Source organism: Rhipicephalus microplus, chromosome 2, assembly GCF_043290135.1.
Source record: "Rhipicephalus microplus isolate Deutch F79 chromosome 2, USDA_Rmic, whole genome shotgun sequence".
NCBI lineage: Eukaryota > Metazoa > Arthropoda > Arachnida > Ixodida > Ixodidae > Rhipicephalus > Rhipicephalus microplus.
The window spans coordinates 229,329,841-229,474,019 of NC_134701.1; the positions used below are offsets into that span (position 1 = coordinate 229,329,841).

General features: G+C 46.3%; 5 protein-coding genes across 9 annotated transcripts in view; 1 reads left to right on the forward strand and 4 right to left on the reverse strand.

Moving 5' to 3' along the window:
• Positions 1-19,835: 19,835 nt before the first annotated feature.
• LOC119170320 (uncharacterized) lies at positions 19,836-66,405 on the forward strand. Of its 4 annotated transcripts, XM_037421459.2 has the most exons (5): positions 19,836-20,407; positions 25,782-25,862; positions 48,544-48,835; positions 51,475-51,658; positions 59,960-66,405. In XM_037421459.2, the coding sequence occupies exons 1-5, from the start codon at positions 20,319-20,321 to the stop codon at positions 60,421-60,423; spliced, it is 1,110 nt and encodes a 369-aa protein (XP_037277356.2). In that variant the 5' UTR covers positions 19,836-20,318; the 3' UTR covers positions 60,424-66,405. The 4 variants fall into 4 exon arrangements, with proteins under 4 accessions (XP_037277356.2, XP_075733054.1, XP_075733057.1 ...); XM_075876939.1 differs by lacking the exons at positions 19,836-20,407; positions 25,782-25,862 and adding an exon at positions 35,325-36,082; XM_075876942.1 differs by lacking the exons at positions 19,836-20,407; positions 25,782-25,862 and adding an exon at positions 46,274-46,674.
• Positions 66,406-85,136: 18,731 nt separating this feature from the next.
• On the reverse strand, positions 85,137-89,274 carry LOC119170319 (nuclear protein 1). Its single transcript, XM_075876956.1, has 2 exons — positions 88,836-89,274; positions 85,137-85,620 (listed from the first exon to the last, which is right to left on the reverse strand). The coding sequence occupies exon 1, from the start codon at positions 89,049-89,051 to the stop codon at positions 88,842-88,844; it is 210 nt and encodes a 69-aa protein (XP_075733071.1). The 5' UTR covers positions 89,052-89,274; the 3' UTR covers positions 85,137-85,620; positions 88,836-88,841.
• Positions 89,275-106,714: 17,440 nt separating this feature from the next.
• Positions 106,715-118,219, reverse strand: LOC142787388 (uncharacterized). Its single transcript, XM_075884740.1, has 6 exons — positions 118,153-118,219; positions 115,703-115,777; positions 115,507-115,584; positions 114,511-114,564; positions 109,300-109,672; positions 106,715-107,847 (listed from the first exon to the last, which is right to left on the reverse strand). Exons 1-6 carry the CDS (start codon positions 118,210-118,212, stop codon positions 107,513-107,515), a joined length of 975 nt encoding a protein of 324 aa, XP_075740855.1. The 5' UTR covers positions 118,213-118,219; the 3' UTR covers positions 106,715-107,512.
• Positions 118,220-127,861: 9,642 nt separating this feature from the next.
• LOC142775516 (uncharacterized) lies at positions 127,862-129,398 on the reverse strand. Its single transcript, XM_075876959.1, has 3 exons — positions 129,262-129,398; positions 128,639-128,692; positions 127,862-128,455 (listed from the first exon to the last, which is right to left on the reverse strand). The coding sequence occupies exon 3, from the start codon at positions 128,450-128,452 to the stop codon at positions 127,940-127,942; it is 513 nt and encodes a 170-aa protein (XP_075733074.1). The 5' UTR covers positions 128,453-128,455; positions 128,639-128,692; positions 129,262-129,398; the 3' UTR covers positions 127,862-127,939.
• Positions 129,399-139,381: 9,983 nt separating this feature from the next.
• The window catches only part of LOC142775520 (uncharacterized), a 6,760-nt gene continuing 1,962 nt past the window's right edge, over positions 139,382-144,179 (reverse strand). The window contains exons 2-3 of one of the 2 annotated variants that reach the window (XM_075876963.1): positions 140,274-140,368; positions 139,382-139,707 (exon numbers count right to left, since the gene is read on the reverse strand). In XM_075876963.1, the coding sequence (XP_075733078.1) occupies positions 139,564-139,707; positions 140,274-140,368 (239 nt within the window). In that variant the 3' untranslated portion in view covers positions 139,382-139,563. Of the gene's footprint in view, positions 139,708-139,973; positions 140,369-144,179 lie in introns of those variants that run through there. The other variant, XM_075876966.1, reaches the window with a different exon arrangement.

The following is a 144,179-nucleotide window of genomic DNA, read 5'->3' on the forward strand; positions in this document are numbered from 1 at the left end:
TGGGAGAAGACCCGAAGTTAGAGCCCTCGCCAACACAGCGGCCGCGAGATACAGTGGAGGAGCATCCCGTGACGGATCTCACTAGAGCCCGAGGCAAAGCCGCGGCGCAAGAGACAGCGAAGGAGAAGACGATCGTGTCGAATAAGTTCACGGGCCGAGCAACCGGACTTACGGCGGCACGACCTCAACCGACCGACAGTGTAAAGGAGACGGAGTTGGCCAGCCGGGCAAAATGTAGAGGCATGATCAAGCGGGTAAATAAACAGACAGGACCCGTCGAATGTAATGACGCGTTAACGGTGTCGGAAGAGACAACGATGGATGAGACGACGCCTCAGATATCGTCGCTGGAAAAGGCTCGCCGAAAAAGAACGTGGAAACACAAGAAGAGATCGAGCGAGCACCGCAAAAAGGGGCGCAAGCGCTGCTCGAAGTACACAGGATAGGTTCGGAGGTGGAATCGGAATCTGTCTGGCAGGGCTGAGTGATATATGTTGTGTTCTTGTTATCCTGTGTCTCAAGTGTATGTCGAGCGAGTCAAAGTGTTCTGTGCGATGGTGTGATGTATAGTGTTGTATAATCGTTGTAAAGACAGAACTTTGTACGTTTGTATTGTTTGGAATGTGTGATGAAGTGTTGTAGTCATGTACCTGAGGTTATATTTCATGTGTATGAGATTGAATGTAATGTCCAATCGTATTGAGTGATATATTGTGAATGTGAAGTGTCATGAGTGACGGACTATGTTACAGTCTGTGAGAGTGTGTGGTGACTTTTCGCGCTCGTTCGTTTGTGTGGTCTTGAATATTATGAGATAATATTCTTAAAGTGGGGGGCAGTGTCACAGAACGAGCGCTAAAAATAGGCGCGCCGCAAATTCTTGCGGTAACGCGCGGAAAAAACGCCGCGAAGTCAAAAGAAAAAAAAGGGAAAGAAAAAGAAAACAAACGGCCAAGGCTCCCCGGGCGCGCGCTCTCCCCGCAGAAGCGTGGCTTCATCGACGAACCTCCTCACCCCACAGCGGCGGCCGAGCAAGCCCGCGATTTTTCTAGAACGAAGGAGGCGGGGCCACGCCGAAATGAGTCATCCGACGCGGAGGGCAGTCGAACCGTATCGCGCCTCTCCCCAGCCTTCGTTGCGCATCGCGCCGACGAAATGAGGAGAACTTTCTGGAAGGTGGCGCGGAAGGTATTTAATCGAGCCGCCGAGACGAGAAAGCGGGAGGAGACAGAAGTTAACGCCAGATCGCGTAGGGATTCCGCCGTGTAGTCGGCGAAGGTTTTGGTCCGTAGGGACGAAGCCGGAGATGAAGAGGATTTCCACCTGAGGGGTGAAGGCTCGAGCTACAGGCAAGAGTGTGTGTTTACCGCTATCGAGCGAAGACGCGGGGCAACAGCTGCGTGTGTGAAGCCGACGTGTTCCGGCGAAGAAGTTGAAGTTTGAAGAGTGGCCAATTGAAGACGCGAGGTTTCCTGGAAGAGAAACTTCGAGGGCGCGGAACGACAACAACGCTGGACTTTGAGTGAGTGATTCTCGGAAGAGTATCATTCAGACTTTTGTTCCAAGGACTTTGGACTGAATAGGTTTTATATCTCTTTTGTCTTTAAGTGTCTTGGTTGTTCAATGCATGCGACTGCATTGTAGTGCGTATTGTTGTCTGTGTCCGTTGTTTCAAGTGTGGTTGATTGTACTGTGTAGCACGTCGTTTGTTTGGTGACGTATTGTATGTAACTATTGTGGAGTGTGCATTCTTGTGTTTGTTTTCGATCTGCCATTATTGAGAATATAATTTGTTTGTTTATCAACTCTCTGCTCTGACTTGTTCTTTGGGCCACAGCCGGCGTCCGCTGGCGCGCCAAAAAGGACCACTTCTAAATTGTCCACGCTTTTGTGGTGCGGTTAGGAGGGCCGATACTTCGGCTCTTAGAATTAGCCCGACGATTGCCTCCCTAATTAACGGGACAGGTGTGACAGACACTTAGGAGTAAGCAGAACGTTAGCACGCATCCGCACTAAATACTACTGGCCGAAGTTGCTTAGCTCTGTACGACACTATGTCAGAACCTGCTGGAACTGCCAAAGACGTAAAACGCCACCGCTAAAACCAGCAGGTATCCTTCAACCAATAGAACCACCAGAAGCCCCATTCACACAAGTGGGAATGGACTTACTGGGCCCATTTCCTACTTCGTCATCGGGAAAACGGTGGATAATAGTTGCGACCGACTATTTAACCAGATATGCCGAGACAGCTACTCTTGTTAAAGGATCAGCCGTTGAAGTAGCCGAATTCTTCGTCTGCAACATAGTACTGCGGCACGGAGCTCCAAAGCGTTGATCACGGACCGAGGGACTGCATTTACGGCCGACCTGATGAAATGTATCATGAAATTGACGCACACCAGCCATAGAAAAACGACGGCATATCATCCTCAAGCAAATGGTCTTACGGAACGACTGAACAGAACGCTGGCTGATATGTTGTCAATGTACATTGATATAGAACACCGTACTTGGGATAAAATATTACCCTATGCAACATTCGCCTATAACACTGCGATGCAAGAGACAACACGGATGACGCCATTCCAACTTGTTTTTGGCTGGACGGTAACGACACCTTTAGATACAATGTTACCTATTGACGAGACGCCCAAGAATTACTATGACGTTCATGACTACATACAAAGAGCGGAAGAAGCCAGACAGCTGGCACGATATCGCATTCTCCAACAGCAGAAAACCGACACGCATTGATACACTCTACGAAGAAGAGACGTCCAGTACGCACCAGGAGACAGAGTATGGGTGTGGATTCCTGTACGAATACGTGGCCTGTCAGAAAAACTGTTTCGCCGCCATTTCGGTCCGTACAGAGTGCTCCGTCGCGTCGGCTCGCTCAACTACGAAGTTATGCCAGAGGGACAGGATATTCAATCCCGATGGCGGCATCGCACGGAAACTGTGCATGTCGTCAGGATGAAACCATATCACGACAGGCAATGAAACGCTGAAGATACAACGTTCTTTGACGTTAGCGACATCCCCGACGAGGGTTTGTGAATGACTGCCATGCAACCAGTTTGACACAAGCATCGGCACGATGCACTCTGGAAAGGGGGGCTATGACACATTGTGACTTCAAATTACGCGCGCTAGCAAATACTTGTGCCTTCTAGATGATTTGCGACGCACGAGCCTGCGGGACCCAGCTGCGCACGAACCGTGTTGGGAAAAACGAAGAACGTAGAAGAAGAGGCAGAAGGGAATCCTCGAGACAATCTAGCTGTGCTATTATTCTCGGGCACAAGTTCGCCCAGCCTACGTTAGCCTATTAAAAGAGTTTATCGAAGAGTGCGTTACAATATGTGTGACTTGCAAGCATGAAGTGCTCGTAGGCTTTGTTGTACTCCTAGCATGCACTGAAACAAAATGATCGAGTGTGCGATGGAACGACACGTAAAGGGAGATTCAGGGACTTAAAAAAGAAACGCCACAGAACTCCAAGCACATTTGATTTTTAGAATAACGAACAGTTTACTGTTGTCATTAACTATATCTAACTAGAGATTGCACATTTACAACACAAACGTAAATATGTATTACTACGAGGGAGCAACATGAAAAGAAATGGACGAATGTTTCGTTATGCTATGATGCGTAGAGAAAAATTGTATCTGAGGAAACATGCGCGAAAACACCGTTTGCTGCAAAACAATATGCTTGTGCCCAAAGATGCATGTTTTCTGAATTTAAAAAATGTCCACTTGTATCATTATAATTATCTCGTAGGGACTGCATTTGTTATTCATTTAGGCTTCATAGCACTGCGATGCATCATGAAGCATTTTGTTAGAAAAGGCCTCCCGAATGCTATAGGTGGAAAACGCAGAAAGCGATGGCACTGGCAAGAATGTCGATGCAGACTAACGCCATAGTCCACCATCCTTTGCGTAAGCGACGATTTTGCTATCCACCTATTTACTTACACTCAACATGGTTTTCGAGAAAGATTTTAATGTCAGATGCTATCTTTTGAACTCGAGACAAATCTGCACACAGATCGTCATATGTCCATCTACATTGATATGATTACTATAAAAGGCTTTTGATCATGTTCCCCATAACTCACTAATGTTAAAAAAACGTCACCTCGGCCTCGACGGGAAACGGTGGCATAGACTCGAAAATAGATATGTGGGTTTTAACGTCCCGAAACCACCGTGTAATTATGAGAGACGCCGTAGTGGAGGGCTCCGGAAATTCCGACCGCCTGGCGTTCTTTAACGTGCACCCAAATCTGAGCACACGGGCCCACAGCATTTTCGTCTCCATCGAAAACGCAGCCACCGCAGCCGGGATTCGATCCCGTGACCTGCGGGTCAGCAGCCGAGTACATTAGCCACTAGGCCCCCGCGGCTGGGCGGCATACGCTCAAGAATTTCTAAACAGGTCTCAATCAGTTAAACTTAATCTCTACATATACATATCTCATTCAACCCGAGTAACGGCTTTAGCGCCACAAGGCTGTGCGCTGGGCCTTCTTCTCTTCTTAGTATACACATTAACGGCATTGCATCTATCTCAAGCTTTTAAATTCGCCTCTTTGCGTACAAGTTTGCTGTTTATCAAAAGAATGACTTGGACATTGGATGTCGTTGAAGAGCTACAAGACGATCTAATCAGGTTAAGGGAAGAGTGCCAAAATTGGCTTCTTTAAATTACGGTATATACTTGAATTCCCCTTCCCCACGTAATGCTCCAAGGGTCTTTAAGGTATCGACATAAATAAACAAACAAATAAATAAATAAATAAATAAATAGAACTGGCCTAGAAAAGTTACCTCAAATTGTCCAATGTCAACCCCACCCCCACCCCACCCCCACCCCAAAAATTATGGGTACACGTCTGGCGTGTAATATTGTGTGGTGAAACTGTAGAACCAAACCCGGCGCTCAAACATATGAATTAGGCGACGAGTGTGTGGCTTAAAGCTACCCACCTATTGCAAAGCGTGGAGCTGCGCAACTGCGCGTGGCACCTATACGGACGCGTAGTATCCTGGGCAGTGGGTACTTCGCGAAATATCTTGCAGTCAGCATTCGCGGATAGCTTCAAACGATCAACGTTCATCACACAAACGCTATTTTCCTTGCAGCCCGAGTGATGGCGATGCGTGCGGGGCCCGATAGCGCTGTCGCATTCTACCACGGCGGCTGTTTTACTTTTGGAGGCGAAGCTCACACTTCCTTTAAGATTGTTTGCTTGTTTGTTTGTTTCCATTGAAAGGAATATATGCAAAGCTAATCACACGTTACCTGCAGTATATCAAAAACCACAACGAAACTGCACCGACGTGAAAATTCTGATGCATATAGATGTATAAGCACAGTTACTCCCGCGTAGCAGTGCTAACCATGGCCAGGGTGGACGTGGGTGGCTACATTGCGCCAAACTGACTGCTTTTTGATGCGTTTGGCGAGGAAAATATCAAGTTAGCGCCATGGCTATTTTCTCGCTACTTTTACACTTCTGGTTGTGCTTATTAGAAATGGTTTGGTTTATTTATTCATCAAAAGGAAAAAAAAAAAACTCTGCTCATAATACCATTCTGGTTCTATTTGGCCACAAGTCTGCTGATTAATGAAAAATTGCGTAGCTCCTTTGGCTACCTTTGGCTTGACTTCTGGCGCCTTTTAAATTACACCTAATGGTAACGCTGACCGGGGTATATCAGGGACAGCGAAGACGTTAGGACACTGTATGACGCGCTCTATGCGCAATTCCAGTTCCTTCTCCTAATTCCGGCTTACACAACACACTCGAGAGCGTCATTGAGCTCACGTTTTAACCGAACGCATCTCTTGCTAGCAGGATTGACGTCATGCGGTTTGTTACGTAAAATTGCCGCCTTTGTGTCACTGCGAACTCATCAATGGCTCGATTCTTCGGCGTGCCATGTTACGGTGGCAGCTGTTGTTCATACGTGGCAGCACAACAGTAGGAGCGGGCTCAATGTTCATAACAAGTCCATGAAATGGACATGCAACGGAAGCGTAATGACGTGTCGGGGGTAACAGGTGAATAAAGTCGTCAACAATGACGCCGTTCGTGACCTCTATCAGAGCAATCTCAATTTGTTTGTCCGGTAGTTCACGTTATCTATGCGCCGAATCATCACCGCCTTTTACCAGCAACCTTAATTGACATGACTTTAGGCAGATTTTCCCCGTATCGCAAGTTTGTTGCTTTATCTCACATCCTTTGCGTAACCCACGTATAGAGTGATCAGCGTCATTGAGATGAGGCCATGATGGACCCTTTTCTAATTCGCAAGTGCGCTTCTCTGCACTGCATATTTACCCCCATAATGGTGACACCTGTCGTGCTTCAAGCGGAGAGGCGTTGTTCGTTTAACGTGCTGAGTCTGGTCTATTAGAAGTGTTTATATTTTAACAGAGTTGGCTCTACACTTTCCTCGTCATTGCGTAAGTGATAAGGGCTTGAACAGGCTATTTGCAGTAAGTGTCTAGCCGCCATTATTCGTTCGAAGTGCATAGCAGTAAAGCTAACTTTAGAATTTTGAAAAAGGTTGATCGAGAAAATAATTAATTTTCTGAAAGAATATGCTTAAAATAAATAGTTTGGTCGCAAATTATAAGTCAATGACATAAAATTGAACTGAGATGAAAAAACAAAGACATGTTTGAGAATGAAACTGAATTAAGTTAATCTTAACATTTCATTCTTTTACGCCCACAGGAAAATATACATACAAGCACCGATAATGCTCGTGTTGCTAAAATCAATACAGTATTTTTTTCACGTCCTTTCGGAGGTCGTGTTTCTTGTAGCTCTGCTTGTAGCATTCAGAGATTTTCTTTTTTTAGTTAACCTCAACTGAAGCTTCTACCAAGCGGGACCAAGAAGTCTCAATTGTATTAGATGCGTCCTAGATGACGACCGGCGGGCTATAGAAGACAGTGGAAAGGAGAGGTCCCCTTCTCGCGATCAATAACAACCACGGCAGTGTCCAAATGGTCAGACATCTTTCAATGTGAAAGGCACTGGTTCGATTTCCAGTGTCACCGGTGTTACGACCGGCCCTGGGGAGCCAAGCAGGAGGAGTTTGGGGGAGAACCGGTTCTTGACCTGACGGTGTCGTCCACCCCCACCTCCCCATTCGGGTTCCTTCTCGCCGGGAGAGCTCCGGGGTCTGCTGTGCGTTCGTGACCATGTTTGGTAACATTTTAGGGCGCCGTGACCATATATGGACCTCGTGTTGGGATGTGCCACTCCATGTGTTGTGAGGTGTGTTTCCCCTCTCTCGTGGCCGAGGGGCCGGAGACACCGTATTAGCTGACGATGCGGACGGGGCGCCCAGTGTGAACGGCGCGGCGCTATAAAATGCCGAAGACGTTTTGTATCACACGCACTCTTCTTTCTTTGGGTCAGTTGACCACTTCTCCACATGTAAATAAATCTCTGTTGTTCGTTCGGGCGCTTCTTCTCGCTAAATTGTTGGACGATGGATCCTGCGACGGGGCCAGCTACCGAAAACGAGACCGGCAGGACCCGGAGTCACAACAACTGGATGGCAGCGGCGGGATGCCGATAACCCCGAAAGCGACCACTGGACAGAGTGAGCCCGAAGTTCAACAACGGGACGACAGGAGAAGGAGGACACGAGCTCATCGACTTCCAGAGGGAATCGAACGGCACTTCTGAGAGAAGCACGACGCCGGAGACATGACTGCGAACTGGGTGAGTGACGGCTTTCTCTGTTAAATTTTACCAGGCATTTACTCTATGTGTTAAGTAAAAGCTGGTAGAGAGGGGTTGTCTTGGTCATTGGGTTAACAGGTAACTTGCGTCAGGCAGAAATTGTGTGATAGCTTGGATAAGCTCTTTCTGTCAGTGGCGTCAAGGTGACAGGGCAGGATTTTGTGTAAGAGCTTTTTGAAGCTTTATTTGTAGACTAAATTAACGGAAAACTTGAGGCAAGGCAGGTATCTAGAGCTGTCGTTGCCGTCAAGGTTAATTAGTTGCAGAACAGGAATCTTTGTGGAACAGAGACAGTGGTACTAGAAGCAGCCATGAATCTGAAATCCCTGCGAAAGTCCATGTTGTTGCTACTTGCAAGGGAGTTGAATCTGGAGGTGTCGGACTCTCAAAGAAAGCCAGAGCTGATAGAGGCGATTCTCGCTTTGGGGGCGGAGGATGACGAGCTGTCAGAATGTGTCGAGGAGATTCAGGAGAGGCAAGCGGCAGAGGCCGAAAGAAAGGCGGCCGAGGCCGAAGGAAAGGTGGCGGAGGCCGAAAGGAAAGCGGCAGAAGCCGAGGCAGATAAGATGCGAAAGCACGAGCTTGAAATGAAGCGCCTCGAGCTAGAGATTAGCCATAATAGTAGAGCAGGAGGCAGCGAGGCATCCGGTACAGCAGAGCGGGTCAGGTTCAAAATGACGGACCTAATGAGATCGTACAAGCTAGGGGAGGACATTGGGCTGTTCCTCGTCAACTTTGAGAGAACTTGTGAAAGGCAAGGTTTCAGCCAGGATACATGGTCTTAACGCTTGTTGTCCCTACTTCCGGGGGAGGCCTCAGAAGTAATCGCGCGCCTCACGAAAGAGGAGGCTGAGGAGTACAGTGAGGTAAAGTCGAGCCTTCTCAAGAAATACAGGTTGTCAGCGGAAGGTTTCAGACAAAAATTTCGCAACGCCGTAAAAGAGAGCAATGATTCATACCCGGAGTTTGCTTACAAGTTAATGGCCAACATGGGGGAGTGGCTGAAAGAGGCAAAGGCGTATGGGAATCATGACAAGGTGCTCGAGTGTATCGGTCTGGAACAATTCTATCAAAGGTTACCAGAAAAGGTGAGGTTCTGGGTGCAGGATAGACCGGACGTGAACACAGTAACGAAAGCCGCCGAGCTCGCTGAAGAATTCGTTACGCGCCGCGCCCTCGGGGCAAACAGCGAGCCTAAAAGGGAAAAATTCCTACTACCGAATAAGGCGCCGTTTAGAAAACAACCGACAAGTCTCGCACAAAAGGGTGAGGAAAAATATTCATCTAACCATGGGGCGTCGGCAGAGGCAAGCAAAAGGAAATTTGAGGCGAGAAAACCGGCGACTTGTTTCGATTGCCACGAAACAGGGCACTTCGCGAAACATTGCCCGAAAGAAAAGGTGGCCTTTTTATCTATAAATGAAGCCGACGAGAACATGAAGTTGTTAGAGCCCTATATGTACGACCTTACCGTGAACGGCAAGCAGTGTCGGGTTCTTAGAGACTCGGCAGCCACTATGGACGTAGTTCATCCGTCTTTTGTTCAGTCCGGACAGTATTCAGGAGACTGTGCCTGGATTAGACAAGCCGTAGAAGCAAACAGTCAGTGCCTCCCCGTAGCTAAAGTTGTCCTTAAAGGCGCATTTGGTACGTTGGAAACGGAAGCCGCGGTATCGCCATATCTACCCCCTCAGTATCCTTACTTATTTTCAAATAAGTCAGATCAAATGCTGAAGGAGAAAGGTCTAACGTTGGGAGAAGGCATAGTGCAGGCACTGACTAGATCGAAGGCACGTGCGCTGGCTGCGAGAGCAACATTCACTGAGGCAAACAAGCCTCAAATCGACAAAGGGCCTGGTTGCGAGTTGGGCACCACGGTAACAAATCGACTTGTGCGAGAACAGGCTGCAGAAGCCGTAGTCGCGGAGGCAACCATTCCTAAAGGCGACGTTGAACCTCCTCCCGAATTGGAAGGGGTCAATTACGCCTCGTTGACCGAGCAAATAGAAAATGCCGTTGCTCCCAAGCCGATTCCTGGTAGTACAGAGGATAGCACAGAGGGTGACACATTCCAGGTACTAGGAAATACAAAAGAGTTGTGTGTCATGCCAACTTCGGATAATTTCAGTCGGCTGCTGCAGGTGAGTCCCGCTTCATTAATAACCGAACAAAAGGGGGACCCGACGCTTAAGCAATTCCAGGACAGTTCGAAAGAGGGAATCGCCAAACGAAATGTGAGATTCCAAGAGAGGAGCGGCATACTCTATCGAAAATATCTAGATAGGCGAGGAGTAGAATTTGACCAGGTAGTCGTACCTCAGGCGTATCGTCAGGATTTGCTTAGTTTGGTGCATGGAGAATCATGGTCAGGCCACTTAGGCGTAAAGAAGACGAAAAATCGTCTTTTACAGGAATACTACTGGCCTGGATGCTTTAAAGATGTAGAGAAGTTTGTAAAATTTTGCGATGTGTGTCAGCGAGTGGGTAAGCCGGGAGATAAGGCGAAATTTCCAATGAAGCTGGTACCCGTAATCACGGAGCCCTTTCGTCGGTTGGTAATTGACACAGTAGGTCCTTTGCCCAAGACAACTTCAGGCTACCGTCACATCCTGACCTTAATTTGCCCAGCTACTAAATTTCCAGAGGCGGTCCCGCTAAAAGAGCTAAGTTCCGTCGAAGTAGTGAACGCACTTCTGTCCGTGTTTGCCCGGGTAGGCTTTCCTGCCGAGATACAATCAGACCAGGGCCCATTTTCACGAGTGCCTTAACGACAACCATTCTAGAGCGGTGTGGCGTGAAATTATTGCATAGTTCAGTCTACCATCCGCAGTCGAACTCGATAGAAAAGCTTCACTCCGTGATGAAGCGAGTGTTAAGAGCCTTATGTTTTGAACGGAAAACTGACTGGGAAATGTGCTTACCTGCAACGATGTTTGCACTAAGAACTGCACCACATGAGACAACAGGGTTTACGCCAGCGGAACTTGTTTACGGCCGCAGACTGCGGTCTCCTCTTCGTATGCTGAGGGAGTCGTGGGAAGGTCAGGGTGATGATCCTGTAGTAGTGGAATATGTCCTCACCTTATTGGGTCGTCTAACAACAGCCCAAGAACTGACCGAGAGTGCGATGACCAAAGCACAGCAGAAGGCTAAGCTTTACTACGATCGGACCGCTAAAGCACGACACTTTGCTGTAGGAGACAGGGTCATGTTGTTGAGGCCCTCCCAAAAGAATAAGCTTGAAGTGCAATGGGTCGGCCCGGCCGAAATTACTCGAAAATTATCTGACACCAACTATGTGGTAAAATTACCAGGAAGTCGTAAGGCACACCAGGTGTATCATAGCAACTTACTCAAACCCTACAAAGAGAGGGAAGCCATCGTGAACATGACTTTAAATGTTCCGGAAGAGGTTCCGGCAGAAATCCCTGAATTAGCTCCCGAATCGGACGAAGTCCCGATCGAGAAATGAGTTGAGGATTTAGTATCAAAGTCACAACTAACAACGAAGCAGAAGCAGGAATTGCGTGGTCTTTTGACCGAGTTTCAGGACAGATTTGTAAGCGAGCCAGGCCGGACATCCGTCCTCACTCATGACATAGAGCTTACCTCGTCGGAACCGGTAAGATCTAAGACGTATCGGGTGTCACCTCGCCGGCTTGAGCTAATAAAAGCAGAGGTTAACAGGATGCTGGAATTGGGTGTGATTGAGCCGTGTGAAAGTGATTACACTTCCCCGTTCATTCTCGTGGAGGTACCCGGCAAAGATCCGCGTCCTTGCGTAGACTATCGTAAGTTAAACCTCATCACCAAGGATCAGACATACCCAATTCCCCACATTGAGGAACGCGTCGAGAGGGTAAGCAGCGCGCAATTTATCTCAACGCTAGACCTAGTGAGAGGTTACTGGCAGGTGCCGCTCACCGAGAGGGCGAGCCGGTGTGCTGCATTTATTTCACCATTGGGGACATTCCGCCCTAAAGTGTTGAGTTTCGGCCTAAAGAACGCGCCTTACTGTTTTTCCAACTTAATGGATAAGGTTTTGCGTGGTCAAGAGGACTTCGCATTGCCTTACTTGGACGACGTCGCCGTGTTTTCCTCGTCCTGGCCAGAACACTTGACGCATTTGAGAGCAGTACTGACACGCCTACGCGAAGCAGGTTTAACGGTAAAGGCGCCCAAGTGTCAGCTAGCACAAGCAGAGGTACTCTATCTCGGGCATGTTATCGGTCGAGGGCATCGCCGTCCCTCTGAAATGAAAGTGGCAGCTATCCGAGACTTTCCCCAGCCCCGAACGAAAACCGATATTCGGGCTTTTCTTGGAATAGCTGGTTACTATCGTAAGTACATCCCTAGATATTCCGACATTGCCAGCACTCTTACTGACGCGTTGCGCAAGACCGAGCCCCAAATGGTCGACTGGGATGAGGAGAAAGAAAAGGCTTTCCGCGTTTTGAAAGCGGCCTTGTCGAGCCAACCTTTGCTTAGTTCACCGGACTACTCGAGGCCTTTCATAGTCCAATGCGACGCTAGTGATAGAGGCATGGGGTCAGTTCTTAGTCAAAGGGATGAGGGGGATCAAGAGCATCCCGTCCTATATGTTAGCCGGAAACTCACCCTTCGCGAGCAGGTTTACAGCGCTAGCGAAAAGGAATGTGCGTGCTTGGTTTGGGCAGTCCAGAAACTGGCTTGTTATATTGCCGGAAGCAAGTTCATTGTGGAAGTGGACCACTGTCCTCTCACCTGGCTACAGACCATGTCCTCTAAGAACGGCCGCCTGCTGCATTGGAGCCTCGTTTTGCAACAATATACGTTTGAAATACGCTACAAAAATGGTGTACTCCATGGCAACGCTGATGGCTTAAGTCGATGCCCCTGACGCGAGAGGATGTCTCGAGAACTCTGGCATTTTTTTTTTTCTGACCTAGACAAGAGCTAGTGATTGTTTTTTTACTCTTTTAGGTGTACTTGTTTGAAAACGTTGAAGACACGGCTATCCAGGGTTTCGGGTTAGGTGTGCTTCCAGTGTTGTTGTTTTGTGTCACCTTAAAGTGTGAGTAACATTTTGAATAAATTGTGTATTTCCTTTAATATCAGTTAAAGGGGAAAATTGCCTGGTGGAGTTTGGCGGAATTGTCCGGCGCTCACCGGCTGAGTAGTTGTGTTTTCATGTGCGTATGTGATGTCTGTTGAGCCCTCAATGAAGCAGGTGTTGCCCTCTACTTCATCAAAGAGGTCGTCACCAAACCGACTGCCGGCGCTGATCTCTCCGGACAGTGGCTGCAAACCTTAGCCCATCGAGATCTTAGTTACCCCCCTCTCCCTTAAACGTTTCAGTTTTGCAGCGGCGTATTACACGCACATATACGAACACACCGATGATCTTACATAAAGTGTGGTGGGACTACTACTTCTCCATATACTGGAGCTCAGTGGCTACACTTCAGTATATGTCATAAGGCTGTCGTTGAAGGAAGTTTACGCCGATGAAGCCTGCACACCTTACACTACTAATTGCGTCTAAGCTCGCAAAGAAGTTGAAGTGCACACCATTTAGTTCGCTTCCGACTGTTTTACAAGAAAAAAGAGAAATAAAATTCGGCATATCCCACATACCTTGGAAATAGACGTTATGCGAAGCATGCGGAGGGAAGGTGACCCAAAGGTAGCATATACAGCAACTGTATGTCAAACTATATTTACGGTATATGCTCCCTGCGGGAGCAGATTTGCGCATAGGTTCGCCGTTATGTTTAACGGCTGTGCAGTGAAGCCACTCGTCGCGCGCGCAGGAGAAAAATACGGTGCGATGTTCCGGCGCATGGCGGCGTGCCGCAGACTTGTTCACGCGCGCTGAGCAAGATTTCACTGTTGCAGTGAGACGGTATATTGCTATACGTAGCGGAAATGCTTGAGGCGCGTGTGCTTGGATTTAGGTGCACGTTAAAGAAACCCAGGTGATTCCCTGAGCCTGGCGTCTCTTATAATCATATAGTGGCTTTGGGACAATAAACCCTCATATCAAGAAACCCGGGTGGTCAAAATTTCCGGAGCCCTTCACTAGGGCGTCTCTCATAACGATATGGTCGTTTTGGAACCTTAAACTCAACAATTCATTTAATGAGGTGGAAATGATTAAAAAGGTAGCTCATTCGCAATAACACCGCTGCGCGGTTTTTTCACCAGACACACGATGCGCAACGTTTCTGCATTAACAACTTTGTGATTGGCTGGTTCATTTTGACACTGCTAGATGGCGCCACCTATCCAGTCTGTCAGGGGCTGACACGTTTGCGGCTTCGACGTTCCGGCCATTGTAGCTTTCGTAATCCGACTGAAACAATGTAATCGCGTTAGCTATCGCACCTCGGCTTATCTTGACTCGATCTCTGGAGCCTCCAGAACGCGGATATCACGAGTTTCTACGAACGGAGGTGAATTTAGGAGATAGCGCCGCAAACGCAAAGCCAATTCGGCGGGTAGTTTACGTTACGTAAACGTCTACGTTCTGTAAAGACCAGCGAATGCGCTGAGTTTATCCGGTAATAAAGTAAGGTAAAGAAAAATGCGTAAAAACTAAAAGCCCCTAATGGAGGCCACGATATATGGGAGACCCACGCCGAGGGAGGTGCTGCGGAGCGTGGCGCTGTCAGTCACCCCGATTCAAAGGGGAGGCCTTTAATCATCATCATCATCATCATCATCAAAACTGGTTACCCGAGTCTTCGCCCCTCCGCTGTCCCATTCAACCTGCCTTGAAAACGCGTTTCTTTGATCGCGCGCTGCACGCGTTCTGCACGTGTTTTTGAGAGTTTCACGTCGCGTGCGGTTACGATGTATGCGCTCTGTCCGCATTTAGTAGGATGCCGCAATTGAGAATTTTTTTTTCGTGGCAGCAATTTGATAAAAGGGCAGCGAAGCAAGTTGTAGCAGACGACGCCGTCCTCGTCTGAGTGAAGTGCGTTTCGCAAGTGAAAGACGACGCTGTTTACGACGTTAGAGGCGAATAAAACTTTCTGTACGTTCATAATTATATACCTGAATTATTTGGTTTGATGTCTGTACTATGCACTATGTTTGTTACTGGATGCATGGGTAAGGCCGCTTCTCGTGCTTTAGGTTAAGTGGTTCTTGCGCTGTGACTGATATATTAGTTGGGATACCTTAATTTACTAGCACCCACCCAAGTTATCGTGCGGTATATACACAGCACTTCAAAAATAAATGGTCTATTTGGGGCTTCATTCTGACCCACAACAATAATTGACATCTATCTCGCGTGTCTTTTCTTGCATTATCACTGTTCTCATCGCGCGTACCTTTAGTTCACGAACAGCGTGCATACCATCATGATGAGCGCCCTGCTTTCAGGCAAACTTTTTTGTGTGTTTCTAATCTGCAGGGGAAGAGCGCATTGATATAAAGGCATTTTATCTTGGTCACGTATCAAAAATGCACCGTGTTGTTCGGGCTGCCCCTGCACACTCAGTAACAACCAGTTCACTGTATCTGTCAACGGACGTGCAACAACGGCTAATGCATTTTTTTCTTTTTTTCATAGTTGTCCAAGCTTTTGGCAACCACACACTTTTGTCGGCGCTGCGTAGATTTAAAAAGATATAACAGCACATTACCAATACCACATGTGCACACAGCTTCAACTACTACGTCCCCAACAATATCGAATAATAGTAGCAGCATAAAATATTTCTTCGCTATTTTTTAACAGTGCTCTAAAGACGGGACTTGAAAATTTATACTTTTAAGATGGGGACATGCATCTCCCAGTAACTCGATAGATTAGAGGAACGGTGACGCAGGAATTAACACCCGTAATTTTGAATGCATTGTGCGCGTGCTACTTTTTTTATGAAAAAAATTGTTTACATACTTTTTTCGGCGTACTGCTTTAATCCATTTCTGTCGTCTGCTTGTTTCGTACTATCGGTTTGGGAATCGGTGGAATTTCACTGGCGGAGTCGACCTCTACGTGTTTGCATGGTTGTTGTGACAGTTGACGACGCGGCAATGTCACCCCCTTTTCTGTTGGGGTGACATCGCGGAACGAGGGACGTTTCACGTGCAGCGCGTGCTTCGCAAATGCGTGGAAGCCAAAGGGAGCGGAAGGGTCGGAAGACTATTGTTGTGCGCTTTTTCTGGCAGGAGAAAGGCAAGCGCTGGCGTCACCGGGCAAACTTGAGCGGGTCTCAAGTCGGTGCGGGCAGAGAACGCGCGGGCTGCGCGCGGACGCCACGTCATCGTGGATGTAAAGTTCGCTACTCCGCGTGAATTTGAGCATTTGACGTCACTTTGCACCATGTGACAGCGCTCACCGAATAGCGGCGCAAGGAAAAGGTACGCGCAACTCTGCTACATATACAGTAACTTTATGTGGTTACTCTATATGCCACCTTTAGGTACCTAGAGGTTGCATATACAGTAACTCCATGTCAAACAGCAGCGCGGCGCCTTCTGACGGCTGTTTGCAAAGCTCGAGTACGCACTGAGCTACTCTATCCACCTTAACTGAGCACGCCCGCCCTTTTTTACGAGCCAGCCTGCTCGTTTGCTCTATTCAACGGCACCTTCACCAGAATGTCAGAAGGAGCGCAATGTGTCACTCTCCCTGTCACCGCGGAAACACCAAGGATGATATCATGACAAAAATACATAATTTGTACTGGCCGTGCACGGTGCATGGCGCAGTCCGAGACGCCCCGCTGCACTGAAAACATGCATGAGGCATGAGTTTTTCAGAAATTCACCTGTGTGATAAGGTTACTGAGCAGCTTTGATTCGTGGAAGACATGCTCGCTGGAATTTCTCGAGGTGATCTGTGGAAGTGACTTGCGGAGCGTCTGTACTAAAGCGCAGAATGCAGCGCGCGCCAAGCACTGCTGGTAGAAATTACGTGTTTTCGTCACGATATCACCGCCCGGGGTTTCCACGGCGACAGCAGGAGGGACACCTTGTGCTTCTTATGGCGTTCTGGTGCGCGCATTGGTGAAATGAGCGAACGAGCAGGCTGGCAGGTAAATATGGGCGCGCGTGCGCCGTGCGCACCTTCTAGCTTCGCAGGCAGCCGCCAGAAGGAGCCGCGGTGCTGGTTGACAGTTATAGCCCCCAGTTATAGTTCCCTGGTAAACAGGATTAATCAACTTCGCTACGTAAATGAACACGTGCTCCTATGGTCCACAAAATTTTGATCGCCACTGTACAGGTGTTCAACACTTTCAGATGTTTATATAACCAGCTGTTTGCACTTGCGCAACGATGCTAACAGGAACATGAGTATTAGCAACACCAGAAGCGATAAGCTGATATGACTGCGCTGGTGCTCGCGAGGATGGTAGCCGTAGGCGCTGCTTCATAAATCAACTTCAGCGGATTGCCCTTAACTACAATCGACGTTAACCCGACGTGACAGTTGTATTATAGAAATGGTATGTAATCTTTATAGAATTTGGTAGCGAGCTGTTGCATCCCGCTGCCAGTGACGTGTTCGAGACAAGCGTGCTGTCGCCACAACTCGGTTCCGCGAATGCGGCGACTGTTTCTAGAAGCTGACCATGGTGTCACGACACGGGCACGCTGGTGCCACAACTAAGCCCCGCGGAATGCGGCGGCTGTTTCGGGAAGTGGGAGAGTCGAAGCTGTTTCTGGAAGGGTCGACTTAACAGAACTGAGCAATCGTGTCCTTCGAGCTGAGGGGGAGGTCGGGCTCCATGTTGACGGTTCACACCCCTTGATTCCTCCTCTTACTGCGAGCCGCCCCTGATTGATTGATATGTGGGGTTTAACGTCCCAAAACCACTATATGATTATGAGAGACGCCGTAGTGGAGGGCTCCGGAAATTTAGACCACCTGGGGTTCTTTAACGTGCACCCAAATCTGAGCACACGGGCCTACAACATTTCCGCCTCCATCGGAAATGCAGCCGCCGCAGCCGGGATTCGAACCCGCGCCCTGCGGGTCAGCAGCCGAGTACCTTAGCCACTAGACCACCGCGGCGGGGCTCGAGCCGCCCCTGCCTTTCAGGAAATGGACAGAGGTACCAAGGGAAAGGGAGAAAGGCGGGAACGGCGGGGGTAAAAAGGACCAAGGGGGACGAGAGGGGCCCGAGAAAGCCGAGATGGCGGGCGCCGGATCAACGAGGACCAGTAAACGTTTTCTCTTAATGTAAATAAATCCCTTTTTCAAGTTTCCTAAATGTAAGTCCTACTCTCATCACCGGCCTGATCTTGGTCATTCCACCCGATATACCCCACAACGCTACAGAGCACAGCAACCACAATTGAGGTTTCACGAACACTAGGGTCTATTTGGGAAATAGTTCTTTTCAAATAGACCCATGGTATTTCTAGCAGTCGTTGCCTTGAGTCAATAAGCCCCAACATTAGAACCTTGACAGTTATGGTCCCCTGGTAAACGGTATTAATCAAAGGACAGGGGAAAGTTAGCACGGTCTGTTTATCGACCCACGACGTCAGCGATGTCCTTTGCCATGTCGCTGTTTACTCATATATTGATTCTACAAATACACAAAGAATATTCTGATTTTGAATTGTTCTCTGATGAGACCATTTCATGGGTGTGGCAGCGCACAAGTTATGGAAATGCATCACTGTGAAAATCTCGCAGCGAATTTCTCTCTAGTCCCGGAAGGTTCACGTGCACGCTTTCTTTTCACTCGCTAGCACTGAGCCCTCACACATTTGAGCCTTGAAGGTATCATGACCCCGTGGTAAAAAGGAGCACTTAACGGAAAGATCCGATAAGGGGGTCGAGAGATTGCGGTTTGTTTATCGGCTCGCGACGACGATGGCATCCTTTTTTCGTGCATACTATAGTTGTTTACTCTTGCATCCATTCTCCGGCTACAAAGCCAATTACTCTGAATTGATCTTCTCTGATCAGACTATCTGTGGGATGTGGTTTTGGCTGTGTGTCCCGTAAGTACACCACTTGAAATGTCTTGCCACAAATTTCTATCTGTAACCCTTGTAGACTCACATGGTTTCTTTTAAACCAGAAATACTCAGGCCGTGCAGCCTCATGGATGGCTTCGTCACTACGCATAAAGTGCTCTCTAGAGAAGTCAAACCTTTTCTTTTTCAAGTGCTGCCTTGCGACAAGTTGTAGCTTTACTGCACTGTGACATTTTTCGAATGTTGAACGTCTCCTTAGTTTTAGACAGATCTTAACAGCGGTCCGCCTGGTAGTCACACTTTTAAATGGTACGAATGAGTTGCTTTGAAATAAAAAAAAAACACGCAAAGTATTTTGACATGGCAATAGCAGCTTACCACCCGACAAGACAATGCTATTAGCGGACTGAGATCCTCGCCGCCAGAACCTTTCGCCAGGCGTGGAGCTGTGTTTATTTTCGCGATCTTTTTATAACGCTGTTGTCTGGCAAGGGTAGGGGAAATCGTACTCATTGAACTGTCCTGACGCTCTTTTATTTCGCTCGACTAGCACTCGGACTTTCAATTTGTACTCACGTAGAGGCATGACGTCACACTTATGACGTCTAGGCTGCTGACACAAAATGTAAAGATTGTTTACAAGACATTTATACACTCCCTCTCTTTCTTTGTGCAGAACTGGTGGCGTTGTGTCTTCGGCCGTTGACAAGTCTACGAGAAAAAGTGACCCGCAATCGGAAAGTAGTTCCTCTCCCTCGCCTACAAAAAAAAAGACATCTTAGAGAAAGAAAACTTCAACTGTCTGACCATCAAAAGGCCGTGGTGCATTGTGGATCAGCATAAGTGGCTACCGAGGAAAGTACTATGCATCCCAAGGGACTTGAGGCGTATGGTATAGCTTCGCTAGTAGTTCCACGACACCAGTTACAGTTGACACTTGTTCTTCCACCGCACAAGTCGCACACCGAGGTGTAACGAATTTCTTTGTAGCCGTACGCGCGATTCCTTAACTGATCGGGAATGTAAAAAGCGCCCTGTGGCTGCTTCGTAAATCGAGCGCTTTCAGAGCATTTTCCTTTAGGCGCTCCCATCCCGTCATTATCAAACGAAGCGCGTCCCGAAGGACAGAGCGTCAGAGTAAAGAAAAGTCACCCCGCCGCGCCCAGCCAACCGACGTCCAAGTGGCATCAGCGGCGGCAGACGCGGGCGAGAGCAGGCGCACGGCGCGCCGCTGTGCTGTTTGAACGAAGCCCCCGCAGACCCGTAGTAGGAAGCGCGAGCAGTACTGGCAGGCGGGGGCAAGCCGGCGCGTTGTCACAAGATGGCGTCGTCCACCCCGACCACCACACCCGTTCCCGAAGAGCACCGGCCGCGAGCCACAGGTGTTGGCCAGACGGTCCCCGTGCGTGGCGACGTGCAGCTGCCTCCTATGGGAAGAAGGGGGGACCTAGCGCGTGACATTGGAGCAGCTCAACGGACGTCCCCGCCGCCGAAAGGAGAGGGGGGACGGCGTCCTCAAGCGAGGGGGCGCACGACCGCCGCCACCGGGGTCGGCCCTAGCGGACGCCGCGAGAACTAGACCTCTCCTTCAGCAGAAGCTAACATGGCGCACACGTCGTCCGCAAGCAAGACAGCGCGTCTGAGCCTACGAAGCAATGGGCACCAAGTCGACTCGGACGCCATGGACGACCGGTGAGTGGGCGACTTGGGCGATTATTAACCTCACTGCAAGTAAGACTCGGGAGTATGCGCGCGCGTTCGTGTCGAAAAGTCGAGCGTTTTGCATTATCCCCCAGCCGTGACACCTCGTGGGAGTCGCCTCCACAGCTGTCGTCGCTGTGGCGCAGGCGTCTTCGCGACGTCCCATAGTGGAGGTCGCCGCGTGCACATTCAGCGCTGCTTTAATTGCCGGTGGCAGAGTCCGCAAGCGGCAGAAACGAGATTGCGCGAGTTGGCTTCGTCGACGCTTCCATGTCTTGGGCGGCGGAGGCTCCCCTTCGGCCGCCGCCGCTGTCCGGTCGATGCCGTCGCTCGTCGGCAGCACGGGTGAACCTTCGGGCCTTGTCGCGCGCCCGGCCGTCGCTACCTTCCTCCGCTCGCGCTCTCGGGAAAGGGAAATCTCCGGCGGTGTTCCTGGCGGGGTGCGCTGGCTCGTTGCACGGTCTGGGCGTTCTTTGCGTTTGCTGCACGCTTGTTGCTGCTGCCGCGTCGTGGGTAGAGTTGTCGCTCGGCGCGGTCTGTCGAGCGCCGCGCGCTCACCGGGGCTTCGCAGCTGCCGCCGCTGCAGACCGCGCCTGCGTGGAGTTGGCGCGCGCGTCTGCTGTGCTTCGGTCGCCGTTCGTTCGCGAGTGCGCGCTTTGTATTGGTTGACAAAAAAGTAACAGCGCTGGAACAGGACGGAGACGAGAAGACACGTACAATCCGCTGTGGTTGTGTCTTCTCGTCCCCGTCCTTTTCCAGCGCTGTTACTTCTTTCCTTGTCAGTATGTACCAACCAGCCCAATTCAAGACTCTTTGAACAGGTACTAATTTATGGTTGGCGTAGCTGTGACTGCGACACGCGCGCGCTGTCCCTACGTGATAGGAGCACTCTCGGGAATGGAACGTTGTCCTCCACTCCAGTGTGGGCTCTTCGTGTTATTTTTTTGTTTCGTTTTTTGTTTCTCCCGCACGGGCGTCATGGGGGGCTTCTGGTGCGTGGATAAATAACGACAGCCTAAGAGCTCGCACTAGATGTCTTTTGACACTGCGACAGAGGTGGAATTGGTGTTTTTTTTAACATGCTATGGCGAAAGAAGATATCGGCGTTTAACACGTGCAGCCCCACGTGTTCAACGCTGATATTTTCTCCCACCGTAGCATGTGCACGAGGTGGTGAGTGGGAGTGAGGGGCTTTCCCTGTTTGTACAAAGGGGGAAGGGTGGGAATTCTGCCTCGTACCTTTACCCTGTCGGATGTTTCACGTCAGTTTGATTGTGCAGAATTTTTCTGCCGGACATGACCAATGAGGCGAGCGAGTGGGACTACCCTGCGTGCGTTTATACCTCTCGCCTCTTATCCCTTTGCTCAGCCGGTGTAGGGTAGCAAACCGTACGCGCGCGTCATTTACCTCCATTCCTCTCCTGCTCCTCCAATTTTGTAAGCTCTCCCGAGTCGAAATAAATGTAAAGTGAGAGACCACGGTCTACTATGTCTGATTTCCGCTCTTGTATACTTTGATTCCCCTCCCCATTCGGGGGTGCAGTGTGCATCCATACAATGACTGTATCTCTCGTGCCGGTATTGCAGCAGTTGTACTGAATTCCGGTAAACGGGAAAAATGAATGCTCCTCCCTGCCTTGTAACAATTTTTGAAACTTTTTTCGCCTATAGAGTGCTAAAAAATGGGCCTCGACGTGTGCGGCTTCGTTGGTACAGCAAATAAATACATTGATACTAGCAGACAGTTAACACGCGCTTAAACACGATTGTCGGCTCCCGTAGCATTGTCCTCTATTCCGTCGGAATGCCTATCTCCCCTCCCTCCCCTTTTTTTTTCTTGGCTTCCTTCCTCTCTTTTTGTCATCTTTCTATTCACCATCCCTAATCCCCTAGTGTTGGGTAGCCTGCCGGAATAGACCTCTCCCTGTTTGCAAACGTTGTGACGTCAGCCCGGCCACCCCGCCCGCCATACTATCTCTTGAAGCAGGTGCTGGTTGGCAAGAAAGTTCCGCCGGCGGCATCTTTCTGCATAAAAGGGCTGCGTGTCTGCATTCCTTCGACGGAATTTCTACATTGCTATGCTTTAAATCACAGCTTTTAAAATAAGACGGCCGCGGAAGGGTCACTGCTCATAGTGTGGAAATTTGCTCGTCGTAGATGGATGGATGGCGAAACAGAAACAAGCCCCTTCTTTGGTTGATCCTTTCTCTCAGTCAGACTTGATCCGCGTTGGTGGTGTGGTGTAGTGTTTATCACCAATTGGAAAGACTTAAAAGAACGTTTCATTTTCTTTCAGTCGAAGTATACCGAGCTGATTTTTAAAAGAAGCACCACGTGGTGTAAATTGCGTCTGAATGTGGACCAAAATGGCGTGTAGCTCGAGTTTGTGATGTTTTCTCGTAAAATTTGAAGGGGCCCTCCAACACTATTCAACCCCCATGTTTTATTCATGGGTTTGGAGGCTGAAGTACAGGCAGCATAATGCAGCAAAAAAAAAAAAGAAAAGCAGTGATAATGTTACGCACTCTGAAGTTATTTGACTTGGATCGTGTCTATCTTTCTCTATCCTCTCTTTACTTCTGTATGTGGGGCTCTCTGTCCCTGTCCTTACCTCTATTTTTATCTCTTCTAGTCCCCCCTGTCCCTTTTAATCCCTCCCAAGCTCCATCCCTCGTGAGCTACTACTGTTTAGGTGTCGCACTATGATGCAGACAGTTACGGGGCTCACTTTTGTCCTCTTTTCTCTCTTTTAAGGACCGCTTACACAAAAATCAAAATACGAGAAACAAATACTGACCCTCAGCTCGATTTTCGCGGTGTCATATAAGCACACATCACTCGCCCATGAAGTCCGAAGGCTGCCCAAATGAAGTAAGCTGGAAGCGCCTATGTGTAAAGCCCGTGTAAAGCTGCGTGGCAGAAGCTCGTGCCCCATCCTTGCTTGTTTTCTTCTTTCTTCTTTTTTTCAAGGTAACGTTGACATTGTTGCCACAGTATCAAACGTGGTGCATGACGCCTGGTTTGCTAAAACGTCAGCTGGAGCTAGTGTGTTGTAGCGAGAAATCTTGTGCTGTTTTTTTCACAACATTCCGAGTCACTCCCTCCTCTTATTTTGAGAAAGAAACTTGTGGAACGACCAGGACAGTGAGTTACTGCTAACCCGTCGCGCAGGTGCTGTACCCAACCGGGCTGCGGAAATTAGATGCCTTCTTTTTCTGACCCCCCCCCCCCCCCCACACACACACACACCACCTTCCCGTGTTGTTCGATGAGCCACCTGAAACTGCACCCCTTCAACAGCGCACGTGTGGAAAGAGACAGCTCGAAAACTCCCAAAAGCAAGAAGAGGGAAGAAAGAGAGACAGGTCGTGTGGGCATCCGACCCGCGCAAGCCGAAATTTCAGTGGCGAAATGGCAGCCAGTGTCCCTGTCGTGCTAATCGTGCTTTGTAGTCGCAGTGATCTTTTTTTCTTGCGGCTGCGTCTGTACAGAGTTCAATGAATAAGCACAGAGAAGAGAAAGGAAACAGATTAGTAACCCGAGTTTTTATCCTACACCGCGATCGCTTCTAATGTTACATTATTCCAATTATATGGCGGCAACCTTCCGGCATCAATTCCACATGCGAAGTTGTGGCGAGCGCCACTACGTGATGATGCAGTCGGCAGCGATATAATGACTTTATTGCGTGTATGAAATACTAAATTATTTCATATACGCGCTTAGACATATGCTAAAATTATCTTCAGCTATCGGTCTACGCAAACCACAAATAAATAAAATAGGTGCTTCAATAGTTTTGGAAGGCCCTTTTACATCAACGGTGTGAAAAAAGTTTGAACGCGATATATACACTCCGCAAAGTATTTATTACTCAGATATTCAAACATAGGCAGAATATCATAAAAAATGCAAACATGAAACATAGTGATAAATTACCTGAATGCGTATATGACTAGAAAATTGCAGTAATATTATTGAGCATCGAACACCTTGTACAAACGCCTTAATCTAAACCAAATTTGATATTGAAACACGAAAGAATACTCTGCGATTTCTTTTTTCCGAGACACAACATTGACTAAATGTGACTAATACAACACTGACTAAATGGGACTGATATACCTGTGAAATTCAAAACGATCCCACGTGTCCAATTTTTTTTCTGTGCGAAACAATTGAGCAATGCACTGTTTTCAATGCAAGAAATCTGCACGATTCAATAACTGTTCTTTACGAGTACAATTTAGATAATCTCCGAAATGGCTGGGATGACTGGCGTGGCTTGACATTGTCGCTCACTGGGGCGTATGACGCATTCGCAACTTGCCGGATTTCCCTGTATTTATTTATTTATTTACCCAGCATCTCCACTCCTTTGCAAGGGGATTTATTGACGCCGCCTGGAAGTTGGCAGACAGCTGGTACATACGGAAATACTCGAACAGCCTCAGCGTCTACAGCTTGTGCGCATCGCTCGCGCTTTGCACTAACAGATGGTCCCACTGGTGATTGCCCTGCGAATTTTCACTACTATTTATTTATTTATTTGTAGGGTTCACCTACAATGACATCATCATCAGCCTGACTACGTCCAGTGCAGGACAAAGGCCTCTCCCATGTTGCGCCAGTTAACTCGGTCCTGTGCTTGCTGCTGCCAATTTATACCCGCAAACTTCTTAATCTTATCTGCCCACCTAACCTTCTGTCTCCCCCTAGCCCACTTGTCTTCTCTGGGAATCCAGTTATAGTTACCCTTAATGACCAGTGGTTACCCTGCCTACGCGCTACATGCCCGGCTCATGTCCATTTCCTGTTCTTAATTTCAAAACTATGATATGCTTAACCCCCGTTTGTTCCCTGATTCACTCTGCTCTCTTCTTGTCTCCTAAGGTTACACCTACCATTTTTCTTTCCATTGCTGTCTGCGGCGTCTTCAATTTAAGCTGTACCCTCTTTGTAAGTCTCCAGGTTTCTGCTCCGTAGCTAAGTACCGGCAAAATACAGCTGTTATATACCTTCCTCTTGAGGGATAGTGGCAATCTACCTGTCATAACTTGAGAGTGCTTGCCAAATGTGCTCCACCCCATTCTTATTCTTCTAGTTACTTCAATCTCGTGGTTCGGCTCCGCGGTTGTTACCTGCCCTAAGTAGACATAGTCTTTTACAATTTCAAGTGCACTAATGACATATCAATAGATAAAGAGGTTTATTCGGGAGACAGAAAACGCCTTGTCTGTGAAGTAAATGATAGTCTTATATAACGTGGCTCCTTTCTGGGTGTTCTCGTTGCTGCTTCAAAATCAATATTGGAAGATTTTTCACAACACTTCTCATCGTTTTCTTGCGACATTTTCTTTTGCAGGTCTTCTTCACCGGATCAAGAATCGTATTCCTGCTCGAGATACGAGAAGCCTTCCAGGAGTTCGAGGAAGTTGGACACTGAGTGAGTCACGTGTAGCCATGTCACCGCAGGTGGCATTTCGAAAACACTGCATGGGCTCTTCTTGATACAAACAACGAGACAGAAGCTTGTGCAAAGAGAAGCAGAGAGTGGATCGCTTTTACTATACGTGTAATACTACTAATAATAATTGATCGTATATAACGTTCCGAACTGCAATATGATGGTGAGGGACGCCGGGGTGGAGAGCTGCTGAAATTTCGGCCACCAAATGTTCTTTAAGATGCTTCGTACTATCAGTATACGGGCCTCTAGAATTTCGGTTTCATCGCAATGCTGCCGCCGCGGCCGCGATTCTACCCCGCGACCGTTGAGTCAGCAGTTGAGCTCCATAACCATGTGCACTGTATTATTACCGGGATGTTTTTACCGTCAAGTTTTTACCGTGACGTTATACCGCGATTACCGTGATGTTTTTCTTTTCTTTTTTTATGCATGCATGTCGAGTGCGCTACTACTAGGTATAGACTATTTTACCTAAGTCATGTGGACGTCGCCATTTTGGGCTGTTAAGTGGACATTTTCTTGTTTTTGTATATTGCAATGTGAATCGATAAGGCCATCAGACATCGTATGCACCAACTTGACCGTTTCCATGTGTATGCGTCTACCATAATACGCATGGTTAGTTTAGCTGTTAGAGATGCGCAGCAAAAAGCTGAACAGCCCAACATGGTGCACACTGAACTACCCCCCCCCCCCCCCGTTAAATAGTATATATACTTTGTTGGCTTCGCAGTGTTTGGCCACGAGTTCTCGATTATAAAACAGCATGACTGCTCGGATATTTCTCCTGAATGGTATGTCGTAGTTCTGCTATACGTTCGACCGCCTATCCACCTCTTCGTGAAAATCGCGAATTGAAAACGTGGACAGCGCAATGCAATAATTGCCTCTGACGCCTCTGCTTCTTACCAGAACACGTGTCAGTTGATCAACGCGATGTGTGAGGTTAGTTTTGTTGATGATTGCAAACGGGCAGCAAGAATAAGCGGGACATAAAAGACAAGAGGGGTCAGGAGCAGCCGAATAAAAAGGCTGCGTTCTTGGTCGGGGGCTTGGGTCATTATTACGGCACATTCTGGTGCCGAAACCCGGCATCCAACCAGGGACCTTTAAATGCGACCACCGCTGAGGTGACATCCCGAAGCTTTGGGCTGCATCGGAAGCTTCTCCACACGCGTTAGGTCATCCCTCCCAGAAGGATGTGCTGCTCGAGGCTACAAAGCTCGACGCTGATGTCGTGCAGCTACTCATCGCCTTCCCGCGTTAGCCGGCCATCAAGTTGAAATTCATGGGTTATGGAACTTCTTGATGGAGAGCCAGGCCGGAACCTATCGTACAATCAGCAAAAAAAAAAACGCATTTAGATGGTCACTTGGGCGCAATAGTACGAGTGCCGAGGACCTCGCTACAATGATCGCTACATGAGGGGTCGTCAACACCCGACCTCTCATGTACCTTGACTGCAACGCCGATGAATATTTACCGCAGTATCCTTTGCACCTCTTCCGTGTAACGTTCGGTGTTTCTTATGGCACGTCATCAACGAGAGATACCCTGCTTAGAGGACGCAATCGTGAGCATCTCACAGCGGAGCTCTGGGTCCGATGGAAGCGGTCCTACCTTCCTTTGCTTCGATCAGCGCACAACGAGCCTCCTGGTAATCTACCTCGGCTACGCAGAGATGGCGTGGTGCATGTGCTTACGACAACACGCGTCCGCTATAGGGAAGCTGGGCAGACTTCATTCAGTGCGCCCGGGAAAGGACGGCAGTGCGTGCATCTGTACCCTGCGATTATGTAGCTTAATTCTGGACAAACAATCAAATGAACCTTTCAGAAAGTGCATATTCTGGAAGCAAGTCTGCTAGAGTTAACTGCCGAGTGATCGCCTTAGCCCCTTGGAATTATGTTGTCATTGATTGCGGACGGGCGGATTCAAAAAGCGGGGCACATAGGAGAAGGAAGAAGATGGGTCACGAGAATAAGAATGAAAAGATGGAGTTTTTGCTGTAGAGCTCGGGTCGTTATTACGCTACAGTTAGCACGCCTGTGCGCTGCAGCTTGCAGTATCTGGCTTGCATTATCCGGCTTACTTTGGCAAAAGATTCAACTTGGTAGCTCTATCATAAACACCCAGACACGGAAGCTCCCTGTTTCCATAGCAACGAGGTCCGTTGCCGCAATCTCCTTTGCCTCAGCAGCTCGCCAAGCAGCATCCTATCTATGTTCAGCGAATGCGCGGAAGTCGTCAAAGGTTCCGTTGATTTTTCGAGCGCTCGCGCGCGTCATTTCGCGCCGAATATAGGCGACGAGCGACGTCTTTCTTACATGTCTCGCTCGGAAGTGTATATATGGCAGCCGCAACACCGGCATCGTTTCCACCGTCTCCTTCCGGCCGACTTATCTTGGGGCGTCGAGGAGCCAACACTTTCCAGCAGGATGCGTGAGTTGCTATGGAGCGTGCTGCGTTATGGCTCGCTGTTGTCTGTCGTGCTTCGAACCGTTTTGTCGGAAGCCGGTGCCATCGAGTGTCGCTCATATATGGCGATCATGTACGTTACGGTCCGACTCACCGCTTCCCGTAGCGATGACGCATAGTCGCCGTGAAGGTCAAAGCGAATGTCTGGGTTCGTGTTCGCGAACACCAGTGTGCATCCTCGTTAAGCAAGACACGCGCACTCAAAAACAAAGATAAGGGGAAATACTTGCTCTGGGAGTGTGGGTTACTTCGCCATGGCGTTAGTCCATTCTGGTTCTCAAACATGAGCAGGTCGCAAGACCACAAGCAGCAATGTTCTAGCTGTCCCGCACGCCCATGATAGGGCCAAAAGGCTTGGTCTCCTTAATTGTTCCGACGTGGGAGCGGCCGGGCGGGCTCTCCAATTCTGTACAGGGCATTCCATAAAGCTCATTTCTCCTCCCTCTATGTCTATTTCTTCATCTGTCTTTAAATATTTTCTGTCTTTCTTCCCTTTCTTTTTGTGCCTTTCTTACTCCTTTCAAGACAACGAGGAAGAACGTGCAACGTATTCTCATGGCTTTCCTGCGAGACACTGAGTAGCATGACATTTGGTGACAGACTGCTACGATTCAGGAGATGCTCAGGCGGAACAGTTGCCGGACATTTAGGCCAGGCTAACCGCGCCTGTTGCAACACCACAATCCCAACCACCACCTACTTTTACTCTCTCTCGCTAGTCGTTTCTCGCTTTTTCTCTCATTTCTCCCTTTCCTTTTCTTTCCATTTTTCTCTTTCTCTGTACTGATTCTCCACTAGCTTGTTTCCGTCCTCCTCGCTCTCACTTTCCTTCTCACCTCTTTACTATACATGCTCTTTAGTATCTCACCTCTTTACTATACTTGTGCTCTTTAGTATCTTCTCTCTCTCTTTTTTGTTTTTGTTTCTGCGTCTCGCTTGGTCGTGACACGTTTTAAAACACGATCACGTCGCAAGACTACAAGCAGAAAGTCCTAGCTGCCCAGTATCCCCTTCAGGACCAGAAGGCTGGACCTCCCGATTCCGATGGGGGAGCAGTTAGGCGGGCTATCCCCAACCCTGTACGGTACATTAAATGAAGTTTATTCGTGCTAATGGGGAAAACAGCCACGTTAACGTTGTCAGGAAAATCTGGTTTGTTGAAGCCCTGCATTGGGGGAAACAGGCAGCAAGATAACACTGCCGAGGAGTACAGATGTACAACGTTGACATTGGTAGGAAGGGGCATCGAGATAAGATAGCGAAGGGATAACTGGCGCAGCTAGGGGATGGCACACCGCGGCCGCGTTCCCTTCCTCGTGTTTCCTTTTTTTTTTTTCTTTTGCCATGGCATACGTGGCGGACAGGTTCGGTCTATTTGTCCCGACATGGGAGTGGCCCGCTACGTGCTAGCTCACGCCCCGATGGACCTAAATATTTTTTTTTCCATATCATACCATATCATAGCATACAGATACTAAAATGTACACCCGATCACATCTTCCCGGCTGGCCGCCACTTCAGCTAAAAAGTGTTGCTTTCCACCGCCCCCCCCCCCCCGAGAAAAATTTCCGCCTACACCCTTGGGAGGGAAGCATATATGCACGTTCATCGCCAGTGATCACTACCGCACCGGTTAAGTTTGAAATCGTTTTTGCAAGTTTATTCTTTGTTGTCTACCCGCTCGTTTAGTAATATAGAGCTGTCATACTCAAGTAAATATATTAATTTGGAACCTTTCTTCGTGATAACGGATTACAATATGTAAACGTGAAGGAACGGAAGGTGAAAACATGACGCATTGGAAAATGTATGAGGTGCCGCCTCTTCTTGGACGATGATGCCGCCACACTCTATTCGTACCTTTCGAACGTGCGCTGAAGCCACCTTAGAAGCATTCGCACCTTCCTGATGCTGTGCATGTTACCACGCCAATCACCTGTAAGCAGCGATTTCGGTGAAGCGCTGAAAACATCTTGTAGCAGGCACGCTTTGCAACACGGTGTGTGCGCAACCTTTCACGTGGTGAATACGGTTAAGCATCGTTGCATAAAACGGCATATATCGTCGACAGCGACAGCTAGAGCGGTTACATAACGTTTATGCCGCAATGCGAACAGGGAAAGGTACTATAGAGCTACGATGGGAGCTTAAGCGTCATCGTTGCACAAAAGGAAGTAATTACGGGGTAAGGTGAGTGCACTTTCGTAACAGAACTCACGCGTGATGTCATTCGTCGCAGACAAACCGCATAAATATTTACACGCCGCTTAGTGTGCACGACGACGTTTTGTAGAACGGTACTTTTAGCCTTGCTTTGTAGCGTACTGTGGCGGCTTTTATATCGTAATTGGCGTACGCGTTCGCGCGGTATGCTCGGAACGGCTGATGTCAGCTTCATACATTGGTGTAATAAAGAAAAGGGGGCGCTGCAGCGAATTATCACCCCCCCCCCCGCCTTCCAGAACGGTACCCTGCGTACGTGTACGGTGATGGGGTATCCACTGTTATTTGTTAAGAGTAAGTATTAGAATCCTTATGTGATTCTCAAAAGAGAGAAAAGAAGATAAAAGTGAGCCCCGTAACCGTCTACATCATAGTGTGACACCTCAACAGTAGCTCACGAGGGATGGGGGTGAGGAGGAATTAAAAAGATATCATTAAAGGTGTAGATACAGAGAGGGGAAAGAGAGAGCGTGGCGCAAGGACAGCGACATCCAAAAGCAAGGAGAAGATAGAAAAGATGGATACGGTCGCAGGAGTCCGAGGGCGGGGCACCACTCAGCGAGAGCTCATGTCGGTCGGCAGGAGATGGCGTATGGCGAGCCAGTTGGCCAGAGCTACGCTTTCGTCGGAGATCGCGGGGGCTCAAGCGGTCGGCACGAAATCCAGAGAGCGAGTCTTCGTATTAGAATCCGCAAACTTGTACTCTAATATAAAGCCGGTGTTCTAGACTACCTTGAACTATAGCGTTTCCCGGGAGAGCTTGTCTTCACCTCAACAGCTCGATGTCGCGTGATTTGAGCAGAAACGTTACGTATGGCGTTTGCCGCCGTGGGATAAACGAAAGGGATGGTCTGGTCAGGAGTTATGTATGTATCGCTATTATACCATTGGCTGTGATCGGACCGTGTCACTGATGGGGCCCAGTAACTATATAGGCCGTACCGCTTCGTGCTTTTGGCTATTTTGACAGCGTTCCCTTGCCCAGAGCCAGCTGGGGTCGTCATGATGACTCGCCCCACGAATGACGTCGTGCGTGACTTTACTGTGCACGTCGTGACTCCGGCCTGTTAGGGCGCAAAGCGGCTCTCCTATTTTTGCCACCGCTCCTTGGAGTGGCAGTCGTTTCTTTAAAACATATCGCTGTGCTTTGAATGAAGAATCAGTGCTAGAACAGGACGGAGACGAGAAGACACAAACATTGCACTAAGAACCATGACTCCGTCCTGTTCCAGCGTTGTTTCTTCATTCAAAACCAGTGCCTACCAACTAGCCCAATTCAAGCGCTTAGACTACTGGGCATCGTAAAAAAAAAACTGACGCATTATTAAGAATGATAATTATCGTTGGCGTTTAGGGTCCCGAAACCACAATATCACATGAGAGGTACAGTAGTGGCAGGTTCCGAATTTCGGCCACCTGGCGTTATTTAACGTGCACCTTACATTTAGTACACGAGCTTCAAGCACTTTCGCTTTTTTTTTTTTTTGAGATCGCAGCCGCCGTGGGCGGGCTTCTATCCTGCGGACTTCGGCTCAGAGGTCGAGCACCATCTGAACCGCCGTGGCTAGTCAGATTCCTTGCGGTTGTCTAGCTACAGAGATTGGAGAAGTTAATTAAATGCCTGATTTTTACGTGCCAAGTCCACACCGTATTAATATGAGACCCGCTGTAATTTGACACACCGGCCTAATGCTGCCTCGCTACGGTGATCTTTTTGTTAACGTGCGCACCTTAATGAAAGCGTACGGTTATTTTGCGCGTTCCGTCCACGTCAAAATGAGGGTCACCGCGGCCGCGCATTCAAACGGGGCACGTTGTGAGTACAAGTTGTCGCCGAGCCTGAAGCCTGTCTGTGAAACAAAGTCGATTACGAGCTTTTATAGCGTGTTAATGATGGCACTGTGAATAAGCGTTGACGGGTACCCAGCAATTCAGATCGAGACCACCGTGATAAAGACCTGCGGTGGTGGCCAGGTCTCTCCCTTTACCATCGATCATTCTTACAACGAAGGCGTCCGAGCCGTACTTGCTGACCTCAAAACAGAGAGGGGGAGTGCTCCGTACACTACGAACGTTGCTTGAAAGTTCTTCAACGCATTTATGAACTGGCCAGTGTTGTGAATTGGGGGGACTTCGTCGGGACCCAGAGCCATCGAAGCGTCAGTGCGAATTAAGAACCGATGAGCCGGAGCTGGAAGCTGGAACGTTTATCTACAGTGTTTATTTACAGTACAGTGTAAGTAGCGTAATACTAAATGACAAAAAAGAAAAGCACACCCGAGCGTCTCTGCGCTCGCATTTCGTCTTGGGACGACCCTTCGTCGTCCCAAGATTCCCTGCTAAAGAAGACAATGAAGCCAAGGAGCCTCGTCGTCTTTCACTGCGCTCACAAAAAGACAGTCTCAAACCAATTCCAGGAAAGGCACGGACGGACCGATCGTCTTACAGGGAGGGGGCTGTACACATAAAGCGCTAGTGATACACAAAACGCTAGGTGATAGCACGGCACATCGGGCACGGTTCGTTGACCTTGAACTCACGCGCAGTGTTGATATAGTGGCTAGAAAGGTTATGGCAAATTCCATTGAGAGACTGACAGGAGTAGAGGGGCAGGGCACTGAGGAGTGGGGGGCAGGGCACTGAGAGCAGGGCCACTCTACCTGCTACTGGAGTCCGCCGCGCTTTCGGAGGGCAGGTGAGAAGGTGACGAGTAGGGAGACCATGTGACTGAAACATTCCAAGCCCCGGCATATTCTTTGTGGGGCAGCAGCAAAATACGCGTGAAATCGGTCAGCCACATATTCTTCATTATCCTGATACCTAGTATGGTTGTGCAAAGGCTCATTCGGCAACCGTCCAGCTGTCATTGTAGCCATCAGTACAAAACAGCGCTGTCATCCTACACATGGTTGCTACCATTGCCGCCGTGCTCGCCGGCTGAAAAAAAAAAATCGGAGGCTGTGACGTTCTATAACCACGTGACTCGTACTGCGGTTACTCCGCTTTTCAGGCGAGAACACTGCAAACTGCTCCTGGCTGCTTCGGCGCAGCAAATCACTCTCGCTCTACCAATGGATGACAGTGCTCCTGCACCTGTTCGACCACTGAAACACGCCGGCTATGAAGAGAGCACTTTAAGCGTGCTTTTGAGTGCTCCTGGTCTCCCAATGGAATTCGCGATTAGTGTTGACCCATTCGGTTTGGCAAAGTTCAAGTAACTCATAAAGAAGGCATTGGTTCCGGGAAGGCTGTGGTGCACAAGAAATTATCACTCGAAATACACTCCGGTTTCTCCGGCACTCGGTTCATTGTCTGGTTCATTCCAACGACTCCTACAACGAAGAGGAAGCGAGTCTATCTAGGCAGCCCCGACAGCAATACAGCCCTTTCCAGGTAGTCCTTCGGCCTTGCGGACCCAAAGGGCTTGAGGCTACAACCTAAACAATTCGTTGTGTTGTCGCTTTCTAGACCCACAGGAAGTGCGGCAAAGTCAAAATCCTTGGACACGTCCAAGCGGTGCCTAGACACGGGGGCCGATCACAACACCAGCTAGGTATGCATGCACACGCGCACTTCCATCTTTCCTATCTCTCCTATCCCCTCAGTTTGTTGTCGCTCGCTCAGGCTTACCACCTCACGTCTCTTCCTCTTTTCTACACCTTTACTCCTAGCCCTTTCATCCCACCTCACCCCCATCCCTTGTGAGCTACTGTTGAGGTGTCGCTCACTGAAGCAGACAGTTACGGGGCTCACTTTTCTCTTCCTTTCTCTCTTAAGAATCACCTTCTCTTACCTACAAGGGACGCGACACTAGTATTTTTGCGTCCTATTTCGATACATGTGCGGCACTCTTTTTAAAAGCGAATTCATTTCTTAGTCGGGCTATGTCAGACATCCGGCGCTGTCCGTGCGCCGGCAGGTATTATCTCTCCACTCTCACTCCCTCAGCAACAGTTGTGGGCGTGCTCATCCTCGCCCCTAGTAACACGAGCATGCGTTGCGAGAGAGCGTAGGAAAGGGCAAGTGCTGTGATTCGCCGCTCCTTCTCTCGCCGTTCACTCTCTCCTCCCTGGGCCCCACTTTCCCGTCTGCTCGTGCATCACCAACACCACCTATCAGGAGTTGCTCGGAGGGTTTCAAGCTGAATGGTTGTGCCGCCCGCGATCTCCGATGCCAGCGTAGCTCTCGCCGACTGGTTCGCCCTGCGCGACCTCCTGACGCCGTGAAGCCCTCGCCGTGTGGTGCCCCGTCCTCGGACTTCTTCGACCGGCTCCCAACTTTCCTATCTCCCTCTTTTTCTGTCGCTTGCCTGTCTCATTTCTTTATCTAACTATATCTTTCCTATATTCTTTTTATACCCACCCCCCATCCTCCCATCCCCGACAAGGCACCGAGCCGTGATCCCGCAAGGGCTGCAGAAAATAGGGCCTTCTTCCTTTTCCAAGCAACCACAAATCCAATTCACCACCTATAATTCTCGGCCGTTGGCTGGCTGGGCGCCTCTCAAGAACATCCGGAAATGTGTGCTTGAGACGCCGCTGTGAAACGCCAATGCCGAGAACGCTGTCGTTCACTTCATAGTATTTTTGAACCGTGCACGTTAGCTATTAGAGCTGGAAACGAATATCGCGTTTCTCGCGATAGAAAAATGCCACGTGCGGTGAACGGCTCTATTGGCGGCACGGTGTATGAAAAAGAAAATATTGTTCTAATGCTGGGTTCTTACGTGCGAAAAGCCGTTATGGACGCTACGCCACACATTCGCATTTCCTCTCCATTTCTTTCGGGGAGGTGGTGGCATTCTTTCTTCGAGCGTGAAACGGCCATGTATACAGTACGAAGGCTGGTCCTACTCATTAAAACCCGTATGGCCGGCGCGCAAGAACCGAGCCTGCGTAGCCATAGATGCGATGCGCCTTCCGCGCGAAGCAAGACGGGGTTTTATACCGCGTCGTTGCGGTAATCCTCAGAAGCCGCGTGCCATATCAGCGCTTTGTCAGTTTTGAGCGCTTCGCCACATACGTAGATAAGAAAGAATCCTTTCGGGCAGCGCCCATTGCAGAAGTCGCCTACAGAAACGAGTGAGAAGGAAGATCTCAGAACTCCCCTAGACGCGGCATTCGTGGGGCAAGGCAGGCGGCGCATGGCAAGATGCACCACACTCTACAAGGCGGGAAACATCGCTGCAGATGCGCCGCGTCTCGTTTTCATCGAACGGGCCTCGTCTTTCCCTGGGCGTCTGGCACGTCGCGTCTACTGCTGCGTGTCACCTGCGCGTATGGAAGGCGCTTTCGGGAGCTCACGTGATCGTAGTCCGGACGACAGACCGCCAGGAGCAAACCAGTTAGCTCAGAAGGAGGCGTCTCGTTAGACTGCCAGTGGACGTCGACTGCAGCTATGGTGAGCGACAAGGCCTGCAAGACTGCGACCGATGAACAAGAACGCTCCTCGACGAAGGCGGTCGCCAAGAAGCCGGACAAAGTTCAAAGCTCTAGGTAAGCTTAGCGCTCTACGGTCTTTGTCGCGATAAAACACGCTTCGGGTACGAGGCACCGCCAGCGTGTCTCTTTTGGCCGAATCTTTCGCCCGGGGGTTTCGCGCGCTGTTGAGTTCGCCTTACGCTGGCACCGCTTGGCCGTTCGATGGACTGGTTTCTGACAGAAGATAACGTGCATATTCGCGGCTTCGCATCGCAAGTTCCCGTACTCGCACTTCGATGCGCGTGACTTGGTGTGGTCTGTGGCAGCATGAACGGTTGCAGTGTGTTGCTAAGGTCCCGGGTATGCTTCGAGTGTAGAACTCCGACGAAGCTCGTCTATGTGACAACACTGGCGGCTAAAGCTAATGTTTTTGGCGCACGCGGTGGTCGAAATCCTCTGTGAGGCATGACCTCACGTTTACCACTCTAGAATCTTATCACTGAGCGTGTGCGCCTTCTTGGATTTCATTCATAACCTTGATTCGTATCGTTACGAAGCCATGTACTTTCACAATGTCGCACGCAGACATTGTTATAGCTCATACTATGCGGAAACCGTCCATGGAAATAATCGAGATGGTAGTGTTACCGTCGCTGAGTGACAAAAATTTGGTCTTGACTTGGTTTTAGTATTACGCTGTACTATCGGCGCGCCGCGCTCCAGTTTTGCAGCGCTGCGCAAGTCCAGGGGGATGACTGGACGGCGTAATACCATTGCTAATGCTCGCTGTCGCTCGTCAGGTTTCATTCGACGCCTATAGTGCATGTCTGTATTTCGCGGGTGAAAGCCAAACCTCAAAAGCGCGAAAATGCACGCGACGCGACGTAGATCGTCTTAGCGCGATCAGTCGCTAGCGCAGGCAAACCTCATTCACGCGACGGCTTCGGCGAGCGAACTTCACTGCTGCTGGCATGAAGCAGTCTACTCGCACCAAAAAAAACCGCGTAGTGAGCGGTATGCAATTTAAAAAATACGATATATTGTTGTGTAATGGAACGGAAAATGCTTATGAATGCCTTGCAGTACTTTTTTTAAACGCACATGCGTAAACATCGCGTCATTTCTTGTTGCGCATACGTGACTCGGGCAGGGTCACGTGCACCTATGTAGTCTTTGTCTTTTCCGGTATTTCGCTATTGGCTGCTTGAGCCCAGCACTACCGGGCGATGAGCGACGGTTTCCAAATCTGGAGAACCGAGCGATCGCGCGAAAACGAGCACGCGACGCGTCGCGCGAACGCCCTGTTTCGTCGCTCATAGCGTCGCTGTCGCGAGAATTTTCGCGCTTATGAGGTTTGCTCTTGATAAACATTTGATGACGTCACACTGCGAAACGTCACTCATTTATCTGCATACGCCCGTGTGTGCTCATTAGGGGGCTTCCACCTCGTGAAGTGCTTAGCGACGTAGCCGATCCTGGAAACGCGAACGGTTGTGTTTGGAAGTGTGGCAGTTTGGGCTAGTCGGTATGACTTGACGATAGTTATAGCGCAAGAGCAGAACGACGACAAAGAGTCCTTCTTGTCTCTTTGTCGTCGTTCTGTCCTCGCACTCTAACTATCTGGTTGTGTTTGCGCATGGATGGCGTTTGAACATTTCACGTTTCAAAGGTGCTCCCGGTAAGGAGTCATTTGTTTTCGAGGTAACGCACGGTCAAGTCCAGGCGCCTTGATCAGTTTTAAGCCCAGAAACGCCGTAGCTGCGTTTATGCCTTTACGTTTTGACTAATTAGTCACTTTTCAACTCAGCTTGTAGATTCTTGGCGAGCGTCTATCCCCCCCCCCCCCTCCACCTTTTTTTTTTTTTGTTCGTGGTGGTTGTGATGTTGCAAAAGGCGGGGTTAGCCTGGCCTAAATGGTCGGCAATGGACCTTTTTCATGGGCAGCGTCTGCGCATGCGCACCGGAAATGCTTCGACGGCGCCACCCCGAAACATTTTTGGTGGCTCGTGGCCTCTGAAACCTGTCAGCGCACCATCTCGGACGCGATTGGTGCAAAGGAACGCGCAAGCTCCCACGCTGTCGCGTTGACCGGAAAGCCACCAAATTTGCTTCTGACTCTCGCCGCTAAGGGCGCTGTACTTGTCGCAAAAAAGGCCAATTATAGGGGTTATTCACCAAGTGTCACTCAGCCCAGTGTATCGCAGGAAAGCCATCAGGATCCGTTGTGCGCTCTTCCTCGTTCCTCACGCTGTTTTGCTTTCGTAGGTTATAGCCTCAGCCCACTATTAATAAACGCAAGCAAGTGGCATCGTGGTTACAACCGTCGCCTGCGCGCTTTGCAAGAAGGCCACACCCGTGCGATGGGAAATTACCTGCGTGACGGCTCGTTTCTTTCCTGGTTTTCGAGAGGTCTGCTTTCTGCGGCCGATGCAAGGCTGAAGTCATTTGGTGTGCGTCTTTTACTGCGAGCGTTTTTCGACGAACGTACGGCACATATGCGCAGCTGGCCGCTAAAGTTTACGCTGACGAGAATCCCACGACCAATGAGAACTTTTTATTCTGGAATCATCATAATTGCTAAGGGAACATTCTAACACCGCTATATTATGATGAGAGACGCCGTATAGCGGACGGCTCCGAAAATTTGGACCACCTGGGGTTCTTAAACGTGCACTGAAATCTTAAGTGCGTGGTCATCGAGCATTTTCGCTTCCATCGAAGTAGTGGCCGGGATACGATTCCGCGACATGCGGCGCAGAACTTTGTCTGGTTAAACGCAGTGCTTTCAATTTTTTGTCTGACTTTGCTGACTAAAATATTCTATTGACCAAGATTTTATATTTGAAGTGGTATGTCCGTGGACTAGTTTGCAAACATCTGTAAGCTTGCTTTCATTTAATGAGGATGTTTTCCCAGCAATAAATCTTGTTTGCAGGGTAGTGTTCTTTTTTTTTTCACTTTCAGCATACTCTAAATATATCCCCCCCCCCCCCTCGATATTCCGGAGAAGGTACACGGGCGCCACAAAGGCTTTTTAATAGACATGTCACAGCCACCATACCACAGGAATGTCTCTTCTCATTATAAGCTCTGCGGTGCGCCATAAGAAAGGAAGAAACGGCAGAAAGATGATGCAAAATGAGCACTGAATAATTTGTTCTGCTAGTCGGTGGTCGGGATTATTTGAATGGTAAATACATTAGAGTATAAAGTGGCAACAGCAAGTACAACAGCAAGTATTTTTTTAACCTGCCAATTCAGTTTGCTTGGTTGCTAATTTTTTCCACAAGTACTCTGGCCCGTAAAGTTTTGCCACTGACTTGATACGTTCCATAGAGATTCGTACTTTTAACTGAGAAGGAACTGTGGCGCTGCTATCGTTCAGCCACCATGGGAATGATGCGTAGTACGTCGTTTTGCCTAATTTTCGTGCTCTCTTCTTCGAACGCACTCGTGGCTGTGTTTATCGTTGTGTTTTGGCGTTTGTTTCGGATAATATAATGGATCCTCGTTAACATGGCGACTCGATTAAGACTGCTAAACGTTTGCTGGACTTCTTCTTGCGACAAGGATATAGGACACGCGGAGCCAAATGGAGTCCGAAGAATTGAGTTTCAACTGATTCGTGCACTACTTATCATTCCCATGCTGACTGAAGCTCCACGCGTTGCAGCTCTCGTAGACACTGTAGAGCCAGTGTTCTGTGTAGCGTATTTAGAGCAAACTCTGTGGTTTGGGCTATACGTAAAGCAGTGGCCTGAATATGCATATCACTTTCAGTATGCGAGACGATTTAGGTGATAATTTTTCAATTCGATATGTTAATTGATTGATTGATATGTGGGGTTTAACATCCCAAAACCACTATATGATTATGAGAGACGCCGTAGTGGAGGGCTCCGGAAATTTAGACCACCTGGGGTTCTTTAACGTGCACCCAAATCTGAGCACACGGGCCTACAACATTTCCGCCTCCATCGGAAATGCAGCCGCTGCAGCCGGGATTCGAACCCGCGCCCTGCGGGTCAGCAGCCGAGTGCCTTAGCCACTAGACCACCGCGGCGGGGCAATTCGATATGTTAACTCTCCATCAACCGCGAGGGGGGTGAGAGAGTAATTTTTGAGTGAGAGAAAAGAAGATAAAAGTGAGCCCTGTAACTGACTGCATCCAAGTGCGACAGCTCAACAGTGGCTCACGAGGAAAGGGGATAAGGAGGAATTAAAAGGGATAGAGCGAGAAGTATAGATAAGATAAAGAAAAATGGGGACATGGTCGAAGGCGTCTGAGGACGTGGTACCACTCGGCGAGGGCTTCACGGCGTCAGGAGAGGGCGGAGGGCTAGCCGGTCGGCCAGAGCTGCACTGTCGTCGGAGATCGCGCGGGCACAACTGTTCGGTACGGAATGAGGCCCCATCAACTGTCTCCAGTTCACTATTCTTCCTCAAAGTAACCTAGCTCTTAACCTCGGATTTTGTGGGCTAAGCTCCTTAAGGCGTGGGTCAATCGTCCCCGATGTATGTAGTACGTAGCCACCTCGTTTTAGGATTCACCGCTAGGTCATAGTTCTAGTTCGATAAACCAATACAGATGTTATAAAACAGATAGCGTCCGTGTAGTTTTATGATAAACGTGCAAAATAAAATGCTGTGCTTACGCTAGGGGCGCTTTCATTGTAGGGGCGAAGCTCCTTATACCGTGCGTCGCGCTTCCGTGATGTATGTAGTAGTAGTAGTAGTAATACTACTACTAGTAGTAGTAGTAGTAGTAGTAGTAATACTACTAGTAGTAGTAGTAGTAGTAGTAGCAGGTAGCCACCTCTAGTTTTGTCCTTGGAATGTCCGCTGGATGGCGGTACTTCTATATGATGAATATATGATGAAAAGATGCGGGATGGTGGTACTTGAAGTGTTCACTAGATGGACGGACGCACGCACGGACAGACAAGCAGACAGACAGATTTGTGGAAGGACGGACGAACGCAGGGGCGGACGCACGGACGGACGCATGGAAAGACGGAAGCGCGGATGGACTGACGGAAGCTTCGCCCGGCCTATTATCATTCAGTCCGTGGATATCCTGTGATTTTTAGGGGCGGAGCTCTTTATTCCGTCACCCGATGGTCCCGTTATTGCACATGTAGTAACTACCGCTGGTGGCACATACCCGCTGGATGGCGGTACTTGTATGCGATGAATATATGATGAAAATATGCGAGATGGCGGTATTTGGAGTGTTCACTAGATGGACAGGTGTACGGGCAGACAGACGGACGGACAGACAGACGAACAGACGGAAAGACAGACGAATTAACGGACGGATGGACGCGCGGATGTATGGACGGTCAGACAGACCGACGGACGAACGCATGGGCGCACGGACAGGAAGACAGACGGACGGACGCATGGACGCATTGACGCAGACTTCGCTCATCATCATTCCCTCCATTTTTTTTCTTTGTTTTCTTTTGCATTATGCGCGGTTTTTTTTTTCTTTGTTTTCTTTGTGATTTTTTTTTCGCTCACTGAAGAAGAAGTCTTGCACGCTTCATAGAAAATGGTTAACTTTTACTATTTAGGCGTCCTCATTGTGATAATTTTTAAAAGCACTAGCTTAAGAAAGCTTCAACGTATCGTTTCTTGTTTGCATATATGCAGTCAGTTTTTATGAGCTCCAGATGTCCAGGCACTGACCAGATCGGCGGCAGATCGCCGCAAAGCATGTCTACCGGTGTTGGTACCACTACTAGAATACCCGTGCACTCTGATTTGCTTTTGATATTTCATTGTGTAGACTATCATTTTAAGACAAGTTTGCTTACCTTAAAATACACCGGTGACAGGCTGCGCACACTGCGTCTATGTTTTCGAATATCGCATTGTTATTGAATTTTACTATCTTAGCAATTTTGTACAATTATAGAGCTCGTAGCCACACTGTAAGTCAATCACAAGTGAGGATGACGAAATCTACAGTGGGACAAAAGCTCTAAAGCGTCGCAAAGGCTGATACCAGCATGCATTGGTTTTTGAAAAAAAAAAATGACGTAGTAATATTTTCTGTGGTCGTTGCGGGAGCACGGCTCAGCGTCAAGACATGCGAGATGTTTCTTGACTCTTTGGGCCTCGCTATGGTCCTATTTGAGCTGTTGTTAAATAGCGCGACCCCCCCCCCCCCCCCAAAAAAAAAAAAAAAAATGCACTATCGATCGCTGTGACGTCGGCTTTTGTACTCTCGTCCAACAGGCCAGAAAGGAGTGGATCCTTCTCTCTGTTGCAAAGGTCTATACCTCCTCACCCTTTGGAAGCTGCTCGTTTGACGACACCCTCCAAAGTAGTGTTCGAAGTTCAGCGCATTACGCCGACGTAGAAAACGTCGCTGTGATTTCACCTTCTATGATAGCGCGCTTCCCACAAATAATTGCTGATTGCTAGTTGCCACACGACGAGCTACCTCTGTCGCCTTGGCACCGTGCCCAGCCACGGTGTGGCAATTCATGGGCGGAGGCGGTGGTATACGGGCTGACACGCGGTGTGTGTCCGCTCGCACATTCGTTACAAACACACGCATGCGTATTTTCTATTTCGTTTTTGATCGTCTTTGTTTTGAGAACAGTCATGGCTCGCGTTGCTCCCATGTAAAGAAAAATAGTCGCTGAGGCTTTCAGCGTGATGTCGCAGCCCTGCCCCCTTCCCTTGGCGCGAGTGACGTCTTCTGAGCGCGTGTGCTCGTCTTGTCGGCGTATAAATATAGCCGCACGCGTTGATTATCAGTCGGGGGCACGCGCGCTACAGCCGGAAATTGTGTGTCAGGAACACAGGGAATTGCAAGGCGCGCTTCACCGTGCATACGATGCCGGGAATTCCCCGGCTCTGTCGTCTGTGGCAAGGTCGAGACGCGCTCGAAAGTCTGACGCTCGCTCTCGCTTTAGTTGTGAATAGTAATAACGGGTGCTTTAACAGCTTGATCTGTACTGCAAACGGACCGGTGAAAATGGAGTGTGAAATGTGTTACCCCTGTATTCTCGAACGTCCCTTCACTCAACGCTTCACCTTCACTTGAGAAAGCCGAAGGGAGCGCAATCTCTAGGCACGGCGAATCACTGCATATCAGTGATAATCTGCTGCGATTCTCGAGTAGCGCAGCGTCATTTTGAGCCGAGCTGTGGCGCAGTGCTCGACTCTGTAAAATGAAGGGTGAAAGTCGAGTTAAGGAGTGTTTGTGAATACGGGGGTTAGACTTGAAGTTTAAAAAAAAAAAGATGATTTCGGTTTAATTGAAAATAAAGAAAAGTGGAAAGGAGAGGCCACCATCTCGAGATATGAGTACCCTCACCATCGAGCTTTAGTTCGGGGTATGCCTCTATTCCCATTTCACGAACCGGTGGGTGTCCCGTGGCACCGTTTATAAAAGCCAGCACCTCCCGCATCGGAAGTGGTTGCTCTACCACCGCTGCGGTTGTCGAGCGAGAGGTCTAGGGAGGCCGGCCTGATGTGTAACGTGCCGCGGTTCCTCCCCTTCGCGTAGCTGTTTCAGCGGAGGACCAAGCAAGTTCGTCTACTCCGTTTAGCCGTGCCAGCAGCAATTGCAACTACACATTCTCCACGTGCGGCTGTACTGTATGCGGCTGCGAATTTCCTCTCCGCTACATTTGCTAGTGAAATGCTAGAGGCCCGTGCACGTTAATGAACACCAGATGGTCGAAATTTGTGACGCCTTTCACTACGGCGCGCCTCATGATGTCGTGCTTTTGGCACATAATATCGTATATTATTATCATCATTACATTTTTCAGCCGTGATGCCTCCGTGCGGACGCATGGTTACAGCGTTGGGAAGCTCATGTCACGCGCACGGCTATCTTATGAAGACTAAAACATCGAACGCCTCGCTGCCTTTGATTCAAAGACAAGCAAAATGTGCGGTAGTCAGCGTCTTATCTGAGACGTCATGGCTACGCCATCGCGCGACGCTGATATTTCGCGCCGTATTAATGCCGACGCCCCGGGACGCTGACGACGTCGACGATCAATTTTCGTGTTTGATGAGGCATCTTTGCCTTAGTAAAGAAATGACAATCACCTCAGTACATAGCGATTCCTTCAATGCTTCCGTTTGTTCCTACTGTATGTTGGTTTCAATACATGAACGCTTTTTGCAACCAGTGCATTATAATGTTGTCACGCACAGTTGCAGAAGTAGACTTTAATACGATAGCTAAAGTGGGCGAACTTGTACCCTACAAGCAAACAAGTTAGAGAAAAATGTCTGTATCCAGAACACCTTGGCTTTTTTTTTTCAAGTTCGGTACCTCGTCTTCTTTTGTCCTGCGCAGCTTGCACGTGCCTGAGTTGTCAGCGTCGATCCTGGCAGTCCCCACAGGCTCTTCGTTTACTATGTTTCGTAAGCACACCACAGACATTGAGGGCATACGTAGCAAATGTCTGGCGCGCGAACTTGAAATGTATCTTGCGTCATTATGCACCTTCCGAAAATGCATCGTCCCGATGTTTGTTTTGGTTCCAGGCGGGTATTTTATAGGTATCATCCAGAAGGCATCATCCAGCAGTGTTGCTTGATTCTCACTGTCTTTCGTAGTAGATCTTCATTCGGATGACTCGCACAGTTTCTGTGCGATACCGCCGTCTGGATGATGTTGCTTGCTCTTCTACGACAACTTTAAAGTTCAGAGGATCAAGCTGGCGAAGCACTTTCGAAGTAGCTTTTCGGGGAGCCCACGTACGCGTACCTGTGTCCGAACCCATACTTTGTTTTCAGGAACGTACCTGACGTCTCTTTGCAAATTATACCGATCGGCATTGCCTTTTAGGGGCGAAGCTCCTTACGCCATGGGTCTCACGTCCCGTGTCGTCGTAGTAGTTGCCTCTCGTTTAGTCCATAGAATGTCCGCTGGATGGCGGTACTTGTATATGATGAATATGTTATGAAAAAATGCGAGATGGTGGTACTGGGAGTGTTCACTAGATGGACGGACAGATGAACGTACGGATGGACGCTTCGCTCCACTCATCATCATCATCATCAACTGGCGACGTATGTGAAGCCCCTTATTCAGTTTCTTGTCGTACACGTTTCAATCTGGTCGATAAAGTGTCCCCCCGTGCTGCTTACTTGAGGTATATTCCAAGGAGTCAGTACCCTCGTACTGACTCCTTGCCAGCCAGTTGCGAGCTTGCGAGAACACTCAACGGTTGAGTGTTCTGGCGAGCTCGCAACCGAGAACCTGCTGAAGCAGCTGCTCCTTGACTGCAGCTGCTTCAGCAGGTCCTACCGTCATGTATACCTGGCAAGGAGTCAGTACCTTCGTACTGACTCCTTGCCAGCCAGTTGCGAGCTTGCGAGAACACTCAACGGTTGAGTGTTCTGGCGAGCTCGCAACTGATTACTGAGTAATCCGCCCCTGTATTCACTAGTGCATGTTCGCTTCATATCTGTCAACAAATACACGCTGGTTGGAAGCGACATCATTATTACTGCATCGCCTTCTTAGTTCGTCGTTATCTCGTGGAGTCAGCAATGGAGGTTCTGTTTCAGCATCGGTAGTGGCCTTACCTCCACATGTCGCCGGCTCTAGTTTTCCCGACCCGGGCTTGGTGAACGGCGCCTTGAAGTTGGAGAGGCTGATAATCGACGGGGACTCGGGGACCGATATCTTAACGGTGCTGTCGAGTGAGGCTGATTCTGCTGAAGGTCATTCCGGTACTGACGAAGCGACAGGTGCTGCTCCATTTCAAAAGGTCGATGCTCCTCGTTCTGAGGCCTAGCTGCATTCACTGCGAATCTTCGAAGCCCCGCCTTGCGGTACTGGCACATTCGAAATTGCCGCCCTCTCCACAGTGGTAGTTAAGAGGTACCCCGTCAGGAGTGCGCCATATATCAGTCTTGGCTCATACCCACTAGAGGGATTGGCCACGCATTATTTTATAACGAAAATTGGAAGACAATGCTTGTTAGAACCGGGAGGGTTCCCTCAGCTCATCCTCGCCACCTCGGCTATGAACATCGAGGAGGAAAAAAAATCATCAACCTTAACATACCGACCGAATACAGTTATTTTCCTTCCTTCCTTCTTTAACTTACCGGCGCAGCTCGCGCGCAAATCGTTTTCATCGTCTTCTACACTGCTACAGTTGGCGCGTCCACAGCCCCACGCACCGCGCAACATGCCTTCGGTCGAGTGTATATGAACCGTCACTCATGAAGGCTATCTAAGCCCTCTGCCATCCCGAAGGCGCCCCCGACTGGGCATCGCCACCTTTCGTGGGCTCCTTTAAGGGGACCGGGGGTCTACCTTCTCGACGGGCCGGTGTCCGGTGGCCGAGCGTCACGCCAGGGGGCCGGTCCAGCAGACGCAAACGCGGGAGGCGCCATGGACGGCTGGCGACGAAGACGATGTCCCCGTCACGTGAGAACGCTGTGGCTTCGCGTCGAGCTCGCGTACCGGTGCGCCACGCGGCATTCCAATCTCGGTTGTGGACCCGCAAGGACCGCACCTGGTAGGCCCAGAGTTCCTGCCGCTGTGCTAGCCCTTGCTCTCAATCGGCTTCCAGTTCTTCGTCGCTACACCGAGGTCCCGCTCGAGCGGCCGACATGTCTGCCGCTGATATCGCTATGGCGCTCGAGACCGTTGCGAAGGGCTCCCGCAGGCGGTACGTACACGTCTTCGCGTTTCTTCGAGTTTCATTGTTATTTTCTCGCCGGCCGCTAGTCGTGACTACGTCGTCCGCGGCCCGCATCTATTTTCGCGGACTACGAGGTCGCTTGACGCTCCTCATTGTGCGTCGTAGGAGAGAACTGTGGCGGGGCGGTAGCACTTATGACCTATTGACGTTCAGCTAGAGCACGTCATGTAGACCGAATTGTTTTTCGAGTGGCTCCGTCCCCGTGGGAAACGCTGCCGTGTAGATAATGAGGGCGAGGTTGCGTTCTTTTGGTATAATTGACCGACGGCGGGGTACCACTTTCTCTTGCTGCTGCAACAACCCTTTTTCACATGAATGGCGGCCCGCTTTTCTACTTTGTATGCTTACGACAATTTATGCGATATAATAGATATTGTTCGAGTAGCCTACTGAAGGCGGTTTTTGGTCGCCGCTGTGCTGAACAGATGTTCTTTCGACAAATAGTATCGTAATCTGGGTGATTGTGTCGTACATCGTTGTCAACGCGTATGCTCACTATACTACTGGTCTCAGCTCTTGTATTTACTTTATCACCCAGCGAAGACATTAGTCAAGCTCGTTCATCTTGATTGCGGAAGAACGTTTGGCTGTCATCATAAAAAGCATAGACATTGTTTTTGGCGTCCTAGTATGGGCGATGTTGATCTTTCTGTGAAGTTGAACATAAGAATGTAGATTTAGGATATCGTGCCATACCTGGCAACGTATAAGGTTTCTATATGATACATTCATATGTTCATATGAAATAATTGGATGCAGTGCTTGCGTACTGTTTCAATGGTCGATCAACCTACCTGTGCATCGTCCACATTATCGCTGGGACAGACTGGTTGTGAGCAGTAGATAAGAAAGAAACATAATGACAAAAATTGCTGTGTTGTATCCGGCCACTTCATTACGCCGATAATACAAAGTGTTCGCTTCTGACGTGACGTCATACACCTTTGCGAACAGAAGGTAGCTTCCACGTCCGTACATCGTCTTCGAGTTACACAGCAGTGTGCTTACCGTTGAATTCGTGGGTTTTCTTAATCTGTACAGTGCTCCATCGTATTCTTCAAGGATGTTGCTTTTGCAATATACCAAGTCGCGTTAGCCTCATTTCGACAGATGTACGCCACTACGATTATTTTCTGGATGTCAGGTCCACGTTAAGGACCGCTAGGTGGTCTAAATTTTCTGCGGACTAACTAGGTGGATAGCAAACTTTTGTGATCCACGTTATCGTTTTTATCGCAAAAGTTTCAGAACTATCGTAGATTACAAGAAAAAAAAAATGTAAGCTCCGCCCACGGCTGTCCGTCATATAAACGACCGCTGTGCTGGTTGGATTCCGCTCAAACAGCTTCTACTTTTTCTCGACATACGTAAATACTACGCATAATAAAAGCTAAATCTTCGTCGTTATTACCTAAAACATCACGTTCGGCTGAGCGATTCCGGCTGAGCCAGAACACCTAACGAAATTCACCAGGACGTGGAAGTTCCCGACGCTAACATGTCTTCATGGAAAAGTCAGCTGTTTGGAACACTCGACAAATGCTTGACGCCCGAAAAATGAGTAAGTGCTATTGATTCAATTCGTGCAAGTTTTCAGTGGAATGAAAAGTGGTGGCTGTGGGTGGAGGGGACATATTTTTATAGGCTGTAATCGACTACAGGAATGTCTTGTAGCAGCCCTTACATGCAGGCTCCACTGACATGGTCAATTGGACGACTTCGAATCGCACCATGCTTCCATAGACTCGGAAGGCTCCTGTCTCGTTCTAATTAGAGAAATGCGGTATATGAACCGCGGGAGTCACCCTTATCGTGTTTCTGCGCTGCTTTGTGCAGCGGCAATGGCGAGGAGACGGACAAGCGGAAACGGCCCATGCGCTTCTCCGGGCAGCACGACATCCGTCTGCTGGAGGAAGTCGTGAGCCTGAACCCGTTCAAGGACACGCCACCCACCACCACGTGGGCGTCAATCTCCAAGAACCTCGGCCACCTGTTCTCGATCAGCTCGAGGCGATGCCGGGAACGCACTATACTGCTGCTGGACCAGTTCATCAAGGGCGACTACCCGAGCCTGCAGCGGTTCTGCACCAAAGAGGAGTTTGCAGTCAAGGAGCAGCTTCTTCAGCAGGTACCCGCAGTCCCTTACATTTTACCCTTTCTAGGCAATCGGACTAAGTTTTTCAAAGAATTGTGGTTTTTGGACAGTGAAGACAGAACAGGCGTTGGATAAGTGGAACCAACGAATAAGTTACCTGATTGGCGGCTAAAATCAAGGCAGCAGTGAAATTCAGTATTTAACTACGTAGAGTTAGGAGTTACTTCTAGGCGGCGTGACCCTTCGCCCGATCGAAATTGTACAGCTCCGCTCATCCATCCATCCAACCACCGCCCGAACGCCTTATGATTAATAATTATAGCACCATTAAAATGTCGGTAAGCCGACCTGTGTATAGGGACGCTTTGAATCGGCATCTGTACAGGACTTGGGGCTCACAACAGTGAATAATGACTCGGGAACTCCTGTCACTATAGTGTCCAATCTGCTCCGCCGCTTTCGTCGTTGGTTCGGGATTTAACTTCTCATGTAATCACATTCGGAGGGCGGAAATTCTCTGCGTCCGGTTGATGCAAGAGGTCCCGAGTGCATAACAGCTTGGGAAAAGGGTGTTCTCCTTCATGTCCTTGCCTCATGTTGTGCAGTTAGCCGAGGAAAGGCATTAAGCACCCACTTGAAGAAACAAAGTACCCTTCCACCCAGTGTGCAACGTGTATAGTACGCGTACCTGCGGTTCGTTGTTTCCGTTGTGACTTTTGGTGCTGATTTGGGATGTTTTGTAATGTTGTGTGATACTCCGTCCGCGATTACGTTATTTGTAAAGTAGAGATTATTGCGTGTGATATGGTTCTTGATTATGGGGGGGGGGGGGGGGGGTGTTTTATCGTAGAGCCCCCTGACCCCTCCGTTGGTCGACTTCAAAAAAAAAAAAAAACGAGTTCAGCAATGATCGCAGAAATGAAAAATGAAACGATGGCTTGTCTCTCACAAGGGTCTGCCATAGGTAGAGCCCCTTCCCGTTCCGTTGGTCGACTTCAAAAAAAAAAAAAACAAAACCAGTTCAGCAATGATCGCAGAAATGAAAAATGAAACGATGGCTTGTCTTTCACAAGGGTCTGCCATAGGTAGAGCCCCTTCCCGTTCCGTTGGTCGACTTCAAAAAAAAAAAAACAAAACCAGTTCAGCAATGATCGCAGAAATGAAAAATGAAACGATGGCTTGTCTCTCACAAGGGTCTGCCATAGGTAGAGCCCCTTCCCGTTCCGTTGGTCAACTTCAAAAAAAAAAAAAACGAGTTCAGCAATGATCGCAGAAATGAAAACTTAAACGATGGCTTGCCTCTCACAAGGGTGTGCCATAGGTACTCGGATTTTTGGGGTCAAGAAGAGAAGTAAACAGCAATAAACCTCCCAGTTTTTTTTATTTATTTATCTCACTATGAATGCAATATAAGGGACTTCAGTTCGCATTATTGCCAGAAGACATGCTTAGCCATAACCTTGCGCATTAAAAAGTGACGTGAAAATTTCAATTGAGTGATAGTGGGGGCGCCCCCCCCCCCCCCCCTGTCCTCCTCGTGCACGTGCCTGTGGCAGAGACGCACGAGAAAAGCCGTGTCGCAGGTTTGCCACACCCGCTCCTGCTACACTGACCTTAGGCGCCATTCGCGATATAGCTGCTTGTTCCCGTTTTACTGTGCGGCTACCGCTTTTTCTGCCACCGGGACAGTGACGCCATCTATGGGCGTGTTTGGGTACCAGGAGTGTGACATCAGGGCCGTCTGGATCCTCGGTGCGCTCGGCCCGATCATGGTGCTAGAATACTTTAGGTGAGCGAACTCCGGGACTATGCGCTGCCCGATAATGTTCTGCTTCGCAAAGAGCCCGAGAGATGGCGCTACAAACGTTGCCCCGGCTGCCCCCATTTTCTTCTCGGTGTAGGAAAGCCCCGTGACGTAGGGAAGCAACGGCGCTCATTTATGGTCGCCACAACACCCTCGCTGCACCGTCAACCTCATCCCTTATCACCCCCTCTTTCGTGGCACCGCTCTATGCGTGTCGCGTGGTTGATATCGTGCGATAACCCGGTTTTCTCAGATTTGTAAACCGTCGTTCACGTTCCGCATGTGCTTCGCGGAATTCGCCAGCAGCCCACCACGATCCTCAGTCCGGTGTGCCATTTATCGGCATGCCGCAAATGAGAACATAATCGGTCCCTCCCCGCCAAGCGCTCGCTTCGCGGCGTTCGCTCACATAAAGTATTCTTGTACCGTGGCACCGATCCAGGCGTCCTTGGTGACTGACACGCGATACGGACACCTATCTGTCGCATGCCCAGCCCTACAACAGCTCCGCTATTTTTCCTTTCATTGACTTCTCGCAGGTGCATCAGTCACTTTCGTATGCTTTCTTGCTGTCTAAAATCTCGTACACGCATTACAACACAGTATAAATAAATCGACGTCATTTTCGAACGGGCGCTTTTTCGGTTTCGCATGCTCATTCTGGCATCCAGGAACTACTCCATAGATCATTGTTATCTTTCATTGTAAAATTAAAGACTTGAATTGACGTGAACTTGCGTGAGTGTGCTGTGTACCACACTTTCGAATAATCTTGGTATCGAGAGAATTCGTGCATCCTTTCGAAACTTTTCCCAACTCGAACATAATGTATCTTTAAACAGCTAATGCCACTGTTTCATCCGCGCAGGTGCTCCAGCAATACGAGGACGGCGCAGGTGGATACAGCTCTCGCATAGGCGGCGGCTTTGTCACGGCCGCTGCATCGGTCGCGGAGGACGAAGAGGATGATGACGACTTTGACCCTGACAAGATCCGGCCCCGCGTCATTCTGCGCGAGGGCTCAACGCCTGAGCCGTACACCACTCGACAAGGTGAGGAACCAACCTCAAAGAGTTTCATTGCGCGTCGCGCCACGCCTGCTTCGTTCGAGATTCTTATCGCCCACCATGGGGGGGGGGGGGGGTGCTGTGGTCCTTGCGTATCCCTCACCCGGTTTAAGCATCGCGAACGAACAAGTGCGGTACGTGGTAATCGTGTGTCTAGGCGGATTACGAAAATGGTCGACGTTCAAAAAGAAAAGCGCGCTTTTCTCGAGAAAGCCACTATTTGAGTATAACTTTTTTGTTGGGCTATGGTTGGTGCGTGTTTTACGGAAGGAGTAAGGCGCAAACGGGATGGACACAAGAAGAGACATGGACGAGCGTGAGTTGAGTGCATAGATGCCCTATCGCGCACATTGTATGTCTTGCCTGGGTCCATGAGCTGCGCGTAAGGCCGGATAGGGGAGTGGTGGTTGGAAGTGGGCCGTTCTAGTACCGCCGTTATGGTCCGTTGCTTAGTCCATCCGCTTCCAATACGGAGGCAGTGGTGCCTCCCGTATTGCCTCGTAACACCCGCCGTTCTTTATAATAGGGAGAGGCATGGAGGCGTGCGAAGAGTTCCCTCATTAAAGACGGGGGCAAACTTCTGTCGCAGCACTACCAGCCCCACCCCGCGTCAGTTGGTCGAGTCCAAAAGACAACCTGCTTCAGAATAGATGATTAAAATAGAGTGATAACTTGCTTCCAAAAATTAGTGCCTGGTTTTCTTGGAGTACAGTTGGTAGCTGAAGATTGATTGATTTATATGTGGGGTTTAACGTCCCGAAATCACCATATCATTATGAGAGACGCCGTAGTGGAGGGCTCCGGAAATTTCGACCACCTGGGGTTCTTTAACGGGCCCCTAAATCTAAGCACACGCTCCTATAGCATTTTTTGCCTCCATCGAAAATGCAGCCGGGATTCGATCCCGCGACCTGTGGGTCAGCAGCCGGATACCTTAGCCACTAGACCACCGCGGCGGGGCAGTTGGGAACTGAAGAGTTCCCATGTTGAATGCACATATATACCCTATAATATGGCCGCCGTTGTACCCATCGGACGCGTCATTCTTCGGGGGCTGCAGGTTAATATGGTCCTTGCCTTGCGAGTGGTAATTTCTCTGTTCGTGTCGTATTTCATTATTTTGTGGATTAGCGAAGTAGCCACTACGCGAATGCAAGCGTGGCAGTTTGGGCTATAGTTGGCGTGCCATGACGATTGTTATAGCGCGAGCTCAAAACGACGACAAAGGGATGATAAGAAGAGGAGCGTTCGTCGTCGTCTTGTCCCTTTGCCGTTGTTTTGAGCTTGCGCTATAACAATCGGCGAATGCAAGGCAACGCGCGCACCTGCGCATGGCACACGTTGTTGATGCTGTGGCTGATGAAGAGATCAATTATGCCTGATTGATGTGTGGGGTATAACGTCCCAAAACCACTACGTATATGATTATAAGAGACGCCATCAATCATGCGTGCAAATCAGGTCTGTGGAAACCCGTGACGTGGCGGAAGAGATAAGAAATGGAAGTTGACAACCGCTCAATCATAGTACGAAGCCTCTGGTAAATTCTTGCAGATTATAGGGGTGGAAGTGCCTCGACAATTGCGCCATTCTGCGCGTATGTGACGTGCTGTGCCTAGATGTCAATTTTCGGGTACAACGCCAAATTGTCTAGTTTTATCATTGGCCGAGCCACACGCGTGGACTACACAAAGGGCGCCACCACGTCCATAACATATTAGTTCGGTCACGTCGTGAAGAGAATGCATGAATCTTGTTAAAGGGCCACCCACCACCCCGCGTTTAAAGACGAGGGGGGATTTTCTCTTCTGCTTCATGTACACGATGCATCCTCCTCGCCCTTTAGTTCCTGAATGCACGGGAACAATGTCAGCACCAAGTGCTACAGCCTATCAGGATATCGCGCTTCTCCGCTGCACGATGTTATCGCTGCTTGGGCAGATGTAAACACAAAAAAAATGAAGTTTGATCGGTTGATTGTGCACGATGTCCATGCGAGAAAAAAAAAAAATGGGCGGCTGCGTGGCAAAGCTGTGCACGAGACAATTCACATGTGACATTTCGCGTACATCAATGAATCGAGCGCATTTATGCTGTAGACATCCCAGGAACTACTCTCTACGTCACAGTAGTGCGTCAAGAAGCACACTGAAATATCAGGAAAAAAATATTGAGCCCTTTTTTATGTATTTTGAGAGCCTGGTGAATGGCCCTTTAAGGTGACATTTGTGTGCATACCTTTTTATGGTACTCTATGTATGTTTTTACACCAAAGCTGTTAGGCATACTATAAAGATGGCAGTGTTGCCCCACCGTAGTGATCTAGTCGCCAAGGTACTCGGCTGCTGACCCGCAGATCGCGGGATCGAATCCCGGCTGCGGCGGCTGCATTTCCGATGGAGGCGGAAAAGTTGTACGCCCGTGTGCTCAGATTGGGGTGCACGTTAAAGAACCCCAGGTGGTCGAAATTTCCGGAGCCCTCCACTACGGCGTCTCTCATAATCATATGGTGGTTTTGGGACGTTAAACACCACATATCAATCAATCCATGCGATCAGTCTACAGCGTGTATTACTTGTAGAGTGACGTTTAATTTTCCGGGTATGGGTTATCGCAAATTAAGAGTTCTCTCATGGAAAACCGGCTGCTGCTTTTGTCGACCCCGTGACAACACGAAGGCAAGCAGACATCTAATTCTTTTGGATCCGACATTGCGACACTCACAACTACAAAACGCTTATGTGAGTGAATACGTACGTCCGCTCCAGGGAGAAAGCTCTTATCGCACCAACTCTTCCCGTTGAGAGCGCGGACCGCGTAGAGTGGTCTGCGAGCCGTGCGCTGATGCCTGCCGATATCGCGCGCGCCAGCGATCGCAACTACGCGCTTGATTAGGGTCGAAGTTCTTAGGTGCTGCTAACAACTTCCCACCCGCGTCCTTTCATACTCGGTCAAGACGGGTGGCGTGTTTCCTCTCTGCTCGAGCATTCGACGCCATTTCTCATCCGCGGCGGGATGCGGACGCGTGCGCCCTCTGAGCGACTGAAATCGGCCGTCTCGTTCAATCTCTGCTTGAGCAGCGCTGATCATGCACCCCAGCTTCCAAAATTTTACGCGCGAGTGGACACCGTATGATACGCGGGAAGCGGTACCAACTTGTAGTTTACGCGTAGCATGGCGGCTACGGTGAAAACCCGTGGAGTGTCCATATAATTCCTATCATACGTACGTAAAAAAAAAAATAATCACCTAATTACCTATCTATGGCACGGCGAGCGCGTCTGAATTTGCTCGCAGTTCTCATGTCCGCTTTGGCACTTCGATGACCGGAACGCGAGTTTTTTACATTTATTTTTATAGAGCCCTATTTGTTTATTATGAAGATAGCTTTTACTATAGTAGCTTATCTCTAGTCTTGAGTTGCTGTTCTTGTTAGATGCGATATCTTAATCACATTTAGAATATTGCAACATTTTAAAATTAATTTTTTTCCATTAATCTGAGGTCTAGTCGCTGCCCAGGGCGCCGCTTATGTTTTTTTTTTAGTTGATCTGCTTCCACTTCCAACTTTGATGTGGTAAGGTTTAGTATATATCAATTTCGTGTAAGTCTGGTTGCTTGGTCAGAATTTTTTTGTGTTTACCAGAAAGCAAAAGAAAAATAGCAGTGATTTGTGGCCCGAGAAATATGCTCCAAAACCCGATTTCTATGCTCCAAAGCGCACCTTTTGCTGCTCCAGAGCTGCTCCAAAACTCCCTTTCTAAATCTGCTCCAAAACCTCATTATCCATTCTCCCAAAGCTGCTCCGAAAGACTCAAACCCGCTTCCACCCCGGAGTTTGGTGCTGCAATGGGGTGGATCACTATTTCCATTTCTTAACAATTACGCCCGAGGACTTTGCGTTGTGAGAAGCTCTGAACCGTCCACACGTTGCGCAGTGTGACATGGTGTGACGCGCAATTCGATTTTGGCTTCTGCCACCCGATGTTACGTTTTTCTATCGCGATTCCCCGCAGCACGTCACGTGAAACCTGTATAAGGGTTTGCTTTGCGAAGCACCTTCGAGTACAGCATTGGCTCTGTAGGTAAAAAAAAAAAAAAAAGCGACGAGCTTTGCTCCGTTGTGCAAGTGCGTGCTCTAACATGTCAGGGATCTGCATCAGTTAGCCCCGGTCGTGTACCTTGCAAAAGACTACGTCCGCTTTCTGTTCCAAGTGTCGTGTTTCAACAGTACTTACGTCACTGTACTTGTGTGGCGTAGTTTGTTTAGAATGTTAATAGATAACCACATCCGTTGCACGCTGACTATCGGGATACGCGAGCGATTTTGGGCTCTGAAAGGCGTTTTATTAGATGTACGAAGTAATGTTTTTTTTTAACACGAACGTGTTAAAAAAAAACGGATATGACGTTGTAAAAATATATGCTAGCACATTGCTAAGAACCACAAGGAAAAATTCTGACGTGCGGCGCTAATCACTACGCCATGAAGCGGACGTTGCCAAGTGTGCTAGCGGCATGTCATTTATATACACCATACACCGTTTGGCAGTCTTCAGAGCTCCGACACTTTGGGTGCTTTCGTTATCGGCAGCCAGATGGCGCGAAGGCTCGCGTAGGGCGCGCTACGGAGCACCGCCTCCACGGAGCGTGGTCTCTCCTGTGCGCGCGCGCTTATCACATTCGTAATTCGGGAGACGACGAAGGTCACTTCACCCGCTGCCACGGCCGCGTTTACGAAAGGAGCGCGCTAGTGAAACACGACGAAGTAAGAATTGTGACAGCTGTTCATGCTTGTCCTGCGTATACTTGTGCGCGCCTTTCGTGCGTCTTTCTTTCTGCTTGAAGAGCGTGCTTTTACCCCCGTATTCTAGAACGTACCTTCACTCAACGCTTCACCTTCACTTGAGAAAGCCGATGGGAGCGCCTCCTCTAGGCCCGGCGAGTTACTGCATATCAGCGATAATCTGCTGCAACTCTTGAGTAGCGCAGCGTCATTTTCAACTGAGCGGTGGCGCATTGCTCAACTCTGTCAAGTGAAGGGTGGAAGTCGAGTCGAGGAGTGTTTATGAATAAGGGGGTAATTCCCGTGCCACACGGGCAGAGAAAATGGCATTTACCCCCGAATGCCTTCAGATCTATTGCCATTCGCGCGGTGCCACACGGGCGAACGAAATGGCATTAGTCCGAATGCCATTCGCGACCAAATGCCTTTGCCAGAACTCAGTTGACTGAGAAATGCCTACTCTCGGCGACAGAGCTCGCGAAGTGCGATTTAGCTCAAAATAAATAAAATCATATTCAGCTAAAAATAAAACTTCGCGTCTTTTATTTGCGCTAAACTTTAAAAAAAGTGCTTTGAACGTTATACGAAGATCAGGTTGAAATGGTTTGAAATTAATTGAAGTTCAATGTCCTGAAGCTGGCGCACAATAACTCGTCTCTGCTCCAGAATTATTCACTCTTGAGCACGATGCTTTGCACGGAAACACACAAGTGCCGCCGTGAAAAAATGAATTCTGCGAACATCATCTTCTGGGAGATGCGACAGGTGCGATGCGACAGGCGCCATTTTCTAATTACGCTGTGGATCTGACTAGTGTTGGCTTAGGTTGCTACGGTCGGCTGCAACGTTGTAAAACAAAGCAAGAAACTACAACTTAGGACGGCGTAATATGCTTATTTCTACTTTTAATGATTATATGATGTGTATGAAGCGTGTAAACGCTTGTTTATTTTTTTATTGCTATTCCCGCAATGCTCACTTGGAAGGTGCTGCGATCGACATCATCAAGTCAAATGTCATTCGCTTTGGACGTGTAGCAGCGCCGGCGAAACAAATGTCATTCGGGAACTGAAGGCCTTCGCCACCAAATGTCATTTTCTATGCCCGTGTGGCACGGGTGTCGAGCGGTAACAGTTGTAAAACCACGCTCGTCCTGTGTATGCTGATTTCGCGCGTGATTTCTGCTTGAGGTATGCGCTACGATTCGCTTGCCGTTCTTCAGTTGACTTTGTAATTTGTTGCTGTTGATGAAACGATTCAGTCGAAACGCTCAACTTCCTCTGTGAAGACACGTTTCACGATTCCTAGATAGGGGGATCAGCCATATTGTTTTACTTTTTTTTTAACACTGAATAATGATTTATCTTTGCAAACTGGATGGTGCCTCAGGGGAAGTGCAATACTGTCATCACCACATCTATGTGTAGGACATTTACAGCTGTTTGACGTTAATTTAATAGATGTGGGTTTTTTTACTTTTTGTTTACCCTTCGCTTCGTGTAGCATTATGGGGCCACATCCTCATTTTTACACGCGCCACTGGAGCGTCGTTTCTTACGCAGTGTGCCTTGAGACGCGAACGCTTGCTTTTTTTTTTTCACGCTTGCTTCTCCATCGCATCAATTTGACTCCTCCTCTCGTAGCAGGTCTGTAGTCCTACCTCATATGTGCAGTCGTCAGCAAGCTTGACACGAACGCTCCGTAGCGTGTCCTGAGGAGGTTTGATTGACACCAGTGCGGCGTAGCTTTGGGCTTTGTTGCCGGAGATGTTAACCATGCTTGCCAACATACTATCCAAGCAAACGTACTTATTACTTTGGCAACAGCGCCAAGATCAGTCAAACTGGCTCAGGTCACGCTGCGAAGCATTCGAGTTAAAGACACACCAAAGAGAAACAATAACTTGGTTTTAATTAGCAAAATGTACTCTGAAAACTACAATGTCATATGTTTCACTATCATAAGTTCATTATCAGCAGGAAAAATCAAGGCTAATGTTTCATTTTTACATTTCGCGCCGAAATCTCTGCGCGTGACGTCGAAGATTTCGAAATGCATTTTTGGTATTTTCGCGACATTGGCTTGACGACATCTTCTGAAGCTTCGTAGGCTATGTCTATGGCGCTCACAGTTGACAATTTACTTCATTTTTATCATTTCGAAGCCACGTAGGACCCAGTAGGCGCCTTCAAAACGCAGACTCCCAAATCGGGTTGTTGGACCTTACCCACAAACAGGACCTTGACTACGCATTTATATATATACTTATTTGCACTCCTAAGAAACGAAGACAATAGAAGACACATAAACGACACAGACTTGTGCTGGCTTCCAACTGGAGTTTAAAGAAAAATACATTATATGAAGTACTTAGTGCATATAAAATATTTGGTCTATATCAAGACTTGTACCAACTGGACCATCACTAGATTGTAATTCTTCGCTACGCTTTTGCTGCCATCTCGGGTGCCGGATGATGTTGTTTTCGCCCCACATAAACCCCGCTTATAGCTGCTTATTACTTTTTTATTCTTTCTGAAGCTTTCAACAACTGTAATTATTAATATGAGAAGCAAGGTTTTCATGGGAGGATTACAAATGTGACAAGAGCTGATGCTTACTGCTTATACGACTTATAAAAAGCTGCGCTACGCAGGTCTGTCTCAGCCATCTGCCTTCCTATACGGGCACTGTTTTTTTTAAAGAAGATGGTCTTTCTTGGGGACCTTCGACGCAAAAATTTTGATCTTTCTGTCTGCCTGTTTGTCCGCACTTAACGGTGCCCTAAGTGGCACCAAAGTAGCCAAACGATACTCAATATGGCTGACCCCTTTCTCAAGATTCAGCGTTCATATATGTGCAATTGTCGATTAAAAAGCAATGATTGCGCATATCTGAGGCACCATGACAACACGTCAATATTCTGTATGTGTGTTTCTTACTAGAAAAGGCATACATGAGTAATCATAAGGACCGCAGCATTTATCACGTTGCGCTGACCAGGCAACGCTTGCACAAAAGGGCAAATGTTTCCAACGCTTTGCTAAGACGACACTGTGGTGGCACTTACCCGTCGCCTTGCGTTCTACATCTATCACTTCCAAGACAGGCGTGCAGAGCGCTCGCGCTTCGTTTTTGAAGGTAACTGCCAGATGGCGCTCAGGTGTGCTCGTTCGCCTCCGCTGCACGCTCTACCATTCACCGATTTTCTTGCGCAGAACATCAAATTAACGGTTTGTTCACACTCTCCAGACGCAAGACCATCGTCTTTTGACGACATTTGCAGTGTAACATGCAGACACGGGGCCATTCTTTTTTTTGCTTTTCATTTGCCAAAGGTCTGCCTAAGCAGAATACTTGTACTACCAATCAATGCTACACTTGTGAAATCGCCGTACTCATTGCTTTGGTTTAGTCATTATTGCCGAGTGTGCTCCCGCAATTATTGCGAGAAAGTATCGTGCTGGCTGCTTTCTCATTTTTGTCCTTTTTGAACGCAGACAGCGACGAGCGCGAAATGAACGGCACGTCGACGAAGGAGCAGACCTCTTCCACGTCAGCGCCTCCGGGCAAACGACCGCGGCTCGCCGGCGGCCCGTCGCCCTTCGCCGGCAACGGCGGCCTGGCGGACGACGACGGAGGCCTCGAGGAGTTTGCCGTGTCCTCCGCCTTGGGCGACGCCGCGAAGAGCGCCGACTTCCCGAACCAGGTGGTCTCGTACCTGGTGACGCGTCAGGCCAAGGAGATGCGCGTGCGCGAGAAGGAGCTCAAGCTGCGCCGCGAGGAGCTCGAACTGGAGCGCGCCAAGCTGAAGCTCCAGGAGGACCGGTTGGCCCTCGAGAAAGCACGCTTCGAGATTGAGCGCCAGGAACGCGAGCTGCGGCTCCGCTCAGAGAGGCAGGAGCGGACGCTCTTCATGGAGGTGCTCAAGAGGGTGGTCAGCTCGGGTCTGACGGACTCCTAGCGTGCCTTCCATCAGCCCCGCGCAGGGAAGCCTGTCTCTGCAAACTTATGCTTCCTCACTTTTTCTTGCAAGTGTTCATGCGTTTTAAACACAACACCGCCACCTGCTGTGGTTGCGTTCGACTCCATCAGTTTGCATTGATGCAAAGGGAACAAGCATACAAAGTGCGCCTTGTGCATGCAGCCCGATTAACACACCACTGAAGTGATAAAAAGCAAAAAGTGACATTGTTAGTGCCACGTGACGATAACCTGTCATTGGCATTTGGTACCTGAATCATTTTAGGAAGGACCCTGAAGTTAATGCAACAGAATGTGTAGGCTGTGTGTAAAATGGCTATGCTTCTTTCTTGCGAGTCAAAGCCACTTGGCATGCAACGCACCATTTTGCTGCGATATGCAGGATGCAGATGTACATAAAATAATAGGTGTCGAAGATCTTTGGATTGTTTGTTGGACTAACTGAACACAAGATTCGCAGCACAGCTTTATGTATCCACCTTTAGAGAATGCACATTTGTAAGGAGCTGCACAGGCCATATTAACTTCTTTGAATGTAAAGCTGCCCTATTAGACTACCCTGCATTGCTCACAATACAGGGCTGATAATGTAATTGCTTCATGAGAAGTATGACAGACATTGTAACTTGTGCACTTTTTCTTCTCTATGACATTTTATTTACGACTTAGCAATAGCTCAACAGAGAAAAATGTTGGCATTGCTGACGTTTCATGGTTGTATGTATAGTCACAGTACAGGAACGCAGCAAAAACAGGAGCAGGTCTTGTGTTGTACGTATAATCATAAAGAAATTGTCCTAGTTTGCTGCCAGGCACTGTCTTTGAACAGTCCACACCTAAAACAATGTGTTCATCTTCCTCCTGCTGTACTTATTTTCGGGCTCCTCCTTTGAAAAAGCCTTGTTTGTTTATGTGTGTGCAAATTTAATGTGTTTTTGTGAATGTGGTGTTCATGTGATGATAACACTCGCATTCTGTACGCTACAATGTTCTGGTGGTTCGAGAGGTCCAACGACTTTTGACACTGACTAGTCTTGTTTCCTAGCACCACCGATGCAGGTGCACATGAAGAAATAATGACAGAAGGTTGATTACAATTTCAGTGCTGTCATATTTTCACATTGCCGTGGCTTTTTCTCACATGTGCTTACATATGTGGGAGCACATTAAAAAATAATGCACCCCATTTCGATCTTCATTTCCCCATAATATAAGGTGCTTGTGATAGTATGCTAATATTCAGTAACCTAGTACAGTAGTGTTAAGACAAGCTTCAAGGGACCATACAAAAACGTCATTGAAATTCGGTAAATAAATTCGGTTTTCAATATATGACGCATTCTATTTTACACCCAAGTATTTACAGCACAGTTAAACAGCAATAAATTAAAAAAGCAGATTCTAAAGTGGGACATTTATGGGTTTGCTTGATAGAAAGTATTATTTTATGCAGTCTTGGCATTTGAGCAAGTCATGCTTGTTAGCACTACATCTCTGCATGCTGTCGCCGAGTCTGAAAGTTCATCTAGTGAACTCGGTAAGACTTCGGTCTCGTAACACTGTTGAAGGAATGCAGCAAAGTATCTAAGAGCGTTGAGTGAAGGCACACTAGTGATCCTTGCGACTCCTGGGCAACGTCTCGGCTTTAATAATGGGCCTGCTGAGAGAAATATAGAAGGTGCTCAATGTTTCTATAGGGTGGGACTTGAGCGTTTGCATGTTTTTAAAATTGATTCTTCTCTTACGTTCTCTCTTGTGTGTTACAACCCCAACCTCAAAAACTGCCGGTATTGGCTTCCTGCAGAGCAAATATATATGTACGATGTTAGAACAAAAAGTTTGAAAACTTCTTCTGACCATGAATTCGTTTACCCATTTGTACATTAGTTTTTATGATGTTATTAAGCCAGTCTATCAATGCTGTATTTGCTCTGGTTGTCTCTAAGACATTTTTGAAAGCTAAGCAAACTATTTCTCAAAGGGTAAGGAACATCTTTAAGGGTGGATAGGCTCATCGCATCTAAATACATGCTCCGAAGTGTAATGTATTCCAAGAATGCTGTCTGAACAAAAAGTAAGTTAGTATAAGGAAACATACTTATCGCTCAACTTTCAGGTCTGTTTCCTGGGACCATAAGCTTATCAAAAAGAAGCATGATAACACAAACAAATATATGTAATATGTTACTGCCTTACCTTGCTGGCAGAAATAGGCTACATTTGAATTGATGATACATATCATGTAAATAAGCATTGAACCTGGTGCATACCACATTTGAATTTTTATATGCATCAGCTTCCTGCAGTGAGGAAGCAATCTCTCTCAGGTGTATGAAAATTTCAATACTCCATGCTTCAAAAGTTGCTTTCATGGTGTTTCATGTATAGATCATGCATACAACCCTATGTTCATTCAATAGCACAAGAGGGAATGGAAATTCAAGCTTGAGTGAGAATAATAGAAAACTGGACTTGTAAAATGGATGGTGGACAGCATAGTTTTTTTTGTAGTAGGCGTAAAAATGCAAGCAAGAACATTGCCATCGTAAGGTGATGTAAAATGAAACCATTGCACAGAATGTGTCTCATGTATTGGACCAATGTTTCTGAGGATGCTTTCATAATTTCAAAGAAATGCAAACCCAGATGTCCGAGACAAAAGTTACAAAGAAAGAATATCACAGCTAGGTTTTAAATAAGTATTGGCCTTTTCATTAAACTTGTTGGTCGCGATGATTCCTACTAAGCATGCATCTGGTATCCAGGCATTGTCAATAGAATACTATTAGATTGTTTAGTAGATGTCCTTCAATGATGCTGTAATTGGAAAGTGGCTTTGCCAAAATTGTAGCTATGACACAGTGTACGCTGCTGTGATGCAGAAGACTCCCTGCATTGCGAGAGGCACTAGAAGGGTGTCTGGCCCGCTGCCCTTGATGTTTACGCACTCCCCCTTCACTTCCACTTAACTTTAGCTCACCCCACTGCCCCTCTCTGGGTAAAATATTGTATCCTCCATTACCCCACATCGCAACTCGCACAATAGTATGCTGATCAGCATACTATTTCATGCCGAGATCAGAACAGCTGATCTCGGCATGAAAAGCACAAGCCAGTGCTTTGTCATGCAACAGTCTACCTTTAAAAAAAGCTATGTGAGCATTCATTGACGCATGTAATTGCTTGCCAGGTAGACACTTGTGGCGTATTGTGCGTGCATCGTATTTCATTAGGATCCCCATTATGTGCGCTATTTTTTTTTTGCACCATAGCTCTCCTATCGTTCATTTGACACTGAAACCTCTAGCGGTATTTAGTGCTTGAATAAAGGCATGACAGAAGTGTGGTCTCCTTTTCTTAACCTGCTTACCATCAGAAGCATTTTTAGCAGCACAGTGATAAGGGAAGAATGTACTGAACAAGTTGCTAAGGGTGTTTGTTTACGATGTATGATGAGAATTTCTTCGTTGTTGGTGATCTAGTTATACTTAAGGTGTTGAACTGTCGGCGAGTGCCACATGGCGAGTGCCTGTCACAAAATGCTTGAAAACATGGTCAGTCTTGTCGCCCTAACATGTGGATTGATTTATTTGATGTTGATATAAAATCTTACAACTCCCCCTGATAACTTTTTTTGACATTTGATCGTAAAATGAAAATTGCACCAAGTGTGCCAATCTGAAATTACCCACCCATGATGACACGTACCTAAGACCGGAGCACTTGGTTCTGTTGAGAGTGCAGCACTTTGACTGATTTTGTACATTCTATTATGCATATTCTTCCATTCATTGTTATATTTGTTTGCCCATTTATGTGTACAACATATTGCAATCCAAAATCACATTCATTGAGCTACTGAGCGATGTGAAGTTTTGTGCGTGGAGCTATAATTTTGCAGCAAGCAGACGCCTACGGAGAGTCCTAGCGGACGGAAGTCGCATTTTTTTGTCCCCAAAGGAAGGTTTTCTTGTAAACGGCACAAAACATAGCAAGTGTTAATACAAAAATAGAAGTTGGGGCAGTGAACTGGTTTTCCATTGGCCGTGATCGCATGTTGCTGAACATGCAGGACTCAGCGTTTCGATTTTCCCGCCACGTCCTTTGTTTCGCCTCAAATGGTGAATAGCTGTTCATGACGCTGGTTGAAAACGTTCAGCGTATAACTTTCTTGCGTTCCTGACTGCTTTGCCGCTCTTTTCGTGTCTTCCTCTGTAGATTAAATATACTATGACCTAAGTGCACATTTCATTGTCCATGAACCATGTTTACATTAATGCCTATTAACTTGTCAGCACTTCACCATAGCTTTGTGGGATAGCTTTTGAGTGCAGAGCACTCGCACTCATCCTTTGATGTTATTGTGCTTTGACAAAGCATTGTGCTTTGATAAATATACAGTGCTAGAGAACACACTGCAGACTTGTGTGGTTCTGTGTTGTCTATAGCGTGCGTTTGCTAGTTCAAGTTGGTACCAACTTATCTCCCCCCTCCCCTAGATGTACTAATTTATGTGCTTCTTGTTCCTCCAATAGAACTGATGAAAATAGGCTTGATAGTGTATCATTGACGTTACTTGACTGTGCTGCCCGAAATATAATGCGCACTAGCATATTAATGGATAGGCGGACGGATGCAATAGCTTTCTGGAAGGTACATATGCAAATCACATTTCGTAAATCTCAATCGTTTGTTGCACCCCGTACAGGTTTTGCACTGGCTTTACTTTTAATTGCCGTTTGTGAATAAGAATTGATATGATGAAATTGTTGTCGTTGCATTCTTTATTACACTGAACAGATCCGTGCGCTCTTTCTTATTACTTTCTTTTCTGTTTCTCTCTCTTTTTTCTTCCTACATGGTTACCATAGTTTCAGGAGTTGTGTGTCTGCGATGTGCACGTCTGCGTCGAGGATCCAATATCCTCAACTTGCCAGCGTCTCTATCCGGCTTTATTGCTTTATTTGGGCTGTCACAATGCAACACTAAATGGGACAATTCGCGTGACAACTTGCCACGTACATTGTCTAGGGTATCGCGGCGAGTTCTGCATTCCAGCATTAATGATGCTATCCTATCTGGTATTGTGGCTGTTTAGTAAGCTGTCCACTGTGTGTCTTTAAAGTTCCACAAAATCTGCTATTTCTCTCGAGACTGACGAAAACTACTTGGGTCTGCATGATTGTTTCTGATGCTGTTTGCATAACTTACCACGCCAAAGTTAGTACAGTTTGGCCACCGAATCTATTAGTACGCTGAACATAGGGACTCGGTTCAAAAAAAAAAAAAAAACTTGAAAGACAACAAAAAGAACCAGACGATGCGAGCTCTACACAATGCGTAACAAAATATGTTCTTAATTAACGAGCCGGGCAGTCGCAATCTAACTGCTTTCTCGTGCCTGATTAATTTCTCAAATAACGCCGTTAACGTTCAGGGGATGGTGGAAGACTGGCGACATCAATGATTTTTAAACAGTTAGTGTCGCCTTTTCGAATACTTCGATCGGGCATAATGTTGTTATAATCTTAACTGCAAAAAAATACTGCTGTTGTAGTGATTTTTGAGCTACGCAAATTACTGCAGCGCGTTTTTTTTTACCCATTCTGTTGCTTTTAGTTTGAACCTATAATTCTAAATGTTAGCTTAACAGGTCACCGACTCCTCTTTCCAATAAGGCTGCAGCGTGGCCCAAGTGTGCTCATATGGGCTGACTGGTGGTGTGAGCCCAAGAACCATGTGCTTATCGTGTCCATTGGAGCCGATCGAGTGTCTTGTAAATATTGTGAAGAGTTATCGATTTGTATTGAAGGGCATTGCTCTTTGTGTCTGTTTTGTTTGAATCCGTGCACTTGTGGTTGTGTATTTCGTTCTCCATGCCAAAGCTTGTATTAATTTAAAGAGCGCTTATTGTGCTCTATCATTCCTTTGTGATATCAATAAAGTGTATTTATTGACTACAGCACCGTCTTTGCCTGTGAGCTTCAACGTTCAAAGTGACTTACGAGAGACGCCGGTGTGGAGGGCTCCGAATAATTTCGACCACCTGAGGTTCCCTAACGCTCGCTGACATCGAGCATTAGACGGGCCTCTGACATGTCGCCTTCGTCACGATGTGACCGCCGCAGCTACGATTGAACCACCAGGCGGATGTGTAAAGTGTGAAATTAGGAAGCTCATCACAACACAACAGTGAACAGAAAAAGTGAATATACGCGGACGTAGACCCTTAGCTGCCCTGACTGCAATGAAACCTTCTGCTCTATGGCTCACATGCTCTGGCGATCTCCCGCGCTGCCTAACAAAGTTCTCTCAAGCGACGCCGAATGGGAGGAGGCCATAAGAAGTACGGAGCTCAGCAGGCAAATCCATTGATTGATTGATTTGTGGGGTTTAACGTCCCAAAACTACCATATGATTATGAGAGACGCCGTAGTGGAGGGCTCCGGAAATTTTGACCACCTGGGGTTCTTTAACGTGCACCTAAATCTGAGCACACGGGCCTCGACATTTCTGCCTCCATAGCAGGCAAATCCAGGCAGTCCAGAAGGCCCAGGAATGAGTGATGCGTCGCGGCGTTCTGTCCTCTACGTGGGCGCGGCCAGCGGTTACAACGGCCCCTCATTAGATGGTCCTGCAGTAATTCCTTCGGCTCTATTAAAGTTGCCTGTCTGTCTGTGTCTGTCTGTCTCTGTCTGTGTCTGTCTGTGTCTGTCTGTGTCTGTCTGTCCGTCCGTCTGTCCGGGGAATGTGGGTGTTAGCCGTTTTTTTTCTCACTCAACCATAATACAGGACACGGAAAAGTTAGAAGGCGCCATGACACGGCCACTCAACAATTTGTTGTTCTCAGTACAAAATAGAAGTGAAGGGCTACTGCGCGTTGGAAAATAATAAAGGTGGGCCGCTCGAGAACACTTCAGTGCAACGCAGACGCCAGAAATCGCGAGCTGTAAACTCCTCTGACCGCCGGCAACCTATATTTTGTCATAATGACGTTACACGTGCAATGACTCATTGCACGTGTGACGTCATGTGGTGCAGGAGGGAGCGGAGCTTTCGTCTTCTTTCGCAGTTTCAGCTGCTGTAAATCGTTCCATTTCAGCGTCAATCAGAAGATAGCTAAAATATATATTAAAATATATCGATTTCACGCCCAACTGACCATGTAACGATATTGTCCAACGGAATGCAGACGCTCACACGGCTAGCAGCATTGTTACGTCTTGAATCGCGAGTGTGCCAGTATTTCCTGACTCTCAGGTCGCCCACGTGTTTAAAAAATATTTAGTTATAAATTAAGCGCTCGGCTAAACATGCCAAAGTTCTGACAGCTTATTTGTGAACGTGCAAGGATTAACCCACATAATAATTATTATGATCGAAAATTGGGTGTCGTCGCCCCTTAGAGGCCGTAAGTGGAAGAGCTCGGTGAAGCAGTTTCACAACTTCACGAAAATTCGGGTAACTTATGCATCGAAGAGCCTTACCAATATAAGTACAGGGACTCTTGTCGTTTATTGTTGATTTTAGTGGAGTGCAATTTCAGGTTAATTAAGGTCAAGATTACGTTGTCGCACATGCGCTGTACTTTTTTTTTTTTTGAGGGGACCATAATTTTGGTCGCGCGTGGGTGCACTGCCTACCTTGTTCACCTTATCGCATAATCTACATACTTTCACACTTTTTTATTGTTGTTATTGGTTCGGCACCAACCTGTCTATTTTGCAACACTTCCAAGAACGAAAATGGTCAAAATGCAAAGGCCGAGGTCCAAAAAGTAAGCGTGAATAAAAAAATGGCAGCATATCCACGGTGTGAATGATGGGGAGTGGGGCGAAGCATTCGTCCGTCCAATCGTTCTTGCTTCCGTCCGTTCCTGCGTACGTCTGTGTAACCGTCCATGCGTCCATCCACCCGTCCGTGCGTGCGTCTGTTCGTGCGTCCGTCCCTGCGTTCGTCCATGCATCCGCGCCTGCGTCCGTTCATGCATCCATCCATGCATCTGTCTGTGTGTCCGTTCGTCCATCTATTCAGCACTCCAAGTACCACCATCTCGCATCTTTTCATCACATATTCTCCATATAGAAGCACCGCCATCCAGCGGACATTTCAAGGACTAAACGGGAGGTGGCACATGCACAATTTCTTGCGCTTCGGGTTTACTTCCCACCTTTAACCACCTCGAGTTCATGTTATATACTAGTTCACTGTATACATGGCTATGCGGCCCAACGCTCGCTAAACCTTTCTAAAACCAAGGAGGTTACACCCAGCGAGTATAACGTAGCAACCCTTTCTTGTCAGATCGGGCTCAATGTACATGCCAAAAGCTGCTAATGGGGATCGCAGCGTGCGCGTTACCTAAAGGCCGAATGCTCCTGTCTCTCATTCCCCTTTAGCAGCCATTAACATGTGCATTGAGTACTATCTTTTATTGTTCAACAACGCACAGAAGAAATCTCTCACCGGAACCACCTTGGAGGTCAAAATCGTAAGGACCGCTATTTCGGGTATGTGCCACTGGTGGTTACGTACTACGAGGGACGCACAAGCCACGCCATAAGGAGCTTCGCCCCTAAAAGAGCATGGTGATCAATAATACGGAAAATGCGAACAGCGGACCCGTTTATTGAACGAGTTGATCGCACAATTTCGAAACAAAAAAAAGAAAGAAAACGCTTGCTAGTGGTTAGGGCCGGAGGGTAATTTAAGACTGAAGAAAAAGCGAGGCTAGCGCGGCCTACATGACTTCGGTCGACTCTCTCTCGCCTACGGATCACGAATCACGCCTACGGTCCCCTTAAAAATCGTTGCCTCCGTGGCTGTTCAGTTTATTCGTTCAAATTGCTAGAGTGCCGCACTTCGCCGAGGTCTCGGAGTTGCAGAGAATCATCTTCTTGGCCCCAACGACGACGCATTTTCGAGTGCCCCGAGTCGCTACCCCCCAACGTATACTCACGAGCCGGCAAGTTCTGGCCCCTCACTTCTATCGCCCGGCCTTCCCAACTGACCACGTGCACGCACGCACACACACAAACACGACGGACGGAGATCAAAGGCAAAAGCCGCCTCCTCAATTAAGCACCGTTTGCGCTCTTCATTACAACACCAGGGGGACGCCACCACTGCGGCATCGGGAGAGGCGAGGTGGAGGGGTTGTTTGGAGGTGTATATAGGCATGCCGGAGACAGAAGCCTCGCCGCGCGCGATAATGGCCACCAACACAGTCATCCTATTGTGTATAGATGCCGCAAATGGGTGGCCATGCGCAGGAGCACGTTCATGCGACACAATGTGACAGCAAAAGGCAAAGAAGGCCGAGGATGGCGTTGCAAGGAGGGAAAAAAGAATGTCAAAAGTGCAACAAAAGAAAAGCCGGTTGTTTACCGTGGGAACGGACATTAGCTGTGTGCGTCCCGACACCCGAGTTTTTTTTTTTTTTTTTTCCTTTTCTTCGGCATACTGATGCACAGTTGCACTCGGTAGTTTATAATACGCATGCCTGCAGTGGGCTATTTAGTGTCGAATAAGCAGGTGGGGCGCTAACTCTGCGCAAAAAGTGGACTTTTGCGTCGTATCTTCAGCACTGCGAGAACCTGCGTTCCAATGTGACCAGACCCCGTCTTTGTGCGAGAACGGGAACAATACATAAAGCTCAATATGTGTGTACCGGTAAGTACCACTTATAAGTACCGGTAAGTACCAGCAGTTTTCACCTTACTTGAAGTAAAGTAGCGAATCGTGCTAGTTGGAACCGCTTTACAGTGATAGATAATAGAATTAAAAAATGTGCAAAGTAAACACGGAAGGGCACCATAATCTGCCTTTTTTTGGTGTCACTGTGTGAAAATGTATGAAAAAATGTACGAAATCTATGAAAAAAATCTGAAAAAAAAAGACATAGAAGATGAGTGATAAATCGAGATGCATCAGTGTGCTTGCGAAACATTTCGTGTGAAGCCACTCGCTCGTATGCTGCGCACGTTGCAATACGCATCCGGGACAGGCAGGCCCCGAATTCGCCTTTAGGGATTGACTGCGTAACGCCATAACGCCGAATAAAAGAGCGAGTCTCAGAGATTTGCCGATGGTTTAGCAATGACCAATACTTTACGCTCCCGTGTACCTTGTGCAGAAGCGAAGTGTTAGCCAGCTTTTCACAGCGGTATTTAGGATGTTCGAATTTACAACGAACTGCCAGCTGACTTCCTGGATTTCGCTTCGGTATCACCAGTCCATTATTTGACGTCCTTGTCACTGCCACTGTCCCTCAAGGGCAACTCATTACCATGCTGGGGTCCTCTGAATCCGAGTTCACCGCGTTATCGCAATTATTACGACAATTTCTGCGAAGTTCGTATCGGTTCCCATCATTCACTGTGACTACTGTTCAGGAGCTTTAAGCACCATGGATGCTTTAGAGGCCACCATAGCAACTAGAGGCTGAAAATTAACTAAAATGCCACGTGTTTTTTTTAATCTCATATTAAGGACAAGGCGAAGGTATACAGGTGCGGTATTGCGGCTACACCACGTTTGATCGCTGTCATGCGTCTTTACAACTCTCGACAGTATATTTTTATTGTGGTGGTATCGCCAACGTTAGCGCAAGACAAATAGTACCAGTGAGACTTCTCGATGCCTGATTCGACAATACACGGCTCCTGTATTACCAATAATTATATTTAAGGTTTAATACGTATGAACCACGATATGGTTATAACTCGTATTGTCGTGGAAAGATCCGGAAATTTACCATGCACGGGCTTCTATAATTTCGCCTCCGTCAAAATGCGATCGCCGCGATCGGCATCAAACCCGTGGCTTTTTTTAAGGCCAGCAGCTGTGCGCCGCAACGACTATACACCATGGCTAGTAATACGGTGGTTTGAAATACGTTGCACAACCCTTCTCTCCCGGGTGAAGTTATGAGTATAGCATTTGTCCCACAAACTAAGAACGGGCTTTGTCCTGCGTCATTTTTTGTTGTTGTTGTAAGTCTCGCATGATATGAATAAGTTTTCCCTCTTTACCAAAGTGTCGATGTTTACAGTTTTCTCCAGCTTATATTTTTCTATACTATACAGTCTATATAGAAGGTACTTCAAAAGAGCGCCATTCGCGAGATGGCAGTTTTGCAACGACAACACGCATTCCACGCTTGGAACAATTTTCGCCTCTATTCGCATCACAGAAAACGTTTTAGATCTTAGATATTATTTAGGTCCGTTGGTACATAACGATGAGGAAGATGAAAATCGCCAGAACGGGAAAAGAAACACACCATGATACTATAATATCGTTATATATACAGCCGCTTATACAGTCATCGGGTTCGGGCACGTTTTCAAGCATGACTAGTTTTCATCTTGTTGCCAATAATAGGTCTTCTCTAAATCAAGGCTTCGTCGACGTTTTCGCTCGCGCATGGTCGCAGTTGCGCGCATGTAATCGCTCGTTGGCCGCGCGCAATGCGTCACGGCTCTGCGTTCGGTGGTGTGTGTTGCACCACGCTTGGAAAGGGGCTTGCCCGACACATCCTTCCGTGGAGGAAAAAAGAAAAAGCGAGCGCGCGTCACGAACGAAATAAGGAGGTCGCCGATATGCATGCACCGAGTACGTATTCTGCTTCAAAACAGCTAGTTCTCGCTCAAGACATTTTTTTTACTTCTTTTTCGAGAGGTGTTATTTTTGACTACCCTTATACTTGAGTAACGGCGCTCACGATCAGGATATGCCACAACTCATATTCTGTGAAGCGGCTATTTGCGCTCATAAGGAACTGATTCCAAAAATTCTTCAATATCCATGTTCCTCCATTCGTCAGGTGGTTCGTGATCCATTTGAACCGCGGTAGAGGCCTCCGATTCGAGAGGGTGTTTACGCTGTAGATGCACACAGCTTGACGTTAAACATTCGCGTGCGTACAGTAGCGATTGAACTCGTGTTGGGCGGAAGAAACCAATAACGATAGGCGGTCCTAATGGCCCCGCGGCTTCGCAATGTCGATCCTGCACCATCACTGTTTAAAGAGCTGGGGGTTATGGCTGTGCAGGTTTTGGGCGATAATGGTGGCCTGGTGTGCTGATCCCAGATGTGACGTTCCAAGAACTGCTTACTATTTGGACACCAAAACCTTCGTTCTACATCCATGGAGCTTGTTGCTTGTTTGTTTTCATCTCCACTTCGCTGTCACACAAAAAGGAGCAGGGAAAGGGGGGGGGGGGGGCTTGAACCTGCCCCCACTTCTATAAGGAAGGACCCTACGGATGCCTAAGTGCATACAATCCAGACTCGAAGCATACTCGCGTATTTTGTTTCGCGTCGTACTGGTTGATTTAGTACGAAAAGGAAGCAAAATCACAGCTAAAATATGTTTGTGTTTGGCGTGTTAAATTTAATTAGTTCTTGCGCTATGGCGCTAGTATACTCGGTTTATGTTTCCTGCGAAATGGAGATGCCTTTGCTGGAGGTTTCGCTCTTGTATAATCACACTTTTATTGTAAGACGAAGTGTTTGCCAGATAGATTATACACCAAGCATCGTGGTTTAAAACGGGGTTAAAGAGTACGATCAACATCGCTATTTGCGTCATCGTGGGCATTTTGAATTTGGGGAGTCTCAGCTTAGTAGTCTCAGCTCAGGATTTTCTAAGCTTCCTGACATACATATATTCCCCTACACCAACTGCGTATGTTACATGAACCCATGTAGTGATGCAAGTCGTGAAACTCGCACTGCGCAGCGAAGCGACGGAGCACCCACCGACTGTATTGTCATATAACTGTTATGTTATGTGTGTTGTATACACGAATGAATTATGTGCCACCTGCTGAGTTCAGAACTTTGTATATGAGGGTATTGTTCTTTGTATTTTCTAAACGTCACTTTGGAGTGTGATGGTGTACGTTGTTCAAATTTTATATTGTACCATGTGATGTGTATTTATTACGTCATGCTGCTACTGGAAGAATGAAGATTTATCATCATCATCATCAGCCTGACTACGTCCACTGCAGAGCAAAGGCCTCTCCCATGTTCCGCCAGTTGACTCGGTGCAGATTTATATGTAACTTTAAAAGCCTGCACGTTCTATGTTCGACTAACTTCAGAGCTAAGGAGTACTCGACACCGTATACTTCCATGCAAACAACTTTTTATATATATTTTCAATAAAAATCATTTAAATACCCAGAATAATTGTGTATGCGCCTCTCTACAGGCAGGCAGGCAGCAAGCAGGTAGGCAGGCAGGCAGGCAAGCAAGCAGGCAGGCAAACAAGGTACTTCTATTAAGGTCCTGGGCAGTCAGCTAGTGCAGTTCTATACAAAGGAACCCTGGCTTGCCGTCGGCTGATTCCATGTTGGGGCCGGGAAGCCATACCTCTCCGCTCTTTCACGGACCCTCTGAACTGTTTTGGAGGCTTGGACTGGCCTTCGAGCAATTTGGAGCTTGTTCGGAACGGTTTTTTTTTTTCGTTAGGTACAATATTATAGCTGATGGGTGTCACCATCCTTCCGAGAAACACCAATGTCACAAAACACTGCATATAGTGCGAGAGTATAGCTGTCCTGTTACAACACACGTCTTTTGCGCATATCTATAAAAAAAAAGTCGGCTGTTGTAACTAGCCAAGCGGGAAATTATTTTCCGTGCCAGATGAGACAGCTCAGCGTGACTCGAAGCTCCCTTGACCTGCGCCTTGAAAGTGCGACAACCGTGGCCACGGCTTCGTCGCGATGCTTCTCGCAACAAGGTACATGTATATACCCGTAAACGTGACGCGTGTAACCACATATACTCCCGCGTGTTTTAGTCCCCCTCGAACACATATACTTCACGCCTCATAATCATATCGTGATTGAGAAACTTAAAACCTCAACGTGTACTATTAGTAGTTCATGTTTTCATACAGCATATGAGGCTGGTTCCTTACGGTCATTCGCCATATGAGGATCATATCTAAAGGCCCGCGTGTTTCCACATATCTTCTGCCGCCATTTCCAAGCAATGTTCATCTGCGCTGAGTGAAATCCATCAGCCTCATAGTCGATAGTCTGTGGGCGACTTTTCTAAGGTGACAGTAGTATTGCCAAGTCAATAAAATCCTCACCAATCGAAAGGCTAAAACAGATAGTACTACACATTCACTTATACATAGAGGCATCTGAACGTTATCCGTCTGGATTTCTTTTTTCAGTCACGGAAGCATCTGATGTGATGTGCCTTATGAATTCCGCTCACGCCGTTCCACGTTGCAAACAAACGCTTCAGTAGCAACAGTGGTGGCACACGCACGCGCCGGCCAAGGGCTGCTTATCAAGTTGGCGATAACGTCATTGTACCTAGTCGCTCGCTTTCATTCCTTACACTACCACTGCTGCTGCCTTGTTACGTCTTGGTTGCTGGTGTTTTATATCACACACTTTGTTGTTCTGTGCAAGCGTACTTTTGTCGCGGCCATTTTTTCGAGTGACCCACGCCCCTCCTGTGATGATTCCCATACACGTGACAGCCACACGCTGAAGTCCGTCGAATGTGAGCGCCTTCGCCATTCATGATATTTCCCAGGCTGCTCTTGATTAATTGATATGTGGGGTTTAACGTCCCAAAACCACCATATGATTATGAGAGACGCCGTAGTGGAGGGCTCCGGAAATTTCAACCACCTGGAGTTCCTTAACGTGCACCAGAATCTGAGTACACAAGCCTACAACATTTCCGCCTCCATCGGAAATGCCGCCGCCACCACCGGGATTTGATCCCGCGACCGGCGGGTCAGCAGCCGAATACCTTAGCCACTAGACCACCGCGGCGGGGCTCCCAGGCTGCTGTGAGAGGACATTTAAGAGCTACAGAAGAGGCCTGCCGTAGTGCGTAGCAGCGTGTTACATTCCGCAGTGCTGAGCCCAGGGGCTTAGGAAAACTGGGTACGGAAACAGCGGGCTACTTTCTACAGCACTGTGCAAGCCACAGAGCCGAAGCGCACGTCCGCTACCAAAGGAGGTTTTTAAGTTTTCTGGTAGTTTTCTGAAATGCCTTGCTGAAATAAGCCCTGCTTTATTTAGTGCGAGAATCAAACAGTTGTGGAAAGTTGGGGGTGAAATACAGCCCCGCCATGGTGGTACATAGTGGAAGCTACTCGACTGCTGACCCGCAGGTCACGGGATCGAATCCCGGCGGCGGCGGCTGCATTTTCGATAGAGGCGAAAGTGTTGTATACGCCAGTGTACTCAGATTTGGATGCGCACTAAAGGACCCCAGGTAGTAGAAATTTCCGGAGCCCTCCACTACGGCGTCTCTCATAATCATATGGTGGTTTTGGGACGTTAAACCCAACATATCATCAAATACAGTTATTGTTCACTTTGTATGAATGCCCTTTTTTTCGTTTCCATTTCTCAAACAGCACCATCTTTTCAGAGAAGCACGCCCATTTTTCAAAGTAGACATGGCGTCCATAACGTAGTTGGTCAGTGTGTGGCTGTAAACGCGCTGTTCAAAAGTGTGCTCCCTACATGACATTAAAATTTACACTGAACCATCGAAATGGATCTTCTCTTCACATTTTCGTGAATATAATTTTCAAAACGCGGTAACGATGCGAGCGAGTAAAACCGAAAGCAGGCGCAAGCTGCCGTACAACTTGTGTAGTATCACATAGATTCCGAAGACCCACCCAGTATCCTTGGCTCTTATGTCAATATCATGTTGTCACCGAATAAGCTTGGCTAAGAGGTCTAACGCTTTGGTGCAAGTGTTTGAATTGCGGTTAAATAAATGTATTTGCCGAGGGTTTGATATTAAAGCCGGGGTTACGCTTGATGTTCGGCAAGTGTGGTGAAATTCTGAGCAAGCTGCAGCGAGGCAAAAAAAAAAAATGGCACCTTGAAAAAAATTCGACAGATCCTACGTACCATGGGAATCCACGTTATGCGAAGCATGCGCAGGGGAGGTGACCATGTGGCAATTTTTTTATTGAGCGACACGTCATGAAATGATGCTAAATATATGTACAGATGTTGCACGCACAGACATATGTTGAAGAGTTGAAGATGTTTATATAACCAGTTGCTTGCACTTGTGCAACGATGCCAACTGGTACATGCTTGTTAGCAATTGGCTGATATGAAGCGCTGATGCTCGCGAGGATACTGGCCCTGGGCACTGCTACATAAATCAACTTCAGTGCATGACAACTAACCACAATTGGCGTTAACTCGACGTGACGGCTGCATCAAAGGAGTACATATGTAGTGTTCATAAAATCGGGTAGGCAGCACTGCAACCACTATTGACGTCTCACGAAGATTAGCGTCAATTCGAAAAGTAATTCCGAGGCCTGGTGTAGCTCTGTGGCAAAATACGTTATTGCCACGCAGAACGCTTGGGTTCGATTCCAGCTGGGACCCTCACATTTATTCTTTGCATTCGTCGTGTCGACGCTATACCGATGTCGCGTATTTCTTAAAGTTCGCGCATTAAAATTGCCCATGTGTGTTTTCGTCGTTCCTGCGTAGATACCAAGTCTCAATCACCTGTGGCACATTTCCGCATACCAGCGGCACATATATACCCGCCCCTGGGTATGTGCCACTGTGTGGCCGGAAGTGTTTGACTACGTACGTGGCGGGATTGTGACATTATTCATATCTTGACCAGTACGTCATATTGGTCAAACCATCTTACCCTCCCATGCTGATTTTGGTTCAGCCAAGTTAAGGTGATGACCACGAGAGCACCCAAACGTAAGCGGCTAGATAGATAGATAGATACGCTCACAGCCGCCGAAGTTCGTTAAGAAATGCCCCTGGGTATGTGCCACTGTGTAGCCGGAAGTGTTTGACTACGTACGTGGCGGGATTGTGACATTATTCATATCTTGACCAGTACGTCATATTGGTCAAACCATCTTACCCTCCCATGCTGATTTTGGTTCAGCCAAGTTAAGGTGATGACCACGAGAGCACCCAAACGTAAGCGGCTAGATAGATAGATAGATACGCTCACAGCCGCCGAAGTTCGTTAAGAAATGCTTCACATTTAAAATAGCCTACAGTATCTTGAGAGGAAGCACCGTTGTGTTGCTGCAGTTCAGCGAGCGCAGGGCGTCCCTAATACATTGCTTGCTTAAGTGATTCATTCGTTTATTTTTTAAAAAAGTGTATTGTTAATATTGCCAAAGGTATTACACGTACAAACATAAAAAAAAACGTACGAAAAGAACTACAAGCTAACCAAGTTTCGACATCCTCTACAGATATTCTATATGTGCTATTATGGTAGGACGACACATGTTCAGTCGGTAATCAAGGCCGTTTCACACATTTTGTCACAGAGTTTTGTAAATTGTCGGCGCTACAGCACTGACACGCACAGGGGGGGGGGGGGGGGTCAAAAGTTTCTAGACCACTATACCATGTATTTCTAATGAAGCGTGGCCTGGGAACTTTTGACCCTCCTCATGTACGTGCTTCGAGCTCCAATAAGGTTTTACGGTAGTGGCGTTTCCACATTGAATGTACAATACAAATTTGTTGGCAGTGTATTTCTTTTCGTATGCGTATCTTTCATGTGTGTATATGTTATACTTTTAAAGGCACCACCTTTTGACCAAAAGGAATAAATTTTTCATGCTTGTCCTGTATAGCAAGGTAGCACCCCAGAAATTATAGAGTATATGTGAATTGCGTACCAATGACTCCCACCAAATATTCGCTCAACAAATGCAAATTCCTAATGCTAATTGCAAATGCAAATTGCATATCAATAACTCGCACTTATTATTTGCTCAACAAATACAAAGCAAGCTAACAATTCTGAAAAAGAATTCGAACGACGTTGACATCGTTCGTATTGCCCCGCATTCATTTTGTATGTTTATGTAAGTGGTTCGTTACACCTATAACCACTGCCTTGTGCGAATCGCTGCCGAATGTCTGGGAACGTTCCAGATTATTTTAGAACCTTCCTTCAAGACTTCGTGCTGCACGCGAATGATAGTTTAATCTGAATCTAACTCGGCCACCAACAATAACACTGGGCCCCACCGCGGTGGTCTAGTGGCTAAGGTACTCGGCTGCTGACCCGCAGGTCGCGGGTTCAAATCCCGGTTGCGGCGGCTGCATTTCCGATGGAGGCGGAAATGTCGAGGCCCATGTGCTCAGATTTGGGTGCACGTTAAAGAACACCAGGTGGTCAAAATTTCCGGAGCCCTCCACTACGGCGTCTCTCATAATCATATGGTGGTTTTGGGACGTTAAACCCCACAAATCAATCAACAATAACACTGGATGCTTCGACGCAGCGCGTATAAAATGCCGATGCGCTTTACTGCTGCTCGGATATCACTCGACACTCGAGGATTGCTCTCGCCACTTTCTCGGCACAGGTTGAATTGCTCGCAAATAGCTATTAACGATATCAGATTTGAAATCAACAACAAATGGACATGGGCAGGGCACGAAGTGCGTAAGCAGGAAAACCGCTGGTCATTAAGGTTAACTGACTGGATTCTCAGAGAAGGCAAACACGTGAGAGGAATAGAGATTAGGTGGGCTGATGAGATTAAATAGCTGGCAAATATAACGTGGCAGTAGAAAGCACAGGGTCGGGTTGGTTGACGGAATTTACGGGAGAAGCTTTTGCCCTGCAGTGGGCGTAGTCAAGCTACGGCTGCTGCTGCTGCTGTCGATGATGATGATTATTATTATGAATAATTGCTTTTGCCTGCCTTCTTTAGCTTCCTGGCACAAGCTGACTCAAATAAAGAGTTCCGTATTTTCCAGTCTCACAAAGCTTTAATCTACATAACAACCACGTGACAACATGAAAGCTCCGCGCAAAACCAGACAGAGAACCATGTGTTCACCTTTTTCGGTGGTCACTAAGTGACATGTGGCTTGACGGTATATGATGCCACAGAAGACCACGAAGTTTACGAGGACTTTTTTGAAAGCGTGACTACGCGTAACAATTAAGTACTTTCCGCGCTTTGCAGGAACATGGCCGATATGGGCTGTTGTTTTTGCTTCGTATTTTAATGGCTGGCGTATTGTTTACGAGGCAATTTACAGGGGTAATGTATCGCTATAATTCCGAGTGGAAGTTATTTATTGGTGGTAGTTGCTTCATAAGCCCCAACGGCATTCGCGTAAACATCGCTTGTGATTGTCTCTTCACATCCACAACGTATATAAGCGACTGAACGTTATACGTTAACTATGACGACTTCAAGAAAGTGCGAGCCATGGTTTTTTTATCTATTCAACTTCACAACCGAAATGGAAAAAAGGAAAGAGTATCGTTCGTATCTTTTACTTAACGTGGCAGCGTTTTTCGTTCGAGGTTGGGGCATTGTGCGATACACAAAAGATATATATCTTCGGTTATACTGTTAGCCATCACGTGGAACTGATTTGCGCTTTCTCTTTATTTTGTCACTCGTACCTGCAGGACGTTGTATGTTTTCCCTATTTTTTTATTCTTTGTGAGTCCCCTCTTTCCTTTAATTACTACTTGTCAATTCAAGCAGAGGCTAATTCACCCTATGATTTCCTTCGATGCCTGCATTTCCGATGGAGGCGGAAATGTTGTAGGCCCGTGTGCTCAGATTTGGGTGCACGTTAAAGAACCCCAGGTGGTCGAAATTTCCGGAGCCCTCCACTACGGCGTCTCTCATAATCATGAAGTGGTTTTGGGACGTTAAACCCCACATATCAATCAATCAATCAATCAATCAAATAATCAATCAATTTCCTTCGATGCGTCCTTGAACGTCGTGCGATTCTTACTGCTGTTTATTGCGTCGCTATAAAAAAGCCAAATCCGTAACGGCCAGGTATATCATCCCAAGAAAAACTGCCACAATTGATATTTATTTCGTGTAGAGCGATCCCTCTACGATAACCATTTGTTTGTTTGTCCTGTCGATGGAATAACGCCACGTGCAGTCTGGCTCAAGGACGATCCAGCACAGTGACTGGGCAGTTGTAAATGTCATCCCATAAGCACCGGTTATGGGATGAAGAGCGGTATCTGTAGTGCCATTGGCACCGCGGTGATTTCTTGGGATAGCATGATTTACCGCGAACAGGTGTTTTTCTCGTCTACTTGAGAGTCACAGGGCTGGGCCACGTAAGTAGTACTATGAAATTGCTCTTGTCCCTGGGAAGCTTCCTTTCGTTCACACGCCCTGCGTTGTATACGTAACCATAAAGACCATAAAGTGGCCGAAATCACCACTGCGGCTTTGTTTGCTGTGATTACTCTGCGTGGGATCACTTCGGAGCACTATACTAACATTGGTTACGAATCATTACACGCTACAAGGCTGTAATGAACACCATAAGTATATCAACAAGGCTAAGTATTGTACGAGTTGATATGCGTTACCTTTTATGGACATGTAAAGGGTTGCAGCCATGAAACGCTCCCGTCACCTCCTCCAAGCCGGCCTTCGCTACAGTGACATTGACAGTTACAACCGCTGGATACACGAAAACAGATTCCACAAGACACTACTTCACTTCATACACAACACCGGCCTAACAGCCCACATTTAACAAAAAATATTATGCCTTAAAGACAAGTCTTTGTCGCAATAAAAAAAATAGCAGTTCTTCGGGAACGTTGGTGATGCATGACAAAAGGTAATAGAGCGGCGATTAGGTTCTAGGGTGTCACTTGGCATTCGCTTAGAACATTTTACTAACGCTTGTAATGAAGCATTATAGATTATAAGGCTAATACAATCAGTCTATATCAGCGAAGCTAAGTATAGGACAGGTTGGTATATATTGCAAGGACGCTTATTCGGACAAGCTTGTGATGCATATCAAAGGCTTACAGTGTGAAAAGTCACTGGAAACTACGCAGATAAAGAAGTTTAACTAGCGTGACCGACAGGAACTAATAATACGACAAAGGAGGAGCTAATGCGACCACGCTTCGTCTGTTGAGTTTCTTCACTTCTCTACTCTGTGTTGTCTTCACCGCGCTGTAAGCTTTTGACTTTGTATGCATACGCATTCAAATACAAAACAAAACCACGGTAAAACGAATGCCTGTAAGAGACTGCAGGAACGAACAGTGCGAAAGCGGAAGTACATAGAAACCGAGCACTATTTTTTTTTTCGCCCTAATTCGCAGGGTCTCCATAAATGTCAGGAAATTTGTTCATGACAGCGAATTATATCCTCCTTTGAGTTTTTTGTGTTACTAAAAATTATTTCAACCTCATTTCTAACGAAGTCATTTCTTGATACCGCCTTGGTGTATCCCGCCTGAATAATACATCCAGTATTTTTTTCCTAATATGAATGATAAAGGTGTTACAGCTAGCAATCGTAGTCTCCAACCATGGGACGGTACCTGTGACGAATAATTACTGTAACATATTAAAACCAATGTTTAAAACAATATACCTCGATGTTTTTAGTTAGGATGAACATTTTAAGAACTGCTAAGAGAGATTTCTTTTTATTCTTGCAAGTCAAAGTGAGTACACCATAGTTAACAAACATTGTATGCATGGAGTGTAATAACTACTGCCACTTTGTAGTTTTTCTCTGTTTTTTAGGTTTTATTTCGACCATGGCTCTCGCGGTAAGGTTTACTAGTTTTTCGTATATACCTACTGCTTTGTTGTGTTTTGTTTTAAGTGTCACATATGATACATATGTACATATATATATCAGTACCGAGCAGGCACATATTCCTTGCTTATTGTGCGCCAAAATAACGCGCATTCATGTTTTAGTTCAACCTTTTTATTTTAGAAAAGTCTGGTAATACTTTTATACAGCACACCTAACGCGATCGCGAAGAAACACTAAAAGATAAGACAGCTTTACGGTGACTAGGTGCTACTTTCGTTGAACTGACAATGCTTTTCGACTCCAAGCTGAAGCGCACTACGATGTTATCCAACGTATCCTTACCGGGGGCACACCTAAATAACGATAATTCGAACGCACAAAACGCGGCGCATTCGTGGGTAGAATTACTGTACATGCTACCGTTAGGTAGCGGAGTTGCGCGAAGAACCGCCTAAATTCACACGTATGCGGCGAAGCCACACTCGGTTTCTGTCGGCGGCATGCCCAGCGTTCTCTGTACCAGCGTGTCGCTCACCGGCTAAGAACTTGACTGGTGATGACTAGCGTCAATCCAGTTTGCCACAGCTGGAGCGTAGAAAAGTAGGCCGATCACGAGATTCTCTGCGATGTAAAGTGGCGTTTAGGAGGAAAAAATGCAACTCTGCTACATAAAGGTAGCAGATGCATTGTGCACTAATTCTATTTACAGGCGCAGCGCAACAGATCAACGTACCAGCTGGGGTTGGCATCAGATACACGCTAGCGCAACAAGTATAGGAATCCCGGAGGCGGCAAGACAAACGCAGCGTATCCTCGCTTCTTCACTAGATGGCAACACTTTACCACCGCGTGACAATTGACGCGCGAATATCCACGTGTTTTGGATTTGAGAACCCTGCCACGTCGACGCAAGTTAAAAAGAAGAAAAAAAAAACAACAACAATATTATGCGCATTGACCGCTAACCATGTTTAGGCCACTGAGCAATCCCTCTCGTTAAAGTTCCTTCATTTTAAGCCAAATCCAGTGTTTTTTCGGCGCCGATGGATCTCGGTGATAATCGCGTTGTACGTTAGTCTACACTCGTTGACGTCATTGATTCAAGATTTCAGGTTTCAGAGATGCGCAGATTGCTTACAAATGAAAAGAATCGAGACACCATAGTTGAACGAAAATTTTATCCTGGTCGTAAAAATACGGCGCCGTCTTCGATAAGTGAGTCCGGTGAAGACCCCTTCATCGCTGGACTATTTATAACAACAAACTTTATGTACATACTGAACTAACTACAGCGCAAAATGGCAGCAAATAATAATAATAAAACGGAAGAATGACCCTCAGTGGGACCATGAGCAGCAGTGATTTCTACAATGCGCTGCGGCGATAGCCACGATAGCCATGGTTTAGAAACGCATGTACATACATGGCGTCACCTCCGTTCACATGAATGAGTTTTCAAGCGGAATGTCGGAACGATAAATATTCTACGTCACACATTCTGTCTATACGTCAAAGCTGCACGAACGCTACGTCAGAGCTATGTGTCAGAGCTGTACATCGAGCTGTACGTCTGCGCGTCGGAGCTGATTTAGAGTTATTACGCTTGTGACAAGTAATTCGCCCGTGGCAGAAGTAACCGACACAATAAGCCGTACGAGCGAAGTCTGTATTTATCAACTGAGGTGACGTTGCTCCACTTCAACTCGCTGTATATTTGCTTCAATGTCCGAACTGTTGTAGGTCGAATATTGTGATGCTATGTTTGATTTCAAAATTGTTGATGTGTTGTGTGATACACGGGTATTTCCACGATGTTTGCGTATCCACATTGGAGACAGTAATTAGATAGCAGGGTAACCGTTGGGTGGTTTCGATAACGAGCCAGAATTCAAGCCGAAAGTAGCCAGACTAGTGATGCTGCTTAATTTCATCACCAGAATTGTTTCCAAATAAAATAGACGGGTTATACGAGTAGAGTTTTTATTTTGAGACGATAAATATTACCATTTTAAATAAGCAAGACCACAGACCATAACAGTTTCCAACGGCCCCTGGCGTTAAACTCGGACTGTTTACTCTGAACATATCCTCCGAGATTGCGCAGCCCGCCAGCTCGCAATCTCAGAGGCCATGCTTTGCACCTTTAGCCGCAGAAAGCTGTGAACCAATTAAAGTCAAAGCATGTCATCGCTTCATTTATATTGCTTTAACGCGTCAGCGTTATAAAGCCCGATTCGCAGGAATTCCGTTGTCAGCGTCTGTGTCTGCCGCAAGAGTTGACTATCCTGTATTAGAATGAAGAACTCAGAGCGCACCTATGTTTGTTTTCAACGATTCAAGGAGCGAGTGTTTTGAGCCCACAATACTGGAAATTAAGACGGTATGGACTGCCATGTGTCTCGGGGAAAGTGCTTATTCCCTTAAAAGGAGAAAAGCCAGAAATAAAATGAAATTTACCTTTCTTCGGAATGTAAACTTCTACCACCCATCATCCTTCTGGTGACAACAATTTCGTTTTGGCGCTTTTTCATTTAATGCTTCTTTTATTTATAAATTCTACCCTTGTTCATATATGCAGGAGTTTGACTTCGTTTGTGCGAGAGAATCATACGTTTGCATGGCTTTTTTTTTTTTTTTTTTTGCGAATGTTCTAGAGCATAGACGATAAAGGGCATTACTCATTGTCCCGTTTGAGAAACTTGACATCTGGCCTATCAGATGGCGGAATCCTCAGGGTCCACCACTTAGTAAAGGTCACGTGGTGAGAGTACCCCAGGTTGCTGAATACCATACCAGCCACAAGGCGACCAATGGTGAATCTTTTATTTATTCCTCAACTCTTTATTACGTTACCGAAAGTCCTGGCTAGGATTTCATTTAGGGGAGGCATTTTGTGTGTATCAGATTTGATGTGCGTCTCCGTCCTGGCTTGAGGTAGACCGATCGGTAAAATGAAAAAGCCTCTGAATTAGTTCAACTCTCCCTCTTTCGTCCTTCGAACAAAAACCACTGTTTGCAAAAGCACAACACTTACCTGAAGTCGGTGCTTCTGAAGCTGATGATCAGAGCGCGCACAATTGACACGAACACGCGGTAAAGTGCCATAACACTTTATTTAGATGTGAGACCCTATACTCGCACGATATCTTCATCACGAGTTGCCCTCTATGATTTATTGTCTACGACACGACAGTGCGGAATAAATATGAAAGCGAGACTAAATAAAAAATAAAGAGGCGAGGACAGGTAGCTCTTTTTGGCTCTCTCCGACAGACCAACAGCCGGAATATTCTAAGATACCAGCGGGCCACCGTCGACGCCTATGAGGGTTAAGATGAAACACACACCGCGCGTCAAAGCAAGCGACGAGACATCACAGAAAAACAAAAGAGGGCCAGGGAGGAAAAGGCAAACAGTTTGTGCACACGCACCGGCCCGGTGAGTACGCAATGTCCAAGGTATTTGTAAAGATCACAGTCGACGTCCGAAGTTCCGTTGTTGAAGCATAAATTAGATGCGGCACACGACAACCGTGCTCAGGTGGGTGATGACAGCCCGGCACCGATGCCGCAAACGACCTGCAAAGAGGGAACGAATCCACCATTTGAGAAATCGAAGTCTTCGAAAAACGAATGCATTGAATCACTATTTGCTAAAGTGGACGGGCTTATTTATTTATTCAGATACCCTAAAGTCCCCGAAGGGCATTACATAGGGGGGGGGGGGGGGAGAACAATGTGTTGAGTACATTTCGATTCAAGAGCAAACACAGTCAAGAGCGGGCATGTAACAAAAAACGGTAGAAAAGCAAACAAACAAACAAACAAAAATAAATGGAAAAGAAATACAAAGCAAGCGCACATAGTACATGGCTCTGATAATAAAAATCGCTTCAAGTGGCTTACAAACAAATCGTGATTATGAATTGTGGCAATATCTTCTGGTAATCGATTCCAATGAAAGATGGCCAAGAACAACGGGGATTGACGAAGAAGATTAGTACGGGCAAACAAGGGGAGGACTTTGAAAGCGTGATCTAGACGCGGAAAAATGCGATGGGCAGGTTTGATATGCGATGCAGCAAATGACGACGCACTATGATAGAGCCGGTGGAAGTGACACAGTAATGCTAGTATTCTTCGTTTTTCCAGGGAGGGCAGCTGTAGAGATTCTTTAATGGCAGTTATGCTAGATGTGCGGGAATAGTTCTTAGTAATAAGACGTGCTGCTTTATTTTGCAAGGCCTCCAGTCTGTTAAGTATGCCTGGTTTGGGTTCCAAATAATAGACGCGTAGTCGAGTTTGGATCGAACTAATGAAGTATAAGCTAAAAGTTTAGTTGACTGACTAGCTAAATACAAATTTCGTCTGATGAAACCGAGTGTTTTACTTGCCTTGGAAATTATAGCATCAATGTGTTCATTCCACGTATGGTGGAATGCATTGACATGCATGTGACTATTATAACACAGTGTCCTTTGACAGTTTCACTACATGCCCTTTATTTTCCGGGTTAAGTGATGAGGAAATAACTGGCGATAAATTACCGCTTCAATTTGCACTAACATTTACACGATTTTGAGAGCAGGCTGCTACTATTGATTGAGAGCAAAATGTCAATAACTCGCGTTATGAACCAGTTTGCCATATGACCTCCAGTGCATTTGCGAAGGTGAATGTGTGGTGCCACTCGTAATTATGTCATAACGTCGAGTGCAAGGCTCTAGTTCATCCATAAACTTAACGTGGACAACGCGAGAATTATTTATTACGCATGACATTCACAGTATTCTGGGTGACAACTTACTCTACAGTACAGACAGACAGACATATAACTTCATCGTACTCTACAGTATGTTGGAGATAAATGGAATGTGTTTCGACAGTTTGGCTAGCACACTGCTTCAAGGTTTTCCTACGAAGTGTGGGAATTAGTGAGAATCTAGAATTGCGTGTCTACAGAATAAATAATGAAATTGCCAAGACATAACGCAGAATTAGAACCCGCATCTGCAAAGAACGCGCCGAAGCTAAAGGCCTCACGAAGGCCGCGCAGGAGGTAGTGGTTTGTTCGGTACAAGTAAACAACCGACAGGTAAAAACAACATCCCAGAAAACAGTGTGCAAAGCGTCCTGCGCTGCGTTGAGTCCGGTGGTCCTAAAACATTCTGTCTCTTACTTCGCTATTTAAGAAATACCAGGTCGACACTGACTACAGCGCTAATCAGTGCGTGCAACAGTGATCACTCGATACAATTGTGCCGGTGACAACGTAATAAACGGGGGGGCCCTGCATAAAACTAAACAAAAGCTACAAGACCCAACAGAAGGCGGGGAGATGTGCTAAAACGAGGGCGGTTGCCAACTCTAACAAAGAGCACGAGCGAGGTGGCGACGGCAGCGACCAAGGAGGTTCCGTTGGCGCGCCTCCACGACGCACAAGGAAGCGAGCCAGCGTGCGTCGATAACCGCCGCTGCCACGGTCGTCTCTCCACCGCTTCCTCTTTCCAGTCGCCGTCCTCGCTAAGCGCAGGCGACGAGGGCAAGATGAGAACTTGCACGAGCTCCAAGAGGACGCGCTCGACGACTACGCCGTCAGTTCCCGGCCTCTCCCGAAGCAAGGGGCCGTTGCCGAGAACTCATCTTCGTACTGAGTCTCTCTGTTGGAGCTGGCCCTGTTTTAACGTTTAAGCCTTTTCTTATTGTTGTCCTGCTCTTCATTTTTCCTTTCTTACACCGTGAGGCACGCCGATCGACCTGGGTGCAGCTGACCAGACTGGTTCTGGCAGAGACCCGCGGCACAGCTTTTTAACGCTTACATAATAAAAAAGAGGACACACACAGCTAAGGCGGTTGCATCAACATCATGAGCGAACTGATTGGGAGAGAGGGGACAACGGCCTGAATGTGATGGGTCGGCACGTTTAGAGAGGCTAGAGCAATTCCTTGTGCTCCGGAGAAGCTAGACTCGTTTAAGAGAGCACGCGCAGTGCGCTGACACGTGGCCCATCGAGCTTGGGAAAAAAAAAAAAAAAAAAAAAAAACGCCGCACTGCACTGTTTCGTACCTACATAGTGTCAAAACTGGCATTGTATGGGGTACCTTTCTAAGAGTATGCTGACAAAGGTCAGCAGTTTTCTTAAAATAATCACGAAGTGAATTGGGAGTTGAGTCTTGGCGTAAAAAGAATACGATGCGACACCCTCGTGCGCTCGCTTCCTAAGGATCGCTGAACTACTTCTCGCGATAAGACGAGGCAACTCACAAAATACGAATCGACAAAACAACTTATCTACAAAACAAAGCTCAACGTTAGCTCTATAAGCAGCTTTGGGAGCCCCATACTCTTGCTTGCGGTGTATTTAAGAAACGCTATCGCCACCAACGTACGGGCGGGGTATAAACAAAGAGGAGGGTGGGCCCTCGGCCCGCCCTTAGCGACAAGTTTCAGCAACAAAACAATCCGCTCCGAACTAACAGAATCACGTCGAAGCAATTCCTTACTACAAATTTCCGATATTCATTAATATTCTGCCCCGAAAACGGTGGTGTTGAACGCCAGGTGCTGAAGCAGGTAAACTGCGTTGTTGTGGACTTTTCAAGGACGTTCCCGCCAGAGGCGGGAGACGAAAATGGCGCTAGCAACAAAGGACGCACGCAGCGTACACAATAACATTGCCGCGCGACTCGTGCATAAAAGCGTTTTCGTTGACGACAACTATTCTAACGATTTCCAAAACTTATGCGACATTCAGCGAAAAATAACGAAACGGCAAATCGGAACGCGCTCTTACCAGACTTCAATGCCGGTTGCCGCCCGAGTTCCTGCGGTTCCTCTCGGTGTTGGCCATTTTCGTGACTAGCTTGCGAACGTGTCCACTTGGGTCATGGTGGTTGGTGTGCTCCGAAGCCTCCCTCTTCGACCTCTGCTTGCCGCTGTGGCCCGCATACAGGAACTTGTCGTGGTCGAAGTTGTAGTGCTCGTACTCGTCAAAGTGGCTTTCAGACATCTTCAACGACTTGCCTGTTGCAGCGACGGGAACTTCGACGAAGGTACTAAACGGTCGCAGAAAAACTCAGAAGCAGGTAGGAATGGCCAGGCAATCGAACTTGCGAGTTCGCAGGCTCGAGTTTGGAACGCGGCAAGGGATCGCTTCGAACGCTCCGCTCAGAGACGGTTCTCCGATATACGCAAACGCAGGTCCGCGACGGCGCGTTTATGTTGCCTTCCCGGGAGTGACGTCACCGCTCGAGCCAAAACAAACTACAAAGCGCAAAATGGGAGCAAACGCGCCGCTCGCCATCTGGCGCCGACTCTGATAAGCTCGGCGCTGAGCTTGCCCGGGCTCGCACGGCGCGCGTTCGACGGCGTTGCCGGCTTTTTCCGATGTTGTTTTTTTCGTTCGAATTCTTGATTTTGTGCACGACGGTCTGTGACGGCATCCGCTCGGTGCAGCGACGTGCGCTGCTGCAGCAAAACAGAGGAGCTCTCGTCTCTCCTAGCCACGCCAGACGAACCGGCAACGTACACGTACACGATATGGGAGACTATATTCTAGAACGTTTGCTCGCCCGCAGCAGTAAATAAAAACAAACGTGACTCACCTCCGGTAACCTTGAATGGAAGGGCGTCCGCGTGACTACAGTAAGAAAAGCGTCCATACGGGCAATGTGCAGGTGTTTTGATTGCGTACGTGGAGGCGAGAAGGAATTCACCTTGTGCGCTGACCTCGCTCGCGGAGTTGCGCTTGCAAGACACACTGTGAATAGCGTCTGTATTGTTCCTGGACTGACGTCGATGGTTAGGTGACTCATGGTCAGCTCCCGTCTGGTTAGCACTGCCGCGTGCTTGAGATAAACAAGAGCACGTGCCTTATACAGCTTTCGAAATGTTCGTGTGTTATGGAACAGTAAGAAGTAGTTCGCAGCTCTGCTTATCTTGCAATACTTATATGCTATTGCGTCATTGCATTGGATTTTCCCGAAATCACATGGCGTGCTTTCAATATGCCAGCATCCCTTGCGGAAAGGCGAGGTAGCCTTTTCTTTTTTTTTTCGTGACTCTACGATGAATTAGTTATTTGTTGTGAAGTATGACAGCTCAAGCAATGATTCGGTGCAGTTAATGGGCGATTTAATAGTGCATGGCTCAATGCCAACCTCCAAAACAGAAATGAACTGGAATAATAATTTAGTAGATAGGACCAGCATATGCAGAGCATGAACGTGGTTGTAAGTTAGAAAACCCGCTGCATTTATTTTAGACGTAAAAATATAAATGATAGTTGAGTGCGGGTCGGTGCACGTCAGAGGAAAAAATAATACCGAGTCTAAAAATGTTGAATTTTTGAACGTTGGCAAGTGATTAACAAACGAAGGTTATCTTTCTAGGATACGACAACTTGCCTTTTCAGTAAAGAGATCAAAAAGGGAAATGTTTAGCGCAAATATAAAAACGTTTTGGTGCGTTGATGAGAATATAAAACAGGGTTCCACAGCGGCACATTCACTCGCAGCTATTGTCTCTTTTTTCAACCTTTTCTGAGTCATTTCAAGCTGAGCGATTAACAGACGAAGCATGCATGGAATGTAAACACTGCACGAAGCATATTTCAATAACATTCATAAAGGGTTAACTGTGCTATAGCTCCGTAAGAAGGTCTGTTCTGTATCAAAGAAGTAACAAACACAACTTTTAACGTGGCGGGGCAGGTGGCCGTGTAACCGTATCGCAATGTAAACAACCATTTTCGGTTCACACGCAGTACAGAAGCAGTGGCAGTTGTTACGCGCCATGCTTCTTGACGTCTCCGGAAGCTTCCAGCCGGGTGTTCAGCGTAACTAAAACAAAATTGCAAAGCCGGGCACAGTTTTCAGAGCTGCAACGCCGAGGCGGGGTGGCGGAACAAGTCTCTGCAAGTTTCTGGGTACCCTGATGTTGCTGCATGCAGGAAAACGGTCGTCAGATGCCCCTCGCCGGATGCGGGGGAAGGCTGCTGCTCGTGATGTAAATGTTTGTTCTCGCAAATGTCTGACGTAAATGTTCGATGTCGCACACACACACACACACACACACACACACACACACACACACATATATATATATATATATATATATATATATATATATATATATATATATATATATATATATATATATATATATATATATATATATATTACCCTAAGAGTTCTTTCTTTTTCTACACACTATTCATAATATAACCTCACACTTCGCTACTTATACGGACAAAACACCGCGCGCGACACTGCTTCGGCGTTCCTGAAAGTCGCTTTCATGTTTAGCGGGGGTGGATCTATAATCACCGCGGCCCAGGCGGCTGCAACAATAGTTGTGAGCCAATCGTTATCCGCAATCTCGTCTATGCTGTGTTCATCGACTACTGATTTGTTGTGGGCTGCTGGCTTCCATTATTGCCGTCGTGACTTCCTTGTTGTCTTTTGGGCTTTTATGCATACACCTGCACGTTAGTCAGTCAGCCCGAAGTTCGCGTGAATCCCAATTTATAGCGTCTAACGTTATATCAATTGTGGTAACATAAAGAGGAAGAAAGTTTAAGCGGAAAGACAGGGAGGTTAGCCAGTTCTCAGACCGACTGGCTACCCTGTGCTGGGGAAAGGGGTGAGGGTAACATAAATGTTCTCATATAGCCTTATGATGTTGTTACGCGCAGGAAGTAAATCTGGAGAACCGTGCAACTCGTGCGAGTTCTAAACACGTTTTCGAGTGTGAAGCCTAGAATGAGCAATGGAGTCTGCTCGAAGGTCACAGCAAGTTTGCAAAATGAAGGAGGTCACACGTAAATGCGCGTGTGTGTGGGAATGCAGTAATAGCCAGTTTATACTTTCGCTAGGGCTCCTACAGAGACATTGTTTTCCGAACACCTGGCACATTGAATACACCTCCCATCAACAAGGACTTACGTTGTTTCTCATTGGAATGACTGAAACACCTCCACGGTTGCACCAGGTTTAGATAGCAGCCAAGTGTGAAAACTCATCCGCGCGAACCTTGTGAGAGCACTCCCAATATTTCAAATGATGAAACAACGTTCGTCATTGTTGTCGACGAATGAATACTAAGAAATACAGACAACTCCGTAGAAAAAGAAAGAGCTCTTAGGGATATATATACTTTGCGCAGCATAGTTCTCCATTTCTGTATCTCGATGTATTTGTATTTCAAATAGTTTTATCGAAAGTGTCGATGACAATGGGAAATTTACTTGGTACTTTGCATTACGCAAGTCTCAGTTCCTGCAGAAAGGTGTTTCACAAAACGGTAACGCGAGGGCGAGCTATAGCCGTCTGTCTTGGCAAGCCTCGCTGATTTTTAGTCATTGCGTTAGTGTGCGAAGGACGTTGCCGCCGATCGAAGTGACTGTAGTGTTAGCAAAGGAACGCACTGACTTGCAGCATGCCGCGTTCTTCAAGTAATGAGCGTCCTTATTTTCGCCTCCCGTGTTTATTTATCCCATACTGCAGCCCACAGGTTCCTTACCTGACAGGAAATATGGTTTAGAAGAATATGAGTTGGAAAACTGCCTGTAATTTATGAGAAACACAATTCATAGAGCAGTATTCCAGATTCAGTGACAGTTGAAGGGCTGAGTGGTTGAAATTTCTGGAGCCGCTTTCCTTTCTTAATATTTACATTGCAATTTGGTTTTCACACACACACACACACACACACGCACGCACGCACGCACACACACACACACACACACACACGCACACACACACACGCACACACACACACACACACACACACATACACATACACATACACATACACACACACACACACGCACACACACACACACACACACACACACACACACACACACACACACACACACACACACACACACACACACTGTTTATTGCACTATATAGAGCGTTTAAAAAAGAGGGACACAGTGGTATAACCCAAAACAACTTGTATATTCATATTGGCCGATCCACAGCTCTCTTGGAAGAGGGATAGCGACATTAGAGGGACAGAACAACACTGGATGCTTTCAACATCCGTTGTCAGAATATTGTTGGAAAGTAGACAGGAAAGCGCTTGCTCTTTTTAGCAAGTTAACAAGATCACCGAATAGACGAAGAGTATCTCTACATAGCAGATGGTTCGCCGTGCACATTTAGTCTCGAAAAGCATGTGTTGCAGCAGCAGCTGGCAGAGAAGTCGCTTTCTATAGAAATCTCCGGCGTCGTCTCTCCTGCACTGTGTCTGCGACGTGACCTATACATCTCGCTGTGTTACTCACTAAACAGCCGGCCAACTTTACAATTCATCATAGTTCCCGATGGTGCAGTCACGAATTCGATTGTCGTTGTCAGTGTATAGGATATGACAAAGCGTTTGTCCTTGTCTCTGTGTCGTCGTTTTGTTCTCGCGCTATAACTATCGTCATGCCATACCAACTAGCCCAAGCTGCCACATTACATTGCGGGCGTTCTTAGTCTTATCTGTGGTCTGCGTCACGCAGGCATGTACCACGTTTGATACACATAAGCTATGCTTACCTGCCCCCAGACGCCCACATCACCGAACCGCTATTTCATGTGTCCGAGCCAGGGAAGCGAAAGTGAAACGCCGGCGTAAGGAGTTTGATGCACTGCTCGGAGGAGGAAACAGTAGAAACTGAGCGAGAAAGACGTCCCTGAACAGAACACAAGTAATCACGAAAGATGATGATGATTTGTGGGGTTTAACGTCCCAAAACCACCATTTGATTATGAGAGACGCCGTAGTGGAGGGCTCCGGAAATTTTGACCACCTGGGGTTCTTTAACGTGCACCCAAATCTGAGTACACGGGCCTACAACATTTCCGCCTCCATCGGAAATGCAGCCGCCGCAGCCGGGAATCGAACCCGCGACCTGCGGGTCAGCAGCCGAGTACCTTAGCCACTAGACCACCACGGCGGGGCTAATCACGAAAGAGATAAGGTGATTATTAAAAATAGTGCTGAAGGGCAGATGAGAGAAGATGAAAACAAAATAGCACAGGGGAAGTAATGAATTATAGCTCCATAATTTGTGCTGTATTCACATTGTATGGAAGTTCTTTTGATTTTTGGTGTTATTGAGACGCTGCAGAATTGCTTAATGTCGTTTTTTACAGAGTAATGCAGTTCAACTACGCCTAGCAGTGCGCCGAAATACTAGGATGAGAGAGTTCCAAATAACAAATATTTGTCTCTTTTGTTAATCTGTTTTTTACTACATCTATCATGGTTTGCAACCGTAGCCGATGGGTTCGCAAGGCGTATTCTCCAGTTCGAATGAATTTTCGAGGACTCATGTGGATTTTCAGCAAATTTTCGAGGTGTGCGTCAGCCCTTCTGTGCTTGCGCTGCAAATACTTTCGACACGCCCTGATTGGGTGATATTAGAACACTGTACCGTCACATCTATTTCAACTGCTTTTATTTTTACTCGATACTGTATTATTGCTTTCATTTCGTAGCAGACAGCTCTTCCACAAAGACCCTGAGAGTAGGCCTCATAACATGAATCGCTTAATAACAAGTGTTCACACATTGGAATGCGATCGACAAAATGATTACGAGGACTCGCGATGGAGGAAGAGGAAGTCAGAGCGACGTTTTTATTAGCTTAGCTGAAGGAGAAAGTGTACGAGGCAGACACAATAAACAATCCTGTACATAACACAGAACGTGGACATAGCGTGACACATCTACACTGTCAGAAAAAGCCCTGAGATAAAAGCAAAAACAGAAAGAAATGACGGGGAACTAACCCGCAGCCGGCCAGCCTAAAATGGCGGCTCTAGCCGCAGGCCGTTTAACACGGAATATTCCGTTCGTTACACTACGTAATTACATGCTTCGCGAATAGCTTACGGGAGAAGGAAACACCGCTTTCTGTGAGTACTTGATATAATGCAACGACTGCTGTCATTTAGCGAATTCTTGTCATAGATCTTGTTCTTGTTGACTTTCTCTTGTGGCTCATACCCATGCATTGTGGGGGAGTGGCCAATAATTAAGTAGTCTTATAAAATATGATTCTATTTTAGAGTTAAGGAAGTTATAAAATGAAAGTGTTAAAAATTTTAGAACGAAATTTTGATGTTAGCTGAAATGTACCCGTACTCTAAATCTTTTGTAATAGTAATAAAGAATAACCTACATAAAAAGCTAACTTAAAAAAAGAAAATAAGTTATGCATATGTCGACACAGAAGGATAATAATGTATACTCGTTTGTTTGTCTTTTGGTTTCATTCAGATAATTCCTAACTGGCACGCAAACTTTCGCACTGGCAAACCCAGAAATAGAGGCTCCAAAAAAAAAAAAAAAACAGAATCACGGGCATGAATAAATTTATTCCAGTAGCACGTAAAGGACTTTCAGAGTTGGATGACTGCAAAAAACTGACACAAAGGTAGCAAAAATTGGAGCATGCGCGCTCTTTGCATGTGGTATGCTGCTATCGTTTTCTTAAAAAAAAAAAGAAGTCATATGTGCGAGTTTCGCGCAATGACTGGTTTATACCACACCCTTCACAATGCTATTCTGAACGGCGTGTTACAAATCATGCGGATGTTTTATACACGCAGCGGCAACCCGAGAACTATGCCAGTGTTGAGTGCTTTTTGTTTAGAAAAATTACAGAACTATCCATATGCGTCATTAGGGAAGTATTATCAAATCACTTTTCTAGGGGCGAAGCTACTTAAGGGACAGCCTTGTCCGGTGATATACCTTCGTCCACACCCCTGCTACGCAGCCAGTGATGTTCCGTACTACGCCGAAGAATTTCCTATTTCGTGGATTCTTCCCTGTAAACGTTGAAGAAATTCCCTGCACAATAGTACCAATCATGCCCCATCAACAATGCTCACACATATATATAATTACAAGTGTCTCACGTATGGCGAGTTTTGAAGTTATGACTAGCCCCTCTACTGCCACATATCAAAATTATGACTTTAATAATTATTATACTGTCAGTACACTGCACATTGTGGGCTTCATGTCTCACACCACCAGCGAACTAGAAATCACTAAGCGTAAATATCAGAAAGAAATCTCAAAGGCCATGCTTGCGAGGTGCATGCGTCAGAACTGATTACAGCAGATGAAGGCGCACTGTGACCGCTAATTATTGGTTGTCGTAAGGGAATATTACGATTCCTGAAAATCGCTGCAGTATAACAGAGATTCCCTTTTTCCCTTTGCCTCAAAATGAAGGACCAAAACTTCCCGAAAAGGGAAAATTCTCTGCACGGAACATCACTGTAAGCAGCTGTGAACAAACACACTGGCGTCATCCGTCCATCCACCCGTCCGTTCATTATACTCGTCGATGACTTCAACGTAGGCACCGTCAACCTTAGCTTCTAGGTTCGCCCACTCATCATTAATTTCGTGGAGATGCGTGGCATTTGTTAGCTTGTTTTTTTTTTTCATCGAAAACACAATTTTATTCTTGATGAAACAAACCTAAGACACGTAAACGAGGGCACGAGATGACACATGACGGCAATATATATGCGCAGACCACCGAAAGAAATCTCGCACATTGGCGGGAAAGTTGACACAAAGTTTAATCACGCATGTTCAATAGTGTCAGGGCCCCTGTCAGTCAGGAGCACGATAAGCTGTTTGTACGGCGAACTTTTTCCCGGCAGTGGATCACTATGAACTAGCTTGCCCTTCTATTGTTCCATCGAGTTGTCATGCTTCTATGCTGAACTCACTCACCTTTAAAGATTGTAAACATTGTAAACGCAGGGACTCGTGATCAGTTTTATGCACTTGTGACCGAATATTTTTATCAATAGGGCGTATATGACTGTATCACTGTATTCTATTGTTCTGTTGACTGCTTGCTGTATTTTGATGTGTGGTTACCACTCCTGTATTGGTCCTGATGAGGACCGACAGTATCTGTAAATAAATAAATAAAGAGATGTCAGAGGAAACTGCGTGTTTTCTCCTTTTGTGTGTATAACTTGATCCATGTCAGGATCTTGTGCAAATTGTTTCTACATTTTCCCGGTAAGAGAAGCTCAGTTATAAGCATTCAAAGTTGGGTGAACTGGTAGCGGAATCGAATCCCGGCTGTGGTGGCTGCATTTTTGATCAAACAGGAGATGCCTGAGGCCCATGTGCTTAGAATCAGTTGGACGTTTGAAGAACCCCAGGAGGTAGAAATTTCCGGAGCTCTCCCCTATGGCATCTCTCATAATCAAATGGTGTTGGCACATTAAACGCCAGTTATTATAAATAAATTTGGTGAGTTGTTGTATTTCATGATTAAATAGAACAGCGCGAAAAATACGTACGCATCCGAACACACATAGGGGGAAAAAAGGGATGATTGCCTCTTTTTTTCTGTTTCTTCCGCTGTGTCTACGTTTTCTTGCGCTATTCAGTTTTGTTATGCGAACCCAGTTAGTTGATGTATTTACATACCCGCAACCATGATCTAAACAGGTGCCAAAAGAGAGCCAGTAGCTTGTATGTACTGGAAGTGGGGTGGGGAGTGTGGGTGAAAAGTTCTCAAGCCACTATCCCATGTATTTCATTGGATGCTTGGCCTGGGAACTTTTGTCTCAGAACTGTACATCATTACATTTTTCATCATTTAAAATCCTGCCGGTGCCATTTCAATTTGCGGTGTCGGCATCTTCAAAGCGTTATCACTTGAAGAATGCGAAAATCATGCCATTGACTCTTTAGAGACGTCACCCAATTACGAATGTTTCATTTCTTTAAAGCTTCCATCTTCTGCTGAAACCCTGTCTTCGAGTTTAACCGTCAAACACTACTGCAGTGCCTATATATTATAACAACACTGACACCCCAGTCTTCCAACTGTGACTTGGTCCTTTTTTTTTGCAAATGATCAAGGGTTCAGTGGTGCCAACCTACACTGCTAAGTCGTTATCTCCCTTAGGAGAAATCAAATGGCTGTGTCTGCGAACACGCGACTATAATACCTCCTTATCGCATCGCGGTGGCAGCTCTCCAGGGGCGTTCGTGGACGGTGACGACGGTTTATCGACTCACCACCTTTAGCTTACCTAGCGTCTTTTCACGCGCTTCTTATCTCAAAGAGACGCCAAATGTGCATCCTCGAAGGAAGATAGCGTTTTCAGAGAAGCAAACATCTAGCATGTTTTATCTTTTGATGTGCATAGAAGTCACCTTCATGCGTGTGGCCCCCTTCCGCACATGTCCATTTGTATATACGAGCTTGTGGCACCGAGAATCGTTCGCGCAGTTGCTCTGACTGCGTCTCTTGATGAGTAATGAGGCGGTCTGTTGGCCTTCGGCACTCACTGCTCGTGTTCAGACGCAGCTGTAGGTGACAAATACATTCTTCATATACTGCTCTCTATTATAAAAGTAAACCCTGTCTTTAAAGGTCGTGAAGGGCAGGAAGGAGAGAAGGCAACGTACTATATAGCTAATGGACGCATGTTCATCTGATACCATTTTCAATCGCAGCTATAACATTAAAACCTCAGTCGGAAGCCCGGTCGCAATGGTGGCCCGACACAATTTTCTTATTTTCAGAGCAGCTGTGAAAGGTACAACACTTTCACGTACATGCATGTTTGCATATCTCATGTGCACTGTACGTGTTTAGCATTTGACACGTATTTGTGGAAGGCTTACTAAGAAGATTACAATGGACAGGAGATAACTGGAATCTAAATTTTAATAGAAAGAAAACCCACTTCTTATGGTTGGCAAAGACAACAGTGTTATGACGTCATGTGAACATCAATGAACAGCGAAGAAGGCGCGCATTCGACTCCTCATTAATAGACTCGGCACACTCGTGGTATCGACAGAAGTCATCAGCGATTCCGCGGTGCTGAAGCAAAACAACAAAGACAGCATACAAAGCACTGAAAGCTATGTGCCCTTTTATTAAATTACAGGCGTGCGGTACACCTCTTTCAACATTGTGCGCGTGTACAAGGGTGTGGGGCACCGAAAGAAACGGGAACAACGTGGTGCGCTGTTTTCATCGCGATCTGACAATAAAAGGATGCTGGAAATGTTCTTTATTGCGTCATGGATCACTCTAGTGGGTTTCTCTTACCATCCGGGCTGCAACCGCTTGAAGAGAAATGCGAAACAGCAGAGAACGTAGATGCCGGACTGTTCGCGTTTCTTCCCACTGACCTTGTACGTCTGTCTACGTGTGTAATTGTTTTTACCACTGCGTTTTCTTAGAATACCATGCCAACGTTGACATTTTGCTTCACGCATGTTGTGCGCATTGACTTCGAGCTCTTCAGCACGCAAATACAGGCAGCATCGTCTTACAATAACTACGAGTACGTCGACGAATAAGAGAAATAAACTTAGGTAGCCGAGGAAATTGTTCTTTATAGTAATAATACATGTTGATTTAAATGCTTCATTGTACACAAGCGATATTCGAGGAACGAAATGATTTCGTGGCCGCTATTACCCCCCCCCCCCCCCCCCTGTGAAGCGGGCGTACAGGCGCCGCTGCTTCAAGGGAGAAGAAAACAGCCCTGTTATCCAGCTGCTATAGGCTGCCTCGCCACGCAGTCAAGTCGTCGAGATGATTCATAGGAACAGATGCTGACAAAAAACAGCGCGGAAAAGCGAGTATAATGCGGCTTCAAGCTGGGAGTTGTCGTTTCCACTTCTTTTTGTGGGCCTTCGCCTGGCACTGTCGTCCGACTTTGCGACATCTTTCTAGCAAAAGTCGACATATGCAAGGGTGCTCCTGCAGAGCTACTAAAAGGTCAACGTTGGTATGAAGTATCGCACATGTAAAGCCGCAGGCACATATGCATACATACGATTTACTGTACAGTAGATCACCGTGGGATACAGGAAATGAATCCCTAATTACGCGTATTTTGCCTATACAAGCACCTAGTGGAAAACAAGTAACGCAGCGACAGGAAGTTTTCAGGGCAAGTTTCCAGAACAAGTTCCCACGATTACATGTATAGTCGTACGAAAGTCTAGCATTGTGAGCAGTATATACACTGTAATATGACGGTAGCGTAATGATCATGAACAGAGAACAAGTTGTAAACATCATCTATGGGAGATATCGAGTTTTTTTCTTTTAATTTTTCATTGCTTCAGCTCTTCTTCATTGGCTGGCTGTATACACTGTGGTTTCTCTCTTGTTGCAAAGCCGTTCTAATGGCTAGCAAGACAAGTAGAGCCGCCAGAGAACAATTTTATACAATACTGCTACAGCGCTCACGAGGCATGTATAAACTAAATGAGGTGAGGTGACTGCCTACTTTCAGCACCATTATTTGTCGTGGCTGTTTTCAAGTGGACTCTGTGCCTTTATTATGTGCCTGTGGACGTACACGCATGTATACAAGTGCCTGCATTAGTGTAGAAAATCTCAGTTCATTTTCATTTTGGTATTTTGCTTCAGGGGTTTCTGAGGGTTTTTTATAAAGCAGCCTCGTTTTACTGTCTTACAACGATGTAACTCGAGACTCATCCTGAAAGCAGATCCTTTTTATGGATTATGTAAGTGATACATGATAGCAGTGCCCAGGTTTTTCATTCTTGGATACACTGTGCCAATCAGGCTACCTTACGGCCACGTCTGATGACGAAAATTTCAGGTTGGCCCCAAGGTTACTTTGACTACTTTGGAACGTGCACGTTTCGGTGCATTAGGTAGCCATTTTTTTCTATTATTGGCTCATAAAATACACAGTTTCTGGCCATTTTTGTCGTGTCATCCGATGCACGCGGCATTTTTCTCGAGTCTAGAAGGCTGGTTGTAATGCTGGATATAATGCAACAACCATTGGCTTCTTTCATAAAGCTGGTATTTCAACCTCTCACAAATTATACTATTATCAGCTGAGTTCTAGATATAAATATGAAGTAAGACATAACGTACATAATCTAGACATCCTACGAGATTTGTAAACAAATGAACACTACTATAAAACGAGACATAGAGAGCATTGGAAAGTTTTCACACCCCGTTTCAATACTGGTATAGAGCGTTTATGTTATTCTTTACCATAATGAATAAACCATTTTCAGTTAATCAATATTGGTTTGTTTTGTTGTTCCTCAGCTGCACTTAGATCTATGTTTGTATAAGAAAAGTAATTTAATTGATCGTGGTGTTGTATTCTTGTAAGCTTTTTTGTATATTTGTATATTTTTATTTTGAACTAATCATATTTTTTATGTTTTCGTTTGTGAGCTGTTTGTCTTTGCTGCCCACATGCCCTAGCCTATTTAGGGCTACGGACTAGTCAAGCTGCCTCTCGGCAGCTTTTTTTTTTTTTTCGTAGTCCTCCATCTGTCAGTTTGTACAGGGTGGAAATAAAATTTGATTTGATTTAGTGCACATCGAGGCAACACGGAGTAACACGCGACGTGCTTGCAGATATAGAGTGCCGAAGTTGCGTGCATGTTCGCTCATGCATCACTAGAGCGCTGCCCGCCTTGTATGCTGTTGCCACGTGCAAGTTCATAATTTTGATACGCAAAGCATGTTCTTGTGCGAACTCCACAGAAAATAGGTCCGCAACAAAATCGCGTTGTTCATATTGAAGCGAATTTCACCATCTCAAGCGGGACTAGTATGCAGTATTGTGTAAACTTTTTAAGTTTGGTGTGTGGCTTCAATGAAGTCCGATTAAATTTTTAATGTTCCTACTTTCTTGTGGGCATACATTTTCCAATATTACTCAGTATATGATAAGCAAACTATTCTACTTGGACTATATATGCAAGCTCACTAATTTTATTACAATTTAATCATTTACTTTGAATTAATCTATAGCTTGAAAACAAAACGAGAAAAAAAGAAATAGGCATGCTTCTATCTTTATGCTTTTCTTACTGAAATTGTAATATTTATTCTGCGATACTGAAAAAGGCCCTCATAACATCGCTTCTGTTCTACTTGCCTGCCAATTTGGCGCTACGTTAAATCAGGAATGACGGGGCTACTAGACTACTTGTCACTTTAATTCTAGTTTCTTTTCAAATCCACCTAACAGCAACCCTGTCGGTGACTGCTAAGCTGCGATAAGCACATAACCATGCACCACATGGCGGGGCACAACCTTATAGTATAGAAAATTTGACGCACTTCTATTCAATCTTGTTCTTTCTTTGTGCTTGTATGGATCAGCATGCTTTGAAAGACTTCTACGTTGCACGAAATCCGAGAAAGGCGGAAAACCTTCATTACCAAGCTCTCAGTTTGCTTCATTGTTCTCTTTCAGTCTGAGATACCTCCCTCAACCAGAACTGCTACTTTAATTAAACTTCAGATCTGGCTTCAGGTTAGGCTCAGACATAGTGATTCTCATTTAATGTTAGAGCCCACTATTTCTCCGCTTCATTCATATTCCTTAACCACTTTCACACGTTCTCACTGTGCAGTGAGGAACTGGAGATGTGTTTTGGCATGCAGCCTTTGTACGGTTAAACTCACCTGTACTTGCGCTGTTGCAAAGTTTGTTGCAAAATTGCAATATAAAACCGTTCACAATGTTTCCTAAGGCATGATTTATTTAGCCACCAGGAGGGAAGCTGTTGGAGAAGTGTGTGGTTTTCGCACCAGTTATACTTTCCAAATAGAAAAGGAAGGCGTGAGTTTTGCTGGAGGTTACAGAGAAGCAAGAAGATCAGGTGATACGCATGCACTTAGATAAGGCCCAGAGGTTGCACGTCACGTTCCTCGGCTTATCTGGGTCGGGGAGGTCACCCGTCTGGCACGGCTCGAGCTGATACATAATCGCTGTAGAGCGCTGTCGCAAAACACCGTTACGAAACCGGGGCTTTTTTTTTCCAAATCCAGACCACGTACAAGAATCGAAAACAGTAAAACCCATCGAAGACAAAAACAATACACTTGTCATGCACAGGGCACGATTTAGTATTACAACGCACACCACAGCTCATTGTCTGGCTACTTACGTCAAATTCACACCTCAATGCACAGAAAATCTACAACCATAAATATAATAGTTGTTGGAGTCTTTCGTCCCACATTCCTGATACAGCTACAAAGAACGCCGTAGGGAAGGACTGCAGAAATTTTTACTTCCCAACTTCTTTAACGTGCATCTAAATACAAGTAGGCGGGCCTTTGGCATTTCGCCTCCGTGAAAATGCAGCTGCCTCGGCCGGGATTTGATCCCGTGACCTTCGATCATCGGTAAAAAGCAACATAACCACTATACGAGCGTGCTAGGTTTGACAGCTGCTGGGTGATACTTTCCTCTCATTTCGTCAGCCAATCACTCTCTATAGGGACCTTCCGTGAGACTTTAAAGCCGTGTCTCTGTTCACCAAAGCACTGCATGGTCCTTTTAAAACCTGGTTATGGACGTTAGGTTACGGTTATACATATGCCCATTATACGCTTTGCCTCTTCTGACTGTCGTCATGGTTGCCAGCCTTGTTTTATATGTCATTCTATCCATTTCCTGACCTATCACATGGCTGTATGCAGGATACCAAAATGGGCCTCCAGCCAACACTGCCCTTCTTATCATTAAGCATTTATCTCTCTATTGCCACCGTAATCCTTTATCTTACACGTTGCACACTGTTGTTTGTCTGTTGTGCACGCGGTATCACCAGCCACGCAACTAAGGAGCCCACGGCAACGAGAACACGAACAATGCACGGTTTGAGAGTGAGCACTGCCCGCCATTGTTTGCAAACACGAGCTTGTTTACGTGCACCGGCTGTTGTCGTTTTCCTGAAACGTGCACCGGCTGCTGCTGCCGTTGCACATTTCAGGCCAACGTTTTTATCTCGCAGGAACACGACTTCGCAAGGACACCTTTTACAATGTTGTGCACGCCACGTGCTGCTGTTATTGTATAATGCTAAACCGCGCTTGTGAACTGGACGAGGATGACAATGGAATACGGTGCCTAGCTTCTGCATAGTTTGTATAAAATTTGTGAGCCACATGTTCCCAGTCTAGCATTGTTCTATCACAATGTAGTTCTCTGCTGCAGAGAACGAAGGTAAGATCACGCTCGCCAGCAAGCAATGACTTGGTAGAATAAGAATGTTCGAGAAAACAACGCCCATGTTTTACAAAACAAGCTCAGTAGAGCTTGTTTTTTTGTAACAGTGTATAGGGAAGTGCCAGAATTTAAAGCCTGGTACTGCTGTACGGTTGCAGTGATTCACAATGCCTAGTTGATTGCTGCAATAAATATTTTGAAGAAAGAAGCTGCGAAAAAAAGAGAAAAAAACACATGATGGCGTATGCAAGAAAAGGAAAGCAACTCCCCATGCACCATCCTAAGCGCTTCCAAGCACTTGTGCGAGGCGCTTCTAAGTCTGTGATCGTCGTCTTGCTAGGTTTTTGCACGTATTATTTTCTGCCGATATACACCAAGGTGCACAGCTCACTCAATTACGCGGTTAATTAACTATATTTGTGATACATTTCGGGGCTATTTGTCTGAAGCATATATGCAGTATATATGGATGAATGTCAATAAAATTGGCATAAAGAAAAGGCAGAAAGCAATAGATCCAGCGCTCACGTTTCAAGCGCTTCGAGAAAACATCTTCACGAGAAATCGGCATTCAAGAACACGTATATACACAAACACTTAAGTATGATCACTATTCACCTTCGTTTGATAAATCGATCACATGTTGTCTATTGTGAAATGAGGCTGAAGCATACTTTTCACTCTAATACACGCTTCACCCAATTCCGTCAGACTGCATGAAGTACAGATATGAACAAACGATGAATACAAAAATATATACATAAAGAAAGACCTGGTGTGAAACTAACAAAGAACGAAACTTGTTTTTGCTGTGCGGGTGTTTTGAGATTGAATGATACGTGGGGTTTAACGTCCGAAAACCCCCATGAGTGTTTCGAGAAACTGTATTGCTGCTTGAATAGATTGTATTTAGTGTCGCGAATATGGCATGTAGTGTTGTTGTTATCGTTGCTTTAACAAGAGTGTTGAATTGCAACACACCAGCGCACGAATATGAGGAGTACACGAATGAAGAGCACACGTTATCCTGTATTTTTTTTTCTTGCTTATCTCAGTTATTTCGTTAAGTTGTGCACCAACTCCGTCAACATCACACACAGCTAAAACATTTCCCTGCCCTCGTGGTCCACCGCGGAAGTGTAGCGCTTACAGTGCACGGCTGTTGAACCGATGGTCGCGGGTTCGACCCCGGCGGTCGCATTCTGATTGAGGTGAAATGATAGAGGTCGTTGCACTATGGTATATGGTAAAGAAGACAAGACGGTCAAAATTTCCGGAGTCTTCCACTATACAGTGTACCTCACCATGATATGGTGGTTTTGGGACGTAACTCCTTATTATTATTATTATTATTATTATTATTATTATTATTATTATTATTATTATTATTATTATTATTATTATTATTATTTTTATTATTATTATTATTATTATTATTATTATTATTATTATTATTATTATTATTATTATTATTATTATTATTATTATTATTATTATTATTATTATTATTATTATTATTATTATTATTATTATTATAAGGAAAATTTGGTCCTCGAGATGTTTCTTCACTGGTGATTTGCAATGCTATACTAAGAAGATTACAATGGACAGGAGATAACTGGAATCTAAATTTTAATAGAAAGAAAACCCGCTTTTTATGGTTGGCAAAGACAACAGTGTTATGACGTCATGTGAACATCTATGGAAACCTAAAGAAAAAAAACATAAACAGACTAAAAAATTTGCGTAAAACCAAAAAACAGGGGTTATCTACAAAACTGCGAGCCAAAGGTTACTCACTTCATGAGAACGGAAACTTCAGCAAGTTGGTACGGATTAATCCTGATTTTAGCAGTGCACTAAGGGACAAGAATTACAAAAAGAAGGTGCACCACATTGGCGCGGACTCGCAACTTAAATTTATTATGAAAAAAAAAAACATCCAAATAGAAGGGTGAAGTAAAAAACAGAAAAAATATGTAGTGAGTAGGCAGGATAACAGCTTGTCATAGGTACATGGAGTTTGACGTCCCAAAACCACCATATGATTATAAGAGACGCCTTAGTTGACGGCTCCGGAAATTTCGAACACATGGTGTTCTTTAACGTGCGCTCAAATCTGTGCACCAGGGCCTACATCATTTCTACCTCCATCGGAGATGCAGCCGCCGCAGCCGGGATTCGATCCCGTGACCTGCGGGTCAGCAGCCGAGTGTCTTAGCCACTAAACCACCACGGCGGGGTAACAGCTGGTCATTAAGGGTATCTGATTGGATTCCCAGAGTACGTGAGCGGGTAAGGGAAGACAGAAAGTTAGGTGGGCCGATGAGATTAGGGAGATTGCGGGTATAAAGTGGCATCAGTAACCACAGGACCGAGTTGACTGGCGGAACATGGGAGAGACCCATAGAGTGGACGTAGAGTCAAGCTGACGATGATGAAGAAACAGAAGACAGATCTTTGTAATCCACATGTGCAGGTCGCACTTAGACATTGAAATGCCGCGTCACTTCCGCGTCTACAGGAAAGGAGATAAATGTATCAATCTACCTTCTATCGCGCTAAGTGACGCGGACTTTAAATACCTAAGCGCCACGAAGACATGTTGATTAGATTACAAAGATTATCTGCTTTCTGTTCTGTTTTTTCACTTCACCTTTTTACTTGCAAGCTTTTTTCTTAATACATTTCTGTTGCGAGTCTGCACCCGTGTTGTGCACCTTGGTTTCCTAGTCCTCGTTTCTCAGTGCACAGCTAAATTAAGGTTAACTCGCTTGTTTTTCGGAAGACAAACGCACTCCGTTTCAGGTATACCTGCTATGCTTCTTCGGATTTTCACGGATATTCCCATGACGTCTTATCAGTGTTGTCTTTGCCGACTGCAAGAAGTGGGTTTTCTTTCCATTACACAAAAAAGCCCAAGTTTTCAATTTTTTGTCCTGTCAAAGTGCTCATACGCTCTCAATTTTATCTGGACTGTCGTGAAATTTATGGTTAGGCCAGTACACATTACCTGTAGGATGGCAGATTGGGCTAGTACGTTGAATTATGCGCAGTGCTTTAACCACAGCGCAAAAGAATGGGGCCAAAAAAGCATCGTTTGTGTCTACTTTTTTTCTTGACCTCGTCCTTAGAGCTGTTGTTAAAACGCCATGCATGTTACCAGGTTCGTGCTGTTAACTTCCGGTGTATTCCCCACCAAAAATATTGTGAGGATATTACCGTGGTTATATAGTATTGTGAATCTTAACCTCTTCCCCATTGGTAAGTTCATTTTGATGTCATGGGAAGAGCTTGTTTTAAACATTAACTTAAACAAACAAGTCAGCGAGCGCATTTTGTGACCATGTAAATACGTATATACCGACTAGAGATGAAAGTAATAAACGCGATTAGAAGAGGCGCCCCCGTGAATGCCGCTCACTTAATGCGGCAAAGTTTTTGATGACATGCATGTAGAAACGAGCGTTTCGTCGGCCGTGACGAAGAACTTGGTAGAGATGCTCGGCTCTTCGGACTCTGTCGACGCTTTCTCGGCCGTGTGCCTGGTGACGTCGGACCTTCTCGCGTGTCTCAGCACGTCGCAGTGCGCGCTGCTCTTCTCCGGGGCCGTCGCGCGCGACGGCGTATGTTTCTTGGACGCGGCTCCGACGCCTTGTCCGGGAGCTGCCGGTCTACAAGACGTCGACGTGCCGCTACCACCAGCCTGCTCGCCAGGCTTGATGGTCTCGTGGCTAGCATCAAGGCTGCCAAGCAAGCCTATAGGGAACACCAACAAGACGGAAGAACATAAATTTGTGCTAGTCAGTAAGCATTCGATATAAAAAAAATGAGATACAGGGTACGCACATACGGACACCACAAGGAAGTCGGGGCACCACAAACGTCTTGTGGCGTCCCGACAACGCCTTGTTTGAACAAGACGTGCTTCTCTGGAAACATTCAAGACAGGCTATACAACATACCAAAGTAAAAATTGGTGTTTTAGCCCCAGTAACGTGGCGATGTGTACGATATCGAAAATATTTGCTGATAGCGCGCGAAAGTGGACTAGTTGGTACATAGTCAAAAATTGAAAAAATGGAGAAAGATCACCAACTTTCGTCAAGTTTATTCAGGGAAGTCACCCACAATATAAAAGAAGCATTATAACATGCGCAAGCCCCCCCCCCCCCCCAAAAAAAAATACTTACAGTACATTCGAAAAGAATGATCAAAGATACGAGTGGCAGGAACAATTAAGGGTGTGAAGCGCTTTGTCTTTAAAGCTTTTCATATAACGCGTACGAAGCAGGCTTGTGTATGCGTTTTGTTTCAGTTCATATAACTACAGGATGTTCAACCAACAAGCCCACTACCCTATACCACTATTTTATGATAATGCCGTGAAACTACTTTCGGTGTTTTGATGTTTCTTGACGAAGTAAGGAGCTGATGAGTGGTATCTCACAACTTTTCAAGAGGTGGTGTCCTAATAGATTAAACAACTTTGTATATAAACCCTGTACAGCGATATGTAATAGTATATTGTCGCGACCACCAACAAGCGAAGCTAAGAGCTGAGACGGTGACACTTTTTATTCAAAATAAATGCAATCTAACGCCATTTTTAATAAAGGAATACGCTGACACTCTCATAGCTCGTCGTTGCATAACTCACTTCGTTGTCCGAGTCATTCACCGTAACGCTCCCAATATATCCGAGACGTAAGGAAACAAATAGTTACATACGTAATTTCACCACAGAAGTAGCTGCAGAGGAGTCTGATTGTATAACATATGCGCCGGATTTCGTGAAATTCGGTGGACAGCACTGTATCATGAGTGATATATCTCAGAGTATATACTATATCCGTTGCAGCGACGAATCGCTGAGCCCTCTATTCACTTTTGTCCATAGTAAACGAGTATTCACTTTTGTCCCTATAGCAACGCTAAACATGGACATGTACCATGGGTGTGTTGTATATGTACATGAGCAGCCAAGTTGTCTACTGAAAAGGGCGCCAACAAAGCAAAACGGTGCCTATAAAATAGAAACAAAAAGTCAGTGAATTAAGCTCTCTTAACTAGCAATGTCTCCTCAAACGAATTTAACGTTTGTCTGTGTCATTGCTCATGTTTGGGGTCACTATATAACCAAAGCCAGTGTGGCGCAACTCATATTGAGCGTGACTGCACCAAATGTCGCCAATGTGCAGCCTGGTGTACCTTTGTCTTCGCGGGGTGAGCCTGGAGGCGACGGGGAGCATTCGCACGAACGCCTTTGGGTGCTCGAAGGCTCCTTCGGACTTGCTGGTCCGAGGCGCACTTCGGGGGCGGTTTTCGCCTTAGCGGATGGCGTAGCGGCGACGGATCGCGGCGTGCGAATCGCCTCGCCGGCGCAGCTGGCCTGCACCTCCGCGTGCGTTCGCTCCTGTATCGTGTGCAGCGTCGAGCTTCGTTGCGCGTACGCCGCCTTCCAGGCGGCGATCTGCGTCGTGGACATGTGCGACGGGCTGCTACACTCGGAGTCTGCACTGCTGCCCGGCTCCAGAGGTGGCGTTTGATCGCTGTACTGCTTTATCATGATCAGCACCAGCACCTGCACCGGAGTGAACCATCGTCATAGACACAAATAAATAAATAAATAAATAAATAAATAAATAAATAAATAAATAAATAAATAATAACAAAACAAATAAATAAATAAACATCAGGGGTTGTATGCGTCTAAACCAAGCTATTTATAATTTTATGCGGGATTACCACCAGCTGTTTCACACCTTCATCAAGTAGGGTTAGGTGGACGCAATCAGGTTCAAAACAAAAAGTTGCTAGAGTGGAAGCTCTCGCAATGCTTTGCCAGCAGTAGTGAAGCCAGCTTTTGCCCTCCAAAGATATCAGAAACATGCTATTTTCTGGTAGTGCCCATTTAGACATCAAGTAGCTTTGACCTGCTAGTCTAAAAGCTACGTTATTTGTTAATTAACAGATGGTTGTTTCTGATCAAAGAACTAACATAGACGAGTATCGGCGACTTCATCTCCAATAAAATTTGCCTAGAGAGGATTACTAAGAAAATCTAGTAAAGGACGCACTTTCAGCACTATTCGACAGAAAAGGTTGCCGCGTTAAATTCGCTGCGCATGCGAGCAAAACGCTCCTTCCTCATCATGTACATCTTTGGGTAGATGATAATTTCCACTCCAGCAATTTTTTAGAGGCGCAGCTCCTTAAAGCGGCACCCGTTTGTCCTTCGTAGTAGTCGTAGTCGTAGTGTGTAACCAGTCTTAAGTTTTGCCGGTGGGAGATTTGTCCTGTGCGTTGTTGAACAATAAAAAATTCGCAGCGTGCGCGTTAACTAAAAGCCGAATTCTCCTGTCTCTCATTCCCCATTAGCAGCCATTGGCATGTACATTGCGCACAATCTGACAAGAAAGGGTTGCTACGTTATACTCGCTGGGCGTAACCTCCTTGGTTATAGAAAGGTTTAGCGAGCGTTGAGCCTCAGTGCCATAAATACAGTGAACTATATAGTATATACCATGAACTCGAAGTGGTTAAAGGCGGGAAGTAGATACGAAGCGCAAGACGTAAGACAGTGTGCGTGTGCCTTCATTCGTTCAGTCCTTGGAATGTCCGCTGCTAGGCGGTGCATATATATGAGGAATATATGATGAAAAGATGCGAGATGGTGGTACTTGGAGTGTTGAATAGATGGGCGAACGGACACACAAACAGATGCATGAACGGACGCACGGATGGCTGCACGGTTACATGGACGGACGCAGTGGCGGATGCATGGATGAACGCTGGGACGGAGGCACAAATGGACGTGCGGACGCACGAACAGACGCACGAACAGAGGCACGCACGGACGGGTGGATGAACGCACGGACGGTCACACAGACGGACGCATAGACGGACGGAAGCAAGAACGAATGGACGGACGGATGCTTCACCCCACTCTCAATCATTCACTCCGTGGATACCCTGTCATTTTTTTTTTGAAAACTTCCTTGGGTGGAAGCTGTAGGTAAATTGCATAGAGTTTCCTAAAATTAACTAAAGGGGACTCTGGCGCTGCTATCGTTCAGCGACCATGTGAATGATGGGTAGTACATATATTTGCCTATTGTGGGTGGCGAATCGTACTTGAGGCTTCGTTTATTGCTGGTTACGGTTTCGTTTTAAAGAAAAGAACGAACCCTTTTAAGCTTCGTGACCTGGTTTAAAAAGGTAAGCTTTGAAGAAATAAGACAGCGAAGCACAACCGCTGAACATTTGCTGATTTTTGTTTCGTGAGAAAACAGCTCCAAGCCACACGAACACACACGGAGCCAGAAGCAGGCCAGAAGTATGAACATAAGACAAATGTGCGTACTACCCATCATTCCCATGCTCGCTAAAGCGCCGTGCGTTGCAGCTCCCGTAGACACTAGCGCCAGAGTTCCCTCTAGTGTATATTGGGAAACTCTATGATAAATTGTGTCAGAAGACAATGGGGCGTCCACAGCAGCTGTGTGGACACAGACGCCAGCCATTTGCGATGGAAGCCTGCTTTCGGGGCATTGCTGTGGATGCCCACGTAAAGCTGATCGATCAACGTATCGCTGATATTGAATGCATACGCATGCGTGCATGTTCTCAAGCAACACTCAAGCCTCTCTGGGGCTGCACCTGTTGTGCACCTGCGCAAGTATACAAAGGGATCGACAAGCAGTCGAGCGTGTATACGCTGTAGCAGTCACGCTTGACGCACCCACTACCCTGCTCAGAGGTCAAAGAAGCTAACAGGTCACAATTTCAAATAGCACCCACTCTACCACATCTCCTATCCGCAAACACGAATGGTCTATACCAAGGCATATGCGAGTTAGGACAAAAAAAAGCAGATCCCACGTACAGTGGGAATCGATGATATGCGAAGCACGAATGAGAAAGGTTGATTTGTCACTTTAATATCAACTCACCTTTACAAGGTGGAGGTAAATGATGCAGTACATGACTTCCGTGCCATGATTATCATGTTTAGACATGTTTTTTATCTTCATAATCTATTCACGTCACGTGATACTAAATTTTACTATATGTGGAGCTAGCGAAACGACCGCGAGCATGCTATGGGCGTGGTATGTCGTCATGTTGTTACATGACACGCGTGTCAGAATTACCATTTTTGCACCAGTAATACTATCGTCATGCATTGACGTCACGTAACACCAAATTTAATATACGTGGAGCTAGCAAAATGGCCTCGAGTGCATCATAAAGGGCCCAATATACTCCAATGCAGCATTGACGCGTGCGCGCGCTCAATGGGCACAGCGACGCTACGTAAGCAAGACGCGAGCTCTCTATTTCGTGCCGATGTTTTACTCAGACAACACTGCGTCTCGCTCTTTTCGTGGCGGAGAGACGCCGGACACGCTGAAACGCGTATGCGTCAAAGCAATGCAGCGCGGAGCGCGCTTGCTAATATATGGCAGGACCGGTGTCTGGCGTGGCAACGCCGGCGTGACTTGACGAAACTAACACCGGTGAGCACGCGCACCACGTCACGTCGAAATGTATTTGCGCCTTCACTGTGGCATGTTGTCATGTTCTCACATGACACACATCGACTTGAATGTAAACAATTGACAGAAGTCTGGTTGGGTATGAAGCCTATCCTACGCAGTCACCCCTGAGGAAGGAACCAAGTCGGTTCCGAAACGTCGGGTTTCTTCAAAACTTTTGGTTGGAGTTTATATCATCTCCCATGACACACATTTCATGATTATCATGTTTCCACCAGTCACACACCTTCGTCATTCATTGACGTCAAGTATTACCAAATTTGGCATATGCAAAGTTAGCAAAACGGCCGCGAGCGCATCATCAGTGTGGCATGTAGTCATGTTGTTACAAGACACGCATGTCGTGATTATCATGTATAGGTCTGTCGTTTACTTATATCGTCCGTTCGCGTCGAGCAATACCGAGTTTGCTACATGTGAAGCTATCGAAACGGCCGCGAGCGCATAATGAGCGTAGCATGTAATCGTGTTGTTACATTACAGGGATGCCATGTTTATCATGTTTGCACCAGTATCATACCTTCGTCATCAATTTCCGTCCCGTAATACCAAATTTAGTACAAGTGAAGCTATAGTGAAACGGCCGCAAGCGCATCATGAGCGTGGCATGTAGTTCTGTTGTTACATGACATGCATGTCAGGATCTTCATGTTAGGGTCTGCCGCTTGTATTTGCCATGCAATCATGTCATACCATGTCAGTTTTGCAACATGCCACGTGAACGAAACCACCGCAAGAGCTGCAGGACCTTAAAATGTAAATCTTGACATTCATATCATGATTTTTATGTTATGGCAAGTCAAATATATTCTTCATACAGTCATGTTATGTCATGTCAATTTTGGTATCGATACCATTATCAAAACGTCCAAGAGAGCCTAAAGTCATAGGCGGATAGATAGATAGATAGATAGATAGATAGATAGATAGATAGATAGATAGATAGATAGATAGATAGATAGATAGATAGATAGATAGATAGATAGATAGATAGATAGATAGATAGATAGATAGATAGATAGATAGATAGATAGATAGATAGATAGATAGATAGATAGATAGATAGATAGATAGATAGATAGATAGATACGTGCGAAGTCGCCAAAGCTCGCCAAGAAATGCTTCGCATTTAAAAGTGATTAACAATTTAGAGTACTCGGTACTATGGCAGTGCTGAAAGCCATCCCTGGGACCTCACAAACGATGAGGCTGCATATGTGTTCCATAGCACCCCTTGTGCATGATTACGTTGAGACAATAAAGAAAAAAATGCTCTATAATCACACGGCAGAGAGCCCGCTAAAAGGCGAAGGCTTTGTACTGTGGAGTTCTTTATGTTCACCGAAACCCCAACGTTTCTTTTTATTTTATTTATCCGAGTGTGGTTTATCTGGCTGTAAGAATCAGACTATTATTTAGCACCTATTGCCAGAATTTCGTAAGTTTTAAACCATGGTGAGCATATGGAAGAAAAAGAGAGGTCATTAAACTGAAGAGGAAGCGCTCATTTACCATCGCGTCAAAGCGATCATGGTTGAGACAATTACTCTAAGCGAGAATGATTAAAATAACGGAGACGACCAGCCCCAATGAGCAAGTTACTATCCCAGAGCGCCAGGTGAAACCAGCACTTCATTTCGACCGTGACCGACCGTCTGTAAGCTGCGGAAAACAAGGACCTCGTTCGTATAGTCTTTTCCAATCCATATTAAGGTAATTCAAAACGTTCTCTTTAAAACTTCACGGAAACTTCAAGAGCTACTGCTAGCAGTGTCTCTCGGTCGTTGCGTTGCAATAATTAAGGACTCACTCCAAAACGCACTTCTTCCACAATAGTTCACCATGCGATCGGCTTACGTACCTTAAATATTGTCGCAAGAAATATTTGAGGAAGTGAGGACTTCGAGTTGATTTTCTGAAAGAAGAGAGATTGTGCTTGTATCAGCTTCACTTCAATATCTTAAAGCTATTCATTAGCAGCATACATAACCTTCACGAGTCAGTTGATAGGCTAAATATTAACGTCAGTTTCATACTTTTCATATAAACTATCAAGTAAATTATCAGCAATTCTCAGCTTCGTGATGATATGGTATGCAATATTATTTATATGAATATATATATATATATATATATATATATATATATATATATATATATATATATATATATATATATATATATATATATATATATATATATATATATATATATATATATATATATACATAACAGTATGGGCACCTAAACCTTCATCCCATTAGGAGCAGGAAGCTTCGACGTGCACAACTGGTCTGAATCACCACCACTGCAAAGACTGCACGTTGCAGTCGGCATGGCGTTACGAGTGTAATTCACCGCACGATGGCTTGCTATTACTGATAGCTGTTCCCAATTCGTGCGTCAGAATACACACCTTGATATGATATGCGGGGTTAAACGTCTCAAAGCCACCATATGATTATGAGAGACGCCGTAGTGGAGGACTCCGGAAATTTTGACCACCTGGGGTTATTTAACGGGCACCCGAATCTGAGGACACGGGCCTACAGCATTTTCGCCTCATTCGGAAATGCACCCGCCACAGCCGGGATTCGATCCCGCTACGTGCTGGTCAGCAGCCGACTACCTTAGCTACTAGACCACCGCGGCGGTGCAGGGCCTTATTGCGATTAGTTCAAACTCAGTTAGCTTTTTATTTCTCGTGCGAAAAGTGTCTGCGAAGTGGAGTAACGTAGCTTAACAAATCGAAACCTTTTATTTTGCAGCCTAATTTATTTATTAGCCAGTCGGTTGGTCGGTCGGTTACTTAGTGAGGAGTTAGTTAGTTAGTTAGAAGTGAAATTCGCTCACATACATCTACAAAGGCCATGACCCTACGGGGGAACGATGGCTGTCTTCTGGTAGGGACGCCTTCAGTCGTGGTCTCGTAGTCCTGCGTGTACAGTCAAGTTTATCTTATAATGTGGGAGCGAAAAATGTTAAGAAATTCGTTCTGTTCATGCTGAAGCCTAAATGAATGCTTTCACACGTATGCGGGGTGCATGTCTCACCGTATCGAAGCTGTCGCTTCCTGCGCGATATCTTTCCATCAAGTTGCCTTGCATGTAATCCAACGACGGCATTGTCTGTAGATAGAACAAAGGAAGTGGCATCTCAGAGAGGTTGTAATGTGCTGTTTAGGGTGGTATAGCTGCTAAGAATTATTACAGCTAAGCTCGCAATTGCTCAATCTCTTGGTACTTTTGTATTTTAATAATGATGCTAATATTATTAAAACGTGGCTGATCTACCTGTATAGGAATTGATATTACACGAAAGTGATACGTGTCTTTACAGAGATGGTTGCGCGTTTATTGTGCATTGTTTGAGCAACAGCAGCACATTGCAAAGTCACGTTAAGAACAGCAAGTGGCTTGATATACTTGCAGCGCACACCCCAAGCAGAGAGTACTCATGAAATTAGCATACACATGACGAGCAGGAAACTAACAACTGTCACAGCTCGACACTTAAAGCGCGCTGTACAAACTGAAAGACGCTCGAAACGAGTGCACAAGTAAACACAGGACAAGCGCAAACAACTGTCAATATTCTACCCGCGTCGTGTGTCATCGGTGCACTCTTTTTGTAAACGCGGCCACAGCAGCGTCCGAAGTCACCTTCATCTTCTCCCGAATCACGAGTATAATAAGCACGCGCGCGCAGGAAAGACCCCGCTCTGTGGAGGCTACGACCTTTAGAATAGGCCAAACGCGAGACCATCGTGCCATCCCGCCACACATAACTAAAACGTGCTCAAGTTTCGAAGCTTTGAGTATTGCCAAATGGTGTATTGTGAATATAAATGGCTTGGCGTTAGTTCTCCACACTGCGTTCACTCCGAGGCGTATAGCGGTTAGCACCGCACGCTGAGAATTGAGAGGTTGCTGGCTCTATTTTGCACATATGCTTGCCTTCTGTTTTTGTCTTTTGAATCTCTTAGTATATATTTTTTCAACGTCTCTTCTGCGATGGAGGTACGTCAGCGAATAAGTGGTGGACCCCTGCATAAAACACTTTCGTGTTTATAATAATAATAATAATAATAATAATAATAATAATAATAATAATAATAATAATAATAATAATAATAATAATAATAATAATAATAATAATAATAATAATAATAATAATAATAATAATAATAATAATAATAATAATAATAACAATGTCGGTTTTTACGTGCAAAAACTACGCTATCATTAGCAGGCACGGCGTAGTGCAGATCTTCAGAAATTTCGATCATAGCGTGCTCTATAATGTGCATTGACACCATACAATGCCCAAGCATCTGGGATTTTGCTTCCATATAAACGCAACTGTGGCAGCAGGGATCGAATCCGGGACCTTCGAGCCAGAATCCGAGAACTGTAGCGATCTATAAAATAGCGCGAATTTAGGTGATAAGAAGAAACAGTCACACACAAACACAGGCAATGAATCGCGACATTTGGGCTGATGTTATGTAGATAATGCGCAACAAGCTACAGTGAGCCCGCATACCTAAGAAGCAAATGTTCTTATAATGACGTCATAGCTGCATATGTTGTCTCTTGGCGAGTTTCAAGACTTTAAGGTTTCGATCAATTGATGGGCCAATCGACTGATGGAACTAGAAGATCCAAACCATGATATGATTACGAGAAGCGCCATAGTCAAGGGCTCCGGAAATTTTTGACCACCTGGGATTCATTAACGGGTATCCAAATCTAAGTAAATGGTCCTCGAACATTTTCGCATTCATTGAAAATGCAGCCTCCGCAGCCGGGATTCAATCCCGTGACCTGCGGGTCAGCAGTCGAGCAATAACCACTGGACTACCGTGGCGGGTACTTCGAGGTCTCTCCTTGCTTTGGTTGTATTCGAAATGCTTGATACGCATTACATAATCAAAAAAGGAATCGACTACGTGATTCAGTCCTTTGGCGGACCAATTAGAATACGCCTACTTTACTGTGAAAACTCAGTGATAAAAAAAGATGACTAAAAAATGCAGCATAGTTACACGTCATACTATTGTACGATGTTGTACAATGTACTAGGTACAAAGTACTATTGTACAACACCTTCGCAGTTGGTGCGAGCGTTGCGTCGGGTCAACCCTCTCAGGTATATAATGTTTGGCATAGTACAAGGTGATTATAATTTCCAGAAGAGTATGTAGACCACTGAATTAACATTCGACTATTTTAACTGCTTCAAAACTATATACTTTGCTTTTTCATGTAACACGTAACTGCTTAGTGCTTTAAAATCACTTAAGTATGAGTTGCGGTCGTTAAAGTACAATAACATGACTAAAATTGTTAGGGATGTACTTTCCCCGATCTAGATGACATCCTTCTGTTCTTCACATATATTTTATAGCTATATATTGATAAAGTACATATTCATAAGCAGGTAATGCCACTACATGGCTGAGCGAAAATAAAGAAGGATAAAAGATAAATGGCCAGCTTACGTCTTCGCTCGTGGTCTCCGTGTGGACTTGCAGGGCCCTGTAGCTCTTGAAAAGAAACATAAGTTTGATCAAGACTGTTTGCACTTGCCTTATCAGGTCGTAGAGCACATTTCTTCTTGAAAGAAGAGGCACTAATTTAGACACCACGATAGCGAGACAAGAAGAATAGTGCCGCTACCTATAGTTGTCACGTTGGCTCCCTTTCGTAGTGTTTAAATTTGCGCCTTCCCTTTCAATATGCTTCACCGATTTGTCACTAAAGAAGTGCTTCAAATAACAGGACACCCGGCTCGTGATCATAAAGGCAAATATGCATATGGGCTTAGTGATCGATTTTAGCAGGTCTCGGAGAAGCGCTCGCATAAAGTTTGTATATAAGTTTTACCACAGGAATTGCACGTACGCCCCTCACAACCATCAAATTTAATAGTTTCGAACATATGTAGGATGGTAGGAGGGTCTAGCGGTAATAGGGAAGATAGTTCTACATTCCATACCGTTACTCAATTTAGGCCGTGAAATTATTCTGAGCTCATCGGCTTTGTACTCGATGTTTCGTAGAATAAACTTGTTTTGAATTGTCTGGACACCGTTGACAAAAACTAAAACAACTGCTTTCAAATAAGACTGTGCATCACTAGGGCAGTTTTTTATTACAACTGCATTTTTTAGTACAACTATACAACTACAAAAAATCACTAGGGCAGTATTTTATTACAACTGTATTGCAAATGCAGTAATGTGCGCTTTTTTCAAAGTTGATGTTCACGGGAATCACAAAATTTGTGATTCACATATAGAGAACGACTACTGTTTCATGTTACCTGGAGCGCATTACATCACATCATAAACACTTCAATTCTGACGACACATTAGCTTCACGTTGTCTATAGTATAGCTTGTGATCGAAGTTATTGTTTGTCTATGGCATTCCTTGGACACTGTAACTTTGCCTACCTCTTTTCTTTTGTAAACAACAGAGCGCCCAGATTTATTAAGGCCTAAGCTGTTAAGCTTCAGTATGAGTACTCATAAGGCATTGTGTTCCTAGGTACTCAAGGCACGCAAACAGTGTAAGCATCGGGAAGCTCGAGTTTGACGCACGCGCAGCATCGATAACATGTGACGAATGCGCGTGCAAAGCGCTGTGTGTCCAGTTCTGAAAGTATCTGTTGTCCTAGACACATATGCATCTTCTCACAGAGGATATTGAACTAAAAAAACACACCGGAGCATTCGCTCAGTACAATAAACTTTGTCCAAAGTGATAATGTCAAGTATATTGACGCAAAGTTGCCGTTTCGCGTCACAGGATTGATGAGAGGTGTGACGTTAGGAGCACTGACAGTTACGGTATTGTTTCGAAACATTTTTCTCAACGTTGATAGGCAAGTTAAGCCATCACATGAAATATCTTAGCTGACGTTTAAAGTCGTCACAATGCGCTCCTTGAAACAAACTGCAAAAGTGAATCACTCCACTTTTGTTGTCAGAGCATCGCTACACACGCCTAGCCCCTCGTTTAGTAACATTATCATCCATAGAATTGTGTCTTAGCTAGACGGGTAGTTCTCGTGTATATTCGTTTTGTGACTTTCAAGAAGTCACCGACTTTGTTTCATTGGCTTTGTCTGAGAAAAACTGGATCGATAACATTACGCCCAGCCCATCTGGCGAGTCAGTGCTCGTATTCATACTAATAAACACTTGTAAATATGCTTCATACTTTTAGCCCGTTTTTTTAACCGTTCGCTTAAGCATTAGACTCGTTAAGCTTATTCGGCTGTACGAAGTTTTTATTAACGCTTAGTGTATAAACGACAACTGTCTACTTTTCAGATTTCACTGGAGAAGTGCTCGTGCTTTAAAATATCACCGACATGCAGCTGCGCAAAATAAAACCTATACAAAAGCCTACGCGCCACGTTAGAAAAAAATATAGGTGAGACGCACGAACTTTATTTCTATCCAGAAAAAAACATACACGAATGGATTAAGAAAAAATGGTTGAAATGTGCGCGTAACTTGCAAAAACAAATATTGTTTTCCGAAGCACGTACAGAGATGAAAGAAGCCTTTCAAGGCCTTGTGAAGGCATGCGTGTGACTTGTGGTCCTAGAAACAGAACATAAAGAAATACACCTTTTTTGTTGCCCTTGGACTTAGCCGTTGTTGCAGCATAGAGTAAAGTGATCTATTTGCGCAGCCATTCTCTTATTTCACTTCTTTGACCCTTGGTGCCCATCTGTAACCACGATTATTGTTTTTCTTCCGTGATATGGAGCACCTAAAAATAGGCGAGTGCACGACGCGTATTAAAGAACGGGAATGTGATGTATACAGGAAGTGTTAAAGAAATTCCGAATAGACTTGGTGGCACCTACACATACAGCTCTGCTGATTTCAACATGAAACACACCTTTAAGGAGGAAGGGACTGAATGTTAATAACGTCACTTCGGTGACTCAATGTAACACTTCTTTTTAACTTGCAAGCTTGTGGGATTACGTGAGAACACGTTCTATATATACATCGTTGCATCGCCTGAAGTTACAGAGTGGAATTTTCCAGTGATGGCAATGTGCGAAGCACGCTCGAAGGACTGGTGATAAATTCTCGATTCATCCGTGAAAGCAAGAAAAAAATCGAATATATTTGTGTTAAAACAGGATGGATAAATCTATACAGGTGAATATTTTAGCAACGCTACAGCATGTGCATATCGCAAACGGATGGCCCAATTGGCTAATGAGTATCAGCTTAGTCACCCTGCACTCACAACGCAGTTGAACAGCATAGAATAGAATAGAATTTTTGTTGTTTCATCACTATGCAGTGCGATAGGAGGAGAAGGGAAAATCCATTTAAATGGCTTGAGGGAGTCATTCGCCCCCGTACAAAGACAGCAGCTCAGTTTCAGACATGTTCTTAACAGTGTGACACTTTAACACTGACAATAATACTTTAAAACTTCCGCTGTAACATAGTAACAGTTAACATTGTTATTCATAGTTTGCATTTCTATACAGTGGAACATTTTTACAAAATGAGCCTAAGTTGAGAACAGATCATACAAATCAGACAATTTTACACCAGGAATATCAATTTTCTTATTGATATAACCATTTATTTGATGATTGCAAGACTGAAGTCAATAGTCGTGGTTTTGTTTTTCGTGTGCGTGAGCGTACATGCAATGTGTGTGTGTGTGTGCGTGCATGTGTTGCAGTCTCTGTGTGTGTGTGTGTGTGTGTGCGTGTGTGTGTGCGTGTGTGTGTGCGTGTGTGTGTGTGTGTGTGTGTGTGTGTGTGTATGTGTGTGTGTGTGTGTGTGTGTGTGTGTGTGTGTGTGTGTGTGTGTGTGTGTGTGTGTGTGTGTGTGTGTGTGTGTGTGTGTGTGTGTGTGTGTGCGTGCGTACAACTTCTTGCCTCGTACCTCATCAGTTACAGACTTGACCAGGTAGTGCAGCGCTATGTCGCAAATGAAGGTGACGACTTTTTTTTTCTTTATTTAAATGAAGGTGACGACGATGTGGAAGGCGTTCCAGAGAAGGAAGACCCTGACGCAGACTTGGTTTCCATGAAAGGTTTGCAAGTCAACTGCTTTCAGCGAGCAAGCACAGTGGATGTCTCATAAACTCGGCGGAAAAGTGAAAAGACACCAACCAATCGATGTATCTTACTGCATTGAAATAAAGTCTGACTTTGTGAGTGGGCATCACGGTAACTGTTTTGTATTTGTTCCGAACAATCCAGATATAACCTTTTATGTGATCCGACGCGCGGACAACAACAGACGTCATGCTAAAGAACATGAAGTTCACCCAAATCGGCGCACACACAATAGTGTGGTGGCTAGCGGAGCACCATGGCTACAAGAGGTTTTAGCCACTTTATCTGAACTTCCACGTGAAGTTCGACAACTTTTTCGAGTATATACATCAGCAAGAGCAGCAAGTAGTGAGATGAAGTACTTCAAGAGGCCACAATTATAAAGAAACAACAAATTTGTCTGGAAAATACCACAATAATGAACTGCTTTTGCTGGCTTGCTATCTTAGTGTACGTCAATCGTGAGTCAATCGTGAGTACGTCAATCGTGAGTAAATCGTGAGCCACTGTATGGCTGTAGGAGACAACCAATGAACTGGCTAACGCCAAACGGTTCTTTAGAAAACGAACTTCCACACTTCTACAAATGCTTGAATGCCAAAGCAAACGAGTCGGCGCTTAGCTAACGTCACTCACGGTGCATAGCGAGCAGAGAAAGACCACGTCAGAGATGCAGCAGAGTGTGCACGAGACTACGGTGACGTACAACACGGCCGCCAAGGTTGCCAGTGCTGGAAAGGGACAGTGCAAGCTCACGTGTTTTCCGCACATGCGTTGCACTCTTATTAAACGACGATTGTCTTCGCACATATAGGCGCAAAATATATTTCTTGAACGAGTGTGAGCGAGCTCTACGCTTTTTGCCAACGTACATGCTGAGAAGTGCCCTCCACCATGCGTTGGTTGCCGAACGGCTGCTTCTTTGAAACAGCCCCAGACTAATATCTCCCGCAGCGATATCTTTCACACGTCTCAATTTTCCTTTCGGCATACTCAAGAAATTGATTGTTGTTATATTTCTTTAAAATAAAAAAATGAAAGTATTTCGTTGACTTCAAAATGAATTCTCGAATCGAAAAGATATCGACCAAGAAGGACTATCAGGCTCACATTAGTATTTTTTGTATATTTTAGCACGTAAAATGTACTAGGGCATTACGTACATGTTTGCAGGGGGAAAAAAAGAACGTTGCTGGCAACAAGAAAGAAACCGCGTCTTTTGACAGCAAATAATGGCGTTCTAGCTAGACATTAAGCGAAGGCTCACCTTCAAAAGTTTTCGAAGATTCTCTTCGCATGTTAACCCGGAGACGATGCCCTTCGGCAAGCGATTGCGAGTTTTCCGAAATTAAATAACAGTTGGTGCACTGAAAAACATCAAAAAAAGTAAGCAAATTACTTTTCTAGAAAGCATTTTTTTCTGCGTATTTTTTTTCATTTCATTCAGTTGAAACAACAGGTAAAAAATGAGAAAAAAGTGCGACATCTTCATTATCTCATTTCCTGATGTTTATTAATACCCCCACGCTGTCTGGAAAATAAACGTTTGTAAGTGGCCCACTTCCTTCACAACTAAATGTAATTACGGCCAGTAGTTATGTTTATCTCCGGGATAAAACCATGAGGATCTGCGATAAGCCAACTGTTTTGAAGTGGAAATTTACGACACATTTTTATGCCATGGGCACGATTGATTTACTACTTTCCTTCGTCAAGCTGTTCGCAATTCACAGATCAGCCATGTACGTCTCCACACAAGCAATCTTGGTACACTCGCGCTAGCAGTGAAAAAAATATCAGTCATAAAGGGAAGACATCTTTGGTTTTACAACGGTGCCCACAGACGTGGGTTGGTACCTGACAACCGTGGGCAACCTCGTTAACATTGCTCTCCTTTCTTAGCATTTCACTTTCCTTCTCTCTCGTTCTCCACTCGTGTAGGCTTAACTTTACACTTAAGAATTATATGCGGGTGGCGATGGACGATTGTTGATGGTTAACGTCCCAAAACCACCCGTTCGATTATGAAAGGCGCCGTTGGGGAGGGCTTCGGAAATTTCAATCACCTGAGGTTCCTTAACGTGCACCTAAATCTAAACACGCGGCATTTTCGCCTGCATTGAAAACGTGACTGCCGCGGCCGGGATTCAATCCCGCGACCTGCGGGCCAGCAGTGGAGTACTACAACCATTGCATTACCGGTACGGGCAAACACAAAAATCGCAGGCGGATGGCGACACGGTAGCGAAAGAACGTGTTCTATGTCTACAGCGTTCATAAAGTTTATGCGCGGCGCTTGTAACGTTCTATGTGAGGATTTACGAATAACTTCACGCTGTGCCGAACGGCGTACGAGTGCGCGACTTACAAGGCATCCGACGACGATCACGTTGAGAAAGACTACCCTAGACATGGAAGCATGGGTCGCTCTCCCGCTCCTAGTACGAATTCATATTGAAGGTTACGTGGCGCAGAACAATTCGCAGACGTTTAGTGCGCTGCTGCAGATGACCGTCGGCGGCAACACAGAACATAAGCATCGCGTGAACCCTTGCACCGATGGGAGTGGAACTGCTGTTTCGCAAAGTAAAAGATGAAGTAGAGAAAACGAGAAGGCATTCTGCGTTTACACGTGTATGTATATTTCTAAAATTAAGCGATTTTATTAATTTTACTATCTATTACGAATAGAAAATTACTTTGCCTTTTTTTATAATTTGATCGAGTACCAACATTGATATCAATTTAGTTATGTTTCCAAAGGTGGGCAGCTTTCTATAACCTTCCTTATTCTAAACTACTGTTTGGTTCGGAAACATTTTATTTATAAAAACACGGAGGCGTGCAGCATAGCACACGGTAGGACGGCGGGACAAAAAGGCCGAGGCCTACCACCGCTTGGTGGGCCCTCTGGACAGCCCGAAGTTGTGATTATATGTCCAGACTCCTCAAAGTGGAGCCCCATTTGCTGATCGATGCTGTATGGCCAACACCCCAGCTATGCTATGCCTTTAGATAATAATAATAATATTAATAATAATAATAATAATAATAATAATAATAATAATAATAATAATAATAATAATAATAATAATAATAATAATAATAATAATAATAATAATAATCCATGCCACGTGTCGAAGGGAACTCCCAGAGCATGTCGCGTAAAATGGTCAGACTGCTACATACTGTAATATTTTATTCAACAGTGTCCTCCTACGCTGGGCCGTCCAGCAGACCCATGGAGCGGCTGACAGACTTGGCCTGACGGTGTCGACGTGCTAGTCGCGCGCTGCACGCTAACGCGCGCCTTGTCGGACCTTGGTAAAGATTGCCACCTAACCACCTCACCCACTCAATTCTTGGCCAATTACCCGCAGTGAGTGTAAGTCGCAGTTCAAGGGAAACGAGAAGAAGAACTCTCGTAGGCTTGCAGTATGTCTGTTGTTCATTGAAGGTCCTCATCAGTCCAACTTAGAATCAATGTCGTGGAGTCGCCGCACTTTCCTAATTTATTTCTTTTTACCACAGTAGCCTAATAAGCGAGGGTTCATGGCTGAGTCAATTAAAATGCTTGTTAGTATGCACGGAGGATGCAAGAAACCTTAATTTATTTTTTTGTTACAGCTCTTTAAGACCTGAAAACCTAAAATTCAGGGCGGTCGCCCGCATTTGAGTTCTAAAGCGCGGGCATTAGTTTACCGAGACAAAGCTTTGTTATTTCACCAATCTCATAATCCGAAAACTCTCACCAGAACCGAACAACACATTGATGTCATTTCCGATTGTTTGAACCAGTCTTAATTGGCATTCTTTTTTCTTTTTTTTTAACGCGAAAGTGTTTTTCGCCAGAGTCCATCATGGCTCCACTGACGAAATTCTGTCACGAATATGACGTTGCAAAATATGTAGTAACACGTGGCAAAAAAAAATACAAGGAAAACTTTCGTCCCCAGGAGTCGAACATATGACCTCTCGCTCCGCAACGCTATAGGTGGTGGTGGACGACTCGGCCACAAACCATATGTTCTTCGTACTAACAATGACCTATTAGGCAGGAGAAAATCCGCAGCTGTGACAAGGCAGCAGAAGAAAGCTCCGTGTCCGTAATATGAATAAGGGGCCCACCCTTAGGCAGCAGACACAGCTTACAAGAAGTCCTAGCCTAAGATTATCTGATGAGCGCACGAAGACAGCACAATATACACAATTTACTGAGCGATACTCGGGACCGTGTGCTCGTTGACTTGTGAGATGGTGCGACGGGCGCGAGGGGTGTGCTTTAAAGGGACCCTAAAGTCAAATAGCAATTTACGTCAGAGCGAAAGCTCAATGTATGACAGCATCTAAAAGGACAATATTACCAACAACAGTACCCTACTTACCGAGAAATCGGGGTAAATGCACAAGAACACAAGCGCTGCCGCAGGACATTTCACAATGGTCCCGATGACATCAGACGGACCGCCTACAATATTTACCAGTAATCGATCTAACTGCATTAAATGAAGAGCCATCCGTGCATCAAGAGACGCAATGAAAAGCTGCTTGTTTGTTTCTGTTTGATTCATGGAAAAAAAGAAAACCGCCGGACGTTGCTGTGGGGAATGGCGCGAATGGTTCAAAAATTCGATTCTCGCGTGGTTACACGGTAGAGATAGAGCCATTTAGCGGGGGGTACTTCAAACAAAAAATTCTGCATTCTCGAAGCCAATGGCGGGAAATTGATCAATGGCCATTGTTGCTGATGTGGCTACAGTGAACTAGATAGGGGTAGTGGGACGAAGGCTATCCTCCCGGTGAGGCCGTGGGTACACGTGGACGTAGTTGTAATAAGAGATTTTATCCTTGTTCGTTTTGCTAGTGAAGTCCCAGGAGGTGCAGCCCTAGTCCAAGACTCCATTCTCTGCTGCTATCAGGCTGGTTTGGTCAATCAGTTTTTGCTGGTGGTATGAGCTGGCTTTTCTATCCTTGTTGTCCATGCCTAAGTACTCGAGAAAAATATAACAGAAAAGAAAAACATGTATATACACGTGAACAAAAGACAAACAGATGTAATTTCCTCTTGGGGCATACCTTCGACAGCTATGGCGTCGCTGTCTGCTTCCGCTCTCAAACAGGCACATACACACCCCGGGAACAGAAATAAAAATTAAAACATGACATGATTCAAGGTTCACGGTACTATGAATTATATAAAGCGAACAAGAAAAGCTTCATAAGTCAAAATTGCAACTGGGATTTTTCAAAAAAAAAAAACTAATATCGATACGTATCTGCAACATTCGGGGTCCTTTTCGAATACAAGTTAATGTAAAGCCAATTTTTTGTCCCTTTGCGTGACCATCTCTGTAGCGGTGTTCATGCTCGACATTTGGGAGGCTTGCCCGAGTTCAGTTGCTTTCAAACGTGAGACCCCTTGTATCTATCACGCGTTGTGTGGTAGCTGTTTGATGGCAAAGCCCATTAACACTACCATCGGTGTGCGCATGGTTCTCCATCAAAGCGAGATGAGCACTTTCACCATAGTGCCCCGCCCCCCTTCATCCTCCCCCTATTGCTTCAATTGGATGAGTCTCTAGCTAGACAAGATCTGCAATGGAGTAAAAAAGAAAAGAAATGTGTATCTCACAGCGGCCTACCTTTTGGTCTCCGACGTTCTCAGGCAAAAGGGGGGCCGTAAAGAGTAATTTAAGTGTTACATCAGGAAACCTCGCTTGTCATTATCGTCAAAAAGTAATGTTACCATAAGCCCACACTTTAACAATAACGGGACAGGGCCGATCGAGCTAGCGTGTGGGGCAGACCATGCGCCATCGAAAAATCAGTGTAACACGTCAGAACTCTTTTTTCGTAAACAAGAGAAAGTATAAAGAAGGAAATAATGAGGCCCTAGAGTTCTGCTTGATAATGCGCTGAACAATGCTATTCAGTGCCTACGAGCGCGTTCGAGCAAATTGTATGTTTTTAGAACATTGCGGTATGCCTTTCCAAAGACTCGTCTGCTAGTCGTTCGCGTTTTTTATGCTCCAACACGACGCAGATGGCACGCGCTTAATCTGCTCGCGAGGGCGATTTCAGACAAATGTGAAACGCTCATCTATCGCACTCTATTTGCTTATAAATGATCCTGTAGTGTCTGCTCGCCGCAGTTCAAGATTTCGCACACGCTATCTTCAATTCCATCGAGATGTGCTCGCAGCCGACTCTCTCACAAAGTGTCGCTTTGGTTTGGACGCCTCGGCGTCCACCTCTTTGTTGTGTCGCAGCTCGTTCTTGATCTTCGACGACAGATCGGAGCCTTCAGATTCGCCTCCCTTCATGGATGGTGGGGCTCCGATGTCAGCGTTTTCGTCAGTGACGTCCTCGACGTTAGCCGAAACGTCCTCCTGCCCGCTGAGAGAGCCCCTACTGTGGGGCTCGAGTGTAGGTTTCGCAGGGTCCGAGGCGTGGGCCCCTTCGGTGATTGGCGGCGGGTTCTGCTGAAGATCAGACTGAAGATCAGGGCTGGCGGACTGCAGCTCGAGCGCGCGCGCCCTGATGGTTTCGAGCCTCGTGCGGTGCTGTGCGTACTGGGCTTTCCAGGCGGCGATGCGCGACACGGACGAGCTGCTGGCTTCGTGCGGCGGGCAGCTGCTGCCTCCGACTTCGTCGTGGTCCATGCTCTGCTGGAACGTGACGAGCACCATCCCCTGCGTTCCCGTGTACCGAATGTGTTTGCACGGATTTCCGTACAACGTACCACGCACGTACAAAACATTGCCAACCTAGGAAACAGAGCAACCGAATTATACTGACTGACTTCTCATTCCTAAATGTTTTCCCATTGGTCAGTAACTTTGGATAATTATACATATCGGGCAATATGAGCTTACCTTAAACACCGCGGCTAGAAAGATGTACGATAGCGACGGCTTCAGGCGCAACGTCTGAAAGGGAATTTTTTTTTTCAGTCAGCGGCGCACTTGCATGCGTGAATTGCATGGAATAAATGCATAAGCATAAGGACGTCATGAAGTATTGGGGATACCTCAGTCACATGAGAAGCCCATACGATTACGCCAATCTACTTTCCATGCTAGACCAAGACAAATGCCTTCTGATCGAAAGCTAGAATTGTGGCACACGCATTTGTCGATTGAAGCCTCAGCAGAAAGCCGCACAGATTTCGCAAAAGTAGTTAACGAAAACTTCGTAACCAACGCATTTCCTTCTAATGTCGCTCATGCCAACAACCTACTCTTTGCCGTTTTCGTGTGGCGATAAAAAATTAGAGCATTTCCGTGAGCTATAGATTAGGTTTCTTACTGCTCAGCTCACTCAATCAAGGAAGGTATAATTGATTAATTAATAATTAATTTTTCTGTCTGATGCTTCAAACACAAAGGAGGTCCTTGGTATACTACACAGAATCGTTATTTTGCTATATGTTCTGGGAAGATAACTCGATGTGTTGAGAACATATAAGTCCAGCGCTTCAGAAGGGTATTGTACGGACCTCTGTGAATGCTATAACTTTCTGAGGGTTCGAATCACTGCTCGCTGAGGTGTCTTCTGTAGGGGTTTCTTCCTGCGAAGAAGTTGAACGACCACATTCATGTTTGTATAGACAACCTACTGGTCTTGGGTGCTGTTAACGTGGCAGGTGATGAGCTTACCTGACCCACTTCTGGATCAGACGGGAAATTTCCCATAAGAGTGGCTTGCGCATAGTCCCATGATGACGCAGTAACCTTCTATAAAGCGTAAAAGAACGAATGTAGATTATTGGACAGCTAGAAGCAAATTGCTAAATTACCATCTTCCTATGTTGCCTCTGGTACAAGCACCTATTTTCACTTAATGTGTGCTCGGGTTTCACATGCTCTGCACTGTAATTTTTTTTTTTCAAAGCATAACCCGTTAGTCTAAATTATGTGCTTTAATACATGAAAATAGCCCGTATTCAACGGATGATTTTGGTTTTATGGTCGACATCAGACACAGGCTCATATGATCGAGTACACAGGCAGAAGTTGGGCTCATTCGGCGATTACATACATTGTCTGTGCAAGAGAATTTAACTGTTGTCCGTTGAAGAAACATTGTGCAGCTGGCTTGTCTCGGATAGACTACAGGGGGTGATGTTGCGAAGTTTTGCGCACATTAATGATGTTTGCCACTGACAATGTATCGTTCAGTACGGTCGAAGGACATGCATCCCCACAAATAGCCATTGTGTAAATTATTTTTGTAACTGCGATATGATTTTTGTCAAGTACAACAGCCATCACTATGGCTTATTGTGTACCCAACTGCCTTCTTGTTAAGCTACGTATTTATTTTATTTGTCGTCGCTTATTTGCTTTTACCATGCGAGTGAAGTCACAACGCATTCATTGGGAAGCTCAGTTATTCATTTAGGAGCAGTAAGAATCTAAATAAACAAAGGAACTAGAATTACTATGTAGACAGAAGAAAAAAAAATATAATGCCCACCTCCTCCTCAGTATCTGTGGCGGTCTGCGTCGCTTTGTAACCCTAATGACAATAAATAAACAATTAATTAAAACAAATGCGAGTTTTAATCGGAAAATATCAATATCATGCTGCTAAAATTTACACACGGCCGCTTCGTTGAATCGTTTTAGAAATGCATGCGCAGTCAGAAAGCGTTCCATGCATCGTTACTATAGCACCGGTGCCAATACAATTCGGTGGAATTAGAAATTCAAGCATATAAAGTTACCAACGTCGTGGTAATTTCGCAAGCATTCGTCGATTGTAATGCTTATATTGTTACGGGGAATAAAGTATACACTGATGAACAAATGTGTACTGGCGAATATACTGGCGAGCTATTGCGTACGACGCTGCTGCAGTCCGAGCACGTTCCCGTTCAGCACTTCGTCGTCGTCATCCTCAGGCATCTACTTAGCCCGTGACATTACCCGCCGGCGGCAGAAGCACCGTCCCGGTGCGATCAATTCTCGGGGCGTGCACGAGAAGTATGGCTTGAGCCGTGAGACGTGCACTATATCGGTCGGGACTGAAGCTGGTACTGACGTGGTATGGAGTGGAGCTATCTCATAGGTCACGCTGGTGACCTTGCGTATGACGCGGTAGGGGCCAACGTAACGGGACATCAGTTTTTCGCTGAGACCAACACGACGTGATGGTAACCACAGCAAGACGAGTGACCCCGGAGAGTACTGTACGTCGCGGTGCCGGCGATCGTAAGCACTCTTTTGGTTAAGCTGCGAGGCACATAAACGATCCCGGGCGACTTGGCGGGCGATGTCAGCTCGGGCCAGGGCATCACGAGCATAAGCAGTCGATGAGGCGGCGTCAGATTGGAGCATGGTGTCCATGGGCAAAGGCGGGTCATAACCGAACAGTAGGTAAAAAGGGGAAAATCCAGCTGTATCATGACGTGAACTGTTGTATGCGAAGGTAACGAAAGGTAAGTGGATGTCCCAATCTTTGTGATCCTTGGAAACGTACATCGCTAACATATTCGTCAAGGTACGGTTGAGGCGTTCCGTGAGGCCGTTGGTTTGCGGATGGTACGCTGTAGTGAACTTGTGGTGGGTAGAGCAGGATCGCAGGAGCTCGTCGACTACTTTAGATAGAAAACAGCTGCCGCGGTCGGTGATCAACTGACGAGGAGCACCATGACGCAGAATGATGTCATGAAGAAGGAAATCGGCTACATCAGTAGCGCAGCTGAAGGGGATGGCGCGTGTAATGGCATACCGCGTTGCGTAGTCGGTAGCAATAGCAATCCACTTATTACCGGTGGCCGACACGGGAAAGGGTCCTAGAAGATCGAGGCCGACTCGGAAGAATGGCTCATCTGGTACTTCAATGGGCTGGAGGGTACCAGCGGGTCTCAGAGCAGGTGTCTTGCGGCGCTGGCAGAGGTCGCATGCCGCAACGTACTGTCGCACAGAACGGTAGAGGCCAGGCCAAAAGAATCGGCGGCGAATGCGGTCATACGTGCGTGACACCCCGAGGTGTCCAGCGGAGGGGGCATCATGCAGCTGGGCCAAAACGTCTGAGCGAAGATGCACAGGAACAACGAGTAAAAGCTCAGCACCATCAGGGCGGGTGTTGTAGCGGTGCAAGATGTCGTTGTGAAGAACGAACAGTTGTAAGGAGTGGTCAGGGTGGGGAGAGTGCAGACCATTGATAATAGCACGCAAAGAGGGGTCGCGGCGTTGTTCACCAGCTATGTCGGTGAAGTCGGTAATTGAAAGAACGAGGGCCTCTTGCTCATCTTCCCTCGTGTCAGGGGGATCGACTGGGTAACGGGACAAGCAGTCGGCATCCTTGTGAAGTTGTCCGGATTTATAGGATACGGAAAAAGTGTACTCTTGTAAGCGCAGCGCCCAGCGACCAAGGCGTCCCGTAGGGTCCTTGAGTGAGGAGAGCCAGCAAAGCGCATGGTGGTCCGTAATAACTGAGAATGGTCGGCCATACAGGTACGGTCGGAATTTCGCAATGGCCCAGACGAGAGCTAAGCACTCGCGTTCTGTGATGGAATAATTTTGTTCCGAGCGCGACAACAGACGGCTTGCATACGCGACGACGCGGTGCATTCCTTGTTGCCGCTGCGCGAGCACTGCGCCTATGCCGTGGCCACTGGCGTCAGTACGAAGCTCCGTAGCAGCAGATGGGTCGAAGTGTGCTAGGACTGGTGGATTGGTGAGAATGTCGACGAGCGACGAGAAGGCGTTTGCTTGCTGTTGGCCCCAGGTGAATGCGACATCCGTTTTGAGGAGGCAGGTTAGAGGACGGGCTACTTCAGCGAACTTCTCGACAAAACGACGGAAATAGGAGCACAGTCCCAGAAAACTTCGGACGTCCTTAACTGAGCGGGGTGTGGGGAAGTCGCGAACTGCTCGGACTTTCGCAGGGTCTGGTTGAACGCCCGCAGCGTTAACAATATGGCCGAGTACGCAAATTTGGCGTTGCCCAAAGCGGCATTTGGACGAGTTAAGTTGCAAGTTGGCACGTCGAAAAACATCAAGCACTGCGGACAGACGGGTAAGATGGTCGTCGAAAGTAGTCGAAAAAACAATAACGTCGTGAAGATAGCAGAGGCAGATGGTCCACTTCATGCCTCGAAGGAGAGTGTCCATCATGCGCTCAAATGTCGCGGGGGCATTGCATAATCCAAAAGGCATCATCTTGAACTGATAAAGACCATCAGGAGTCACGAAGGCCGTCTTCTCTCTGTCTTTGTCGTCCACAGCGATCTGCCAGTAGCCTGTGCGAAGGTCTATTGAAGAGAAATATTTGGCACCGTGCAAGCAATCGAGTGCATCATCTATGCGCGGTAGGGGATAGACATCTTTCTTGGTAATATGGTTGAGATGGCGGTAATCAACACAGAATCTCCAGCTATTGTCCTTCTTTTTAACAAGTACAACGGGTGAGGACCAGGGGCTAGATGAGGGTTCGATTATGCCCTTATCAAGCATTTTATCGACTTCTCGCTGTATAATAGCACGCTCCGGGGCTGACACACGGTAGGGTCGTCGGCGAATGGGTCGAGCGTCACCGGTGTCGATGCGATGGGTTACTACAGATGTCTGGCCCAAATTACGGTCGCCGAAGTCAAAGATGTCCTGATAAGGAGCAAGCACACGGCAGAAAGCAGAGACTTGTTCAGAGGTGAGCTTGTCAGATAGCATTGGCTTGAAAAGGTCGGAACAGGAACGTGACGAGAACGACGTTGATGAAAAATCGGGTGGCGAATTGGTGGTTAGAGCGGAAACTGTGTGGTCGACCAGTGGTGTAAGATGCGCAAGTGACATGCCGCGAGGAATAACTTGCGCTGAGAGGCCGAAATTGAGGACGGGAAACGAAGTTCGGTTGTCCTTAACGGTAACCACCGTGTTGGGGAGTGCAACATTGCGTGTCATGGCGACGTCAGAAATCGGGGCAGCAACATAATCACCATCGGGTACTGCAGGATATGGCGAGAGTTGGACTTGGACTGCGGCTTGCGGCGGAAGTCTAAGGAAATCGACAGAGCGTAGACGAGGTGGGCTGGTAGAGACGGTCTCCGAAAAGGATGGTAGTTCGAGCTGAAGAAGACCTTTGGAACAGTCAATGAGCGCAGCGTGTGAAGTCAGAAAGTCGAGTCCAAGGATTAGGTCATGAGGGCAATTTTCCAGTACAGCGAACAAAACTGAAGTTTGATGCTTAGAAATTGTTAATCGCGCAGTGCACATTCCAAGCACAGCAGGAGTACTCCCATCCGCGGTACGAACGGTAGGTGCAATCGCAGGCGTCAGAACTTTTTTGAGGCGGCGGCGGAGGTCTGAGCTCATCACAGATATTTGTGCACCGGTATCAATAAGAGCCGTTATAGATAAATCATCAACGAGAATTGTTAGGAGGTTGCACCGCTGGTCGGGAGTAATCAGAGGATTTGCAGTCCAAGTCGTGTATGCAGCGTCACCTCCGGGGGCTGCACCGGCTAGTTTTCCGAGCGACGGTCGTAAGGAGACCGAGAACGGCGGGGTTGGGGCGAGCGGGACTGACGACGCACGGGCGATGGCGAGCGGCTGGTCCGACGTTCTGGATTATACTCTGCACCTGTCTCAGCACGGTAGGACGGGGCATAAGGTGCACGTTCAGAGCGAGGCCGCCAATCATAGAAGCTCGGTCGAGGTGATGAGGTCCACCGGCTGCGGCAATGGCGAGCGATGTGTCCTATCCGATGGCACGTAAAACATATGGGCCGATCATCATGAGTGCGCCATTCAGCTGGGTTTCGTCGTGGCGCGAACGTGCGGTTCGGAGTGGCAGCCGCAACGACTGGAGCCGAGCTGGAAGTAGCAGAGGCATTTTGATGAGGTGGCGAAATGCCCATATTCGCGATCTCTTGGCGAACCACGGCCTGTATCATTGAAACAGCACCGAGGTTGTGTCCTGGCGCGCTGACGCTAGACATAGCGGGAGCCATGGCCTCGAGTTCCCGACGGACTATTCTGGTGACGTTTTCTGGCGCTGGTGGTTGGTGTAGTGTGGGCAAATCTTCGCAAGAGGACGTAGCCGCCGTGTTGGGAAGGCGGTCAAATCGGTGAACTATGCGCCTACTTTTTGCCTGTTCGAAGCGACGACATGCTTCGATGACCGACTCCACCGTGGAGCAGTCCTTGCACAGGAGAAAATTGAAGGCGTCATCCGCAATTCCTTTCAGGATGTGTCCGACTTTGTCCTCGTCGAGCATGTCCTTGTCGACCTTGCGGCACAAAGCCAACACGTCCTGGATGTACGCGATGTACGGCTCCGTGGATGTCTGGGCACGAGTCGCAAGCTCTTTCTTTGCGGCCACTTGACGTCCGATGGGTTTCCCAAATAGATAGCGCAATTTCTGCTTACAGACGTCCCAGCTAGTCAACTCTTCTTGATGTGTCTCGTACCAGAGTTTTGCCGTGCCATGCAAGTAGAAGATGATGTTCGCCAGCATAAGCGTTGGACCCCAATGGTTGCTGCTGCTGACGCGCTCATATTGAACAAGCCAGTCATCGACGTCTATGCCACTTGTGCCGTTGAATGGACCTGGGTCACGAGGTTGCACCACAACGATCGGCTGCGGGGCTGACGGATCTTGTTGACATTGAGTAGCCTGGTCAGTCATCGTGGTAGCTGCAATGCGCCGTCCGCTGCGAAGATCCAGCTCGTTGGGCTGTATAGCGAGTGGTACCCCGCACCTCCACCAATGATGTTACGGGGAATAAAGTATACACTGATGAACAAATGTGTACTGGCGAATATACTGGCGAGCTAATGCGTACGACGCTGCTGCAGTCCGAGCACGTTCCCGTTCAGCACTTCGTCGTCGTCATCCTCAGGCATCTACTTAGCCCGTGACAATATTCAATGTTTTGTTTCATTAAAGATTCTGGTACTATAAATGAGATAAAATGGTTCACTGAAAAAAAAAATGAGAGCGCTAACATATCCACCTCGTCGCTGATCAAATTGACCACATAAATTTCCAACAGGTGCCCCAGCCAGTGGTGATATAACTTGTTACAGCGCCAATACCAAGAACGAAAGAACAAACAAAGGTTTGTCTCGAGTATAGAGCGGAAATGAAATTAAAGTGACCTTGAGAAGCTATAGCGTAGAGGATCTACATGCACCACTTGCTGTCGCAGGAGTGCGAGCAACAAAACGAGGGTCAGAAACGTTTCATCGCTGTACAATTTCGTCACAAATATCTGGCTTGCACGCAGCCAAGCCAATTACGAAGTCAGTGAAGGTATAAGGAACGTTAGTTGTGCTGCTTTAAATGTTTTGTACATTTGCTGGGATATAGTAGTAACTCAGATACTGAATTAATTTGGACGCATATATCACCATTGGTACAATCCACTCAAAACAGTACAGTTGATATTCCTTGTTCCTTTTCTGTCTTCGTCATCTAATGGTTTTAATTAAGGTCCCGTCAAACAATGAAACTGGCCTTCGAAATTCTTATCCTTCATTCCGTCTCTATGCTTTGTGTTACCGGTGAACTGACCATTTCATGCATGTAGGCACACCGAATAAGCGTCTCAAACGCAAGAGACAAAGTTGCACATATACTGCACCACAGGAAACAGATAGAAAGGAACTCCAGTAAAACCCTGACGTCATCTGCGTCATAGTGGAGTGACGCGCTGAGCAGAGAACGGGTTCTGACGCAACTGCTTCACTTCATTATCGCCATCTCTTTTGTTTATTTATTTAATGGACCGGTTACTTAGGAGTGTCCAAGTTTTCAACATAAACACCGAAGCTGCTTGTTTTTGCTGTTTTGAATTTGTTTTTATCTCCTCTCCATTTTTTTTATTTTAACTCGACAAGAAACGGTATAAATGTCTATACAGAAAACCTGCAGCACTACCAAGTTTTGCGCCGATTCGCGCGTTAAATGTTGTCGGCGTGCGCAGCAAGACGTGGATAAACTTTCAATATCCCGTGCACGTCGTCAAGGATAACGGGTTGTTTGAGACATCGGTAGCTTGTTGCGCTGGCAATGTTGGAGCTCTGTGGGACCGAATTCGCAAAGTTTTTATTGACCAACCGTCCTCGTTGATGATTTGTCCGGCGTCATCATTGGCTGGCGTTTTCCTCTGTGACAAACAACTCCAGTTCGAGAGCATTTACACGTAAGATGGACTTGGCTTAGTCGCAAAATTCAAAGAAGTGTGCTTTCTTGTTTGATATTCAGGCATAGTGAATGTAAACAATGGATGTTGCCTCTAGCCGCCATGTTCTTGTGAGGAAGGTGTAGGTACGTACTCGATAGTGGTGTTCTGAGAAGTATCACGAAGCTTTCTTTAAAAAAAATTCATATTTTGTTGAAGTATGCATTCTGTTCTGGCATCTGCACATAGCCCAAGTGCGTATGTCATACAACATCTGCTTACTTTTGTTTATATCTGCAGTGCCAATTTGGTGCATTTTCTAGAGGCGTAGCATCTCTTGCTCGCGGGTATGTCACGCGTCCATAGTCCGCACTCACACCACGCAGGCGTGACTCTCCTCCTTTCCTTCCTCCAACCGCAGCGTGTTACTCTCTCCACTTCTCTCCTACCACTTGCATGCTTGCGCTCTCTTCCCCCTTTGCGTCCGGCTGCCTGACCGGGGTTTCACCAGGAGGGAGAGCTCCCTTGTACTTCGCTTCCGCATCGGCTGTTCCTGGCCTGCGGACTGGAGTCATCGCCTTCCAGAGCCTCGTCCCCTGCGGGCACTGCGTGCGGGGAAGACGAAACCATCGAACACCTGTTGCGTGTTTGCCCAGCGATTCGCACACAACGAGAGGTCTTGCTCGCCACACTCCGTCGCCATGGTCTGCCCGCGGCTACACAGAGGAGCCTCCTCTTCCCTGCACGGCACCACACCCAGGCTTCAAGGCGGTTATTCGCTTCCGTGGGGACACTGGAGTGGACAACCGGCTACAGAAGCCGCCATTTCTCTTCTTCTCTCTTCACATTTTAAATACCCCCACCCCTGCGCGCGCTTAAAGCCGCTGAGCCATGCTCACAATTAGGGCTGCAGACGAAAGTTGCGTCTTTTCCTTTCCTCGACCTCTCTTTCCCCCATTGCGCATGGGCGTCCCCTCCCCTCTCTCTCCTTTCCTAACGCAGGGAGCGTCTGCTAATCATTTCTCCCCGCGGCGTCTCGCAAAGCCGACGCAGGCAGCGTGTGCTAGTGAGTTTGTTCACTGAAAAAACCGACTGCAAGCGCTGCACAACCCTGATGCTTCGCATCAACCCACGGTCCCTTCGAATAGATAGTGCCATTTTAGGGGCGAAGCTCGTAATGGCGTGGCTTGTGCGTCCCTCGTAGTACGTAACCACCAGTGGCAGATACCCGAAATAGCGGTCCTTACGATTTTGACCTCCAAGGTGGTTCCGGTGAGAGGTTTCTTCTGTGCGTTGTTGAACAATAAAAGATAGTGCTCAATGCACATGTTAATGGCTGCTAAGGGGGAATGAGAGACAGGAGCATTCGGCCTTTGGTTAACGCGCATGCTGCGATCCCCGTTAGCAGCCAATGGCATGCACATTGAGCACTATCTGACAAGAAAGTGTTGCTATGTTATACTCGCTGGGTGTAACTTAGTTTTAGAAAGGTTTAGCAAGCGTTGAGCCACAGTGACATGAATACAGTGAACTAGTATATATCATGAACTCGAGGTGGTTAAAGGTGGGAAGTAAACCCGAAGCGCAAGCCGTAAGAAAGTGTGCATGTGCCACCTTCCGTTTAGTCCTTGAAATGTCCGCTGGATGGCGGTGCTTCTATATGGAGAATATATGATGAAAAGATGCGAGATGGTGGTACTTGGAGTGCTGAATAGATGGACGAACGGACACACAGACAGATGCATGGATGGACGCATGAACGGACGCAGGCGCGGATGCATGGACGAACGCAGGGACGGACGCTCGAACAGACGCACGCAAGGACGGGTGGATGGACGCATGGACGGTTACACAGACGTACGCAGGAAGGGACGGAAGCAAGAACGAATGGACGGACGAATGCTTCGCCCCACTCCCCATCATTCAGTCCGTGGATATGCTGCCATTTTTTTTTCGTATTCACGAGAGAGTGCACCAAATCCAGTTTTTTTTTCTTTATATACTCATCGCACACTGAACTTGCTTGAGCTGTTTGAGTACAAAAAAATTGACAGCATATCCACGAGGTGAATGATGACGAGTGGGGCGAAACACAGACGGGCGCACGGACGCATGGACGGACGGACGAATGGACAGACGCACGTATGCATGAACAGGTGGATGGACGCATGGACGCACAAACGGACGGACACACGGCTGGACGCTCGTAAGCACAGATGGACTGATGGACGCTTCGTTCCACTTATCACCATTCACTTCGTAAGTATGCTGTGACACCGTGTTTATTGACATGCAATGCAATGCAACTAGCTCCTATGACTACGATGGCACGGGACATACGACGCACGGCGTAAAAGGCTTCGCCCCTAATAGCTCGTACAAGACGTCACACCAGTCTTAACATACTTATAAAGGTATGGTTGGGGATTATGCAAGCAATCCTATATTATCGTCTTTCAAATGCCACGTGCTTGCGGTAACAAAGATGATATTATACTCTGTATTGGCTTTTAATCCAAATTAGATGCTCGAATGTTCTCATGCGGCAGTCATAATGCCTCTGTTGATAATTTGACTCCTCTCTATACCAAAAGAGTGCAGAAATGTAACCCCTGTGTGAGTATTCCAAGTTGGCACATTCCCAACGTCACAAATTAGGCTATATTCTATTTTTTATGCTTTTCCCGCAACCCTCTCACCTCGCTGGTCACGGACTGTACCATGTAGTATAGCGCGACGTCGCACACAAAGGTGATGAGGATGTCGATGGCATTCCAAATTAGGAATACCTTGAAACAGTTCTGGTTCCCCTGAAAATGTTCGAGATTAGGATTAGGGAAGCTTCATCAACACATGGTAATTCCGGCAGAATATGAGTACTGCGTGCGCTTTGGGGGCTGTATTTTCTTGCACATATCTTGTCGCAGACGTGCGCAGGGTTGTCTATTAAAAGGGGGAGGCGGGGGCAGGGGTGACCTTTACCATAGCCCAACCACCATACTGCTCTTTCCGACCCCCTCTCGCCGAAGCTTTTCCGAGCAGTACGTAATTAAAAGATTGGGCATTAAGTGGAATGCAAGGACACGTGATTCAGCATTTGGTATTCCCCAATTTTCGTTAGTGCAGGTACATGAAAGAGTTCATCGTACAAGGTCCTTTAAAAATATCGCATTGAAAATAACTAAAACAAATCTCATTCCTTCGTCTGTGTGTTCTGTATGCTTTTTCACATCAACACTAGAAGGTGCTCTGGTTGTTTGGCAACATTTACCGGTTTCGAAAGCAGGCAGTGGCTCGCTGGCAGACACCACTTACACTCATTCTGATTACAGCGCTTGAACGGGGACCATTCTGAAAGCGAGTCGAGAGACATTACCGTGCATTGGAAGCAGATGAAGACCACATCGGAGATGCAGCTGAGTGTTGAGGAGAATATCATTACGTACAGCACGGCGGCGAGAACTGCGAGACCTGCGAAGAGTGTGCAAGTTACAAACCGGTTGCGCATTACGTGGTATACATTATACCAATGCCAATTTGATTGATTTCACAAAAGCAATTGACCACGTGCCCCATAACCACCTACTATTCAACATGAGGCTGATTAACATTGATGAAAGAGTACTCAACTTGGTCGAGGAGTATACTTAAGCAACCGACGGCAAGCCGTTGTGATTAACAATGTTCATTCATTACTGCAATCTGTTATCTTCGGAGTGTCCAAAGGTTCTCCTTTAGGGCCGACCCTATTTTATTTTTTTTACATAAACGATATTCATCAAGCTATACACTCACAAGTCCAGCTATATGCGGATGACTGCATTTTGTACCGACCAATAAGATGTAAGGATGACTGTGCTAAGCTTCAAGAAGACTTGTATATGTTTGAAATATGGTGTTTGCAATGGCAAATGAGCGTAAACGCTACAAAAGCTAAGCTCATGAGATTTACCACTTCCAGCCACATTACAGAGAACACTTACATTCTTAATTGTAAAGCCTTTGAAAGCACAGCATCGTTTAAATATATAGGTATTCATTTCTGCACAAATTTGTCTTGACAAAATCATGTGGATTTTGTTGTTTGGGCGGCATGCAAATCACTTGGACTCTTATGTCGTACGCTCCATCAGGCTGACATTAGTAGCAAACTTCTTGTATACACTACCATACTTCACCCGAAACTTGAGTCATTTATATGGAACCCGCACCACAAGTATCTTAATAACAAATTGGAATCTTTGCAAAACAAGGCAGCTAGTTTTATCACTGGTAGTTATTCACGGAAATCAAGCATCACAAAAGTATGACCTAGGTCTCACCACCTTGCAGACTAGAAGAAAAAACATGCCTCTTGGCCTTTTTTCATTAGCTGTTTTCATTAACGCACATTCGCTCAAGCAAACATCTTACACGCCAAAAAAATTTTTCCGCTAATCAATCACAAACTGAAGGTTGAACAAATTTTTGCACGCATTAACATTTTACAGTTTTCATGGCTACATCTAGCCATCTCATAATGGAATCATCTCCAAAGTAACATAGATGAAATAGCTGACCACGTATTATTTAGAAACGTGTTAAATGATGCGTTCGAGAAAGTAACATCTTACCCTTTAAGTACTAGCGATTATTTTTAACACAGAAAATTTCTTTCCTATTTTTGTTGTCGCGATGCCTGTATATGCATCACAAATAATGTGTGTTTATTTCTTGTATAACGAAGGAAATGCAGTACGATGATATCAGTTGAGAAGAATTCTACTACTAAAAACTTCTATTTTTTCTTCAATGTTTTCTTTTTTCTTCCCTTACCCGTATTTGTTTCTGTTACAATTTTTTTCGATTTTCATATGAATTGTTATGCTCTCCCCTATGTAATGCCCACGTTGGGCTTTTAGGGTAAATAAATGAAAAGAAAAATAAAGTGTCTGTTTGTAAAGGAGCGCTAAAACAAACACGGGACAGAGGCGTATGCAAAACGTATTGGTCGCCTTTGTTCATCGACTTTATTGCCATTACCGATCAGGCGTTATGAAGATACATTTTCAAACGTTCTTTGGCGGAATCTCAATTTCATGGGCCTCCACAGGCTTCGCCTTCAAGAAAGGAGGGGGGGGGGTAAAGATTTATTGCAGTGCCCCCTCCCTGGTATATTTCAATGTATTGGGCTGGCTTCGCGCCCCAACCTTCCCCTTTTAGTTAACTATGTGGGAGGAGGGTGGGGGGGCTTTTGGCTCTTATGTCGTAGGCGTTAAACGGTATGTTACGTGTTCGGAGAAATTTATTCTCACAGACAGTGGACGTAAATAACATTTAAACAGAAAGCTTCCTCAAAACACAGTGGACACAGGCACCCATACATTTTGTTACGAAAAGATATGTATACATATGTACAGTCGGCAAAAATTTGAACTATGTTGTGCAGTGGCAACTTTTTTGTCTGTCAGCGCCATCATATGGAACGAAGTTACAGAAACTTCTTTCGCGGACATGTGCTTTATGGAGTCTCACCATTTTCAAAACTTGATTCGGTCGTATGCTAAAGATACACAGAAAGAGCTGCCACTCAGGCACGAAAGCTAAAGATTTGGCCCACTGTACATTAGATACTAAACTAAAAACACGAATAAACGCTATTCGTACCAGATTATGATGAATATGACCTTGGCCGTAAGAATCAAGCGAGAACAATCACGAAATATTTGTTTTGGGGTCCTTTAATAGCTCACCTCCAGCGCGGAGGCGTTTACGAACGATGTGAGAAATAAATTGCCGGATACTGGCCGAGACAAAATGGAGTAGCTGCAAGGTTCGAGCTAGGTAACCTTTATTTTGCAATAATTGATAATTGCGTTTTGAAGAAATTTCGGGTCTCCGATGCCCTCTACACCATTGGCTAGCTGTCATTTTATGCTGGCCATTCTACCACGCAAGGGCGTTCAACGAGGAGTTTTTGTTACCCGTGGCCTCCGACATTGTTTAAAAATCTTGAAGGCCACGTGTTGTCGCTTGAGAAGCTATGTGCGTTAGCTCTTAAGCGTCAGATGGCACCCCAAGCTACACTCTCTACATTTCTTGTGGGTGCAATGCAGTGAAGGGCGTTTGCGGATCAACAAGAAGATATACAGTCAACTTTGTACACATAAATCATCTTAGAATTTGCATTGCACTGCTTTAAACTTTTCATCCCAATGTACCTCAACTGCATTGCTTGTCGTAATCATGTGAATTTGCGTTGCGCTCCTGTCAGCTTTCAATTTTTCTCGACATAAATTGCATTCCGAAGATAGCTAATAAAGAACTTAAGTTAGCATATTTGAGTCGACAATTTCCCTTTATTTTATAGTAGATAGCAAAAAGTAATTCTGCATTGCGCCTTTGCAGATTTGCTTCTCATTGCACTTTTACTACATTGAATGGTGTAACATTAAAATTTATTTATTTATTTATTTATTTATTTATTTATGCCGGATTTTATCGCGTGATATCTGAGTTTCTTTTCTCATGTTATAGTACGAAAAATACGTGGATAATATCGTCGTCTGAAAATGTGATATTAGTGTCACTTTTAACACATACCAAAGCACCTATTTCTTAGAAAAAAAAGGAATGCTCGATACATGTTATTGTATCAATAATTGATCTGTCGAACTATTGGGTGACCCATCGAATCGCACTCTACCAGGCCAAGCATTCGTGGTAGGATTTCTCACGTCATTAGTGTCAATGAGTAAAAGTATCAAATTCCTGTGTTCATGTTGGCTTTGTTTAAACATGATACCATATTGATGTATTTTTTTTTCATGATGTTCTCGGAGTCTACAGGTACTAACATGATAACCCATGTCAGGAAATGTTGCACTCAGGATGATACAATACTACTAAGAAAAAAAAAGCTTGCAAATTGCGAAAGAGCCTCGAATTCATCTGATACTGTAATTGTGACTCAGAAGCAAACTTGCACTATTCTATAAGCCATGAAAACATTTCTCCTCAAAATCAATGCGGTGCTTGTGCGCAGCACTTTGGCAAATCTGTCCTCGATAATAAGTTCTCGATTGTCGTTTAAATTAGACGTGCATGGTCGAATCAAGCTCTTCCCACGTTTGCAGTAAACGGACCCGGTAAATTTATGTCCACTTTCACGGTCAAGATAATATAATGCCCGAGCAGTAACTGTTATGGCACTGTCCAGAACTACAAGAAAGCCAGATAACGTAACAAGATCGATGGTTTATTGAGCACCTTGTATTTACACTAAGCGCATGTGACGTTGCAT

Excerpts from the sequence above, each read along its gene's own strand:
- LOC142775516 (XM_075876959.1), bottom strand. The coding sequence starts at position 128,452 with ATGGTGCTCGTCACGTTCCAGCAGAGCATGGACCACGACGAAGTCGGA.
- LOC119170319 (XM_075876956.1), bottom strand. The coding sequence starts at position 89,051 with ATGTCTGAAAGCCACTTTGACGAGTACGAGCACTACAACTTCGACCAC.
- LOC142787388 (XM_075884740.1), bottom strand. The coding sequence starts at position 118,212 with ATGTTTCTTTTCAAGAGCTACAGGGCCCTGCAAGTCCACACGGAGACC. Across the intron at positions 115,778-118,152 it reads CGGAGACCACGAGCGAAGAC|ACAATGCCGTCGTTGGATTA; the intron begins GTAAGCTGGCCA and ends TTCTATCTACAG. Across the intron at positions 109,673-114,510 it reads TTCTTGCGACAATATTTAAG|GTGCTGGTGCTGATCATGAT; the intron begins GTACGTAAGCCG and ends ACTCCGGTGCAG.
- LOC119170320 (XM_037421459.2), top strand. The coding sequence starts at position 20,319 with ATGGCGCACACGTCGTCCGCAAGCAAGACAGCGCGTCTGAGCCTACGA. Across the intron at positions 20,408-25,781 it reads TCGGACGCCATGGACGACCG|GTCTTCTTCACCGGATCAAG; the intron begins GTGAGTGGGCGA and ends TTTCTTTTGCAG. Across the intron at positions 48,836-51,474 it reads AGGAGCAGCTTCTTCAGCAG|GTGCTCCAGCAATACGAGGA; the intron begins GTACCCGCAGTC and ends TCATCCGCGCAG.